This window comes from Zootoca vivipara, chromosome 6 (assembly GCF_965207765.1).
Source record: "Zootoca vivipara chromosome 6, rZooViv2.hap1.1, whole genome shotgun sequence".
Lineage (NCBI taxonomy): Eukaryota > Metazoa > Chordata > Lepidosauria > Squamata > Lacertidae > Zootoca > Zootoca vivipara.
This window is the reverse complement of record NC_142589.1, coordinates 68,734,556-68,853,735: the sequence shown is the minus strand read 5'-3', so window position 1 is coordinate 68,853,735 and position 119,180 is coordinate 68,734,556. Positions and strand designations below refer to the sequence as shown.

The following is a 119,180-nucleotide window of genomic DNA, read 5'->3' as shown; positions in this document are numbered from 1 at the left end:
CTGATCTTCACTTGGGAAATATGGAAATAGGGCAGTGCAGATCAGCATCAGAAATGGGAGGAGGGAAGACTCACCCAACGATGTCAGCCAACAAAAGGAAAGTCCCTAAGGTATACAGCAAATGTGGATTTGTTAAATGTTTATTTTCTCTTATTAAAAAAATTAAATACATGTGCAGACAGAAAAATGCTTCATTGTTTAACACCATCAGCTAACACAGGAGAAGTTCCTGTTTAATGTAATGTAAATAGTTGCAATGTAAACTTACATAGTGTCTTAACAGCAGTGCAAATTCAGGAGCCAGGTGCCAAGATTAAGTTCCAGTTAGACTGATAGTCCAGGATGAGTTCCTATGCCAATCCATCCTCCTCTGAGTAAATTAAATATCTTTCCTTTACTGTGTTCTGCAACAAAGCTGCATTATACTGATTCAGACCGTTTGGTCCATCTAACTCAGTATTGTCTACTCCAGGGATGGGTAACCTCTAGGCCATGCACCAAATTTGGCCTAGCAGGAGTCCCAGTTTGGCCCATGAGGCCATTTCTCACAAACTGTGCCCACCAGCCCCACACTTGATGACACATGGGTTGTCAGGTGTGTGGCATGTACTGGCCTGGCTACAAAGCAACAATCTGGCCCAACTACACTCTAGGGGGCTGCCATCCTCTATGGGTGATCAGAGCAAAAACAAAAACAAAACTATGCCGTGATAAATCCCTGAAACGAGATATTGATAAAGTGAATAATACTAAAACTCAGCTAATGATCACTCAAAGAAACATAATAGGTTTAAACTTCCCCAAAGAAACTTTGATATAGAAATTTGGACATTTTGCAAAAGAAATTATTACAAAAAGAAACATATTGGATACACAGGTTTGCATCCCTGACACCTACAGGCCTCAACACGAATATGGATTTTAGTCATTTCTTGTAAATACCCTTTTTCATTAATTCCAAGAATGTTCAAAGATAAGGCCACAAACATCAGCTTCTTTAAGAAGTTAGCTTGGGTTTAGTTTTCACATCAAGAGTGCTTACAGTGGTTTTCTGTGATTATAAACAAGGACAGTTCCTTTTCACTTTATTAATATTCCTCTATAAGTCTCTCTATGTTAAGAGCATTTTAGAACCAGCATTATGTAAGTTTGTTGCATTTTACTATTGTAAGTGTACTTTGACACGCCCTAAGACAATTAATTGCTCCTAGCCCTTTAAGAAATGGAGCTCCACTCAGTATATAAACCAAGAATCAGAAACACCCTCCAGCAGTCTGAACAATGGCGTCACAACATCACAACTAGGAGAGCTTTTACAGCCCTTTACTTAATATTTTCCTAAGAGCAATCATATTCATTAGTTGAATTGTCCCATAGGTTAGCTAACCTTTAGTTTAAACAACTATAGTCTTATCTTGGGGAAGTTTATCCTTGACTGCTATGTAATTTTCAACTCTTTTCAGAGTTTACAGCTCCTGTTTAGTTTTTGATTGTAAGGAAACCTCAGCCCCTAAACATTTTCCTTCTGAGGAAACAGATAGAGATTTTCCAGTGAAACGAGTCAATTAGCTGGCACCTCGTCAAGGTTTACTTTATTTAGAGGTTACTTTGAGAAATTCATGTCTTTTCTATATCAAAGTTTCTTTTGGGAAGTTTAAACCTATTTTCGGGAAGTTTAAACCTATTATGTTTCTTTGAGTAATCATTAGTTGAGTTTTAGTATTATTCCCTTTATCAATATCTTGTTTCAGGGATTTATCACGGCATAGTTTTGTTTTTGTTTTTGCTCTGATCCTCTATGGGTGGGCACTGGTGGGCTTACTCAGCAGCAGTGATAAGGATCATTAATCCTGATAAAGGTCATTAATCGGGATAGCCGAGGTTGTTTCGCTGCCAAACCAGACTGGAGTGGATCCAGATTATATCTACTTCCTCCAACAAGACCTTGCAGCTGGATGGCCACCACCCTCTCAATCACTTTGCCGAGGAAGGGAATATAAGAGACGGGATGTTAGTATGCTAAATCTCTGGATTCAGGGAAGGCCTTTATAAGAGGAGCAGTGTCTCCTCTTTCAAGGCAGTTGTCATAACCTTCTCCTTTAATAAAGCATTGACTACTCTCTGGGCCCATCCATTCAATCCTTTCCCACTATATTTTACCAGCCATGACAGAAAGAGATCAAGAGGGCATGTTGATGGCCTGGCCACCACAAGTGTCCATTCTTGGGATGCAGCGACTTAAACCTGGAAAAGTGGGGACACCCTACTTTTTATTACAAGAGGATGGTGATCATTTTGGGTGTTGTGACCTCGTGCAATTTCATAGTTTGAGTCTTCTCCTCCCCCTGCAGTCTTTTTGGAGCCGCAATCTTGCATGGCACACCCAAACAAACGTTTTTGGCCACTGTGCCTGTAAGGGGGAGGGCTTATAGGGAACAGCCCCCCCCCTCATCAGGTCAAGTTCTTTGCAGAGCAGCAAGTCCAGTAGCGGATCAGATTACAGGAATCAGGAAGTAGAGAGGGAGAAGAGAGTGTTATGTTGGGTGTGAAACAGAAAGAAGCCATTGCGAGGTTCTGACTCGGACTGAGGAGACACGTTTTCTAGACTCTTTGCACTGTAAATAATATGCACAATAAAGACACCTTAAAGACAAGGAGGTGTGGAGCGTCGTTACTCAAGAGTAGCCGCAAGAACCTCTGGCAGCACCCAAAAAAGTGCTGGGGGGGGGGCTGTGACACAAAATTGTAGCTCTTGCTCTTGCAATAAAAAACAGGAAGGTGGCATCCCGGATTTTGGCTTCAAAGTGTTGGAGGGTATGCTGAAACTGATGAAGGTAAAGGTAAAGGGACCTCTGACCATTAGGTTCAGTCGCAGATGCCTCTGGGGTTGTGGCGCTCATCTCGCTTTACTGGCCGATGGAGCTGGCTTACAGCTTCCGGGTCACGTGGCCGGAATGACAAAGCCACTTCTGGTGAACCAGAGCAGTGCACAGAAACGCCGTTTACCTTCCCACCAGAGTGGTACCTATTTATCTACTTGCACTGCATGCTTTTGAATTGCTAGGTTGGCAGGAGCAGGTACTGGAGCTGACCCCGTTGTGGGTATTCGAACCACTGACCTTCTAATCGGCAAGCCCTAGGCTCTGTGGTTTAACCCACAGCGCCACCTGCGCCCCTTGCTGAAATTGATACCAAGGTGTAATTCAACATTTCTTCAGGGAGCTCTACCCAGCCTGATTCAACTGTGGCATCAAAATCAGCATTGATCTGAGCAATTTCCTTCTCCAAATGATTTCCAGATGTCTTGCAACTACCGGTAGCTACGGAGTGGTCCATTGTTAATGTTAGAATATTGGCCTAGACCAGCCAGTTTAGCACTCTGAACTGCTCAGTTACAATTGCAAACATCTCTGCCTACTGGCCATGCTTGTTGGGAACAATGGGACAGATTCAAACTGTATTTGGAGGGCCAAAGGTTAGCCACACCTGTCCTAAAGTAGGGGTGGGAAAACTCTAACCCGTGGGCCAAACTTGCCTCACCAGGGGTTCAAACTTGGCTCACAATGTTTTTTGCTACAATCCATACCTGCCTGCCCCCTGCTGCCAATGATCAACTGGGAGCCTTATAGTGCATTAGCAACAGAAAGCTGGTTGATCTCAGAACGTCAATGTCAGAACCAGTCACCTAATGTCAATGTGGCATTGAGTGATTGACAGCCCACCTGTCAAATATGACCCATGATCCTAGATCCTGATAAGAAACTGGTCATGCTCCCCTAAATCTGCTTCTGCCAAAACTGTGTCTATGGGAGAAGCAAGACCTTCCTGGGGTGCTAATACTGTGAATGCCGTCATAGGCTCAAGTTGTATGTATGCGTAAATAAACCATATATTTGAAAGACACCGCAGTCTCTGTTGTCCTTCATTCCAAGGAAAATAAACCCTGGATAAGTGCCTGGTGCCCCTGGAACCTCACACCACTTGGAGATTGGGCTGGAATGCAACAATATATATATTAAAAATGTATTAGAATAAGCATTTTAACACAAACGTTATTATTTTGAGGTATGCAAAACATATGCATTCTAAGCTTATTCTGGGACATTTTTTGAGCCAACCAGAAGCCGTGCCTTGGTTTTCGAATGGTTTCGGGAGTCGAACGGACTCCCAGAACAGATTAAGTTTGAGAACCAAGATACCACTGTACACTGAAGGATCATCTCTCCTGCTACTGCAGGATTATGCTTATCACTAACTCTTACTTCGAGTCACACCTACACCACAAAATGCTCTCTTCTCATTGCTACTAATAATTTTGCCCTTTTAGAAATTGCCTAATAAAAAACACATTTTGTACATCATAGCTATGCAAGCTGCAAAGTTCTATGAGACAATTTCAATGCTTGTGAAGTTCTGGAGAAAGAAAATAGTTCCTTATTTACTAAGTTGTCGGAGAAAGCAGATACAGTAGTTCCTTATTTACATTGGGTGGATTATAGATTTTGCACAGTGTCATATTAGCGCTGTCAGTTAGCAGGATTTCCTGTTTAGAACTATCAGGTATAAATCCTGTCCTTTTTCCTGATGCCCTCTTAGGACATTGGCTGAGCCATTAAAGGATAAGCTAGTATAGAAGCCCAGCTCCTGTGAATGCTGAACTAGTCAGATGCGTTCAGTAGGTGAGTGAGATCACTTCCTTTCTTTTCTGAGTTAGTGTTGCTTTGATGTCGGGAGAGGTAAACAACCTGAATGCCTGGTGCTCCTTGGCCCGCAGAAGAGCCATTTGGAATGGCATGTAAAACTTCAAACCTCAGAACTATAAAGCCGGTGGAAGTGACTGGAGAGCTTTGCCAACCTGGTGCCTTCCAGATGTTTTGGATTACAACCACAGCTGGGACTGATGGCAGCTGTAGTTCAAAGCATCTAGAGGACACCATGTTGGCAAAGAATGAGTTAAGGTGTGATCAACTTTTGGAGTTCTATAGCACAACACAACAAATTAAGGGCAAATGTCTGCACCTTCATTCTCATACATCTGCTATTTCTTTTCTTTCAGCTTTAGGCTTTTTTCGGCCTTTAAGTTTAAAGAACAGAATGGTTGGGCAAAATAAATTAATCAGTTCACATTCCACTGTGCATGTTGACATTTTACCAGTATTCTTAAGCATATCTTATAATTTAGCAGAGCAGCTTCTAGCATTCTGAATGCTGATACCTTTTGATGACAATCATTTGAAGGAACCTGAGCTGAACTGTCAACTCAATGGGAACTGACTAACTTTGTTTTGTAAAGGGATGAGAAAAAAGTGGAATTAATTCCTCGTGAAACATCTTGAACTAGCCAAAGGAGCTTCTTGTATAACCGTAGTTGTAGCTGTTTGAAAGAAATGGAGTTAGAATGATTACAATTTGTTGGGCTGGGTAAAAGGAGCTGTGGGAGCCAGAATTCGTATGTTGTCATGCAGGCTCTAGAAGGTATGTTGTAGATGTTCAAGGGGCAAATGTTCAGAGTGCCGGGGGAAGGGGAAAACTTATCTTGAATCTGCAGATTACCTGAACCACTTTCTTCTGCTGTTTTGTAGTCATGGCAAAGAGGCTGCTGCTGCTTTGGAACTGCCTAGCGCTCCTATATGGTGAGTTTGGTACCAGCAACTGGCAAGTTGACCCCACAAGGGAGATTTCCCTTGTACTCTTGTCTCTGTGGGGCAGTTGCAGATGCTGACAGAACAGGGACTTGCTCACAGCCTGGCACATTTTTCATTGACTGAAAAATCTACTCCATGACTGTGGCTATCTGGCACAGAGCCTAGCACACTGTTGGCTGAGTTAACACGTGCCCAGTCCCTACCATGGTGGGGAACCTATGTCCAATGTTGTTGGACTCCAACTCCCATCAGTCCCAGCCAGCACTGCCAATGGTCAGGAACAACAGTGCCAAGTAAAGGGGGCCAAGAGGGGTGCCCTACCTGCAGGGGCACCCTGGGGATTGCACTGCTGGGGCAGTGCGCTCCCCCTGCACTCCTCTTCCTCCTCCAGTGCTCCCTCCTCCTCCAACCCTGCTGTCCCATCATCATGCTGCAGTTTGTAGCACCACCTGTAGGCAGCTACACAAACAGCAGCATGACAACTTCCTTACATTTTATTATTTAGCAAATATCAATCTGCTCTTTAAACACATGTTTGCTAGTTAAAGTTAAGAGGTTCCCAGCAAATTAAGTACACCCCCTGCCTCAGAATACTTCTATAAGCCTGTTGATTTTATTTTCCAGTTAATTCTAATTATATATTTTAAAACCTCATTTTTTCAATAAACAATAGTCTCTTTGCCAAATATTAATTAGCCATGTTTCCAATTCATGTCACTCTCATTTTATTCGATGTATGACATAAAGTTATATGAACTGCTGTTTATTATAAAATGGCCAGATGTGAAGGATGAGGTTTGTTTGGTATCTAAAAGATGCCTAACTAGGAAGGAGAGAGCATCACATCTTATGGCTAAGTTTGGCTTTAAAATAACATAGAACATAGAATAACATAGAAGCAAAAACTATAAATTCTACTGTTAAAAGTTGTTAAATGGTGCCAGCCACGAAAAGTTTGTCATTTTTCTTCTTCTGTGAAACAGCTTCTGGAAAAATCTTATTCTGCTGTCCAAGTGCGATGGGGGAAAGAGATTATTTTGAATTCTGCTGGCAAGAGTGTCAGATAATTGAAACTTAGAATCATAGAATTGTAGAGCTATAAGATATATTGAGGGTAATTATGGGGGGGGTTGGGTGGTATAGAAAGGAGTGGCATGTAGATAATCATATCTTGGTGGATTATTTCTAGGAATTGTCAAATGCTCTTCTGTTTACTTCTAGGTTTGCACATGATAAGGGGAGATGGCAGAGGTTTATAGTGAAAGGAGGGAACACATCTACCAGATGCTCTTTCAATTCAGCTTGCTTAGAACAAGAGGGACTAGGCAGTGAAGTTTCTCTTCAGACCTCTCAAGACCACAAACAAAACTTCTTAGAGCACAGCATTGAGATGTTTGCACTTGGCTAATTATCCCTTTCACTCTGCCTTTCGGGGTATTGTGGAGCAAGTACCTGTGGGAAAGAATTTGTCACAGCCTTCCTGAAGAACTACTTGCCAAGCCAGCACAATGTTTCATTTGAGCTGCTTATCACTGGATATCAACCTGCAACCACCGTCACAGTCACAGTGAACAAATCTACATTTCGGAAAACGGTTTCTGTCAATGAGAAGGAGACTGTGTCCGTTGTGGTCCCAGCCTCCTCAGAGATGAGGGGGAGCAACGTTTTTGATCAGACTATGCGGATTCAAGCTGACAAAGATATATCGGTGTTTTCCATCAATTACAAGGCTGTCACAAGTGCTGCCACAGTTGTGTACCCAGTCCAACAGCTGGGCACATTGTATTATGTGGTAACCCCAGCAGGCAATCACACGCCACACAATTTCAAAGAATTTGCAGTTGTAGCCAATAAATCTCCCACTCGAGTCACTATTCACCTGAAAGGGGCTGTGACATTCAAAGGGAAGGGTTATCCTGCAGGAAGCAAGCTTGTTGTTGACCTCAAAGCCTTCCAAGCCATCCAGCTGCAAAGCTCAGTTAATTTATCAGGCACCAAGGTTGAATCAGTTGCGCCCGTGGCAGTTTTGAGTGGGCACAGCTGTGCCATGCAATTTGCAACTTGTGACCACGTTGTTGAGCAGCTCTTGCCTGTTTCCAGCTGGGGCACCACCTTCATAGTTCCCCCCCCCCTCACCTTCCAAACCAAATTTGACATTGTGTATGTCATTGCTTCCCAAAATACCTTGATCAAATACCATTCTGGGACCACTCAAGGCTCCCGTCAGGCAAAGGCTGGGCAAGTCATCCAGTTCAAAATGCAACCCTCTCAGCCGCTTTACTTCTCTGCCGATGCAGGAATCCAGGTCCTTTTCTTCTATACTGGTGCCAAAAACCAAAATGTCATGCACGAATCATTCCTCATCAATATTCCAGCCTTAACCAGCTATTGCACATCGTATCACACTGGTGGGATAAGACGGTTTGCTAATTTTGCTGTGATCATAGCCAAAACCTCGGTGTCCAGTGGGATCAGATTAGAGAAGAAAGCCATTACAAACACTGAGTGGAGACCAATTCCTGGAACAGAGTATTCTTTTGCTCAGCTCAGTTTGGGCAGAAATGCTAATCCCGTCTCTGTAGAGCATCCCAGCACTCCTTTTGGACTCTTGATCTTTGGAGTCTCACCCTTCATTGGCATTGGTTCCACAGCCCTTTGCTCCTGCGGTAAGTATCCCAATCTCTGCATAATATATAGTCTTCTGTGCTACTAGACTGTATGGTTAAAGTAAGCTACATCTTATTTAAATATCCCTATATCCCGTGGCTTCTCCCACTCTCAATATTTTCATCTTTTTCCTTCCAGCACTGCATGCCAACTTTTAACATTACAGTGGCACCTCATTTTACAAACTTAATCCATTCCTGAAGTCCGTTCTTAAACCGAGGCATGCTTTCCTGCCGCCGGTGCCCTTCCATTGTTTGGATTCTGTTCTTAGACCATGGTAAACTTCTCAAACCACTACTTCTGGTTTTGCAAAGTTCGTAAACCGAACCGTTCGTAAACAGGACTGTTCTTAAACCGAGGTACCACTGTACTGTACAATGTATGTACATTGTCAAACAAAGTGGCCGCTTCTGGGCATTTTATCTGTTATTAAATTCTTGCTATTCTCCTCCTCCTTACAGCCTTGCCATGCCCTCAGAATAGCCACTATGAGTTCTGTGGCAATGCCTGCCCCACCAGCTGCGCCAACCGCAATGCTCCCTCTGCCTGCAAACAACCATGTGTGGAAACCTGCCAGTGCAATGATGGCTACGTCCTCAGCATCGACAAGTGTGTGCCTGTTGGGAGCTGTGGCTGAACCTACAATGGGCTCTACTACAAACCCGGAGAAGAATTCTGGGCTGATGAGACCTGTGGTTCCCACTGCACATGTGATCCCACCCTGGGAATCGCAGTATGCAAACAAGCTGGCTGCAAAGCCAGTGAGGCATGCACTGTGGTCAACGGGGTCCGGGGTTGTCATCCCGTAAGCACCGCTACTTGCTCAGCATCCGGGGATCCTCACTATGCACCCTAGGCTATGAAATGTGCAATTCTCTTTGGCCATGATCTTAATTCCGTTGATCTAAGATTCAGAGCTGAACATTTGTTGTGGAATTTATGATTCTATAAATGTATAGTGTTCTAATTGTTTTATTGCTTGCCACCATGAGTTTTGTGTGTGGTGCAGAAATATTGTTATAAACAAACAAACAAATCAATCAATAATTTCCTTGTTATTTGACAAGATTTGCATACCACTTAACTGACAAAAAACTTGTAAGCATATTGTTTGTTTATAAGATTTCTTTGCCAGCCTCCACCATAAGGTCCCGAGTCGGGTTACAAAAATGGAATAGAGAGCTGTAAAAATAGATAGAACCATTGCAATTATTCAACGAGTATAGCTGTTCCAAATGGAACGGGACAGTGTAAAGTTAGCAAGAGAGATGGGCCCCACCAAACAATGCTTTATTACATGAAGCAATATAAAATATAAATAAAGCAACATAAAAATATACGTACGTATAGGTTTATACACTCCGGCTTTCCTAAAGTAACCAGTGCATATGCAGAATCATACAACAATGCATATTGCTATATCAAAATGCTTGTGTATTAATAAAACAGAGGATCTATCTGTAAATCCCCCAAATACCCTTCGCTCATCCATTTCTTCCCCTGTGCTCATAGTTTCCTTTAATTTCCTCACAACTTGTTTTGTTACAATAAAAGGAGATCATTATTTGCCAGCTCTCCTATTCCCTCAGGGCACCATCTGCTTCCACTCCCCTTCTTGCAAACAAGGATGACTGAATGTTGGCTTTTCAGGCTCTAATGGTCCACGCAGGCCTCAGACTCCTAATCTGGGCGCAGTCCAGGGCAATCCTGAACCTCCTTTTGCACAATCACATGAAATTTGGCTTCCCCACTTGTTTGTTTAACTTGGCAACCAGCTTACTGGAATCTGCTGGTTGGGAGTGGGGTGCATAGCTGCCAAGTTATCCCTTTTTTAAAGGGATTTTCCCTTATGCTGAATAGGCTTCCTCGTGAGAAAAGGGAAAACTTGGCAGCTATGGTGGGGTGTTCAGACTCAGTTTTCAGATCTATGTCCTGCTGTTTCTGGTAACCCTTTGGGGTCTTGCTCATTGCACCAGATTTGCTAACTATGTCACTGCCCTGACACCTAATAAATAATTTATCTTCGGTCGTTGGCTTAGACATGGTCAAAATTCTGAGCAGGTTGGTTTGGGGGATGCCAGAATGTGTTATCATTTCTTCCTATTAATCACCAGTGGCTTTCCCATGGCCAAAACATTTCACAACCAAAGACATGACTGCAGTCTCATCAGGAAAAGGGCTGGTCCAGGAATCTCAGGTCCCAAGTTGGTTGTTATCTTCACACCCCATTTTAATTTAAATCTATTATGGTTAAAAAAAACCAAAAACAGATCCATCAACCCTCAAGTCCCATTGGGGACTTCCCAGAACTGGCATTTGCTCCCTATATAAAGGGAAACTATGGAAGAGGGAGGAAACAGAAGAAGGGATCCGGCAGCAGCAACTCCCTCTGTTCTCTATTTGAGTGCATCAGAAACACAAGCAAACTGAAGGTAAGAAATGACGGGTTTCCTTTATGAATAACTCCATGTTCTGGAGTTCCAGCAAAAACTGTTCTTAAATCTGGTGAGAGGGGAAATTTCCATTTGATTTGAGAGCAGGCCACTAGGATTGCCACCTTTGGTAGGGCAAAATAAAGGACAGGTTGGGAGGATGTTGGGGACACACTCTCTCTCGTGACACCACATCCTTCCCTGCTTTGTGGAGGGGGGGTTCCCCGCATTCAGCCTCCCGCCTCCCTAGAATTGGAATGATTGATATTAATAATCCTATATAATAATGTCCATGTTGTCCCTGCGTCCAGATGTCCCGTGTGTCCCTGGGTCACTGCGCATGTGCCCCAGGGATACAGGGATTGGACAGCAGAGACTGCGCGCGCGCACTCTCCCCCCACTCTGCCTCCTCCAACCGCCGCTCCCGCCGGGGTGGAGGCCGGCGAAGGCCTCCTCACAACCCTCCCTGGCCGTGAGGAGCGGCGGTTGGAGGAGGCGGGGGGGGGGGGAGAGTGCGCGCGTCCTTCCTGTCGGCGGCTGGGGGAGAGGAAGGAAGGAGGAGAAAGCGCCGCTTTCTCCTCCTCCGTTCCTGTCCCCCTGCCGCCGACAGTAAGGACGGGTCCCAGGGTTCGGAGAAGCGCTGCGCAAGCGCTTCTCCGAACCCCGGGATGTCTGCTTCCTGTCGGCGGCTGGGAGAGAGGAACGGAGGAGGAGAAAGCAGCGCTTTCTCCTCCTCCGTTCCTGTCCCCCTGCCGCCGACAGTAAGGACGGGTCCCAGGGTTCGGAGAAGCGCTGCGCAAGCGCTTCTCCGAACCCCGGGATGTCTGCTTCCTGTCGGCGGCTGGGAGAGAGGAACGGAGGAGGAGAAAGCAGCGCTTTCTCCTCCTCCGTTCCTGTCCCCCTGCCGCCGACAGTAAGGACAGGTCCCAGGGTTCGGAGAAGCGCTGCGCAAGCGCTTCTCCAAACCCCAGGATGTCTCCTTGCTGTCGGCGGCTGGGAGAGAGGAACGGAGGAGGAGAAAGCAGCGCTTTCTCCTCCTCCGTTCCTGTCCCCCTGCCGCCGACAGCAAGGACAGGTCCCAGGGTTCGGAGAAGCGCTGCACAAGCGCTTCTCCAAACCCCAGGATGTCTCCTTGCTGTCGGCGGCTGGGAGAGAGGAACGGAGGAGGAGAAAGCAGCGCTTTCTCCTCCTCCGTTCCTGTCCCCCTGCCGCCGACAGTAAGGACAGGTCCCAGGGTTCGGAGAAGCGCTGCGCAAGCGCTTCTCCAAACCCCAGGATGTCTCCTTGCTGTCGGCGGCTGGGAGAGAGGAACGGAGGAGGAGAAAGCAGCGCTTTCTCCTCCTCCGTTCCTGTCCCCCTGCCGCCGACAGCAAGGACAGGTCCCAGGGTTCGGAGAAGCGCTGCGCAAGCGCTTCTCCGAACCCCGGGATGTCTGCTTCCTGTCGGCGGCTGGGAGAGAGGAACGGAGGAGGAGAAAGCAGCGCTTTCTCCTCCTCCGTTCCTGTCCCCCTGCCGCCGACAGTAAGGACAGGTCCCAGGGTTCGGAGAAGCGCTGCGCAAGCGCTTCTCCAAACCCCAGGATGTCTCCTTGCTGTCGGCGGCTGGGAGAGAGGAACGGAGGAGGAGAAAGCAGCGCTTTCTCCTCCTCCGTTCCTGTCCCCCTGCCGCCGACAGCAAGGACAGGTCCCAGGGTTCGGAGAAGCGCTGCACAAGCGCTTCTCCAAACCCCAGGATGTCTCCTTGCTGTCGGCGGCTGGGAGAGAGGAACGGAGGAGGAGAAAGCAGCGCTTTCTCCTCCTCCGTTCCTGTCCCCCTGCCGCCGACAGTAAGGACAGGTCCCAGGGTTCGGAGAAGCGCTGCGCAAGCGCTTCTCCAAACCCCAGGATGTCTCCTTGCTGTCGGCGGCTGGGAGAGAGGAACGGAGGAGGAGAAAGCAGCGCTTTCTCCTCCTCCGTTCCTGTCCCCCTGCCGCCGACAGCAAGGACAGGTCCCAGGGTTCGGAGAAGCGCTGCACAAGCGCTTCTCCAAACCCCAGGATGTCTCCTTGCTGTCGGCGGCTGGGAGAGAGGAACGGAGGAGGAGAAAGCAGCGCTTTCTCCTCCTCCGTTCCTGTCCCCCTGCCGCCGACAGTAAGGACAGGTCCCAGGGTTCGGAGAAGCGCTGCGCAAGCGCTTCTCCAAACCCCAGGATGTTCTAGCGCCCGTTATTGAACGGGCTGAAATACACTAGTTGTATTATAAACTGGTATTGTTATAATGAGGCTACTATTGGATTGTAATTGAAAATGGATTAAAAAAATGTAAGAGAGGTGCTGTATTCCAAGGGTATCTGGAGAACCACAGGTTCCCCACTTCTGCAAGACAGTCCATTTAATTCTGAACCATGCTGTGAGGGACAGGGGATACCGGGAGGTCCCTCCCATCTTAAATTCCAGCCCATCCCCAAGCGCTGGGGAAAGCAGGGAGAGTTCTGCCTCCAGCGGAGAATCAGGAAGTGGTGTACGAGGCTCAGGCAAGGTAGCGGAGCCATTGACCAAGGTGGGACAGGAAGGGGGGAGCAAGGGGGGAAGGCCAGTCCCACCGACCCCAGAATTGTGCAAGAAACGTCGGGGGAAGAGGCTGGGTCTCCCCAAGCTTCTTTGCTGGAGGAAAACGCGCCAACCTCCATTCGGAGGTACTGATACCTGACAGACAACATGTATATAGATCGCTCTGAGCACTGTAAATAATCAGCACTTAATAAAAGCCTGAAAGGACTATGCTGTGAGGAGTCGTTACTCTAGAGTAGCCGCATAAGCATCTCTGACAGCTGCCTATGTTCTGTTTTGACATAAGAGGCCAAGGTCACAATGCTTCCTGTAATTATGGGTTGCTATCTCCCCACCGGCCTAACAAAACTGAAAGAGGAGGGTGTTTTGCAGATGTATGTTACAGACTAGGACAGTGCTCTGAGTTGCAGCCCAGAGAAGACCTGCTTCATCGAACCAACAGAGTCCACTTAATTCAGAATCCTGCTTTCAGTAGTGGCCGTACAGTCATACCTCGGTTTAAGTACGCTTCGGTTTGAGTACTTTCAGTTTAAGTACTCCGCGGACCCATCGGGAATGGATGAATCCCCTTTCCATTACTTTCAATGGGAAAGTTCACTTCAGGTTAAGTACGCGTCAGGTTAAGCACGGAATTCCGGAACCAATTACACTCATACCTCAGGTTAAGTACGCTTCAGGTTGAGTACTCCGCGGACCCTTCTGGAACGGATTAATCCACTTTCCATTACTTTCAATGGGAAAGTTCGCTTCAGGTTAAGTACACTTCAGGTTAAGTACAGACTTCCGGAACCAATTGTGTACTTAAACTGAGGTACCACTGTAATTGAAAACACCTAAGAACATAGGAAGCTACCTTATACTGAGTCAGACATTGATCCATCTAGTTCAGGGCTGTCTACGCTGACTAGCTGACTAACTCCAGGGTTTCAGACAAGGGTCTCTCCAGTCCTTTCCTGAAGATGCTAGGATTTGAACCTGGAACTTTTTGCATGAAACACAAACGTTCTGCTACTGAGCTGCAACACAGAACCTTGGAGGTGCCGCAGGGGACAATGCAACTATGATTTAGAGTGGAACCTTAAAAGCCAGAGTGGGTGTGTGGGTGTGAGTTTGCATCACACAGGGTGCTAATGAAATTTGAGGCCCCAATGTCCACCATTGGTATGACACACCCTCCCCCCCCCTGATAGACTTGAAGCATGTGTGAGAACATAAGAGGAGCCTGCTGGATCAGGCCAATGGCCCATCTAGCTCAGCATTCTGTTTTCACAGGGGCCAACCAGATGCCTGTGGGAAACCTGCAAGCAAGCAGGACCTGAACCCAAGATCACTGCCCACCTGTAGTTGCCACCAGATGATATTCAGAGACAGGCTGCCTCTTATAGTGGCAGTGGAACATGGCCATTATGGCTAGTAGCCATGACTATGTACAAAATTATTAAAATACTGTATGCTAAAATAGAAGAGGAGAGGCTCTTTGGAGTGAGACTATGTGTAATGTAAGTTCTGTAGATTTGCAATGTGCAAAACAAACAAACAAAACACCTCTCCAGATTTCAGGGAAGTATGGCTGCATTCATCCACATACCTGTGTGGGGAAAGCCCATTGGTCATACTGGGATTTACTCACCAGTATATGAAGAGCTGCAGCATCTGCATCACGCAGACCCCAGTTGAACTTAGCTCACTTGCTCACAAACACAGTTTGGGCTGACAAACCTCCAGCAAATGTTGGGTGGGTGGCTATTGTCTTGGAAGGACCAAGTGTTCCAATCTAATCTCAAAATGCGTTTTGCAGCCGCTGTTAGTGCGTTGTCAAGCATGGGGATGATCAATCTCTGGACCAGGTTCTGTTTACTATGGGGTGAGTACTCTGTTGCATAACTGATATTCATTGGTCTCCTTGTAGGGTGTCAAAGAGGGAGGGTAACTAGACAAAAGATAAGTCTTAACACCCCTGCCCCTTGTGAATACAAGCAAGATCCTTTCGTTTCTCCCAAAGCTGGCAGCAAAACCCCAAAATCCTGGCTGTAGACATATAGGAATCTTTCCACATCAACACAGCACAAATCAGCTCTGGAGTCTGCTCAATACTATTGTCTCTAATCCAGAGAATGAACAAGGCTGTAGACTTGTTGTGCTTTCTTCTGCCTCCCCCTTTCCCAAATCTTCTCCTTTGTGAATGAGATTGGATTCCCTGACCCAGGCATCCCCAAACTTCGGCCCTCGAGATGTTTTGGACTACAATTCCCATCATCCCTGACCACTGGTCCTGTTAGCTAGGGATCATGGGAGTTGTAGGACAAAACATCTGGAGGGCCGCAGTTTGGGGATGCCTGCCCTGCCCTGTTTACCAATGACTTTATTTACCGTGCTGACTTCAAACATCCTTGCGACTCTTCCCAGTTCATGCAGCTCTCTTTCACTTCCCATGGAGTGTCATACCCTCCAAAACCTTGGGGACCCAAATTGGGATGCTCTTTTTTTTTCTTAACCCAAGCGCTCTGGCACAAGCCACCTGACTTGTGCCAGAGCAAGCATCTTTTGGTCCAGAGCTCTGCCGCAAGTCACCTTGGTGAAGACTGTTACTGCCTTTTTCTTGCATTTTGCCATTTACTGGGGTTTTGCAATCAGGATTGGAGTATCACACCCAATTCCTGCTTTGGGGTTTGCCATAGACTTCTGGTTGACCACTGTGAGAACAGGATACTGAACTAGACATTCAACAGGGCTCGTCCAGATGCTCCCCGAGGCTCTTGCGTGGCCCTAGCCCCTACCGGGGGTACGGACAAAGCATGTCGAGCCCAAGGATTCCTTTAATGGAATACCCCTAGCAGCAATTTTGAGGGGTAGGCCCAGCCAAATCCTTACCCCTCCACCATCCAATTTGAACCAATGCCTAACTGCAACCTTACAAGTTGTGACGATTTGCTGTGCAGTAGGCAAAAACCACATGGCACCAGCCAATCAGCCAAATGGACAAAATTCCTACCAGGCCTCTGCCCATAGCTGCCAAGTTCTCCCTTTTTTTAAGGGAAATTCCCTTATGCTGAATAGGCTTCCTCGCGAGAAAAGGGAAAACTTAGCAGCTATGCCTCTGCTCCAAAAGCAGACGACCCCATAACAGGCATAGCAATGTCAAACGCAAAAGGACCCCTAAAAACAGGGGGCGAGTGGGGTGGGAGATCCACTGCACACAGCAAAAGTGAAAATGCAAGCTGCGTACCTGAATACTTAAAGGCTATGGCTGTCAATCATTAACTTGCAACATACAAATTTCCCCAGCAACACCAAACCCCCAATCACCCTTGTGGCCATCTAAACTGACCTGCCCAACAAACCCGGGAGTTGTCTTGTTAACCCTTCCGCAACCCTTGCTCTCCATGAGTAGAGAACCTGTTGAACCCTACTTTAACAGTTTTTAGACCACAATGAAAAGTTCCACTGACTTTCTCAAACTTCCTCCCCCCCCTCTCTATTTAGGCATTTCAAGTGGCCCTGCCTGGATGATGTTCAACATACTCCCTGCCACAGTCTCCTCTAGCCCTTTAGGAAGAGAGTTCATCACAGCTTTCATGCAGAACGGCTTGCCACGGATGTTCCAGGGAGATTTTAAGCTGCTCATCACAGGGTATGCTCCTGCCACATCCATTACTATCTCCATGAAGCAGCCTGCCTTAAGAGTACAGACCGAGGTGAATGCTGGCCAAACACTGTCAGTGAAAATCCCACCAGAGGCGGAGATGGTTGGAAGCAGTGTCTTTGAAAACACGCTCACTGTCCGGGCTGACAAGGACATATCCATTCTCTCTCTGAACTACAAACCCCAGACAGCCGACACCTCCATTGTCTATCCCGTAGCAAGCTTAGGTACTGAGTACTACGTCATTACCCCAAACGTGGGCACAGATCGCTACAGAGAGGTAGCCATCATAGCTTGGGAAGAACCTACAGCAGTTGAGGTCTACCTGAAAGGGGCTGTTACATTCCAAGGAAAAGTCTATCCCCGGGGCACCGTGCTCCCCATCTCACTCCAACCTTATCAAGCTGCTCAGCTACAAAGCCAGGTGGACCTGTCAGGCACTAGAATAGTCTCCCAGAAACCAGTAGCCGTTTACAGTGGACACACATGCGTCTCCAGGCAAGTCCATGCTTGTGACCATGTCTTTGAACAGCTTTTGCCTGTTTCCAGCTGGGGCACCAACTTCATCATCCCCTCCTTGCCCTTTAACATGGAGTATGACATGGTGTTTGTTTCCACTTCCCAAAAGACTCATGCCGATACTCAGATGGGACAGAGCAAGAGAAGCCGGAATTTGCCTGCTGCACGGGCGACAATGTATGGCATTCAAGGGACAACTGCCATGTCCCTCTCAGCTAGTTCTGGTGTCCAGGTGATGTTCTTCAGTGATGGCGGAACCTATGGGAACCTCCAATATGACCCCTTCTTCATGGCAATCCCTGACATCTCCAGCTATTGTCAGGCCTACCACATCTATGGGCACGACCATTTTGAAAACTATGCCCTTATCATTGCAAAATCTTCAGAGACTTCTGGGATCACCTTGGATAAGAGACCACTGAGTGGTCTTCAGTGGAAGCTGGTGTCTGGCACTGAATACTCCTGGGCATCACACAGCTTGGGCCAGGGATATACAGTCCACACAATAGAACATGCCTCTTCCCCCTTTGGGCTGCTGAGTGTTGGAATTGGAAACGAGAAAGCTTATGGCTCCCCAGCTATTTGTGCAAATGGTAAAATGGGATTCCTTCCCCCCCCCTTCTCCTCACCTCTTCTTACCTCTCCTCTTCTTTCATCCTTCAACTCAGGGGTAGCCAATGTGTTGCTCTCTAGATCTTCTTATCATTCCAAACCATTGACTATGTTGTCTGGGGCTAGGGTTGGAAGAGAAATTCAGCTCTGTTTGCATGTTAATGAGAAATGTCCTGCTTTGGACTTCTAAAACCAATATGCAAACTGAAATTGCTGCCATGTGATTCAGTGATGACCCACGCCACACTTTTACAGAAAATATAGCAAGGCAGTGTTGAAAACTGGGTCTCCACATGCTTTAAAAAGCACTATTCTCATATATCATAAATTACAATAAATAGACTATAATAACCTTTCAAAACTAGGAAAAATAGCACATATTTCCTTTCTCTTATAAAATTCTATAAAAACCGTAACTTATCCAGTACATCATTTGAAACACTCTTACTGATAAATTTCTATACATTTTTTTCTGAGCACCTAAATTTAATAGTATCATACTTTGAAATACGTTGATCTTATAAAAAGATTATAGGAAAGGAGAGGGATTATACTCCTCCTCATACACTTTATTTTGCATTCCCCAAACCTCTAAATGGTTTTCTCTCCTACTCATAACTTTTCATGTTAGACTTCCATGATCTAAGTGAATTTTCTCACATTACATTATCTTAAGGTTCAAGCCATTATCTACTCGAACCTACTTAAAATGACTTGGTTACGTTTTCCTCTCACAGATCCCTGCAAAAAGCTCCAGTGCAGGACTAAGGAAACATGTGTGACGCAGAATGGTCAAGCGAGATGTGTCCATGAGTACATGGGGACCTGCCAAGGTTCCGCTGCTCAGGATTTCCAGACTTTTGATGGTCTGTTAGTGGACATTCAAGACTCCTGCACCTACACCATTGCAAAGTACTGCGGCAGTGACTCCACACTGGTCCCTTTCTCATTGGAGGAGAAGAGCAGCAACCTGAACAGTCAGGATGCCGCCAAGATGCAGCTGAGCCATCTCAAAGTGTATGGCCACACGGTCACCATTAACAAGGGAGAAAGTGTCCAACTCATGGTAAGAATCCAGGTTCTTTGGTTTGGGTCATTTCCATTCATAGCTATAGTGGGGGTGGTGAGAGAGACCACATTAGAGTTCGTAATTTGGATATATTCCCTTATTCCCTGGTAATTTGGTAAGGGGCGTGGGTGGCGCTGTGGTCTAAACCACTGAGCCTCTTGGGCTTGCTGATCAGAAGGTCAGCGGTTCGAATCCCCATGAGCTCCCGTTGCTCAGTTCCAGCTCCTGCCAACCTAGCAGTTCGAAAGCACGCCCCCCCAAAAGTGCAAGTAGATAAATAGGTACTGCTCCGGTGGGAAGGTAGGCAGCATTTCCATGCACTGCTCTGGTTTCAGTGTTCTGTTGCTCCAGAAGTGGCTTAGTCATGCTGGCCACATGACCTGGAAAAACTGTCTGCGGACAAATTCTGGCTCCCTCAATCTGTAAAGCGAGATGAGCGCCGCAATGCCAGAGTCGTCTGTAACTGGACTTAACTGTCAGGGGTCCTTTACCTTTTTTTAATTTGGGTACCTGAGTCCCGTGATCCAGGTACTTCCAGAGAATTCCTCTTATCTGTCTGCAGACCCAGAATCGTTACATGGTGTCAGAAGTGCATAATGAGGAGTGCATGAACTGCAGTAACGATAGTGAAAAAACTAAAAAATCTCAATGAATCAGTAACCATCCCTTCCGCAACCCCCAAAATGCTCTGTTAAATGCAAATAGCTCCAAATATCTTGTGATTGTTTAAGTGCTGAAAGTGGGGCATAAGGAGAGTCAGAGACGACAAGTGTTTCGTCCCAGTGACTCTTTTCAGTATCAGCACTAATAGGAATCAGGACAACAAGGGCACCTCAAAACTTGTTAATTCTCAGAGTGGTTTAACAATAAACCTTGCTTACTGAAGAACTCTTGGAACTGTAGCTCTGTGAGGGGAATAGTGGTCTCCTAACAACTCTCAACAAACTACAGTTCCCAGAATTATTTGGGGGAAAGCCATGCATGTTTAAAATGATGTATGGTGCGGATGTGTCCATAGTAAGGTTGGAAGCTACAGGCTGAGGAGATGGCCACAAGCCTAGGTGTGTTTATGAAAAATTACTGACACATTCATGGAGCACCTAGAGGGAGAAGGGGTCATCCAGAGGAAGCCTACTTCTCAGTGCCCCGTGGTGTCCTAGGGAGCAAAAGAGGAACGGGTTATTTTGTTACATGGAGGGCATACTTCCCAGACAGCCTTGGTACCTATTTTTAAGGATATTAACCAATGACACACAGTGATGAGTTATCCAGGGGACTAAATTTGCCAGAGAGGACTATGAAGCGTGTCTCTCCCCTACCCTGCTACCCCTTCTTTTTCTTCTTAGCTGAATGGTGTGGCAGCCAGCATCCCTGCGAATCTGGAGGGCGGAAAAATCAAGGTTTCTGAGAACAATGGATTGCCCATCATTGAAACAGATTTCGGCCTCCGTGTGATGTATGACACTGACTGGGTTGTAGTGGTGACTCTCCCCAGCAGCTACTATGGAGCCACCTGTGGGCTTTGTGGGAACTTCAACACCGAACCCCATGATGACACGACTTATCTGAATGGTACCTCTACCTCCTCAATGGTGGACTGGGCCAGGAGCTGGAAGGTCGATGATCAGGACCCTGCCTGTTCAGATTCCTGCCAAGGAGATTGCTTGGCCTGCAGTGCTAGACAGGAGGAACTGTTTGGCAGCAAAAGGTATTGTGGGGTCATCAGCCAAGTTTCAGGAGGCCCTTTTGGAGCATGCCACCCCACTGTCAGCCCCACCAGCTACTTTAATGATTGTGTCAGTGGGATGTGCTTAAAAGGAGGAGACAAAGACGTGTTGTGTCAAATAGTGGAGACATATGCCTCCGCCTGCAAAGAAGAGGGCATTGCCATTGATGAATGGAAGGTGACATCCGGTTGCGGACGAGCCCAGCCTGACCAACAGGCAAATGAGACGTATGCTGAAGAAATCACTCCCCTAGGAAATGCCCATCATTCAGCTGGTGAACCCATCCACAGCAGCAAAGGCAATGAGAAATGCGCCCTGGTGAATGGCGTGCGCCGCTGCAAGGGGACGACATACTCCACCTGCATAGGAACTGGCGACCCTCACTATACCACCTTTGATGGGAGGAAGTATGACTTCCAAGGCACCTGCGTTTATCAGATGGCAGCAGTCTGCTCCGGGGACCCCACTCTCACCCCTTTTTTGGTCACAGTGGAGAACAACAACCGAGGGAGTAAGGCAGTGTCCTTCACCAAAGTGGTGACTCTGGAGGTCTATGGCATGAACATCAGCTTGAGCCAAGAGCACCCACGAAAGATTAAGGTACCAAAGAGAAAAAGAATGCTGGAGGATGGGAAAGTGGGGGGATACTTTAAATTAGGGATCCTCGGGGGGTTGGACTTGTTTGTTTGTTTGTTTGTTCATTGCTGCTGCTTAAAATGACAATCACAGCATTTGTGGTAGCAACTTGGACACTGTATTTCAACTTTTGCAATATCTCAGATCCAGTGTCATCTAAGGCATTGTAGGAATCAGGAGAAATAGTGGCTGGCTGACACACATATGATGAAGACTATTCAGATAAAATTCTACAGTGTCCAAGTAGTGTGGGAAAGAAAAATCTCAGAAGTGTTCTCAATAGAATGCCTTCTTATAGGAGGATAGGAAGCTACTTTATACTAATACTGACCTTTGGCCCAACCAGCTCAGTATTGTCAATAGTGAGTGGTAGCATCTCTCCAAAGTTTCAGACAGGAAGCCTTACCTAGCCCTACCTGAAGTTTTTTCACTGAAACCCTCTGGGTGGTCACTTCCATGTTTTCCAGGTGAATGGAGTCTTTGTGGACCTGCCCTTCTCCTACGAAAATAAACTGAAGGTCTACATCAGCGGAGTCCATGGCTTCATCAAAACAGACTTTGATCTGAGAGTCAGCTTTGACTGGTACAGTTATGCCAGGGTTATTATTCCCAACACTTATGCCAATGCTGTGTGTGGTCTGTGTGGCAATGCCAATCAGGACCCCAGTGATGATTTTGTCATGAAGGATGGAACTCAGACGACAGATGAAATCCAATTTGCAGACAGCTGGAAGTTGAAGGAGGTCCCAGGATGCTCTGCAGGATGCAGTGACTGCCCAGTATGCAGTGAGGCAGAGAAACAGACCTACAAAGGGGACCAGTTCTGTGGGATCCTCAAGAGGAAGGATGGACCACTCAGACAGTGCCATGAGACCATTGACCCAACATCCTACTTTGAGGATTGTGTCTTCGACACTTGTCAGTACAAGGGTCATCATGACACGCTCTGCAGTGCCATCAGTGCCTATGTGACAGCCTGCCAAGCACTGGACGTCAAGGTTGGGAAATGGAGATCAGCCTCTTTTTGCAGTAAGTTTGGGCTCTCCTGCATCTGCGCATCATGTGCTCATGTGCCTTTGCATGAGCATGTGTCAATTATCCACTGAATGCTAAAAATATATGCACCAGTCCAAGGTACAAAACCATGATTTTGCCTCATGTATCAGGAGTGGGGACTCTGAGGATCTCCAGATGTTCCTGGACTCTACCTCCCATTATCCCCAGCCAGGGATAATGGGAGTTTTTTTTGAGAGACACTTGACGACATGGCTGGTCCACCCATGAGACAAGGTGAGACAACTGCCTCAGGCAGCAGGATCCACAGGGGCAGCGGCTCCTGATGCAGATCTTTATTCTCTACCTTGTTCCTGAAATAGATCTTCACTCACCTCTTCTTCCCTGGCAGGGAGGGACGGTGCCATTCTTTGGTTTGTCTCAGGTGCCAAAGTGTTTCGAGCCAGCCCTCCCTGAAGGGTATCATGCTTCCCAACCCTGTAAGTGGAGGGCAGATGCCTTGCCCCTCATTGAAAATGTGGTTTGAACAGAGGGCATCACTTTTGTGATGTTCCAAATTTATGCTATTTAAAAATAATAATAATAATTAAAGATTCCCAGGAATAAAAATTGCATTTGACTATGTAAAGTCCAAGGGGACGACAGAGGATGAGATGGCTGGACAGTGTTCTCGAAGCTATGAACATGAGTTTGACCAAGCTGCAGGAGGCAGTGGAAGACAGGAGTGCCTGGCATGCTATGGTCTATGGGATCACGAAGAGTCAGACACGACTAAATGACTAAACAACAACATGTGAAGTTCCCAATATTTCCTACAGTTTTTGAGTTCAAATAACTACTGTATTTGGCTTTTTGATAATCTAAACAATGGCACACAGGCCATCAAGATTTACCCTCAGAGCCAATTTAGCCTCAGAACCGATCTGAGAAACCTTGTTTGGGATTTCTTCTGTTTCTGTTTTAAGGAGAGAAGGAAAGGTTGGTGACAATATTGATCAGTTCTGATACATGACAACATCTTTTGGAAGCAGATTGCAGACCTCCAAACCTCATTTGGACTGAAATGTCCCAAGAAAAATCAACACTTTCAATAAGCAATAATACTTAGCAAGCAATGCTCAGGTGGGAACTCATGTAGTACATTGGGATAGCTGACATGTTGCCCTCTAGAATTTGCTGCCCCCTCATCGCTGACCATTGTTCATACTAGCCAGGACTGATGGGTGTTGGAGTCCAACATCATTGGGAGGCCAAATGTCCCACTTTTCCTCACGATGCCCCTATTTTCATTGGATAAATGTTAGAGGGTACGGAGTTATCTGACCCCCGAGCCATCTGAAGGCAACCCTGTAGAGGGAAGTTTTTAAAAATGTTTAATGTTTTATTATGGGTTTTTTATATGTTGGAAGCTGCGTGGCTGGAGCAAATGCAGTAAAATGTGTGCGGTATAAATAGTAAAATTATCATTATAGAGTGGGACATCCCTATTTCCATCGGAGAAGTGTTGGAGGGTATGGAATCCAAAATGCTGGATTGGGTCCAGGATGCATAGCCCTATTGGCTATGCATTACATTAATCATTTGTTGTTCAGTTGGGCTACAACAACAGAACACAAAATCCTCTGTTGAAAAACAGCTGTCTACTAGCTTACTAGTCTCCTCCTGGGACATTCCCATAAGAGACCCTTGAGCAGTATCACCCTTCCCTTTTCTCTTCTTTACTGGAAATCCCTCCCAGAACAGCTTGCCTCTAATTGCAGTGTACTCTGGGAAGGCCTATTGCACTATTGCTTTGAATGATACTTACACAATACAGTCCTCATGCAAGCCATTTGTTCTGTTCCAGCCGCTCAGTGACTCAGTCCCATCATCCTTCCAGGGGGGAAAAAGGAATCCCAATGAGCACATCTCTCTTCCTGGATGAGTGTTCATTCCCCACTATTCAAGACCACTAGAATTTCCATTAAAATAACCTTTGTTTGAAATGTAGGTTGGATGCATTCTCTCTGTTAATATGCAATGGTCATCATTCTCCTCCTCCTTTCTTCTCTTTCCAGGCACTCCCTGTCCACGCCATTCCCACTACGAGCTCTGTGGAAGTGGCTGTCCTGCCACCTGCAACAGCCTCTCAGATCCAGAAGTGTGTGAGGCTCCATGCACAGAAGGGTGCTTTTGTGATACTGGCTTCATCCTCAGTGGGGATCAGTGTGTCCCTCCAGAAGAGTGTGGCTGCATGCTCCAGGGCAGATACTACAAGAAGGGAGAGGAGTTTTATCCCGGTAGCTCCTGCCAGGAGAAGTGCCGCTGTCTGGACAATGGAGCCACCACATGCTGGCAGTTCTCCTGTGGAGCACACGAGGAGTGCAGGGTGGAGAATGGCATCCAAGGCTGCCACCCTGTGGGGTATGGCACAACTATAGCATCTGGTGACCCCCATTATATTTCCTTTGATGGACGAAGTTTTGATTTCCATGGCTCCTGTACTTACACCTTAGCCCAAGTCTGCAGCCAGGACCCTCATCTAGTGAAGTTCTCTGTGTTGGTGGAGAACGACATGCTTGACTATGGACGTTCTCCTATTACAAGGACAGTTGTGATCTCTGTTCATGGATACTCCATTGTCCTTGAAAGGGGGATGAAGTGGAAAGCTATGGTATGTCGTTCCTAATGATGACTACTTGTGTTTGAATTTACAACCAGACCTCCATCCAGCTAATATGATTTCTTGTTTGCACAGGTGGATGGAGAACTCTACACTTTGCCAATGAATACAGTGGATGGGAAAGCCTGGATCACCCAGGAGGGGAACAATATCATTGTCCATTTATCCTTTGGCCTCACAGTCCTTTATGATAGGTCCTCGTTCGTCCATGTATCTCTTCCTAGTACCTACCAGGGACATATGTGTGGACTTGGGGGCAATTTCAATGGTGACACGAGTGATGATTTCATGCTACCTAATGGACAAGTCACCCAAAGTGTGGAAGAGTTTGGAGCCTCCTGGAAGGTCCCCGTGGATGGTGCCATTTGCTCTGACGGCTGTGGTGAGGAATGCCCCACCTGTGCCACGGCGCAGACAGCACCATACGAGGCCAAGAGCTCCTGTGGAATGATCCAGTCCAAGACAGGTCCGTTCAAAGACTGTCACTCTTTGGTGAACCCTGCTGAGTACTTGAGGCATTGCCTGCATGACATGTGTGTGGCCGGCGGAGCTGCAGAGACTCTCTGTCGAAGCCTTCAAGCCTATGCAGCTGCATGCCAACTGGCTGGAGCCAAGATTGGAGCATGGAGAACAACCTCCTTCTGTTGTAAGTCAGCAAATTTTAACCCTTTCCTCACATGTTCTATCCCTGAGGAAAATCACTCCTCTAAAGCTGTTTTGTTCTTGTTTTGCATGAGAGAAAGGTCTCCTGTTGGCAACATTGACTGAAAACATGTCTAATGTCCAAATGGTGAGAGATAATTTGGAAATCTCAATGAAGCTGGGTCACAAAAGTATGTACTGCAGACCTTTGCTTGACTGTTCCAACTCTATGAAGACACATCTTATAGCAATTTGATCTCCCTTATACATCTAAGGGCACAAATGGGGGGGTCACATTAGGAAGAAACAGGTTTGAAAGACCATTACTGTACTTTCCCAAGTCTTCACAGTATATGTTGTGTCTGAGGAGGGATCAGGGAGCCTAACCTGGGTCTCTCTTATCAGATACATCATGTTGCTTTACACTAGCTCTTATCATATTTTTAGAGTACTAGAGAGAGAAGAAGAAGAAGAAACTGTTCTGGGCATAATCCTGTTTGTTGAATTTCATTTCCATTCCTCCTTTCCTCCAAGAAGTTCAGCATGGCGTGAATCAGTGCTCATCAGCCTTGGCTCTCAAGCTATTGTTGGACTCAACTCCCATCAGCATAGTCAATGATCAGGAATGGTGAGTTGGAGTCCAATAACATTTGAGAACACAAGATTGGCACTGGCATACATAATGGGAGCCAAGTCTTCAGATGTTGCTGGACTCAAACTCCCATCAGCCCTCCAAGCCCAATACAGTCAGAGAGCTACAAAGAGCTGATAGATAACACAGCTCTAGCATAGGTGAAGGAGAGCTATACACCACCAGTGTGGTGTAGCGGTTAAGAGCGGTACACTCATAATCTGGGGAACTGGGTTCGTGTCTCCGCTCCTCCACATGCAGCTGCTGGGTGACCTTGGGCTAGTCACACTTCTCTGAAGTCTCTCAGCCCCACTCACCTCACAGAGTGTTTGTTGTGGGGGAGGAAGGGAAAGGAGAATGTTAGCCACTTTGAGACTCCTTTGGGTAGTGATAAAGTGGGATATCAAATCCAAACTCTTATTATTATTATTCTTGAGTGCAGATCATCTCATTCTGTACATCTTCCTTTCTTCCTTTCAGCTCTGCCTTGCCCAGCTAACAGCCATTATGAGTTGTGCACCCAATCCTGCGATTTCACATGTGCTGCCTTATCTGCTCCATCTCAGTGCACCGGAGATTGCTTTGAAGGTTGCCAGTGTGACACTGGCTATGTGTTTGATGGGGAAGACTGTGTGTCCATGGACAAGTGTGGCTGTGCTTATGATGGGCGCTACATCAAGGTTGGTGATGGCTTATGAAGCAGAAGTTTCCTCAGTGGTGCAGTGATTGTGATACAGTTTAGAGGAACCTTTCATGTGTATTCACACACACACACACACACACACACATCTCTGTCTCTGTCTCTGTCTCTGTCTCAGTGTGTGTGTGTCTTGCTCCAATGGCCAGATTGTGGTGTATGTGCTGATTTTATGGTGGTTGTTGTATAAAAGAGGAGAGGGCCTCTTGTTTCTCAGTCATTGCTTCCATTGCAGCAGCTGTCTGTTGTTTAGTCGTTGAGTCGTGTCCGACTCTTTGTGACCCCATGGACCAGAGCACGCCAGGCACTCCTGTCTTCCACTGTCTCCCGCAGTTTGGTCAAACTCATGTTCGTAGCTTCGAGAACACTGTCCAACCATCTCATCCTCTGTCGTCCCCTTCTTCTAGTGCCCTCAATCAGCTGTCTATTTTGTATCAAAGTTTGATCACCATGGACCTATCTATCAATGATGTCCAACCATCCTTGGACATGTGGCAGGACCTTATTGGTTTGAGTTCCTTGCCTCCTGTGAAATGCCTTCCCTGGAGACATCATCTGTCTCTCGTCTTCGTCTTCGTCTTCGTCTTCTTCTGGAGAAATTTTAAAACATTCTCTCTTTTTAAAAAACAAAAACAAAACCTACCATGTTTATGTTCATTTCATGGCTGAAAGATACTGTTCTCAGCAACATTGAAATAATCAGCTGCAGGGATATGTGGTTGGTTTTTAAATGTTCTTAAGTAAGGGAGCAGGTGGCGCTGTGGTCTAAACCACTGAGCCTCTTGGGCTTGTTGATCAGAAGGTCAGCAGTTTGTATCCCCATGATGGGGTGAGCTCCCGTTGCTCTGTCCCAGCTTTTGCCAACCTAGCAGTTTGAAAGCATGCCACTGCGGCTGGAAGGTAAATGAAGTTTCTATGCACTCTGGTTTCCGTCACAGTGTTTCATTGTGCCAGAAGCAGTTTAGTCATGCTGGCCACATGACCCGGAAAGCTGCCTGTGAACAAACACTGGCTCCCTTGGCCTGAAAAGCGAGATGAGAAGTTCTTAATTTTAATAATGTTCTTAGATGTTCTTAATTTTTTTTAAAAAAGTTTCAAGTTCATTTTTTTTCTTTGTTCAGAAGAGTGGGAAATAAATAAATAAAATAATTTTGATTCAGTTTCCTTTCCTTTCCTTCAACCCATCCTTCCCTCCCGGCATGTTGTTGTTGTTGTTTAGTCGTTTAGTCATGTCCGACTCTTCGTGACCCCATGGACCATAGCACGCCAGGCACTCCTGTCTTGCACTGCCTCCCACAGTTTGGTCAAACTCATGTTTGTAGCTTCGAGAACACTGTCCAACCATCTTGTCCTCTGTCGTCCCCTTCTCCTAGTGCCCTCAATCTTTCCCAACATCAGGGTCTTTTCCAATGATTCTTCTCTTCTCATGAGGTGGCCAAAGTATTGGAGCCTCAGCTTCACGATCTGTCCTTCCAGGGAGCACTCAGGGCTGATTTCCTTAACCCTCCCGGCATATCTAAAAGTTTATTTTCAACAGGAAGTCTTATCATCTTTCTGGAATTTCTTTCCAGGCTGGAGAGACCATCCTCTCCAACAACTGCTCAGAAAAATGCACCTGTCGTCCCTCAGGCCAGCTCACCTGTGCGGAAACCAGCTGTGCTGCAGGGGAGACCTGTGTGCTCACAGACAAGGTGCGCAGCTGTGTAAGGCAGGTAGGGCACTGCACACTCAGCCCAGGAGCCTGGTTCACCTCCTTTGATGGAGCCAAAGGGAAACTCCTCGCTAGTGGCATCTACAAGATTGCCTCCTACTGTGATGAGCAGTCACCATCCTGGTTCAAGGTGCTGGTGGATGTCAGTGAATGCAATGAAGACACTGTGCCAGCTGGGACAGCCGTCTATGTCTTCTTCCGAGAAGCCTTCATCTCAGTGACCAACTACAAGGAGACTTGGGTAAGCCACTGTCGGCCACGATAGTTCAGTAGAACCTGCAGCTCAAATGTTATGGGTGTTGGTTCACAACCAAAGGCAAAACCCGCCTACATTGCACTTTCAATAATACTAATACTACTACTAATAATAATAGAACTGAAACACAGCCATCCTTTGACATCTGCAATTCTCTGAATTTTGCAGTACAGTGCACAAGAAATGTGTGCACAAATGCATGTACTGGGGTAAAGAGTGCATAAAATGCATATAAGTTGAAAGAGCATACAAAAATGCATTATATTAGGGAAAATGGCTCCACAAAAATGTGTATATGAGGCAAATCTGCACAGAAACACATGTATATTTAGAGAAATTCATACGAAAATGCTGATGAATTTTCACGAGGACTTAAAAAGAGTTGCAAAATGATGCGAAAATGTGGAGAACTGAATTTAGGCTGGAAAAATGAGAAACTGGGTGGACCCAAAATTGACAGATTCACCCATCCCTACTCTAAATATCAGTTGCTGGGAGATAAAGCATAGAAGAGCCTTGCTTCTGGGCTTCCTAGAAGCAATTAGCTGGGCACTTTGTAAAGCAGGATGCTGGGTTAGAGATGGACCAATCAGTCTATCTCTAGTTTGTATCAGTCGTTTAATAAAAGGGCTGGTGCCGTGCTGTTTTTATTGTAATTATTGATATGGTTTTAATAGAATTTATATATGCATATAATTTTAATTCCATCCATGTTTTAATTGTTTTCAATGATTGTATTTTCTATGTTTTTAGTGGTTCTTATTTTTATCTGTAAGCTGTCTTGAGTCAGGGAGAAAGGCAAAGTATAATAATAATAATAATAATAATAATAATAATAATAATAATAAATCCAAAAGTTTGTTATGTATGTCCTGTTTCTGCTTTGATCTGCCCCTCTTTTTCTTCTCCTTCTGGATCTGGGAAACAAATCCCATTCACCCACAATGACTCTCAGCATGACTCTGCCTCAGCCTGTCTTCTTTGCCTTTCAGGTCAACGGGCTCTTGGTACAGCTTCCATTGAATGTCTCCAACGCCGTGTCTGTCACTGAATCTCAGGACACCATTGTCATTAACCAAAGCTCCCAGATGCAAGTTCTCTTCAGTCCCAACGGCAAAGTGACCGTGAGAGTGACGGAGAGCCTGGCAGGGAAGTTGTGTGCCCCTTGCGGGAACTTCAACAATCAAGTCTCAGATGACCTGCGGCTGCCCAGTGGTCAGATTGCAGGAGACATTGCTGAGGTCGTTGATGCCTGGAAGGCTAGGGACTTCTTAGAGTGGTGAGTAGCTCGGACTGTGGCTCTTGGCTCTTTGTGAAAAGCTAAAACAGCCTCCCCCAGCTCGGTGCCTTCTAGACGTATTGGGCTCCAACTCTCAACAGTTACTTCCCATGGCCAGGGATGATGGGAGTTGTAGTCCAAATTGTCTGGAGGGCACCAGGTTGGGGAAGCTGGGAGTAGCTTTAGGCTATAGAACTAGCCTACACTCATAGGAATGTAGGGGAAGTTGCCTTCTCTCAGGTCAGAGGGTCCATCTAGCACAGCACTGCCTACTCAGACTGGCAGCAGCGTCCCAGGTTCTCAGGCAGGATGGTAGGTTTTTAACTGGAGGTGCCAAAGATTCAACCCGGGACCTTCTGCATGCCAAGAATATGCTCTACCTTGATGACTATCACTTCTCTCCAGAGCCATCCCTAGTGTAACAACTAATCCAGATTGTGGCAGCTAGACTAGTGACTGGGAGTGGCCGCCAAGACCATATAACACCAGTCCTAAAAGACCTACATTGGCTCTCAGTACATTTCTGAGCACAATTCAAAGTATTGGTGCTGACCTTTAAAGCCCTAAACAACCTCGGCCCGGTATACCTGAACGAGCGACCCCCATCGTTCAGCCTGGACACCAAGATCCAGTTCCAAGGGCCTTCTGGTGGTTCCCTCACTGCAAGAAGTGAGGTTACAGGGAACCAGGCAGAGGGCGTTCTCGGTAGTGGCACCCGCCCTGTGGAATGCCCTTCCACCAGAGGTCAGACAGATAAACAACTACCTGACTTAAAGAAGACATCAGGGAAGTTTTTAATGTCTGAAGTTTTATCACTTTATTATTATCATCATCATTAATTCTTTTGGGAGCCACCCAGAGTGGCTGGGGAAACCCAGCCAGATGGGCGGGGTATAAATAACAATCTATCACCATCACCACCACCACCATAACTGTCTAAAGGCGGCTCTGTGCCTCCCCAACCATTGGCTTCTCTTCAAATTTTCACTCCCATATATTTCACACCAGGTCTAACTCCCCACTTTCTCACAATGCCGCCCTCCTTCCCTTTCTGAGGCCCCACCTGCACTGTGCATAGCAAGCAACATTGTGCCACTTTAAACAGCCATGCCTCTCTAAAAAAAGGATCCTAGGAACTGTAATTTGTTGAAGGTGCTGAAAGTTTTTAGGCCACCCCTTTTCCTCTCACAAAGCTACAATTTCTAGGGTTCACTGAGAAGGATCTGTTGTTATCTGGGAACTGTAGCTCTCTGAGATGAATTTGAGTCTCCTGGCAATTCTCAGCATCCTTAACCAACTACAGCTCCCAGGATTTTGAGGGGGGAGCCAGCCAAGACTGCTGAAAGTGGTTTGATACTGCTACAAATGTCTAGTGCAGATGGGGTTTAATCCTTGGTAGATTGAACTGGGTTGCAAGCACTTCCGGCAAGTGTCAAGCAACTACAGGGACTTTTTATTCCCCACTCCTCAGCCCCCAACCCAAACACGCATATGCTGTGTAGAGGGATACATACAGTCAGTGTTAGAAGCAATGCGACAAGAAGCATTGAGCTGCCAGATGACACACCTTGAGGGCCAGCCTCACAATTCTCTCTCCTCTGCTTGCTTCCACAGTTACTGATACCTGCACGTGAGATACTTCTTAGACTGGTAAGTGACTCTCCAGACGGGCTTGCAGAAGCACAGTACCAGGAGGTGGGAGGGGAGAAGCAAAGCAACCATCCATTCCTTTAACTTATGAGAAGGCCAACCTTTTTTCTGATCCCAACCCCAATTTCTTTCATTATTTAATGTGTCCCACTAGCATCCCACTACTAGACACATCCCACTTGCCTTTGAGAGCAATGCCACGTTGTGTTCTTCCCAAAGCATTCTGGGAAGCATAGCTGGCAGAAAACCAAATGACCAGTGCCAATTTGAGATCACCAATGCACCTTCCTGATCATCAAAGGGACACCTTAGCCCTGTGTGACCCTTTGACAATCTCAGAGGGGTTGCCAGCGTACCTTCCTGATGTTCAGCCTCCTCTGCGCACATTGGGTCCCCTCAATGCTGAGTGCAACTTGGCGCCTGTGTTACTGTGCAACTAGAGCATCTATGAAAACAAGCTCAGCCCATGGCCTATGCATAACACAACTCTTCTTATGCCTTTTCCTCTCTAGCTATATCTAAAATCCCAATCTGGAAGCATGCACTGGTTGCACAAGCACCTTAGAACAATGCTGTATTTGGGTTTTTTTAAAAAAAGAAACATCCAAAAAGTCCTGCACGAGTGGAGCATCCAGTTAATAAACATAATGTGATTATCTACAATAACTGAGAATGGAGCCTTCATGTACAGAAGCAGTAGCTCTGTGTACCACAATTAGGGGGAATAGCTCTCAGCTTCTTGTTCTGCTTGTCAGCTTTCCATGAAGATCTGCCTGGCAACTGTGGGACTCAAATGTGCTCAAGTAGATGGACCTTTGACCTGTTCTAGCAATATGAAGTCTTTTATCTTCAGCCGGTCCAAATGTTTCCTGATGTTTGATGAGAGTTCAGCATCTGATCCCTTGGTGGCTTGTGAATTGCAGGATGTTCAGAGATGAAAATGCATAAACCTATTGCACTCTAACCAAGCGCTGTAAATTCATGTCCTTATCTCTAAAGAAGTAAACCGTTTGACAACCTTCTGTTCTATTTGTACAAACTCCTTTTCTTGCACACCCAGGATGGATGCATATGCTATGAAACGCCTCTCCAGTCTGATTTAGCTTGGACCATTAAGGTGGGCCTGCTATGAAATGTCATCTGCACAATTTGAGATGATTAGAAGCAGGAAAATACAGATGAGTCTATTTACAGTTCATGGGTCTCCAACTAAGTTATACTTGGAGCAGACCCATTGAAATTAATGGACATAGCTTAGTCATGTGTGAGCATTTAAGGGTCTGCTCTGAGTAGGACTAGCATTGTTCATTCATGAGTCAATTCCATCACATTCCCACAGAAATGTGTGATTTTTTTAAAAAAAATATGTGTGTGAACATTTGTAGCTATATATAAATATATGTCTTTTACAACAAAATACATATTTTTTTCCTCAATGCATGCATTTCCAAATGCATTTGACCCTAGAATAAATGTGCTTACATATTTTAGCAAGTTCTTGAGCCAAAAAACGCATATTGGAAAATTCAGAAAAGTGTAAAAGTTCATTCCAATCAAGTTTCCCCCAAGTGTTAGCCAAAGACATGTAGAAGGTCATATTCATGCCATCATTACTCACATGATCTGCTCCAATCAGCTGTTATTTATTACTGGGCTGTGTGATGTAAGAAGCACTGGCTGGAAGGGAATCTAAAGGAAATGCTGTTTCCCTGAAGTCGTCTTAAAGGATCTAGTAAATTACTGAGTCTACCGCACCTATCAATCATCTCCCCACCCCCACCCCTCTCTTAAAAGAAACTTTCAGGCTTACATCAGCCCAGCCTCCCGACTGAGAATCTGCAAAGGCTTGTTACATATGGTCAAAATTATTTTTCTAGAGACAAATCTGCAGATATCTTTATTGACATTCACCATGCACTTTTATTTCGTAACATCCTTCATGTCTTTTTGCAGCTTACTCAGGCTTGGCATGTGGCCATGCTCCAAAGCAACATTGTAAAAAGCAGCTGCACGCAACTATCACTGGTGCAGCAGGCAGGTGCCAGTCTTGATGGTCACTTTCAACTATTGCTCACTGCAAGAGAGAGAGAAAAAAGAATTAGACTGTAGTCCTTTACCCACTTACCCAAAATTAAGCCCCATTGAGACTTGCATCTGAGCAGACATGACTAGGTTTGTGGTGTCAGCTGGTCTTTGTGATTCAAAAATCAGAGGTACCCAGCAGGCAATACAGAAGGACCATGGTTTAGTCAGTGGATGAGTTTGGAAACTGTGGATCTTCAGTTGTTACGGGACATCAACTTCCATTATCCTTGGCCATTAGCCATGGGTGTAGACAGGGGGGGGGCAGGAGGGGGCAGTTGCCCCCCCCTAGAAGCAAAAAATTATTGTATTTTACAGACCAAAACCAGCACTTTCCCCCTCCAAAAACTGAAGTGGAAAGGGCTTTGCTTTAGCAAGAGCAGCTCTCCACTTGCTGGGGGGGGGGCAGGAACACAGCTGTAACAAAAACACATCAAATAAATAAAGCAAAGTGGCTACCAGTACTTAAGCAGTTAAGACAAGGGAGAAGAATATCCCTTCAGGCAAGGTTCACCCTATTCACCCTATTGTTCTTCAGTGGGAGCTGTTAATGAGCATTCAGGGATCGCATTAACAGTTCTTTTGGCGATTTAATGAGGGTGCAGAGGATTCAATTTGACTAAGGTGGCCCTGCAAGGCTAAAAGGAAGTGAATAAGAAAGGGGGGGGCTGTAGCTTTTGATAGACACAGTGATGTTTATAAAAAGCAGTGGTGTTCCAGTCTGCCCCTCCTTCTGCATCTGTATACTGTAAATCAGGGGTGGCCACCTCCCAAGAGACTCTGATCTACTCACAGAGTTAAAAACTGGGAGTGATCTACCCCCTTTTGGGGGGTTCAGATCAAAGCTGTTGAGTTTTTTTAAGGAAGGGAAGCCCTGTTTGGGGGGGGGGGTTAGGTCAAACTTGTTGAGCTTCTTTTAGGAGGGAGGGAGGCCCATTTTTGTTTAGGGCTTCAGGTCATAGTTCAGCTTTTTTTAGGGAGGAGGAAAATTTTGGGTGAGCTTTTTTTAGGGGTGCCAGTGATCTAGCAGTGATCTACCACAGACATCCAGTGATCTACTGGTAGATCACAATCTACCTGTTGGACAAGCCTGCTGTAAATCAAGCAGAGAGAAAGCTGCTTACAAGGCTCCTGTACAGGTGTACCAGTATCTTCCTCTTGCTGCAGAGTTCTAGCATCACAGCGTCAGCCAGAGGCACCCACAAATATGAGTTATCCCTCTCTCTATTTCTTCCTTCCTTTCCTCCCTCTTCCATCCTCAATAAAATACTGGGGGGGGGGCAGATAAGCCCCACATAGAAAGCCCATCAACATGGGGGGGATGACTCTTTAAAATACAGTATTTACCAGTAATTGGGGGGGGGGAGGCACCTAGGCCTCTAGGAGTTGGCTGCTATGCCTAGGACAATTCAAGAAAGCAGAATGATGCATATGCTATGGTAATATATCAATAGAATCATGGAATTGTAGTCAGAAGGGACCACAAGGGTCATCTAGTCCAACCCCCTGCAATGCAGGAATTTCCCCCCAATGTGGGGTTTGAACCCACAACATGGTTGAAATATTATGCTGATATGCAGCAACACCTCGGAGTGATCGTGACTGCGGCCCTGTCTTGCCTCGCCCTCGCCCGCCCTGCCACCCCCTCTCCCCTGCTTGACCCTCCCGTCCTCTTGCTGCAGAGTTCCAGCATCACAGCGTCACCCAGAGGCACCCACAAATATGAGTTATCCCTCTCTCTATTTCTTCCTTCCTTCCCTCCCTCTTCCATTCTTAATAAAATACGGGGGGGGGGGGCAGATAAGCCCCACATAGAAAGCCCATCAACATGGGGGGGATGACTCTTTCAAATACGGTATTTACTAGTAATTGGGGGGGGGGAGGCATCTAGACCTCTAGGAGTTGGCTGCTATGCCTAGGAGTAGGACAATTCAAGAAAGCAGAATGATGCATATGCTATGGCAATATATCAATAGAATCATAGAATTGTAGTCGGAAGGGACCACAAGGGTCATCTAGTCCAACCCCCTGCAATGCAGGAATTTTTTCCTAAGGTGGGGCTTGAACCCACAACATGGTTGAAATATTATGCTGATATGCAGCAACGCCTCGGAGCCGTCGTGACTGCGGCCGTGCCTTGCCTCGCCCTCGCCCGCCCTGCCACCCCCTCTCGCCTGCCCGACCCTCCCGTCCTCTCCAGCCAAGCAGGGTAGCCGCCGACGCTGCCAGCCCCAGAAGCACAAGGTGGCCGCTGCCGCTGCCGCCACAATGTCGTCAGGCCAGCTGGCCCTGTAGCCCCGCCCACGTTCCCACTTTGTGGCCCCGTCCCTGATCGACCATGGCTTGCCCCCCCCTAGTTTTGATCCTGGCTACGCCCCTGCCATTAGCCATGCTGTCTGGGGTTGATGGAAGTTGGAGTTTAATAACATCTGGATGGTCACCGATTCCCCACCCCTGCCTTAGTGGCAGAGCACTAGCTTTGCATACAAGAAGGTCTCAGGTTCAATCCTTGGCAACCTCGGTTACAAGGATCAGATAGCTGGTGGTATGAAAGACCTTTGTCTAGACATTTTTTAATTTAAAAAAGGTTGAATTTTTTTTTTTTTGACTAGGGCAATGCTACTGGGGAGGATGGGGCACTAGCTCTTTACAGCCATACCTCGGGTTGCGAACATTGCACGTTTTTGGGTTGCGAACCACGCCCAATCCGGAAGTACCGGCGCAATCCAACTTTTGGCGCTCGCGCATGCGCAAGAACACAAAATGACATCACATGCATGCGCTGAATCGCATCACGCACATGCACAGATGCGGCACTGCAAGTTGTGAATGCTGCGGGTTGCAAACGTGCCTCCCGCACGGATCACGTTCGCAACCGGAGGTATGACTGTATTCTTAAACCATTTAATCCAAATCTAAATCACTATGCCTGCCCCACGCTGCGGACATCATGAAAGCACCTATATATTTTTCACCACAGGCCTAATAGCAGCATAGATGGTTGCCCCAACTAGGAAATAAATGGGTGTGTCAAAAACAGAGGCTTCTTTAAAGTTAAAAAAGCAAATTTTTAAAAAATGGTGGGAGATCCATTTGTAGATCTCCCATGTCATACGTGGTTTAGCCTTTAGTAGCCAAGATCTGACAGTCAAGTCTAAAACCAGGAACACACCTGGGTGAATGTTTCTAGGTGCATTTAAGCTCACGTGGCAGTGCCTGGAAATCTGCAGGTTGAGAGAGCATTTTTGTTCTATTTTTAGCCACTTCAAACATAATTTGGCTAGTCATTGTTGGCTAGTCCAAGGAGTGGGTCATCCAAAGACAGTGTTTGGAACCTGCTTCTCAAGCTCCCAAGGCAGCCCTTCCCCAACGTCTAGAGATTGTTGGACTACAGCTTTCAAATTCTCTGATTATTGGCTATGCTAGCTAGGGCTGATGGGAGTTGTAGTTTAAAATGTCTGGGAGGCACTAGGTTAGGGAAGGATGTCCTAAGGGCAGGCCTACTCAATGCATCAAAGGTGCTTTCAGTTCTATTCAGCCAGCATTAATTAGCCAATTAACCATTGGGAATCCCAGTTCCAGAAATCTAACAAAGAGTTCTGAGCTCCCTCACAAAACTACCATTCCCAAGGATGCTTTGGGACAAGAAGGCATGGCCTTTAAACTGGATTTTAATGTTAGTTTTCATGGTTACTGTTATGCCCAAAAAGGGGGTTAGGGGTTGGAAGGAAAGAGCTATTCCTTCAAAATTCTTCTTCAATCAGATGATGTCAGCCATTTTCAAGCAAACTGGAGATGTCTAGGTTAGGAAACAAATAGAGCACTGGAACTACTGCGAAGTGACTCACCAGCCAATAAAGTCTCTGGCCTTCCAAGCATCAATAACCTCAGCGATGTTCATCACAACCTTCCCATTGGGTAGTATCAGGTCATCAGAGCTGTCACCATTGAAGTTTCCACAGGATGCACAAAGCTTGCCCGCCAGGCTGTCTTTGACCTTCACTGTCACTTCCCCTCTGAGTCCAAAGAGAACCTGAAGACCAGCCCCATGGCTGATTGCGACCACATCCTGGGAGAAGCTCACAGACACAACTTCAGAGACAGTCACTGGGAGTTTCACTGGCTGTCCATTCACCTAGAGCACACAGACAGAGAAGGAGAACATGGCATATATCAAGGTCACTTAGCTCACGAGTCTTTGAGTTGGGAGTCAGAACTCCAAACCAGGTTGTAGGCAGAGGCACCGACCCACATGACCAGAAGGATCAAGTCAGGGCTTCTTACCCAAGCTTCTTTGTTCTTGTTGATGGCGATGAAGGCATCTCGGAAAAAGACATAGACTGCAGCCCCAGCCATCACCTCCCCATCACTGCACTCCTTGACATCCACCACCACTCGGAACCAGGCATGGGCATGGATGTCGCAGAGAGAAGCCACTTCATAGGCACCGCTGTAGAGTATTTCCCCCGAGGCACCATCAAAGGTGGTGAGCTGGGCTCCTGAGGTGAGGGTACACTGGCCTTCCTGCTTCACACAGGCCCGCACGCCGTTCCTGAGGGCACACGCCTCTCCTTTCTTGCAGCTGAATTCTTCACAGGTGAGCCGGCCTGAGGCATGGCAGGTGCATTTTTCAGAGCAATCCTTGGAGATGATGCTTTCTTCAGCCTACAGGGAAATCCCCAGACATGCAAGTTGATTTTTTTTGTGCTGGCCTGATCAATAACAGCTTTTGAACTGATAGGAAAAGGTAAGGTCGTCAAACTTTTGACTAGAGCTGGGCTGATATTTTCGGCCTAGCTCTTTTCGGTAATGCCTAGAAGTGAAAAGAACCAAAATGGCTGCCATGCTGTCAAGATAAAAATTGGGAAGATGGCATCCCAAATTTGGGCTTTAAAGTGTTGGAGGGTATGCCTTTGGTCAACTTGTCTAAAAACAAGCAAAGGTAAGCCAACCCTCTGACATGCCCTGATATTTCTTCCTCTCCCTCCAAAACAGATGAAAATCCTCCTTCCCTGAATATTTTCACTGGGGAAAATGGTTCTGCGAAAGTGGGATGAGAGAGAGAGAGATTTTCTGAACAGCCCTAACTTTTGTCATAAACTTTTTGAACAGTTAAAATCGTTAGTAGGATTGGATTATCACTTGTAGTTTAATGGTGAATTTTGGATACAATGAAGAGATAAAGTATTTTGATTATTATAAAAGATCCTGGGGGAAACGATTAAAAATAGGACCCACAACGGGGAAGAGGGGAGGCCAAGAGATTCATTGGAATCTTGTTTTTATGTTGGGCATGTGACTGTAAAATTTTAATCTGAAAAACCAAATAAATAAAATTATTAAATAAAAAGGAAAGAGGAATCACACCTTGATGTAGTACCCGTCATGCACACAGCCACACCTTTCCATCGGCACGCAGGTTTCCCCATCAGACACGAAGCCAGCAATGCACTGGCAGCCTTCAAAGCATTTCTTGGTGCACAGGGTGGGAGCAGAAAGGCCTGCGCATGTAAGGTCACAAGACCTGGCGCACAGCTCATATTGGCTGTTGGCAGGGCAAGCAAGAGCTGGAGGGAGAAGGGAAACACAGTGATACCCTGGCCAAGAAAAGTTCCCCTGATTCTCATGCACGCCAGGAGGATATCAAGGGACAATTCAATGGAAGGAGTAATGGCAACTGAACAGCCTCCATCACCTTCTCCATTGGTGGTGGTGGGGAGGGGGTTATTGGTTTGGGTTTTTTTGTTCTTGTTTTTATTGTGCATTTTGTACTATTGTATTGTATTTTTATGTTGTGAACAGCCCTGAGATTTAAAAATTGTAATATGCTAAGGCAGGCATCCCCAAACTTTGGCCCTCCAGATGTTTTGGACTACAATTCCCATCTTCCCCGACCACTGGTCCTGTTAGCTAGGGATCATGGGAGTTGTAAGCCAAAACATCTATAGGGCCGCAGTTTGGGGATGGATGCCTGTGCTAAGGGAGTTGGTGGTAGTGAAGCTGCTGACAGTGATTGGTTGGACTGTCAGAAGGTTGTCTGTGAAGGGAGGAGAAAGTGGAAGAAAACCCCTCTGCCATTGGCTGAAGTGGCTGGAGACTAGTAGGGATGGGTAAATCTGCCAATCTATTTCTCTCAATTTGTCACCCCCCCCCATATTAGATTCAGTTCTGCTCATTTCCATATCAATTCGGAACTTTTCCTTCCTTTTTAAAAAAGTCCTTGTTAAATTTCATTAGTATTTTAAGGCAAATTTCTCCAAATACGCACTTCTTTCACAAAGCAATTCCCCACAATACTGTGCATTTCTAGATGCTATTTTCACTAACATATGCATTTTTTAAAATGCATACCCAACTACAGTATGTGTACTTTTGTCCACATTACTTGGCTGGAGAACTGCATAGAAAAATTAAGAGAAAAGCAAAGTTTGTTTCAGTTTGTGCACTGTTAATGGAAAGTATGGTATGAAGTAGCTAGGTTTGCCTTTAAATGCAAACTGAATTGAATAACCCCTCCATCCCTAGGCACTAGAGAGAGACAGAGCAGGAAACAAGCCTAAGGGCAGTGTGTGGGGGTGGAGGGCTAAATAAAGTGATTGGCTCACAGCTGTTCAGTGAGTTTTGTTTGTTTTCCTGAATTAGGATATGAGCCTGCGCCTCCCCAGCCCTAGTTCTATGCTCTAACCCAAGGGTCAGTAACCTTTTTCAGCCATGGGGCGGTCCACCGTCCCTCAGGCCATGTGGTGGGCCAGAATATATTTTGGGGGGAAATATGAACGAAATCCTATGCCCCACAAATAACCCAGAGATGCATTTTAAATAAAAGCACACATTCTACTCATGTAAAAACACCAGGCAGACCCCACAAATAACCCAGAGGTGGATTTTAAATAAAAGGACACATTCTACTCATGTAAAAACATGCTGATTACCAAACCGTCCGTGGGCCGGATTGAGAAGGTGATTGGTCTGCACCCAGCCCCCAGGCCTTAGGTTGCCTACCCTACTCTAACCACTGCACCGCACTGACTGTCAGCTTAGCTGCCAAGTGTCCCGTTTTTCACAGGAAACCCCCGGATTTTAATCCATTTCCTGCTGTTCTCCCGAATGGAGAAAAATCCCGGAAATCCCCTGGATTTCCTACCTGCCAGGGAGCCTCCATTTTGGGTGCTGCTCTGTCCATGTGTGGGCACCGGAAATAGGGCAGAGTGGCACCGGAAGTCGCTTCTACATATGCCGGGCGGCCATCTTGGTGGTGGCTGCATGGCTGCATGGCCGCCAGGCATGCGTAGAAGTGACTTCCGGTGCCGCTCTGCCCTATTTCCGGTGCCCACACATGTGCAGAGCAGCCCCAGAAGTTGCTTCTACGCAATGTCCGGTGCCGCGCCGCTGTTGATCCCGCATTTTTCAGCAGGAGAGTTGGCAGGTATGACTGTCAGGAAGGAGGGAGGTGGAAAACCCAGAGAGTGTGAACAGAGCGGGGACCTGCATAGGGTTCAGAACTGCAGAAAAAGCTGGGGAACCATAAAACGCTGTAGGCCTGTGGTATATGCTGACCACCAATGGAGAAGCAGATCCACATATAAACTTACGGCAGAAGGAGGCTGTCCTCCACGCCTTGATGTTTGCTCCAGCTGCTTGGCACACAGCAACGTAGGCCTGGAGGCTCTGGCAGAGGATGTCCTTTGCCCCTTGGGCAGCACACATGCCATGGAGACAGCGGTTATAGTACTCAGTCGGCTTCACCAGGGAGTGGCATTCGCTGAAGGGGCCTGATGCGGCTTGGATCAGCCCACAAGAGCTCTCGGCCTGGTACGGCTTTGTCTCTGCAGCACTGCACAAGGGACATTTCTTCCTGCAGCCATCTGAACAGCCAGCATTATTGAGCGCTACTTTCCAGGACGCCCCAAACTCTGTCACGTTCCCAGTGCTCTTCTCATCGGGCAGTTGGAATTCGTCGCTCCTGTCACCATTGAAGTTACCACAAAGGCCACACATCTGACCTTGGTACACGCTGGGAACAGATACCAGAACGTAACGGGAGGAATCATAGAGGACCTTTAGGCCAAAATCTGTCTGCAGGACAATATTCTTCCCCTCCTGATTTACCCAAACATCTCTCCTGTCTATCACCAGCGGCAGGGTGTGCATCTCTCCATCCACCTATGCAGATCAGACAGAAGAGAAAAGAAAAGTACATGGGCCAATGTATTAGAATGAAGACAGACAATGGTGCAAGTTCATGTGTTTCTAGGATACAGCAGGGAGGGAAGCACGAGTGAGTCAGTCGAAGTGTGGGAACTTCCTGTCCCCAGGCCTCCATATTTGTACAAATTGGAACATCTAATAAAGAGATGCATGAGCAGTACATTGTACATTGCAGCATGTCGTTTCGTAAATGTGTAATTGTTTTAAAATTGCTGGTTCTATTTATACCTTGATCAATTTGATGTCGACATTTGATTTCATTTAATTTCGTCTTAATGAATGCTTTGCATTGTTTGATGTAAACTGCTCTGCTATCTGAGCAGTACACAAATCATGTTAAACAAACCAACAGTTTAGCCAAGCCTACCCAGTCATGGATTTTTTAAAACATGCATTTTTTAAAAAAATAAAAATGTACATCTGTTTTCAAATTGCTGGTTTTAATTATATGTTGACACATTTTATGCCCATTTGTCTCTAATGTTTGATTCAAATTGGTACTTTATATTGCGTTATGTAAACCACATAGACGTTTTAGTTGATTCAGCGGTATATTGATATTGTCAAATAAATAAATTAAATACACCGAGAATACAGAAAGGGGAAGCCCGATTCACTCATGCTTCCTCTCATCCTGCTGTAACCTGCAATCCTGGATGGATAAATAGTTAAGAACCATATTAAGTTGGTGGGAGTACCAGCATCAGTACTCTGAAGTATCAGGCAGATGTTGGGGCCATGAGACCTTGGCAGAGCCCACTACTGGTACTACTTGGGACACTTAAAAAAAAAAAAACCACATTCCTGTGCACCAGTCAGGGCTGAGCAGTTGAACTGCCATATTAGCATCACTTCGAAGCATTGTGGGAAATCTAAATGGCAGCTAAAACCAGACACCAGATGGTGCTTGGGATGTTACTGTCTGCTGCTTCTCCTTCCTTTTTTTGGGGGGTGGGGACCAACCAGAAGGAACTTTGTTCAAGGCCCCCTCCAGCCCAGCCTGGTGGATATTCCATACGTGTTCTCCATGGTGGCTCAGTGGCAGAGCATCTGCTTTGCATGCAAAAGGTCCCAGGTTCAATCTCGAGGTAGGACTGAGACCTGCTGGCCATCAGTGTAGACCAGACATAGGTAAACTCGGCCCTCCAGATGTTTTGAGACTACCATTCCCATCATCCCTGACCACTGGTCCTATTAGCTACGGATGATGGGAGTTGTAGTCCCAAAACATCTGAAGGGCCAAGTCTGCCTATGCCTGGTGTAGACAATAATGAACTAAATAGACCAATGGTCTGACTCAGTGTAAGACAGCTCCCTATGTCCACCAGGGCCAGTGCTAGGGCTTTTTGTGCCCTAGGCAAAATCACCTTCTGGCGCCCCCGTTACGAGCGGCGGCAGCAGCAGTGCCCATAGCTGAAGGCTTCAGCTACAGGCGCTGCCGCCGCTCACTTGCTACAGCCGCTGAGGAGCTCACAGCGTCCCCTCCATCGGCGGGAGGGCGCTCAGCTCTGCTTTTGGCTCGCGCTCCTCCTGCCTGTGGAGGGCATGCTGTGAGCTCCTCAGCGGCAGCTGCAGCGAGCTAGCAGTGGCGGCGGCAGCAGTGCCCATAGCTGAAGGCTTCAGCTACGGGCGCTGCCACCGCCACCGCTTGCTCATTGCAGCCGCTGAGGAGCTCACAGCGTCCCCTCCATAGGCAGGAGGAGCGTGAGTGTGTGCCGTGGGAGGGTGATGGTGGCGCAGGGTTTTTGTGGGGCAGGCTGCCCAGGCTGCTTGGTTCGCCTAAATGGACGCACCAGCCCTGATGTCTACTATTTCTTGGATATGGCTACAGACCTTTTACCTGGGGGAAATTAATGATGGAAGATCAGCAGTGCCCAGTGGAAAGGTAACAGCGCTGCAAGGATGTGGGAGACTTTCACATAGTGTCTCTATGTGATGTTCATATGTGGACAGGAAGGAGACAATGTCTAGCAGTTGAACAAAACAGGATACCTACCAGAACCTTCCAAGTCATTCCTTTCACAAGACTGATGACATAACCATGCACAGTGACAACAACCGTCTTTGGCACAACTTCACTGTCGCCTGACCCCTCGTTCTCCACCACCACCGAAAAGTGTGCAAGCTCGGGATTCTTGCTGCAGACTTTGGCCAAGGTGTAAGTGCAGGAGCCGAGGAAGTTGAAGGTCTGTCCATCAAAGGTAAGGTACTGGGTTCCTCCAGCCACGCTGCATTTGCCACAGCTGGTGGAGTGGCAGCCTTGGAGGCCGTTCTCCACCCTGCACTCCTCTTGGGCCCCACAGGAGACCTTCTGACACTCCACAGCTCCGTTGTCTCCGCAGCGGCATCTTTCATGGCAGGAGGCGCTGGGGACAAAACTGTCTCCCTTCTTGTAGTACCTGCCTTGGTACACACAGCCACAGTCCCCGACAGGGACGCACCGGTCTCCACTCAGGACAAACCCAGCATCGCAGTAGCAGCCCTCTTTGCAGGACATTTGACACCCATCTGGAGCCGAGAGGCCATAGCAGGTGACAGGGCAGCCATTGCCACAGAGATCATAGCGGGAGTTACGGGGGCAGGAAGGACCTGAAAGGAAACATCAGAGACCATGAACAGCTGAGGAGGAAAAGATGGGGTGGGGTGGGTGGCATCAATGCTAGGTGTTATCTTAGCCAGGTGGAATCAGCCAAGACTTTCTGTTCTGTCATGACTGACACACACACACACACACACACACACACACACACACACACACACACAATCATTTGAATTAGTTTAATTTTAATAATCCCCTTCCCAACTTTGCCAACCTGATTTTAGGCTAAAATGTATGTGCAGTGACTATTCCTGCATTGCAGGGGCTTGGAATAGATGACCCTTGGGGTTCCTTCACACTCTACAATTCTATGATTCTGTGTTCACCCCCACCAATTACTGGCTACTAGTGTTGCTGGGACCTATAGTTGGGCTGGTTTAAGTTTAGTAAATGTATAAACTGCATTTTAAGAAAACCTTCAGAATAATGTAAATAACCCATCTAAAGACTATTTCAGAACATTAGGTGATATCGAACTAAGTCATACTCAGAATAAACCCAATAATATCAATGGGTTGTACCCAATGCCAGTTCTACTCTGAGTGAACCCAAACCCAGTGCCATCTTAAGCGCTCCCGGCGCCGTGGTGTGCCGGATCCTCCGGCGCCCGCCGGATCCCTTCGGCGCCCTCCCGCCCCGTTCCTGCGCCCTCCCACCCCTTTCCCCAGCGCGGTGGGCGGGTGGGCGCCGCGCGCAGCGCGGGTGCAACAGGCGCTGCTGCGTGGAAGGCGGGCGGGCAGGCGCAGCTGCGCGGCGGACCGGTCGGCCAGCGGGTGGGCGCAGCTCGCGGCGCCCTCCTGGCGGGCCGGCGCCATGGTGCCCTGCGCCACCCAGCCTGCACGTAGGGCTGGGCCTGCCCAAACCTGACTAAGTCAGATCCATTATTTCCAATGGATTTACTCTGAGTAAATTGGATACAACCCACTCAACTTGTTATATAAACCTATCAGTTCCAATGGGTCTACTCTGAATATGGCAAGCCCATTAATTTCAATGGGTCTACTCCAAGCATGATTCCACATTAAATACAACCACACTTCATGATGGACTAAAAAGTTAGCTTGAGAACAATCAACCATTAAATACAACCACACTTCATGATGGTCTAAAAAGTTAGCTTGAGAACATTCAACCTCTGCATTGCAAACTCTGTGTGCTAGCAGCAATTGCAAAAATCACTGTAGCCCAATTTAAATAAGTGCTACCTTGTTCAAGCAGATCCAATACTTACTGCAGAAGGAGGCTGATCGCCATTGCCCGATATGGATGCCTTGAGCTTGGCAGGCTGTCACATAAACACTGATGGCACTGCAGAGAGTCTCGTGGTGGCCTTTGTATTGGCAGACATCGGCAACACAATCCTCGAAGTAGGCTGTTGCATCTATAGCTTTGTGGCACTGCTTGAATGGCCCGTCCTTCCTGATGAGGATCCCACAGTACCGGTCCTCCTTGTAGGTTTGTTTCTGTGCTTCTTCACACACTGGGCAGTTGCTGGTGCACCCATTCCCACAACCAGGGATCTCGCCTATCTTCCAGCTCTCTGCAAACTGGTTGACATTGGCTGCTGGGCTCCCGCCCTTCATGATCAGATCATCACCAGAGTCCTGGTTGTCATTGCCACAGAGGCCACAAAGCCCATTGCGGTAACTCTTGGGAACAGTGACATGGACCAGTCTGTTCCAGCCAAAGGTCACAGTAAGATCAAAGTTGGTTATTACAAGGACATGGGCTCCGCTGATGTAGGCCTTCACCTTATCTTCATGGTAGAAGGGCAAATCCACAAATACTCCATCCACCTAGAGGAGACAGAGAAAATGTTGTCAAGGTGCCAAAACATAGTCTGCCAATCCAAAGAAATCAATAGAGGAGGGTGGATTAAAAACTTGACCAAAAGGTCTATGGCTTGGAAGGAGGAACCTATGGCACTTCAGATGTTGTTGAGCTTCACTTCTCACTACCACAACCATTGCTTATGTTGACTGGAGAGCAGGGGAAACAATGAGTAATTGTGTGGAGTTTTGAGGGTTGTTAAGCTGTAGATACAGAAATATTGTCCATAAGGGATAGCTCAGTCAGTAGATAATGTGACTCTTAATCTCAGGGTTGTGGGTTTGAGCCCCACATTGGGTAAAAGATTCCTGCATTGCAAGGGGATTGGACTAGATGATCCTTGTGGTCTCTTCCAACTTTACAATTCTGTGCTTATAAATGAACCAAATATGTCAGAGCCTATGCTTTGGGGAAAGGGCCTTAGCTGTTTTGTGGAACATCTGTCTTGCATGCAGATGATCCGAGGTTCAATCCCTGACACCTCCATGTAACTTGCAGGGTGAGTGTGAAAACTTTTTTGAAAACCTAGGCCACTGGTGCCAGTCAGTATCAACAGTACTGAGCTAGATGGGTCAATTGATCTGACTTAATTTGAAGCAATTTCCTCTGTTTATTGCTGCCTTTACTTTGCTACTGTAGCTGCTGCTTTAAGACCTAGATTACGTAGGTAAGTAAATACTACTTTTGCTTCTTCACAAAAACAATGTCTATGTGCAGCTATTATTTTTAAGGGGGAGAATCCAGTCTGCCTTAAAGCATCCTGGATCATTGTTTCGAGGAGGTTAAATCAACCCTGTCTTTGCTTCCGAGTTTAAGCTGCAAAGGATAGTGCACTGCTGATCTCACTCTTGTGAGCAAGGAAAGATAATATATCTTCTCCTAGTGCCTAAATCAATCCCTAAAGGAATTGCAGCCCAGTGACATCTGGAGGGCCACAGGGTCCCGATGCCTGCACTATTCCATACCATTTCTTCCCCCTACCTTGATTGTGTGAGGATGCTCCTGGCTGATCGTAACGGTTCTGTTGTAAATGTCCAAGGTAACCACAGAAGAGAAAGGCATCGTCTTACTGCCTTGGCTGTTCTGGATCGAGATGGTGAATGGAGTGAGAGTTGGGTCCTTGGAGCAGAGCCCAACCAGCTGATAGACGCAAGTGCCCGAAAAGTCATATCTCTTCCCATCGAAGGTGGTGTAGTGATGGTCCCCAGTTGCTGTGCAAGTGGCATAGCTGATGGGGTGGCAGCCCCGGATGCCATCCACTGTCATGCACCTTTCGCTAGCCTTGCAGCTGGCTGGACGGCACACCACCATGCCTAGGCTGGGATCACACCTGCAGCGAGAGCCACAGGTTTCATCGGCCCAGAACTCCTCCTCCGGCTTGTAGTAGAGGCCGTTGTGAGTGCAGCCACAGCTCTTCACGGGGACGCACTTGTCAGTGCTGAGCACGTAGCCTTGGTCACACTGGCAGGTTTCCACGCAGGGCTTATCGCATGTCGAAGGAGCAGATCGGTCAGAGCAGCTGGCTGGGCAGGCATTTCCACAGGCCTCATAGTGGCTGTTCTCAGGGCATGACAAGGCTGAAAGAGGGCAAAGCAACAAAGACTTTGCAACAAAAGAAGAGATCAACTACCAGCACTGCCACCTCATGGCCATCTACCGCTGACTAACCTAGGTGTCAGAGACCAGACTGCGGATTACAGCTCTGATGAGGAATGGTGGGAACCACCCCCTCTTCCTGCTCCTGACCAGAGTCAGAAGCTCCCCAGGAACAATGGAGCAGTATAGATTTAGAGAATTGGTTTGCAGAGGGACATACATAGTTTGGAGAACAACAGCTGGGCAGAGCTGAGTGGGGAACAGCTAGGATAACTGACTCCCCTTTGCTAGAAAGTGTCCAGCCTTTATCTCCAAGGGCAAGGAGAGCTGATAAGGTTGCTATGCAGAAAGCTCAGTGGTTGCCAGATCAGGTTGCCAGAAGGGGGAAGGGATGGCGATAACTTGGGGGGAAGTAGGAGGGAAGCTTAATTGGGAGGACCTTTACTCCGAGAATGGCTGCATTGTTCTTTTGCTGTGTTCATTGAAACACTCTTAAACTGGTAAGGGACTCTAATTGCTTTGCTCTGCCAATGCACGGCCAAGGGGGGGGGGAGGAAGCCATTTCTCTGAAGCCTGACACTAGGGATAGGATCACAGGAGAGAGGGGGCAGACAAAGACCACCTCAGGGTCTGCTTCAGCAAGTCTATCCTCTCCCTACCTGCACAGGATTGCCATCCACAATCAAGTGGGAAAGATTACATGAGAAAAGGAGACAGGCAAAGACCACCCCAGGGCCTTCTCCAGGTAGACTATCCCCTCCGCCCCCCCCCCACACACTTCCACAAAGCCACCTGTCATAAACTGCTCTGTTGGAAGAACTGGAGGAGAGAGAGGGAAGCAAGCAAAGGCCACCTCAGCTCTTGCTCTACCTCCTCCACCCCAGAGGGCAAGCTGTCTTCTGCAGTAGTGGATGGAGTGGTGGCTGCGGTGCACACCTGACCTCTGGTCAGTTTCATCACTGCTGTTTCCTGGGAGGTTGAGGCTGGGGAGTGAAATCACCGTGGTGCAATTTTATTTTATTTTTGCACTGCACTGACCTCACCACCTCCATTCTTGCCCTCACCCTCCTGGTAAGCAGCACTGATGCAACCAACCGGAGGTCAAGGGAGCGCCACTGCCCCACCATGACATTCACCTACGGATCCTGTGGGAAGAATTTCAGGAGCAAGAAAAGGGAAGGTACATACGACTTCTGGCTAGACTGTCCTTTCCCCCACTCACTATAGGGCCATCTGCCAGCCACTATCCTTTGGAAAGGATCCTGGTGACTTTTTAATATGTTGATATTGTTTGCCTTTCTGAATATATACAAATTTTTAAGTTAATGTTGCCTGCAAGCCATCTAAGAAGGATTTGTCTCTAGAAAGGCAGTATTTGAATAATTGTAATTAATAAACACATATAAGTTAAATCATGGGGCAAGCAGTGATGCTCCAGAGATTCAGTTTCTGCGACTTCTTTGGAAACTGACCTGGTCCACTCCTGCCATAACTACAGCAGAGCAGAACAAAATGATCCTTCAGATTTCAATCTTCAAATTTTGAGATACAGTTTTCAGTTCAAAAAAATCAACAAAATTTGTTTTAAAATACAGATGTATTAGAATACAATATGTTTATAAACGCATATGTTGAGAATATATGCATTTCAATATTTATTTTGGAATGAAACCTATGTTTAAAAATGTATTTCAATATGAAATTTGTGCAGCCCCTACCTCACCCTGGAGCAAACTGTGAGTCGCATGAGACAAACCATGAGCAGAGATTCAGACTTGGCACTAAACCAAACCATGGCTGAGCCTTGGGTAGCATGGCAGCAGCTGCAGGGCTGTGCGGGGATTCCCCCCAACACACACTCTGCAAGCCTGCCCATTTGTTCTTTCATGCTTAGCCATGGTTTAGCTTAGCAAACCGGGCCAATGAAACTTTGTTGGGGATCAGCATTTGAGGACTGGGAGCACAATGCAAGGGAACTGCTTCCTTCCCTGACTCATTCTTACCGCAGCCGCTCTGTGCTCTCCATTCGTGGATGACCACGCCTTCCTTGCGACAGTCAGTAGCATAAGCTTCCAGCGCTTTGCACAGGATGTTTTTGGCCCCGTGGTTGAGGCAGACGTCATAGAGGCAGCTGTCAAAGAAGTTGTCAGGGCTCAACTTGTCATGGCATTCGCGGAAGGGTCCCTCTCCCAGCTTGGTGAGAAGCCCGCAGAATTCCTCGCTTCCAAAGAGCTGCCGTTGGCTCTCTTCACATGTCGGACAGTTCCCATCACAGACGTCCCAGCAGAAAGGGTCACGGTCATTCACCTTCCAGCTCTTAGCCCACTCCACCTCAGATGTAGGCTTGTGGCCTGCGGGCGTCACCATCTCATCATCTGGGTTTTGGTTGAAATTCCCGCAGAGGCCACAGATGGTGCCATAGTAGCTGCTGGGCAAAGTTACCTCCAGGATCATGCTCCAGTCGAAAGTCACCACCAGGCCAAAGCTGGTTTGCAGCACAGCGTTTAAGCCACTCTGGAAGAGCCACAGCTTCCCGTCCTCCAAAGTTACAGGCAGGCTTGTGACGATACCATTCAACTGTAGGCAGGGGAGAGAAAGTCGTCAGTACACTAGTTTTTGAAATAGTGCCCTTGATTGCTAGCTTAGAGCCCTGACACTGTCTCCCACTGCCTGCTAAGCTGCCCTTTAGATGATGCCAGGCTTCAGGGAATTGGCTTCCTCCTCCCTCCCTTTGGCAGTAGATAAGCAGAACAAAGAGAAAGGAGCATTCTTACCAGTTAGAAACTTTAATGATCACAGCGAGAGAACAAAGAATCCATTCCTAGGAACGAAGGTGCTCCCAGTTAAGGGTTCCACCCACTTCCTCCCTAGTCACCCACGTCACTACTGAGTCTTGTAACCTGATCTCGCAATCACTGTGCTTTCTGTGCTGCCACCTTATCTGCTCTTCTTGACCTTGGGCTGCATGGATGGACGCTTTCCAGCGACAGTGAGTCTGTTAACTCTCTCCCTTCCAGTTTTCCTCCTCCTAGCTGTTCCCCATCCAGTACTTCCCAGCTTCTGCCTTCTGAACTGTGTCCCTCTGCGAACCTCTCTTCCAAATCTACACAGTCCTTTTGCTCCTGGAAAGATTCAGGGGAGGTGGAGGCTCCCACCATTCCTTCCCTGTGCAGCCCTCCTCAGTTCAGTCCCTGAAAGATGAGCACCCTTGGCACACACCCCTTAACTGTTCTCCAGTCCCTGTGAAAAACATCCCTGCTGGATCAGACATGTACCCTGTTTGTAGGCAAAAATACAGTCACTATCTAAGACCTGGGAGACCAGGGAAATAAATGCAATAAATAAATAAAGGTAACAACAACAACAACAACAACAACAACAACAACAGTTTGTTTGTTTTTAAGTTGCCAGTACTCACCATGTTACAGTAAGTACATTTTAACATTTGGGAGAGAGAAAATGTGCCGTACCCTTAAGTAGCCCAGAAAACAAAGCACTGAATAATAATCAGAGTGTCCCCCCCCCCCCGTATTTATATTTGTTTACTTAATATGTCAAAATGATTGTTTGCTGTATCTATATTATGATGTCCTATGACTTTAAGAAATGAAGTTTATTCATTCATACATCCATATAAAATTCAGTGAATATAGCATTTATTTATCCACTCTAAAAGGTAAAGGGTAAAGGGGACCCCTGACCATTAGGTCCACTCGTGACCGACTCTGGGGTTGCGCGCTCATCTCGCATTATTGGCCGAGGGAGCCGGCGTATAGCTTCCAGGTCATGTGGCCAGCATGACAAAGCCGCTTCTGGCAAACCAGAGCAGCACATGGAAACGCCGTTTACCTTCCCGCTGTAGCGGTTCCTATTTATCTACTTGCATTTTGACGTGCTTTCGAACTGCTAGGTTGGCAGGAGCTGGGACCAAGCAACGGGAGCTCACCCCATCACAGGGATTCGAACCGCCGACCTTCTGATCAGCAAGCCCTAGGCTCAGTGGTTTAACCACAGCGCCACCACAGCGCCACCTGGGTCCGGTTGGGCAAATATGTCATTTTTTGTTTCTCTCCATTTCTCATTTTCCCAGCATAATTTCATTTCCCCAACTTTCCACACAAGTGTGTATGCCTATGGAAAAAGAAGTGTTGCCGGGATAGTGTATGTTTTGGGGAGAGTCCCGAGGGCCCAATGGATAGGCCTGCAGGACCGCATTTGGCTCTCAGGCCTGAGGTTCACCATCAGAAACACCCCAGAGGGCTTTTCTCCTCTGCAGCATGTCCTGATGTATGTAGATGCCCCTTGGGATCCTTCCCAACTCCACAGTTCTATAATTCTAAGACAATACTGCAAAGACTCACTCGGATCCTGCCCGCTTCCTTCCTGCGGATGGAGATGCTGTGCCCGTACACATAGATATTGGCCTGTCTCACGTAGGACATGGTCTGGCTCCCCCGGTGATCATTCTTTGCCTCCACCGTGAACGGCACCAAGGTGGTGTCATTGCTGCAATACTTGGCAATTGTGTAGGTGCAGGTGCCCTGGAAGTCAAAGTCCTTCCCGTCGAAAGTGTGGTAGTGCGGGTCTCCCCATCCCCAGCAGGTCTCGTTGTAATTCGGAACGCATGTTGCTCTGCCATCCTCTAGCTTGCACGTCTCCTTGGTCCGGCACTTTAAGGCTTTGCAAGGATCTAAAATGAAAGAAAGGAACCACCGTGGGCTCGATGCAGGAGCAGAGGTCCCGCATGGGAAGCCTTTGGCAAAAGAGGTGTACATCACCGCATGGTCGTTGAACACATGATGCCATATGGTGACAGCCCAGGTCCATTTCAATGATTTGTGAGTCTATGTGTACAGATGGTTGTGTTTTGGGACTGCTCCAGAAGTTAACCAGAACGTCTATGATAAGAGCCAGATGCTCTGAAAAGCAATCCATGTACAACAATGCCCTATGGGCATAAACATGTGAAAGACAGACATACGATCCCAGAACACATTAAGGTATGCATTCAATGGCAACTCCCCAATGGATGCTCAGTGTGTCCATCACCACAGCCTTCACCATGCCAAGTGCTACATTTATTACTCTGCATGCAGCAGTCTTGTTGGGAGCTGAGACTAGGGAGCGGCAGATCTGTCAATTTCAGTTTTTCTCAGTTTCTCATATTTCCAATCTTAAGTTGTTTTCCACATCAGTTTGTGATTTTTCTTAAGAAGCCCTCATGAAACCAGCATGTCAGTGTATATTTTCCCCAATATGTACCAATTTATGCAAGTTTGCTTAATATGCACAATTTTGCAAGTAATTTCCCCTACTATTTTTGCACACCGTGTAATATTTCTGCACTACTATACATGCATTTTACATACATTTTACCTACAGTGGTACCTCTACTTATGAATTTAATGCGTTCCAAATGCACATTCGTAAGTCAAAAAAAAAATTGTAAGTCGAATCCCATAGGAATGCATTGGGAGAAAAAAAATACACTTCAGGTTAAGTACAGACTTCTGGAACCAATTGTGTTTGTATTGTATTCTGGAGTTTGTAAACTGTGGTACCACTGTACTTCTAAGCTGATGGTGGCTTCCCTGGAGAACTGCATTGCAAAATTCAGAGAAGACTGGACATGAAAGAATGGCTTTGTTTCAGTTTGCATAATGTTTCAGGATGTGTGGATTAAGTAGTTTCATCTTGGAATGCAAACTAAATTGACTCCCCCCACCCCACCCCTAATTGAAACCTGGGTCAGATGGGTCCTCAAATTGTTCATCTGAAAATGCATCCAGCCTCTCACCTTTATTGATGCAGCTCATGACCCCATCCTGGACCTCACAGGCCTCATCACTGGTGCAGCTGTGTGACTGGCAGGTGACTCCCCGGCCCGGGACGCAGCTGCAGATTTGTTGGCATTCATTCAGCAGGACCTTCTCATGGGGCTGCCGGGGTATTTGCCAAGGGAAAACAAACCATTAAATGACCAACCACCACAGCCTTCACTGCTAAGCACATATTTCAGTTACGTGAAGGCCAGACTGAGGGAACAAGTTCCCAAACCATATGTGCTCTACCTGAGATATCGCTTCCCCCTCTTCCAGAAAGAGAACTCAAGAATATATGGATATTTCACGGGTACATGAATATATGGATATTTCACGGTTAGAGTGTTTGACCAGGACCTGGGAGACCAGGGTTCAAACCTCCACTTGGTCATTAAACTCACTGGGTGACTTTGAGCCATAGAAATTCAGTGGTGGTGGAGGAAGAAAATGGTGGCAGTCCTAAAGGGGTGCTACTTCCCCAATCTCAGTGCAAATGTGGCCATTTTTAGCTCAGCCTTCTTCTGGAAGATAAGAGAATATCTGACCAACTACCAAATGGCCTTGGCCCAGTATAGCTGAAGGAACATCTCCACCCTCATCATTCAGCCTAGACACTGAGGTCCAGTGCCGAGGGCCTTCTGGCGGTTCCCTCGCTGCAGGAAGTGAAGTTACAGGGAACCAGGCAGAGGGCTTCCTCAGTAGTGGTGCCTGCCCTGTGGAATGCCCTCCCATCAGATGTCAAGGAAATAAACAACTATCTGACTTTTCGAAGACATCTGAAGGCAGCCTTGTATTGGAAAGTTTTTAATGTTTGAAGTTTTATCATATTTTTAATATTCTGTTGTGAGCCGCCCGGAGTGGCTGGGAAAACCCAGCCAGATGTGGGTGGGCTATAAATAAATTACTACTAGTAGTAGTAGTTACAGGTAGGTAGCCATGTTGGTCTGATGTAGTCAAAACAAAATGAAAAAAAAAATCCTTCCTGTAGCACCTTAGAGACCAACTAAGTTTGTCATTGGTATAAGCTTTCGTGTGCATGCACACTTCTTCAGATACACTGAAACAGAAGTCACCAGACCCTTATATATAGTGAGAGGGTGGGGAGGGGCATCACTCAGAAGGGTGGTGGGAATGGGTGATTGGCTGATAGGTGTGGTAAACCTGTTGATGACTGTTAATGACTGCAAGTGGTCTTACAGGGAAAAGCAAGGGGTGAGATGGCTAAAAATAGCTTTATCATGTATAATGAAATAATGAGACATCAGATTCTTAGCCCCTAGTGCTAAGGTTCTCCACTCCTGGTCTAATAGCTCTTTAAATAGCTGAAGAGGGAACTTCCTACCTTGCACTTGTTCAAAGCAATGCAACACTATCTCCTTTAGGGGAAAGCACCTTATAATATGTTCCATTGTAATTGCACCCACAGGTCTCCACCGTGACACAGCCGAGGCCATCAAAGAAGAACCCGTCATCACACTGGCAGCCCTCTGCGCACGTCCTGGGGCATATTCTGGAGTCGGTGATCCCAGCACAGTGAGTGGAGCAGAGATCAGCACAGAGTGAATACTGGCTGTTTGGAGGGCAGCTGAGAGCTGCAACAGAGAGAGGTTTGAAGGAAAAGGTACATGACAAATTTTTGAAAGGATTTTTATTATAATAATACTACCTGTAGTTCTCAGTACTCACGACAAAAGGATGGACTCCTCCAGGTCTGGACGGGGATCCCGGCTTCTTGGCAGGCAGAGGTGTAGCTCTGGATATTTTGACACAAGGCCTCACTGTCCCCATTGCCCAGGCACACATCGTAGATGCAGTCGCTGAAGTACACCCTGGGGTCCACCTTTGCATGGCAAGCACTGAAGGGGCCGTCCGATGCAGTGAGGATCCCACAGTAGTGGCGCTGTTTGAAAACCTCCTCCTTCTTTTTCTCGCAGACTGGGCAGCTGTTACCAGAGCATCCATCTGAGCAAGGTCCAACTGCCCCAGGGACTGGAACCTTCCAGGCAGCACCAAATTTAGCTACATCAGAGGTTGTCTTGCCATCAGGAAGCAGGAAGTCGTCTTCCTTCTTCCCGTTGTAGTTCCCACACAGGCCTTGCATTTGGTTCCGGTAGCTTCCTGGCACGGTGATTGTCACACGGTAAACCAGGTCGTAGCTTATAATGAGACCAAAGTTGGTTTCTATCAGGACTTTAGTGCCATGCTGATAAGCTCTGAGACGTCCACCAGAAAATTCAACAGGTAGGGAATGAAACACTCCGTTCACCTGGAAGAAATGGACATGCTGTCTCAAAGGGCTGATTTTCAAAGGACACAAAACTGGTCTCAGGGATATTTGACCCTCCAGCAATAGTCCCTTCTCCCACAAGTATTGTTGAACTCCACCCAAGTTGACAATTTCAGAGGATTTGCACGCGCAGGGGCACCTTGTGAATGGTTCAACATGTGACAAGCTCATGAACAAACTTATCTTTAAGATCTGTTGGAAAGAGGATTCTTATGCATAGACATATGTAAACATATCCACTTACAAGGATCCAATCACATGCAAATCTAGTGTGCACACCGTATGATTGGAACTTGGCAGGAGGTCATACTTCCCGAGCGCTAAGGGAGACATATTGTATTATAGCAACCCCATCTTGGAGCTGCTGAATTGGTGGCTCTTGTGCTTAAGACACTCGTCACTGGTTATTTTTGAGTAGTGCAACCCCTTCAGCACAAAAACTACAGGACCACAGCTTAGTGGGAGTGTCCATGATTTGCATGCAAAAGGTTCCAGGTTCATTCCCCAGCATCTCCAGGTAGACCAGGGAGAAACTACCTGTCTGAAATGCTGTGTCATTGCAGAGCAAATAATACTGAGCTGGATGGACCAAAAGTTTTACTCAGTATAAAGCAGCTTCCTTTGGCCTAACCAAGGTCAAATGCATCTGTGGTCTTCTTGGGATATACTAATGTAGAACTAGAGCCATGATTGAAGCAGTGGGCTTTCCCCCCATGTCCGGATTTATTCAGTGAAATTGATCTCAGGTTCAAACGTAGCAGCTGAATTTTTCATTGAAATGATAGGGCTGTAACTTTTCATTGCCTTAATCAATAGCTTTATTAATGCTTAATCGACTTAAGATGTGCAGGAGAAAATATATACAGCTAGCTATGTTTGCATGAACTCCTGGCCATTGCACTTTGTGTACAAAAGTGCAAACATACGTTAGCACCACCGAGGAGATAAAATTGCCAAGTGAAACAGAAAATTACACAACTAAAAATTCAGAGAGGATAGCTGTGACCCTTATTTTAAACATACATGTGTGTGTGTGAGAGAGTGTTAGATATAATTGCTTAAAATTAGCTTTATAAAATGAACTGTAGATGGCAAACTCCATCCGATGTGCATTTCTAGACAAATACCTGTCAGCTCTCACACATCTCTGAATTTGGCGGTGCAATTATTGGCTCAGAAATACCCCAGATGTATATATGACATCAGGTGTAGGCAGTGCTATTTTTCTAGAAAAAGAAGTGCTGGAATTCACCATGAATGTCTCCCTTGTTCTCTTAGAATGGCCATGGTGCCCACCTGAGAGGTTCTGGAACTAAGTTATAGTGGGTTCTGGCAGAAAAAAGCCAGAGCAGGTGGATGTAACTTGGCCAAAACAGCCTGGTATGCCTAATTAGGCAAATCTAAATAAATAACTGGGAAACACTGACCTATGAGTGCTCCAGTTGGAGAACAACCTTTACCAAAGGTGCCATGGGCTTTGAAGATGCTCAAACTCAGGACAAAAGAGAGAAACGTGCTAAGAGGAAGGCACACTTGGCAAATCCACACCGTGATCAGCTCCTGCCCAGAAACCTATGTCCCCACTGTAGAAGGATGTGTGGATCCTGGATTGGCCTCCACAGTCACTTACGAACTCATTGTTAAAACCGTGTTTATGGAAGACAACCTTACTCGGCTACGAGTGATCACCAAAGAAGAAGAGAGAAGAAGACCCTTGGAATTAAAAGGGAGAAGTATGTGCACTGCCCAGAGCTTCTTGGATAAGAGCACGGGGAGCATGGAGACACCTACCTTGATCTGTCCCTTCTTGTTCTGGATCAAAGTAAGTGTGTTGCCATAGACTTCCACAGAGACCATCTTGGTGACTGAGGCTTTTCTGCTCCCCCAGGCCTCATTTTCTTCAGTGATGGTGAAAGCCTTCAAGTTCTTCTTGTCAGTGACGGCAGCCTTAGCAAGGACATAGGTGCAGGTGCCCTGGAAGTTGAAGCGTACTCCATCGAAGGAGATGTAATGGGGATCACCAGAGACTGAGCAAGTGGCTGAGCCAACGGGGTGGCATTTATGGACGCCGTCCACTGCCCTACACTCCTCGCCAGGACCACATGAGATTTCCTTGCAGGCAACCGCTCCACCAGCCTGGCACACGCACTCCACGTTGCACTTGCTGGTTGGGTAGAAGGTTTGCCCAGCTGTATAGTACCGCTCCTGGTAGACGCAGCCACACTGAGACATGGGGACGCAACGGTCGCCGCTGAGCACAAAGCCTTCATCGCAGACACATCCTTCTGCACAGTGCGCTGAGCAAGGCAGAGGGGAGTAGAGGCTGCTGCAGGTCTGCTGGCAGCTGCTGGCACAGAGCTCGTAGTGGCTGTTTTGGGGACAGACCGGCTCTGGAATGGGAGGGTTAGTAAATGCATTTCTCATCAACATCACAATTTTTCTATTTCTGTTACTACACCGGAGACTAACATAAACCCAGGTTGCTGTGACAGCGTTGCTCACCCTAATTCCAGGGTTCGGAATGCGAGTGCTGTTGCTTATGTAGCCAAAGCAGCATCACCCACCCATACAGGAAAGGGAGATGTCAGCAGGCTCAGGAGAACCTGAAGGGGCAACCCACCTGCCCTAAGCAGCCCAATGGAGACAGAGCATGCTCAGGGGGCCACAGATTATTGGCTGACTGTTGCAGATGTGGAAAACTGTGGGAGAGTGAAGAGGGAATGGAAAGGCTGGAACCAGGGCAGGCAAATGCTGGGAGGTGGAGAGGAAGGAGATGGGGGGTGGAGGGAGAGCAAAGTGTAGGGACAGGCAAATCTGCCAATTCTGGTTTCTCATTTTTCCCAATGTTAAATCCAGTTCTCCATATTTCTACATCAGTTTGCATCCCCCCCCTTAAAAAAAACAACGCCCAAATGTTCCCACAAACATTCTTCAGCATTTTAGAATAACTTTCTCCTTATATATTTTAATGCAACTTTCCCTTTTACAGGACATTTCCCCCCTGTGTTATTGTCATTGGTATATCCATTTGTTATCCTTTAACCTAATATATGCATTTTTGAGCACATTACTTGGCTGGAGAAATGCATTGCGGAATTTGGAAATGGCTGCCTTTTGGTTCACCCATTGCTTTGGAAAGCATGAATTGTATAATTTTGCCTTCAGATGAGAACTGGATCAATTTTTTTATCACTCCTATCCTTTATGCCATGTAACTTGCATTGCACCCTCTAAACCAGGCATGGCCAAACTTGGCCCTCCAGCTGTTTTGGGACTGCAATTCCCAATACCCAATCCAGCAATATTGAGGGGTCCAAGGTTAAAAAACACAACTGCCCTAGGGAGCTCCACCCTCTTCCCAACAGCAGATGGAGCAAACTGGATCATACTTACTCCAGAATATGTGGATCCTCCAGATATATATGGTCACCTGTATGGCTTGGCAGGCTGCAGTGTAAGCAGCAATGACATGGCCCAGCACAGCCTTTTGACCATTAAAAGTGCAGTAGTCATAAACACAGTCCAGGAAAAACACCTCAGGGTCAATTCTGCCATGGCACTCCCTAAATGGGCCACTCTTGTCCACCAGGAGTCCACATTCTGCACTGATGCCTCGCTGGTGCTGGGCAATGTTTTCCAAGTCCGGACACACCCTGGGGCTCACTTCTCCGCATCCCAGGGACTCGGCCACCTTCCAGCGCCGTCCCAAGGCTGACCCAGCGCCACCAGACACCAAGTCGTCTTGTTTGTTACTGTTGAAGTTGCCACAGAGACCACCGAGGGCCCCTTCATAGGACTTTGGCACAGTGACCGTAAGGCGGCTTTGCCAGTCAAAGTTGACGGTGAGGCCAAAAGCTGTTCGGATCACAACATCCCAGCCCTTTTGATAGATGAGGACTTGATCCAGGCCCATCCTGTAGGGCAAGTTGGTCAGCAAGCCATTCACCTGGGAGGAGAGATAAAGTGGGAAGGGTGAGTAGGGAAGATCGTGCTCAAAATCTGGTGCTATGGCTTTGAGCTATGCCAAACGATGGCTTAGCACAGACATTTTTGGCGCATTCAATTGATGTGTGATTGCCGACACGCCAGTTCTTTTGGACCCAGAAAAAGGCAGAACGAGGGTGGAACGGAGGGTGGAATGGGGTAGATTGAATGAGGGTGGGGCACATATGTGCTCCATTGATGTGTGCAGGCTTTTAACAGGCTCACTCTCCAAAGCAGGCCTCATTTAGACTCACCAGAACTCTTCCACGATGAGCCCAGCTGACCGTTATCTCCAGGCCATAGACTTGAACTTTGACCAGTTTGTTGAGGGATGCGGACCAGCTGCCCTGGCCCAAGTTCTGGACTAAGACCTGGAAATCCACCAGGTCGTTGCGCTTCTGGCTGAGTCCTGCAAATGTGTAGAGGCAGGTGCCCTGGAAGTTAAAACTCTGACCGTCAAAACCATGGTAATGAGAGTAACCAGCAGCGGAACAGGTGGCGTAACTGGTTGGGTAGCAGTTCTGGAGGCCATTCTCCACCCTGCACTGTTCCCCAGCCTTGCAGCTGGCAGGCTGGCATTTCATCTGCTTGCTCTGCGGGTCACAGATGCAGCGCTTTGTGCATGTGCCATCTCCCCAGAACTGCTCGCCAGGGGAAAAGAGCTTCCCTTCGAAGGCACAACCGCAGGCTGCCTTGGGGATACACTTCCCAGCTTCCAGCACAAAACCCTCGTTGCACTGACAAGTTTCCACGCAGCGTGATGAAGAGCAATTGGAAGGAAGAGCTTGGTCGTTGCAAGTGGCAGGGCAGGCTGAGCCGCAGAGCTTGTACTGGCTGTTCTCGGGGCAAGAGAGCACTGCGAGAGAGAGAGAGAGAGAGAGAGAGAGAGAGAGAGAGAGAGAGAGAGAGAGAGAGAGAGAGAGAATAATAAGGGCACAATTATCCACAATCCCTTTCTTTTTCATTGGGATTTATGATCAGAGGGATTGCACACCCGCTTCCTGTTTCCGGCGGTGAGAAATGGCTGACTCCCACACGATCGGACCTCAGCCGTGCCGGTAATTCAGGGTTGATATGTGGGTAATTAGCCCTGGCAGACTCCCCAGGGTGGGGGAGGACTGTCTCGTAGACCCTCAGACCCTCCAGGATTGTCAGCTGGCACCAAGGTGCAAGCAGCAGGACGCTGGGTCCCAGAGCACAGCATGGCTGGCACTCTCCGAAGTTACTCTCACAAGCCGGAAATATCTGTTTGATAAAATAATTAGATTTGGACAATAAACAGACATAGTCTGAACCGAAGAAGACTGAGAAAAAATCTGCAGAATTGTATAGTCCCTGGGGTTTAAGCTTGGACTTCAAAGAGATTCTCATCATGATGTTTGGATTTATGGAGGTGATTGGTACCGGTACGTTCCTTTTTCTACTTTTCTATGCCTACAATTGTTTTTCTATGCCAAGCCTCATTAATAAACCTTTAAAAAAAACGGAGTACAGGTGGACTTCTATTTATAATTAAGTATTCAACTGCACAGCTTTACTTAGACTTGATAAAGATAAAAGAAGAAACAATGTGGCGCTCGTTAGTATGACCCAGCACGGAAAAATGAGAAGTCCTCCCTTTTTTGAGGGAAGTGGGAAATACTTGCTAGCTGAGTTTATAATGACTTGAGATAACAATTTGGTACAACATACAGTGCATCTGTTTGCAGAATTTCTTCATTATAAGCGAGGGGGGGGGTTGTGTGGTCTCCGGGAAAGCTTATTGATCACCAAATGACTTATATCTGTGGAATACAGTTCCTTTACATTGCAATATTGCAAACAGTATGCTTGACAATTTAACACTGGGAAATTACTCTGAACAGTTACAATTTAACAACTTGGGAGTTACTGTGTCATTAAAATTCAAACGACAGGCTTGGACAACAACCCGGATTGGAAGATTAGAATGAAGTCAGGAAAAGCTGTGCTGGTAAATAGACAGTTGAAAAAATATATACACACAAATAAAGCTGTACCCTACGGATGAAAGGATATATGATTTTTGACCATAGCTGCCAAGTTATCCCTTTTTTAAAGGGATTTTCCCTTATGCTGAATAGGCTTCCTCGCGAGAAAAGGGAAAACTTGGCAGCTCTGTTTTTGACATGACTGAGAATCGCACAGCCAGGGACGAGGAACTTTAAAGCGTCAAGATCAGAATGTGGACAATATGAGAACAACAAGAAGAAGGCAGAAATGGAAATATTGGAGATATATTTCAGAGGTCCAGACTATGGGAAGCCTAAAAAAAATTAAGAATTAATCATTTGGATTGTAATTTGGCTGTTTTTTATTTTATTTTATTATTTTTAATTGGATTATGATTTGATGGATTTGTTAATTGGATGTTTTTATTGGAAAACTAATAAAAATGATTTATTTTTTTTAAAGAGGGATCACACACCCATTACTCCCAGCACCAATGGTAAGCCTTTAGGTCAGGCATCCCCAAACTGCAGCCCTCCAGATGTTTTGGCCTACAACTCCCATGATCCCTAGCTGTTGGACCAGTGGTCGGGGAAGATGGGAATTGTAGTCCAAAACTTCTGGAGGGCTGAAGTTTGGGGATGCCTGCTTTAGGTAGATTGAGATGGCTGCCCCAAGCTGCTGAGATTGGGTGTCATGAAAGGGAGGCAAATTGTTTGTTATTTAATTTACAGCATTGTTTAATACAGTTACCTCCTGATTTTATTTGTTCTGAGCAATGTATAAGAGTTTTGAATGTTTGGGAAGGAAAGCATTCTGAGCATCACCAATTTTTTCTTCTGGGAAATGGGCAATTTGTGTTGCCCACGACAGTTTTTTATATTTCCAAATGTGATCTTGGGCCCAAAGGAGCTTGGCGACCCCTGTCATAAGCAATTAATTCTACTCACAGCAGCCCGTGAGTCTCCTCCAGTCCAACAGGGTTACACCTTCCCTCTGGCAGGCATCGGCATAGCTCTGCAGTGCTTGGCACAAAGTCTCTCGGTGGCCTTCATAGATATAGAGATCATAGGCACAGTTTTCCACAAAGATTTTGGGGTCAACGACAGAGTGGCACTGGCTGAATGGGCCGCCCTCCCGTTTGCTGATCCAGCCACAGAAAGTCTCCACTTTGTATTTGATTAACACCTCCAAGGTGACCTTCTTGCATTCTCCATGGCAGTCATCCCAGCAGAGCTTGTTGCCATCTTCCACTTTCCAGCTCTTCCCAAACTCCACAGGGCTGGGGGCCAAGGACCCGGTCGAGGTCTTGAAGTCATCAGTAGGGTCACCATTGTAGTTACCGCACAAGCCGCAAATGTTCTCGAAGAAGCTGCTGGGAATCTTCACCCAGAGGCGGTTGTTCCAGTCATAGGAAACCTTCAGTGAGAAGTCGGTCTCAATGAAGACAGAGGTCCCGCTCTGGTATAGACGCAGCTTCCCCTCTTGCAGGGAGATGGGCAGCCGGGAGCGTTGGTTATTCACCTGGTACAGAATATGTTGCTGTTAGTTATGTATTATGGAAGCCCCTGGTAGAGGATAGAGTTGGGAGTTGGGAGTTGTTCCAACTACCTGCTGTGAAGCAGGACTAGCCACACCCAATGTGGCACTCAACCTATGCAATCCAAGTCATGGTGTGCCACAATAAGCTATTTAAAATAGAACTACACATGCCCATTCAGAAATAAAAGGTAAAGGGACCCCTGACCAATAGGTCCAGTTGTGACCGACTCTGGGGTTGTGGCACTCATCTTGCGCTATTGGCCAAGGGAACCGGCGTACAGCTTCCAGGTCATGTGGCCAGCATGACAAAGCCACTTCTGGCAAACCAGAGCAGCACACAGAAACGCCGTTTACCTTCCCACTGTAGCGGTACCTATTTATCTACTTGCACTTTGACGTGCTTTCCAACTGCTAAGTTGGCAGGAGCTGGGACCGAGCAACGGGAGCTCACCCCTTCGTGGGGATTCGAACCGCCGACCTTCTGATCGGCAAGCCCTAGGCTCAGTGGTTTAACCCACAGCGCCACCCATGCCCCATTCAGAAATATCAGGAGGTATAGTCCTCATAGGATGATCAGTCCTCAGTGTAATTTGCACATGCAAAAGGAAGGAAAGTTGACTGACCCGTTCATCCTTAGCCTGATATGGGCCCTGGTTCATGCAGTTAAGACAACGGAATGCTATTGTTCTTACCCTGACTATGCCATACTCCTTTCTGGCCACACTTATGTGGTATCCATGGACCTGGACCATCACAAACCCTATGAAGGACACACTCCGTCTGCCTTGGTTTTCGTTTTTGGCTGTGATGTGGAAAGCTGGGAGTGTCTTGTCCAATCCGCAGGTCTTGGCCAGCGTGTAGGTGCAGGTGCCCATGAAGTTGTATTTCTGCTTGTCAAAAGTATGGTAATGGGGGTCACCCAGAGACCAGCAGGTGGCAGTTGACTGCGCCACACATACAGGCTGGCCATTCCTAATCTGGCAAGTCTCCTTCTTCCGGCACTTGGTGGAACTGCAGGATGGTTGGGGGGCAGGTTGAGAGGCTGGCGAGAAAAGAGGAGGGGTTAGTATAACAGTGGGGAAGAAAGGAAGAGAATGGGCACAAGAAGAGAGAGAGAGAGGAGAGGTCGAAGGGGTGGCCTTCAACGCAAGATTGAGGGATGGAGGAAGCCAACTTTTTTTCCTGTATAGCCCAACTCATCCGACAAGTTAAATGATAGAGTTCCGATAGCAATACTTAAGCCATCCTCCCATTGTCTGACCTTCTCCATATACACGCCCAAACACTTGGGGATGAAGGTCGGTGGGTCCATGCCAATGTTTCAGGTCCTCAACATCATGCATGCTGCTAGCTATATCCTCTAGATGTACACATGCTCAATGCAACATCTGCAAAGGGCTGCCTACCTAGGCATGCACAGCTATACAGGCACTGCACACAGCAAAGGCTCTTGCAATGGGGTTATGGGGCACAGCCCTCCCAAGGAGAATTTCAAGCATATATTTTTTTAAAAAAAAAGATCCCCCCCCCCAAAAAATCTCAAAGCTACACACACTTTCCTGCTTTGCACACATTTTCTACTTCTGTTTGAATTTAGAGAAGCTCCTGGTGACATTTCTGTCCATATTCTCTTATCTGGCCAATACTGTGCTCCACCCAGCCAATCACAGTCCAAATATATTGCTATGGCAAGAGGTTCCTCCCATGTGTTTCCGGGCAGAAAAGTCACGAGAGAGTTGTATATTACTAAGACTGTCAGCTACTTAGTCCTGATTGCATACTCTCTCTTCTTGTCATGTGGACAATCCAGGAAGACTATGTAAGACTGGGGAGGGGGAGGGGGAGGGGCACAGCAGATGATCCACTGCCTGTCAGTGTTGACAATACTGAGCTAGGTAGATGAATGGTCTGACTCAGTATAAGGAACGGACTGCTTTGGAAGGTGGTGACCTCTCCTACATACAAGGTTTTTAAACAGAGGTTGGATGACCACCTGCCATGCCTTAGTTGAGATTCCTGCATTGCAGGGGGTTAGACTAGATGACCCTTCCAACTCTACAAATCTGTGATTCTAAGGCAGGTCCTATATTCCTATGTTCCCAAGAACTGGAGGCTATCTTTCTATCCAACCCTTTCTCCAAGAAGCACAAGGAGGTAAGCCCAATTTATTTCCCCAAGAGCCCTGTGACGTTGGTTACTCTGAAAGAGAGAGAGATTGGCCCAAGATCATGCATTGAGTTCCATTGCTGAGCAAGGATTTGGATCCTGCAGTGCTGATCACCCTTTGCTCAATGGAAATTCAGCACCTTCATCTCCCATCTTAACAAGCCCCACAACTTACCACTATGGCAGAGTGCCACTGCACCATAGGCATTCCTGCTGGCAATGCCAAAACTTAGCAGGGCAAAGGGGATGCTGGGATGTGTCATGGAATGGGTGCTTTCTTTCTTCCCCAGACTGTACTCGCTCCAGGAGTATTCTGTTCCTGGTATCTGTCTCCAAGAGGCACCACTCAACGCACGACCATCCATGGTGATCCCAGAAGCTGCAGCGGTCTTAGCAACGATGAACGCAGAATTGTCAAAGTCTTCCAGGCCCCCGAGGGTGTAAGATGTGCAGTAGCTGAACACGTCAGGGATACTAAGGAGGAAGGGGTCGAAGGTCAGGCCAGAATGCGTACCACCGGTGCAAAAGAAGAAGACCTGGATGCCCACGTTGCCTGTGATGTAAATGGGACCCGAACGTGAGACTTTCAGCTGGAGCACCTGCCCGGCCACAAGGTTGTAGTTTGTATGGATCCCACCAGAGACACAGGTGACTGTGGTGGGCTGGGACGCCACTATGTACGCAAGGTCGTACTTTGTCTGGAAAGAGAGTGGGAGGAGAAAGAAGGCCCGGCCCCAGCTAGACACTGGCAGAAGCTGCTCCACCACATGGTTGCAATTGGTGTTCATATTGGCGCAGGTGTGCCCACTCAGCACTGCCACTGGCCGCGCTGATCTTACAAGGGTGCCAGAGAGGTCTTGGCGGCTCTGGAGCTGGATGGCTTCGTAGGGAGAAAGGACAGCATTCAGCTTGCTGCCTGCTGGGTAGATGCGCCCCTGGAATCTCACGCTGCCCTTGAGATAGACCTCCACCGCAGTGCGGTCCTGCCACGCGATGATGGAGAACTCCTTGTACGAATTGGACAGCTCTCCAGGAGGTGTGAGGACGTAGTATTCCGTGCCTAAGCTGTGGACTGGGTAGATCACTGTGGTGTCGGCTGTATTCTTCTTGGAGTTGAGGGCCAATACAGAGATGTCTTGGTTAGCTTTCACCACGACGGTGTAGCAGAATTTAGCCGTGCTGGCCATCTCAGCATAAGCTGGTATCTTCACCTTTGCAGTCTGACCCCGGGCGAGGGGGAATTGGCTGTGGAACTTAGATTTGTAGACTGAGACGGTGACGGTGGTAGAAGGCGAGTAGCCGGAAACGAAGAGCTGGAACTGAGCTTCAGAGTAGTCCAGCTTGTGGTTTTGCAGGAAGGCTGTGATGAACTCCCGGCCAGTGGGCATTACGGCATGGAAGCCTGGAAGAAAAGAAAGAAAAGTAAGCATGCTCTCCCATTGTCCTTCTGTAACCCAGAAAGCACCTTTTGGGGGGGTGCAATCTTGCGTGTTTTTAGGCACCTCATGAGATTTGGGGAGTGAGGATTGGGTCACCTGACTTGCCCAGGAGCACATCCCAGAAGACATACATCTGAGTTTGGATCTCCCAAGGTTGGACGGTATGATGTCTGGGTATTATGACAGGGTCTATAAAATCCCCCCACCAAAATATCTGACACTGGGAAATAAATATTTTGTTTTTCCTTTAATTGAACAAGGACTTTATGGGAAGACAAAAAAAATCCAAATACCCAGGTAATGCCCACAAGTCTTGACAATGTGCCTACCAAAGGATTATCCCATCAGAAAACTTCTGTACACACCCCAGAAATAAGAATACTTATTACATTATCTATCAGGGTACCCCCATGTCAGACGTTTCCAACTTCCCAGTGCAATAGGCATTTTTGGAAATTTGAGAAAGTGCCATGGGAGCCCCTCACAAAATGGATGTCAAAAGGGTGGCATGACACAAAATGGATCTAAAAGAGCAGAAAAAGTGACAGGACCACAAAAGTTGGGAGGGGGAGGCAGTGGCATCAGCCCCAATGCACTCACAGAGAGGCATTCTTTGCCGCTTCGCTCTGTTCAGCATGGAAAAGATGGCAAGTGTCCAATCCTCACACCCAACAAAATGTGGGCATACCTAACGGGTTGTGTTCAAAGCAGGAGAGGCTAAGCCAGTGCAAACAGGAACTGATCAGGAAAAGCAAACACTTCTTTCATGCATTGTGGATATTTGAGGTGGCATAGACAGAGGTCATGTGTGCCAGAGAAGATACTGGCAGACCCACTGGAGCCTGTGGGCATTACAGTAGTGCCCCCTGGCTCATGCAGAATATCTGGGCTACTCGTGCATTTGGAGTCAGCTCTTTTTCAAAAGGTTTCATTCTGGCCATCAGGTGTTTTGCTGGGGAATGGGAGACTGAATCCAGACTTGCCTCTCTGTCCTCTAACAGTCTGCTTGCTGGATTTCATTTATTACCTGTTGCTACTGCTGCTGCTACTGCTACTTCAAGTATCTCTTTAACTTTAAATGAGACTGAGGAGGAATCTACACACATATAAATAATGTGAAAATGCTTTTTAAAAAAAGTTTTGAAAAATATATTGAATTTGCCATAGCTCACCATTGCCACCTAGTGTCACATTTGTTTAATGCGCTTTACAGCACACTTAAAATGTTTCATTTGCAGCTGTGTAGCTGAGTCCTATTAGACTAGGCATCCCTTCAAATAGGGGACTCTTTCAAAGGGGAGGGCTTCCCTCTAGGCTGTTCCTTCAGTAAAGGAGGGAGCTTACCTGGAATACTGTGCAGACATGGAAACATTCTGCATGGACTGGTTGCATGACAACATGTGCAAATGGTTTAGATACCTATTGGGTCCATAAATTACCACATATATTCAACACAACAAACAGTGACAATTTGTTGTTGACAAAGGACAGCTGGACATACCGGTATAAAGGGCCCCATTACCTTCAGTAGCTTAGGGCCTCATCAAACCTAAATCCGGCCCGCTAAATTGCTACACACTGAAGTGTCTTGGCCTGTCTAGTCTTATTATCTACTCTGGCTTGCAGAAGCCCACAAATGTCTCAGGCAGGGTAGGGGTTAAGACACTCTTAGCCCAGTGATCCTTTTAAATAGTGATTCCCACTCAGACCCGGGTGGGCTCACAAAACAAGTAGAATTCAATGCATATCAGCTGAAGGTTGTTCATCCTAGTACGTGATTTGAGGGTCTTCCTGGATTTTGCAATCAATAAGCCCACAACCACCCCATATCCAAAGCCTGCACTCCTGACAATTCACTTAATTTATGGCAAACCTCATCAGAGGCATGGATACATTCCCTATGGATCTCCCCAACCACCGGTATGTGACTCCTATCTGCTACTGATTGTTTATCTGGTCACATGGCTGAATTGTGGATTGCCCATTCAGTCCTCCTACTGTATTTGCAGACTTTCGCCCTTGGATGATTTCCTAGTCACACCACCCAAGTCTCTACTCACCACTGAGGAGGGTGAGCCCCACGGCGATTGGCAGCAGCATCCTCATCCCCATGGCTGCAAAACAAAAAGAGAAGAAAGAGGAATGGCACTTTGGTGATCAAACTTATGATGCAAGTGCATCAGAGTAAGGACCAAACTAGAGCCAATTGTAAATGTGTGAATGTATTGGCGTATAATATTCATTCTGCATCTGCAAGGAGTCAACCTTTCAACATGGCATCATTTATGCTTTGGAGTTCCCTGTCTATTGACATTATGCAGATACCTTTGCTATACTGTTTTAGAGGCCTACTGAAAGATTGCTTTATTTCAGCAAGTGTACCCATTTTTGTTTTTGTTTACTAATTTTATCTGTGTTTTCCCTTTTTTGTGTATACTCAGGTGGGTTTTTTTAAAAAAGGTTTTGTGACTCTTAGCTGTGTTCTGTTGATAATTTTACTGATAATTGTTGCTTAGAGAGCTTTTTGATTAAGTGATCTACAAATATTTCTGAATAAATAAATATGTCAAACCCTCCTTTCAGAAATACTGCATCTATCTATTAAGGCTGTCGTGTTCTATAGGATTAAACGGTTAGGAACAAATGGAATAAAAAGCCTTTGATAGGTGAATCCCATTTTTTAAATTTTATTTTTAAAATTACTATATCATTCAAAATAACAAGAGTGGGTATTAAGCAGGCATTCCCAATTTTCTCCTGCAAAGTCACAGAGTGCTTCTTTTAAGATGATGCTTGCTGTGAAGTATATTTTTCCTCTAAAAACAAAGTATGTTTCCCCCATTTTCTTCATTTTGCAAATCTATTAAGATATCATTTTGAATATGGCCTGCATACGGACATCTGAAACCAGATACCACATAATCAAAGAAAGCTCAGCGGACGTCTCCATTCCCTCACACTCCTCCCATGTTCATTCCACAGGTGTCTAATGAGAAAAGTCCACTTACCTGCTGGGATGCTCCTAATTCTCTCAGTGACAAGTTGGCCACATTTATACTGGAGGGAGTCCCCAGCACATTAAGGTAGCACATCCAGCGGTGTGTGATAGGTTGAGTCATCGCTTCCTGGAGGAGGGACTGTAAGCACAGATTTGGGTCGATGCACATGCAATTCTCCTTACCACAAAAGTGTTTACGTGTTTAAGTTTGGATTACTTAAAGGATCGTAAGATCGTAAGTGCTCAGGGCAGTGTGGTTTACTCAGCGCAGTGTGCTTAGGGCCCAAAAGAGGCTTTCTGGAGTAAATATCGAATTTCTTCCCAACAGGACTAAAAGAGCATGGAGTGCATCCTCTTTTGCAGATGCATCCTGTAGATGTTTACTCAGAAGTAATCCCCAACAGTGGAAGCTGATTTATTAGGACAAATGCCTCACCACTGCCCTACCAACCTCCTATAGTAAGAACTGGCTGGCGCTTTGCTTCCAAGTCCAATTCAAGGTGCTATTGCTACTGTTCAAAGCCCTACATGATTTAAGCCCCAAATATCTGAAAGACCACCTCCTTTCCTACAGATCCTCTCTGGGTCTATTAAGATCAACAGAGGAGCCCCTCTTAGCAGTTCCACCTCCCACATAGGTTTTGTGGTAGTGGTGGCCTGGCAGGGGACATTCTCTGTGGTTGTGGAACTCGTTCCCCACAGAGATATGTCTGGCTTCTTCATTGCAGCTTTGGGTGAAAGCTGAAGGCATCCCTCTTAACCCTGGCCTTTTGACACCTGAGATATGTTATCCCTGTGGCTGTACTCTGTTGCAGCTGTTTTTAATTCTGAGTTTTAAATTGTTGTTACCTGCCCTGGGACCTGCTGGTGAAGGGTAGATAATAAATGGAATTAATGATAATGACCACCACAGTGTGTCCTCAGCCTGCCCCCTGCCTTACATGCTACCGGTCTAGGGGGTAAAACTTCCTGACAGTTTCCACCACTACTTCTTCTTCTTCTTCTTCTTCTTCTTCTTCTTCTTCTTCTTCTTCTTCTTCTTCTTCTTCTTCTTCTTCTTCTTCTTCTATCACTTGTAGCTGAGTTAGATTGTCTTCCATGAATATGGTCTTAACAGTGTGTCTGAAGATGCCTTCACCCCAGTATGCAGGGCCGTCTTAAGCATAACTGGCACCCTGGCGTCGTGGTGCAACAATCCCTCCGGCGCCCCCCCTGCCCTGTTTCCCAGTGCAGCTGTCTGGTGGATGCAGCACAGCACCCCCCTGGCGGCCCGGCGGCCCCCTGGCGCCTTGTGCCACCCAGCCTTGCCTTAGAGCCAGCCCTGCCAGTATGGTTACCCTTTATCACACACACAGCCCAACAAGACAACAACAAGAACCCACCAACAGCATACGAATCAATCTGGCAAACACACACACCTCACACACACACACAAAACAAATTTCGCTACAGCCAATCAAAGGCAACCAATTACACCCTAGGCCTCTCTCACCCCAACCTCTCTCACCACCAAAAAAATACAACCCACACAAGTGGGCTTGACATCCCCCTTTATCAGTACCCTAAGGAGTCTCAAAATGGCTAACAATCTCCTTTCCCTTCCTCCCCCACAACAAACACCCTGTGAGGTGAGTGGGGCTGAGAGACTTCGGAGAAGTGTGACTAGCCCAAGGTCACCCAGCAACTGCATGTGGAGGAGCGGGGAAGTGAACCCGGTTCACCAGATTACGAGTCCACTGCTCTTAACCACTTCACCACACTGGCTCTAGAAGAATTGAAGCATTGCCACCCAACCCCACCCCACTCCCATTCCCCACTCCCACTCTTCCCCCTTTTCTTCCTAACCTAACAGTGTATATTCCTAACCTAACACTAATGTCTCACAATGAATGAAACTGATCTGTTGAAAACGCAACTTGAAAAAGAGACAATGCTTGTATTTGTGTAAATTAAGAAATCATATATATATATATATATATATATATATATATATATATATATATATATATAATTTCAAAAGTGTGACTATGTGACTGTGGAGGAAAATTCTGGATCCGTACATCCTTCCACAGTGGGGACATAGGTGAGGATTTGCCCAACATGCCTTTCCCATAGCTTAAAGGAACTTCCTTTATTAACGTCTCCAGCCTTTGTTTCTTGCTCTCACACCACACACCCCATTCCTCCTCTAGCACCCCTGACTTCACTACTCAACACTACCGCACCTCTTACTCTAACATTTCTGGGAACCCCCTCCTTAAACGAGTTTGCTGAGCCCTTTGGTCAATATTTGTTGCCTCCTTTCACATGGGAGGGGATGGGAATGGATCTCAGCAGTCATGGCTCCTTAACCCTCTGTTGACTTAAATCATGTCAGTCAAGAGGATTAAGAGCTCATGCCACCCACTGGAACTCGCCCACTACAAATGTTTTCTGTTATTTGATGCCTTGTGTTGCATGTTACACCGAGGACCTTGGCCAGGGGTGGCCAACTCAGTCATCCAACCAGCAACATTTGTGGGGACAAAGAGGCCATGTTTATAATTCTGCAAGCCAACCTAGCGCTTACAAACAACTGGGCTGTTTCCCATGAGATCCCATAAGTTTCATGTAGTGCTTGAGGACAAATGGAGCACACAGAATTTGAGCATTTTGCTGCGGTAGATGCAAGAACAGGCATCCCCAAACTTCGGCCCTCCAGATGTTTTGGACTACAATTCCCATCATCCCTGACCACTGGTCCTGTTAGCTAGGGATCATGTGAGTTGTAGGCCAAAACATCTAGAGGGCCGCAGTTTGGGGATGCCTGTGCAAGAATCTACCAGAACTTTGCTGTGATCAGGGCCAGCTCACCCATTGGCTCTAGTGGCGTGGGGCGCCGGGGCACTGAGGGGTGCCCCAGCAAGTGGAGGAGCGGCACGGCGGCCTCCCTTTTCCCTCCTCTGAGTCTTGCACGCCCGCCAGCCGCGCCGCTCAGGGAAAAGCAGGGAACAGGGGCACTAGGACCCCGTTCCACTCTGCAGCACCAGGGTCATCCCTCACACCAGCACTGCGTTTCATTGGTAGAGGCGACGCCATATGGTAGCAGCTCTACCAATGAAACGCAGCGCCCTGTTGGCGGGAAGGAACGCAGTGCCCTGTTGGCACAAGGAAATGGCTGGGAGGCCTCCTGGCACTGCCCGGACCCACCCGGGCCCTGCGGCCCACCCACGGAAGGGGGGAGGCCATGTGGACCCAGCAAGCGCCGGAGTTGCGGGAGATGGCCAGGAAGGCCCTGGCGCGGCCTGGGCCTGCCCTGGCACCCCAGCCCACTGGGAGAAGGGAGGAAGGCCACGCGGAGCAGCAGCGCCCCCTCCCCCACTCAATCCGGCATCTCCGGCCCCACGGGAGACAGACAGGGCCACGAGAAGCCACCGGGCAGCCTCCAGCACAGCGCAGCACCACTGTGAGGTGCGGGGGCCGCCATGAGCCCCCCCCCGCTGCCCGGCAGGAGGCTCTCCCCGCTGGCTCCATGGCGTGCCCATCTGGCCTCTGCTGCCGGCGGGAGGGCTCTGGGAAGCCCTGAGGCCTTCCGCCGCAAGCGTCTCCAGGGACGGTAAGAGCTTTCCTTTTTAAAAAATAAAAGAGGGGGTTTGGGGGGGGCAACCGGGGGATCCCTGCACCAGGGCGCCCGATGAGCTTAAGACGGCCCTGGCTGTGATCATCTGTGCAGAGCACAAACTTGAGGGTTTAAAATGACTAATGTGGGCTGTGGCATCACGAAATGCTAAGGATGACAGGCATCACTCTTTACTTGTGAGCAAACAACTAACTCAGGATCCTGGATTGTGCACCCGGTACAAAAACAGAGCTGCTGAAACCTTATCTCTGCATCGACTTTTTGTCCAGTGAAGTCAGATACCACAGATGAAAAAGATGAAATTATGTCAAAAGGAACTGTTGCGTTGATGCTGACGACTTTCAAAAGGACTTTTTTTTTAAGAAAACTAATTTGGGAATGCACAAACTGACTTTAATATTTTAAAAATAAGCAATTGACAGGCTCATACTAGGGTTGCCATACGTCTGGAATTTCCCGGGCATAGCCGGAATACTGGTAACCCATGTTGGCAGTGTCGTTTTTGGCGATAAAAAAAATCATACCGTAGCTCAAAAACATCTTTTTTGTGATTATGCCAAAAAAGCTCAACAAGCCTAGTTCTTCCAAACTTACTCCTTTCCAGTGAGTTGAGGTTTGTTTGTTTTTTGAAAAAAAAATCCATACTTTCTGACTGAGGCATAGGATATTGTAAAGTAAGACAAACTGAATACAAAAGTATGTGCACTTGGGGAAATGTTGAAAAAAAATCATGTATATTAGACTTTTAAAAAGAACTACTGGTACAAAAATGTAGGAAGCTAAATCTAAGACTGGAAAAAATGAGAAACTGAGACAAACAGATTAGTTCATGGCCCCACATACCCAGCATGAGTTGCAGATTTTGCTGGATTGAGCAATACAAGAGAATGAATGTGGAAGCCAAGATTGCTTCTCACCCCTGAGTATTCAGGAAGCTGCTGCTGATATATATCTGAAATGACTCAAATTGGAGGGGAATTCATTTTATGCTTGGTGTTTCCTGCTTACAGCAGGGTAACATGAAATCCAATTCTCCTTAGGCATCTCACTTTCCACACTTATGAGCTGGTGCTATTGTGAACCATAGCACATCAGGCCAGGGGTTGCCTCATGGTGGTGTAAGGATTGTGGATGCGTAAGAACAGCAAGAATGGCACAGCAGCATTTTGGAATTGAACATGGCCACAACTTTATTGATTGTAAGCAGGCATTGGCTATATATCCTGAATTAGCCAATGCGCCTGCAGGATAATAATCCATCATAGTTGATCCTAGTGATATGGAAGCCCCTCACAACACAAGTCATAATGAGGCGAAACCCACCAGGTCACCATTTGAGGTGTTTCTATGGCTTCAGGACATAACACTCCCCTGGAGCCCTTTAACCTTGAAATTTGATCCTTAGCTTGAGATCCGGCACCGAGGCCCTTCTGGCGGTTCCCTCATTGCGAGAAGTGAGGTTACAGGGAACCAGACAGAGGGCCTTCTCGGTAGTGGCACCCGCCCTGTAGAACGCCCTCACAGCAGATGTCAAGGCAATAAGTAACTATTCTAATTTCAGAAGACAACTGAAGGCGGCCCTGTTTAGGGAAGTTTTTAATGTTTGATGTTTGATGCTGTACTGTTTTTAATATTCGGTTGGAAGCCGCCCAGATTATTATTATTATTATTATTATTATTATTATTATTATTATTATTATCCAACCCAATGCCTTTTCCCACCAAAAGTTGTGACAATTGCTCTGAATAAGGTAAAAACAAAAACAAAACAAACAAAAACCCAGACAGGCTGAAATTCCTTTCCAGCCCTGAATACAGCGACCAAATAATAATTCCTCCTCCTCCTCCTCCTCCTCCTCCGCCTGTGGTCACTCGTAGCCGAGTAAGATTGTCTTCCATAAACACGGTTTTAACAATGAGTCCGTAAGTGACTGTGAAGGCCATTTCTGGATCCACATGTCCTTCCACAGTGGAGACACTGGTTTCTGGGCGGGAGTTGATCACAGCAAGGCCAAACATGTGTCCTGCCCGCTTACCTTTGGGCAGAGCCACAGCATTCAGGGTGGGCAGGTGGGATGTCCAGTTTGTGACTGCACTGCCCAATTTCAGCACAGCTGCCTTTGGTATGTTACCTGGGCATAACAGACCCTGACAGGTCTGCCGCCAGAGCCCCACCACACCCCCAGGGCTGAGATTGGCCCATTTGGCGGGCAATCCCACCAGCACCTACAGCTGGTACGACGACAGCTGGCCACACAGGACAACCATGCTACCCCCTGGCTCACCAGCACCCAAGCTGGGCCACAACTGCTGCTGCCCTAGAAAAGGTAAGCCCTCTTTATTAGTGGAGCCAAATAGATATTCCTCTGTTTACTTTCTCTCCATATGCCAATAACCCTTATTTGTAACACAACACAAAGCAATTGCAGCCACACAATCAGCACAAACTGCTTCCTGTTCTTTCCTGATTCATATGGTCACCACAAAACTCCGTTGCTGCGGGAAACATCTCATGGTCGGGGGTATAGCAAAAAAAGTCCCCTGTTGACTCACAGCTCTCTTTAAGAACTGGACTCCCCATGTCCAAACCTCAGATAACTGAGCACTCTTGAAGGCTCAGAAACACTCACATCAAATGCCTGCTTCTGCTGCCTCTCGTGCTACCATGTTCCCCTTCCTCAACCCAGGGCCGTCTTAACCATGTCTGGCGCCCTGGTGCCAAGATCCCTCTGGCGCCCCCCCCCGAGTGAGGCGGGCAGGAGGGGTGCGCGCGGAGCTGAGAGGCGCGGAGGAGGCAGCCCCAGGCTCGCGCTCCCTGTGCACCTCCGGAGAGCAGCCTGAAGCCGCTCAAAAACTGAGAGGCGTGGAGGAGGCGGCCCCAGGCCGGGAAGCGCGAGCCTGGGGGCACCGTGCTGCGCCTCTCAGCTGTCCAGGCGGCCCCAGGCCAGCGCTCCCTGCGCGCCTCTGGAGAGCAGCCTGAAGCCGCTCAACAGCTGAGACAGAGGTGCGGCAGAGGCGGCCCCAGACTCACAAGGGTCATTTTGTACATGCCCCTCCAATGCAGGAATCTTTTGCTCAGCATGGAGCTCAAGCCCATGACCCTGAGATTAAGAGCCTTACATGACCACCTGACATCCCTGGGGATGCAACCATGTTTTAGCCAACAGTGTCAGCCAATTACACTGATTAGTGAAAGCTGAACCATTTGTATCCTGTGTACCCTTTTGGACATTTTACTTGGTAATGTATCTCTTATTGTGTAATAACTGTTTGTAGAATGTTCAGGTATATCATCTCATTTATTGTATTTGAATGTAATTGGTTTTATTTGGTATTATCAGCTGAGGAAGAACATTTGAAACAGTCGGTTATCCTGGAAGAACTGTCCTGCTGCTGTTTTTAGAGCACCAACATCCTTCAACTTACTCCCTGCAAAACACTACATAAATTGTGCTTTGTCTGACTTTACACTTACCTTGGGAGGCATGTTGCCTCAAGCTTGAGTGATTCTTTGTGGTGTTATAATAGCAAAAAAAAAATCCCTTGCTTTGGGACATTTTCTTAACTCATATTAGTTGGTGTTACCATGTATATATTGTAGGCTATCTGATTGTAAATTAAGATACAATTCAGTAGTGATATAAAAGTATTGTAATCATATTATTAGCCTATTGAGTTGCTTTGGGATTGTTAGATTGTTCTGTTTGCAACACAGGGGATCTTTGTTGTTTATCGCTGGGGAACTGCCTGAGTCCTGCAAGGACCTACCACCGACGTCTTCCTTGGGACCCCACTTTCTGCTCCCCCCCCCAACCTGACAGGGGCTCTGAGAACCACATTACAAAATTCGGAGAAGTGTGAATTTTGTAGAATGACTGTGTTTCGGTTGACATATTGTTTCAGAGCACTCCAGTTGGATAACAGCCTTTACCAAAGGTGTCGTGGGCTTTGAAGACACTCAATCTCAGGACACAAGGGAGAAACGTGCTAAGAGGAAGGCACGCTTGGTAAATCCACACCGTGATCAACTCCCGCCCAGAAACCAATGCCCCCACTGTGGAAGGACGTGTGGATCCAGAATTGGCCCCCACAGTCACTTATGGACCCATTGTTAAAACCATGTTTATGGAAGACAATCTTACTCGGCTACAAGTGATTGCCAAAGAGATTGTTTCAGAAAGTTCACATTAGATTTGCCTTTCAACGTGAACTGAATCGGATTTATCCCCCATCCCTATAAAGAACCCACAAATGAAAAGCATAGCACTTGGAATCCAATGTCTGTTTGCATTACAGGGGAAGGGCTACAGCTCATGCCTTGCATGAAGAAGGTCTCAGGTTCGATCCCCAGAAACTCTTAATAATGCTGGGCGAGACTCTCACCTGAAATTCTGGAGAGCCACTGTTAGTCAGTGAAGGGGTGGAGAATGTTTTTGTTATGTACTGTATCTCCACCCCTGCTGGTTGTTGAGTGCTCATCAGCTCAATGACCATCAGGTGATGGGCGCCGAAGTCAAGCCTGCCAGCTGCAGGAATCGCTAGCATGACGTGTGTTGCATTGAAATCACTGCTAAAACATAAGAAAAAAGGAAAAACCAGGAGCTAACTTTAAGTTCCAGATTGTCCCTTTGTAGCCAGGTCAGTACATGCCCCATACTTGACATCCTAGATGGCTTCAGGTGTGGGGCAGGTGGGCGTGGTTTGTGAAAAACAGCCTCATGGGCCAAATTGGGACTCCTGCTGGGCCAAATTTGGCACATGGTGAGCCACAGCTTCTCCACCCCTGGTGTAAACAATGCTGCACTAGATGGGCCCATAGCTGCCAAGTATCCCGTTTTTGCTGGGAAACCCCCTTTTTTCCTACCGTTTCCCGGCGGTCTCCCGTATAGGTTATTAGCCCGTTATTCTCCCTTAAATCCGCTTCTGCTGGCAGCCATTTTTCTGGTGCCGCTTTGCCCTTCTATGGGCACCAGAAAATGGCGCCGCTGGCGCCGGAAGTCGCTTTTACGTGTTTCCAGTCATGCGTAGAAGCGACTTCCGGCGCTGACGCCACCATTTTCTGGTGCCCATAGAAGGGCAAAGCGCCACCGGACGTTGCGTCTACACAACTTCCGGTGGCACGGGCTGCCAATCCCAGATTTTTCCGTCCAGGACTTGGTAGGTATGGATGGGCCAAATGGTCTGATTCTGCAGTTCCTCCGGTTCCTAGGGGTAGATCACTTGCTCTGCAAGCACAAGAACCTTCACCTGTACATTGCTGGTTCATAGCATAAATGCCCAGTGTTGTTCCATGCCCATGTAACAAACAAATAAACAACACCTCCTGAACATGTGGAATGATGAAGGAAACATATTTAATTTCCTGATCTAGGGACTTCTCCCGGAAGATCAGTTTTTGACTGGAATTTAACCGCTCACTACGAAGTCTGAGAGAGCCTATTATTCTGTGGTTTGTGGCTCTGAGCCAAAGCTCTCACTGGGGAATATGCATTGCTTGTAAATCACTGTGTAAGTTTACATTGCTAGAGGATGGAGTTAAACAGAAACCTCTCCTGTGTTAGCTGAAGGTGTTAGACAAATAAAACACCTGATATCCTACTCACGTATATGAGATTCCCACTGAAGCCTGGAGATGCCCATCTCAAGCCTCCCAGACCCCATTACTAAATCAAACCACCCCTTTCTCCCTAATAATAATAATAATAATAATAATAATAATAATAATAATAATAATTTATACCCCGCCCATCTGGCTGGGTCTCCCCCGCCACTCTGGGCGGCTTCCAACACACATCAAAATATATTAAAATATCACAGACTAAAGACTTCCCTAAACAGGGCTGCCTTTAGGTATTTTCTAAATGTCCGGTAGTTGTTTATCTCTCTGACCTCTGATGGAAGGGCGTCCCACAGGGCAGGTGCCACTACCGAGAAGGCCCTCTTCCTGGTTCCCTGTAGCTTTGCTTCTCGTAGTGAGGGAACTGCCGGAAGGCCCTCGGCGCTGGATCTCAGTGTCCGGGCTGAACGATGGGGGTGGAGACACTCCTTCAGGTATATAGGACCGAGGCCGTTTAGGGCTTTAAAGGTCAGCACCAACACTTTGAATTGTGCTCGGAAACGTACTGGGAGCCAATGTAGATCTCTCAGCACCAGTGTTATGTGGTCCCGGTGGCCGCTCCCAGTCACCAGTCTGGCTGCCGCATTCTGGATGAATTGCAGTTTCTGGGTCACCTTCAAAGGTAGCCCCACGTAGAACGCATTGCAGTAATCCAAGCAGGAGATAACCAGAGCATGCACCACTCTGGCGAGACAGTCCACTGGCAGGTAGGGTCTCAGCCTGCGTACCAGATGGAGCTGGTAGACAGCTGTCCTGGACACAGAATTAACCTGCGCCTCCATGGACAGCTGTGAGTCCAAAATGACTTCCAGGCTGTGCACCTGGTCCCTCTTGGAACCAAGGGGGATATTGGTGGCAATTTTCATGTGGGTTTACTGCAAAAAATATCTGGTTTAAATAATTGCATCTCCACCTAAAAATAAAACCCTGTTCAGGCACACCTTCCTTCACAATACTCCAGTTCATTTTTTTTAAAAAAAAAACCTTATTTATTTGGTTTTTCAGATTAAAATGTTACAGTCACATATCTAACATACAACACAATAACAAGATTCCAAGGAATCTCCTGGGCTTCCCTCCTTCCCATTGTGGGTCCTATTGTTAATCATTTCCTCCTGCACCTTTTATGATAATCCAAATCTTTTACATCTCCATTGCGTCCAAAATTCACCATTAAACTACAAGTGTTACTCCATTTTTTGTATATAATTTTTATTAGTTTTGCATTTAATAATATACAATCATATCATTGTTATCCACTTTACCTCTCTGACTCTTTCGAGCACGTCGATTTCCTTCCCTCCTGCCTCATGGCTTTCAAAATCAACCTTTATATCATTGCATTTTATACATTTTCCAATTCTGGTTTCACTCATTACAAAAAAAGACATTAAAATATAGGTTAAAATAAAATGGGAGAAAGTTTCTCATTACGAGTCTTCAGACAACCCTGCTAGTGATGTTAAATTGCTTACAGTAATCTTTCAAACATTGTATAGATTTACTCCAGTCCTTTTGGAATACAGTGGTACCTGGACTTACGAACGACTCGACAACCGAATTTTTCGACTTATGAATGGGGGTAATGGCTGCGCGCTTAGAAATGTCTCAACATCCGAAAGGAAACCGCGGTGGTTTTAGTTAGGGATTTTTTGACTTACGGATTTTTAGATAGGGTTGCTTTGACTTACGAATTTTTCCATTTCCAATGCATTCCTATGGGAAATCGCGTTTCCAATGGCGTTTTTTGACTTACAGATTTTTTGACCTATGAAGGTGCCTTCAGAACAGATTACATTTGTAAGTCGAGGCACCACTGTACTTGATCATGCTGGTTTCAGATTTTTCCTGTCAGCTTCGCCAGTTCCACTAAGTCCATCATTTTCATCTGCCACTCTTCTTTCGTTGGTACTTCTTCTTGTTTCCATTTATACGTAAATTTATACGTAAATATGGTACTGCCTGAGGGTCATCTAGTCCAACCCCAGACAATGCACGTTTGCATCACACTTTTCCCTATAGGAGGGCTGGAGACTTTAAAAAAGGAGAGAGAGAAAGCACACCGTTTGAGGCCTCTGCCCAGGGGCACCACTTAAAACCGTCACAGGCACTATGCTTCCTGCAAACACCAGGTTGGCAACCCCTTCGAAAGGCTGTGGGTCTGCAGGGTATCAGGCTAGGGCCCCTCATAGTAAATTATAGCTCCAGGGATTCCCTGGGGGAAGTCATGCACCTTGAATAGCTCAGTTGGTTAGAGCATGGTGCTGATAATGCCAAGGTTGCAGGTTCAATCTCCCTAAGGGACAGCTGCATGTTCCTCCATTGCAGGGGGTTGGACTAGATGATCCTCAGGTTCCCTTCCAACTCTATGATTCTATGAAATGTGTGTTAAGTGTACTTCAAATGAATGATATGGTGCATGTGGCCATAGTGGGAGCACACACATCTGTAAATGTCATTCATCAAAATGACCAGGGTCAACTCAGTCCCTAGACTGAGCTGAGACTCAGCCGCCCATTCCAAACTAACAGATTTCAGCGAGGTTCTTGCCAAGTTAAACAAAAAAGTGTGGAAGCCAAATTTCATGGGTTTGCGTAAGAGGAGGTTCAGGATTCCGCTGGACTGAGCCCAGAGTAGGAGTCTCAAGCCTGTATGGACCATTACATATCCCAGAGCCAACATTTGTTCATCATTATTTCATAGCTGCCAAGTTTTCCCTTTTCTCGCGAGGAAGCCTATTCAGCATAAGGGAAAATCCCTTTAAAAAAGGGATAACTTGGCAGCTATGTTATTTGCAAGGAGGGGAGTGGAAACAGATGGTGCCCCGAGGGAACAGCTGACGAATAGTGGTCTCCGTTGAACATAACAAAATAATTTATAATAATTGTGGAAATGAAAGGAAAATGTGAGCAAAGGGGAAGAAATGAATGAAGTGGGATGGTATTTGGGAGACTTCTAGAGATGGATATGAGTATTAATGCACCACTATTTTGAGACTGTGGTATGTATTGTTGTATGTATTTGTATATGTGCTGCTTAGTTTAGGAAACCTAGCATATTTTATATTGCTTTATTTATCTTTTATACTGCTTTATGCATGTATTTTATATGGCTATTTATTTTATATCGCTTTTATATAAAGCAGTGTTTTGTGGGATACACCTTTCTTGCTGCATTTATACTGTTCCGTTCCATTTGGAACGGTTTTATTTTGCAAATAATTATAGTGGTTTTATATCTTTTTACAACTGTGCATTGTAGTCTGCCCTTGGACCTTATGGTGAAGAGTAGTCCAACAAGCTCTGTGGACTTAAGGTTAAAGAACACTGCTGTAGATCATATTGCTTCCTTGCCTTCTTGCTTGAACATCGCCATGAGTTTCCTACCAGACCTCTCATATCTCTGCATATTCCCGGGTTAAAATCATGCCGACAATGTGAAGTTTGCCCAAAAAAAGCTTTATTGATTCTTAAGAAAAAGTGCCATCATTTTATAGTCAGAGTAAACTTGACAACAGGGTGAGCAGCATTGAACTGTGAAGCCAGGGAATATGCCACACCAAGGAAAGTTGCTCCAGAGCTTAGATGAGAATAGTTTCTCCCATAAGCAGCATAGGGAGGGGTTCATTTTGCTTCAGGCATCTTTTAGGCCTCACTAGAAGAGAAAATTGTGAAGAAGGCAATGTGAGTGTATTTATGCTTCAGTGAGAAGCTTCCCACAGCACGGTAGAATTTTATTTAACATGTAATGGCTCAATTTGCAATGACTTTGCTCTCTGAGTGTAATTAATCAATTACTTCTGGTTTTACAACCTGCTGATTGCTACCAGATGCTATTTTTTTTCCTGCCTGTAGGGAGTAACTGCCTGCCATCCAGCCTGCTCTCTGGGGAAAGAGCTGCATGGCAGGAGCTGAGTTGTCTTCCTGGCCTGGACACTGACACCTGCTCTGCTCCTGGGTTTATCTGGGGTGGAAGGATGCTTCCAGGGAGAAGCTGCTCTTTTGGGGGAAAAAACAAGAACTTAGAAAACTCCAAGACCTGTAACTTGAAGAGCTTGAGTCTGCTTTTCCATCCTTCCTCATATTCCTGGTTTCACCCCTTTTGTTTCATAACCTTTTAGACTGGAAGTCTGTGGGCAGGGCTTTAATAACTGATTTTTGTAAACTGTTCTGAGTGCCTTTTTTTTTTTGAGGGACCCAGGTGGCGCTGTGGGCTAAACCACAGAGCCTAGGGCTTGCTGATCAGAAGGTCGGCGGTTTGAATCCCTGTGACGGGGTGAGCTCCCGTTGCTTGGTCCCAGCTCCTGCCAACCTAGCAGTTCGAAAGCACATCAAAATGCAAGTAGATAAATAGGAACCGCTATAGCGGGAAGGTAAACGGCGTTTCCATGTGCTGCTCTGGTTTGCCAGAGGCGGCTTTGTCATGCTGGCCACATGACCTGGAAGCTATACGCCGGCTCCCTCGGCCAATAATGCGAGATGAGCGCGCAACCCCAGAGTCGGTCACGACTGGACCTAATGGTCAGGGGTCCCTTTACCTTTACCTGAGTGCCTTTTTAGCTAATCAGCAACTTTCCATGGCCTTATGCCTGCCAAAAGACTTATACTGATACATTGGAAAGATAATGCAATGGTATCTTGGTTCCCAAACGGCTTAGTTGTCAAATAAATTGGCTCCCGAACGCCGCAAACCCGGAAGTCAGTGTTCTGGTTTGCGAATGCTTTTCGGAAGCTGAATGTCCGATGCGGCTTCTGCTTGTGTGCAGGAAGCTCCTGCAGCCAATCGGAAGCTGTGCCTTGGTTTTTGAATGGTCTTGGGAGTCAAACAGACTCCCGGAAAGGATTAAGTTCGAGAACCAAGTTACCACTGTGCCATGCCCTTCTTTGAATGAAGGATAGAAGATATGACCACACTTGCAACATGCAAATGGATTGTTTTTAGACGTAGAGTATGTATGGATAAATATAATGATATCTGAAATCCATTTATCAAAAAAGCATAATGATTTCTTAATAGGTATATATCCTTGTTAGAATGATTGTAACACTTACATGTCCTCTTGGGTCAAATACCTTTCTCAGAGCCGCTCACTTAGCACAGAATTCCTCCTCCTTCCAGACAGCAATGACCTCAGACAAGCTTCTTGCTACCTTTCCACTGGGCAGCTTCAGGTCATCAGCACGGTTTCCATTGAAGTTCCCGCAGGAGGCACAGAGCTTTCCTGCCAGGCTTTTACAGACTTGCATCTTCATTTCTCCACGAGGTCCGAGCAGAATTCTTACTTTAGAGGACAAATGAATAGTTATCCCATCTCGAGAGAGGCTCACATGGGCATCTTCAGAGACCTTTGTTGGGAGCGTAATTTTGCGCCCATTAGCCTGAAGTGCAGAAAAGGAGGGGGAAAGGTGTTGGGTTAGTGGGTGGAGCAGGGGAAGGAAACCTTTTCAGCCTGAGGGCCACATTCCTTTATGGGGGGGCGCATGCAAGTGGTGGGTGGGCCCAGAGGCGAAAGAACTGAGGCAATGGATGGATCCACACTTCCCTTTGTACAGTAGGCTATAATTATGTTAATTATGTTTTTTATATATGTTGGAAGCAGCCCAGAGTAGCTCGGGCAACCTAGTCAGACAGGCAGGGCATGATGATGATGATGATGATGATGATGATGATGATGATGATGATTGAATAGGATGTCCCTTCTCTATTATCCATCTAGGCAACCAATGTGCATTATTCCTGCTGAAGGGCTATGATAAGAGGTGTGGCCAAGGAAGAGGGACTGACCTGGGAAAAGTCTCATGGGTCAGGTAGAGAGGACTGGATGGTCTCAGTTTACCCTCTCCTGCTTTGGCCAATGTTGTGATCTCTGGATGCTGCTCAACTACAATTCCCAACGTCTCTCACCTTGGCCAGGATGGCTAGCTGCTTAAAGAAGCCCGTTGCTCTGTTGGTGAAAGCCTAGCAAGGCATTGCACTTGGGCAGCACACATTAAAGCAGAAAGTAAGCAAACCAGTTGTATTCGGCTGATATCTACACAGAGGAGATCCACTGAAATGAATGGACCTAAGTTAGTCCTGACCATTGTGTGTGACTAACACTGGACGCAAACCAGGAACTTACCCATGCCTCCTTGTTCGGTTTTACAGTGAGAAATAGGCATTTGGAAAAGACATGTATCGTTGTCACCGCTGGCAAATCCCAACCGTCGTGTCTGTCGACAACTGCCACGCTCTTGAACCAAGAGGGGTCACTGCCATTGCAAAGGTTTGCAACCTCGTAAGCCCCTAGATATAGAATTTTCCCAGAGACACCGTCAAAGGAAGTCAAGTGTGCTCCAGGGATGACGGCGCACTCTCCGTTTGGCCTTATGCAAGTGCGCACACCGTTATGGAGGGCACAGGTCTCTCCCTGCTGGCAACTGTTTTCTGCACAAACCAGTTGGCCTGGTGGGCGGCAGGTGCATTTTTTCAAGCAGTCTTCTGAGACAATATTCTCTCCAGCCTGTACGATTTACAGCCCAAGAGAGAGGGAGGGGAGAAATAAAGGATTAAAATTTAAATGCAAATGTTTTAAAATATTATTATTTTTAATTCAACATGTACGAGCCTAAATACTTAGAATTACCTTTATAAAGCTACAATCTAGTACACCAGTGCTGCATAAATGATAAATTAATAGTAAAATGGATATTAAAATAGGTCACATTTTGTACTTTAATGCATTTACTCATACTATTTTTGCATGAACTCTACGCCATGCTAATCAATGGATGTGAAACTGACATAGACCAGAAAGAGACTGATAAATATATCCCTGTTAACAACAGAGGCATTCAATGGGGTAGAGAATAGAGAATAATCTAATCTGGATTCTTAGAAGGGTCTGGGCAAGCTTCCAGACTTATATGCCTTAGCAAGCTGCATATAACATTATCAGGATCACACAAAGTCCCAGAAGCCTTTCAGATTTTTCTGGCCCCTTGTCAAACTCCAAAATGGAAGCAAATAACTTCCCCTCTCCAAATACAGTGGGCAGGTCTGGACTCAGACCATCCATTCGATCACTAACTCCTTTGTGCTCAACATGTTTGGAGGTGAAACCTTGTTCTTCAGGGGTAAAAGAAAGCTTTGTTATATAGCTGAGGTTATACAGCTTTGTTGGAGCACAGCCTGGACGGGGAATAGAGTGCCCATCTGTCCTCCTTTGCAGTCCTCTGTTTGAAGGCACACTCTATTTGAAGGCCTGTCTACTGTCCAGGATTGTTGTTGTTTAGTCGTTTAGTCGTGTCCGACTCTTCGTGACCCCATGGACCATAGCACGCCAGGCACTCCTGTCTTCCACTGCCTCCCGCAGTTTGGTCAAACTCATGTTCGTAGCTTCGAGAACACTGTCCAACCATCTTGTCCTCTGACGTCCCCTTCTCCTAGTGCCCTCAATCTTTCCCAACATCAAGGTCTTTTCCAAGGATTCTTCTCTTCTCATGAGGTGGCCAAAGTATTGGAGCCTCAGCTTCACGATCTGTCCTTCTAGTGAGCACTCAGGGCTGATTTCCTTAAGAATGGATAGGTTTGATCTTCTTGCAGTCCATGGGACTCTCAAGAGTCTCCTCCAGCACCATAATTCAAAAGCATCAATTCTTCGGCGATCAGCCTTCTTTATGGTCCAGCTCTCACTTCCATACATCACTACTGGGAAAACCATAGCTTTAACTATACGGACCTTTATGGATCACTGCCTTGTCGTGGCGAAGGGGCTTAAATAACTTAGAGAAGTTATGTTTTGACCAAACGTGATCCACCTGGAGAAGGAATTGGCAAGCCACTCCAGTATCCCTGCCAAGAAAACTCTATGGACTGTCCAGGATAAAGAATCATAAAAGGGGAAAACAGGAGTTCTTGCCCATCAACAGTTCAGTGAAGATCAGTGGTGTGCCGTCAGTGGACTAGGGGGACTAGGCTAGTCTCTTAAAAGTTCTCCTGCCACCTCATTCCTGAGTCCCGGGATGTTTCTGCCCAGCTTAGGGAGGGAGGCACGATGCTCACCTGCACTACGTCTCCCCCCCATCACCCTCACAAGCTGGCATCTCTGGCCCTAACTGTTCCCCTAAGAAAAAATCACCACATGCCACTGGTGCAGATCACCTGGTCGCAGCTTCTCCCACTCTGGCGCAATGTATTGTATTCCTATTTAATTGATGCTAATTATTTCAGATGTTGAGTTTTCTTGTGTCCATCACCTCCAAGGATTTTCACACAGCCAGTTGCTTATTACATGTTCCACCTCTTGGCTCCTCAGCTCCCCAAGGAGGAAAGTGCTTTTCTTATCAAAGGTTCTTCTTGGTTACCTTTGTTATAACCTCAGATCTCCCTCTCCACCTATCTCTTTCTCCTTCCCAGCTGTTCCTCTCACTTCTGCTTCCCTGAACCTCCCTCCTTAGCCTCTGCAACAGCCAGCTTTCTCTCTCTCCTTTATTACTCTGCCCCATCAGTTTTGGTGGGCCAGAGCCTGTCTCCCTCTATTCTTATTGTATCTCCTTTGCTCCACAATCTTGGCTGTTATCAGCAACTCTTCCTCCTTTTCGTCTCTCTGTGTTTTGCTGCTGCTGTCAGCCTCACCAGCTATCCTTTATGAGGCCGAGGTGGGTGTGAGAAGGTGACAACCACCCCTTTGACATGGTGTGCTCCTTCAAGCCTCTCACCTACAAGCATGCATATACATTCGCCTATGTTACTGTTGTGAAAATTTGAGTTCAGCACAAAGCAATGCATGAGTGGCAATCCGAAGGAGGGAAGGGATACTAGCCCTTGCAGACTCACTAAGGGTTCATGTAGACTTGTCCTTTGTAGACTCACTAAGGGTTCATGTAGACTTGTCATGTAGACTTGTCCTTTGCCTAGATGCTTTCCACATGTCCAGTGCTTTCCAAGCTGTTTTGCCTTTGCTTCACCTCTTCCCCTTGGAAAACCCTTTCTATAATGCTAAATTGGAGCAATCTGCAGGAAAGCTAATTGCCATTTGTTCCAATTTAGCGCTAAACCATGGGTTTTCCTGGTGGAAAGCGGCAGGGCAAAGGGAAGTGTGGGTGATCTCTTAAAGTGGCACACACATAAGCACAGACACAACAATTTCCACGAGTGCTGGACTTACCTTGATGTAGTGCCCGTCATGCACGCAGCCACAGTTCTCCATTGCCACGCACCTGTCACCGTCAAACAGGTAGCCACTGTCACACTGGCAACCTTCGAAGCATTTCTTTGAGCATTGGCCTGGAGTGGACAAACTGGTGCAGGTGGAACCACAGGTCCTTGTACACAACTTGTAATGGCTGTTGGGTGGGCAAGTGAGAGCTGAAAAGAAGGAGAGAGGGGACCAGGGATTATAAGAGGCAGGAACAGTCCAGGCAGGTATAGCTAACCATTCTTAAATTCTGAAGCATTTCATTCATATAGGACACCCCTCTGTTAGGGAATTTTATAGGGGGGGGCACCCAAACGAGGCTTCATTTGGGAATCAAGATTGGCACTAATGCCCTCAAGGGGACCCCATTTGATCCTACAACACCACTCTAGTATCGCACCAACACGAACCCCTCAAGATCAAGCCCTGAGTAATAAAGGCTCCCTTTCCTACCCTTTCTCTGTTGCCTGAGACTCTATGTAACCATATTTCTTTATGAATGAATACAGTGTATCTTTATTTCTAAATGAAACCTCCTTTTTGCGACTCTGGCCAAGGGCTCTCAGGGATGCAGGGAACAGCCATAATCCCTTAAGCAAGAGGTCAGGTAGCCAGGGTGGTGCTCCTCTGCATATCCATAATCCATTCAGGTACCATCTCCTGCCATTCCCAACCCTCCGAAGCCAGAGGCAATACACACAACTGGACCCATTGTTTTCCCCCACCAGGTACTCAAGGATCCCTTCCCAGATACTTACTGGTACTTGCTTAACAATGTCCTGGGACATCCTTATGCTAATCCTGCTTACCTCCTGTTTACCTGTATGCTAATGCCCCTTGCACCTTCCCCTTTTCTGACGTTTTACCCTGTCACAAGTGATGTATGTATGATGCTTTCGATGTGCATTATGGGATGGTGGTGGGAAGTTTTAAAAGTTCTTGCAGCCCTGTTCACGGTGTTCAGTCTGGCATTGAACCTGCTGCACAGTAATAAACCGTGCTGTTTGCTCCGGATCGTGGCTGGACTCCTTCCTTTTATACTCCGCAACGACCACAGGCCCTTGCCTGATGAGCTGGGTGGCTGAGCATTCTTGCACCCAGAATTTTGCCCTAACACCTCCACTCACCGTTCCATTTCTGGCTGCTTTACTGTCCCATATCAGGGCTTATTTTTAAGGACAGCAATGAAAGGACATAGGTGCTGCATCGTCAAAATGAGGGCTGGAGAAGCAGGCCAGATCCCCAACCCCGCAGGACAACTTTGGCACCTGTCCATCATCTGATATCATAATGATGTCAGGTGCTTCACATGTGTCAAAGTTGAAAGCTTGCAAAGTACTTTGCCTAGTGTATCCCAAACACCCTACAATCTGCAAATTAGCAAGGGACTGGGAAGCACACAGGGCTTCTAGCTGGTAGTTGAGCATCTGGAAAGCACTTGCACAAAGTGATTTGTAAGTCCTGTGCTCAGTGCTTCTCAAATGCCAGGCACAATGTGCAAAGCTTGCAAAGCACTTCCAAAGCTCCTGGAAAACCGCGACTCAGTTAGCAGTGCCTGCAAAGCCCCCTTTGGCCAAGCCTCATTCTTACCTGTGCCACACCTGACATCATATCTGATATCAGGTCTATGTAGGGCAAGTGGGTGTAGTTTAACCAAAATGGCTTAATAGGCCAAATGGGGCGGTGTGGAGGGTCTCATTTCCCACCCTGATCTAAATGCCAGACCCTCCAAGTATCCTTGTTTTCCAGGGACAGTCCCGGATTTACAGAAGCCGTCCCGGTTTCTGATTTGATTGCAGAATGCCCTGCTTTTCTTTAGGACACCCCTATTTTCACAGGAGATAATGGAGTTATGTGACTGCCGAGCCGAGGAGATAAGTAACTATACAACCTTTGGAAGACATCTGAAGGCAGCCCTGTATAGGAAAGTTATTAAAATGTTTAATTATGTTTTTATATATGTTGGAAGCCACCTTGAGTGGCTGGGGCAACCCAGAGAGATGGGTGGGGTATAAATAATAAAATTATTGATATTATTATTATGAACTAGTACATCCCTTTTTTCACTGGAGAAATGTTGGAGACTATGTTGGAGAGTATGAAATGCTGATTTAAATGTTGACCATATTCTCCCACTGTGTTCCTCCCAATGGCATATATCAGGCATCCCCAAACTTCGGCCCTCCAGATGTTTTGGACTACAATTCCCATCTTCCCCGACCACTGGTCCTGTTAGCTAGGGATCATGGGAGTTGTAGGCCAAAACATCTGGAGGGCCGCAGTTTGGGAATGCCTGGCATATATCCCTGGCATATATCAACATGGCTGTCTATTCTGATACAGTGGAGCAGCCAATATGGTGCCCTACAATTGTTATTGGACTGCAGTCAATAACATCCCAAGTCAACATGGTCAATGGCCAGAGTTGTTGGGAGCTGTTGGGAGTTGTGGTCCAGCAGCATATGCAGGGCAACATCTTGTCTAATATAGCAGAACGAATATTTTAAGCATCAGTGAGTGGGTGGGATAAAAAAAGAAGGTGGTGCTTCAGGTTGCTGTGCAAACTTACGGCAGAAGTTGTTTGTTCTCCAGGTTCCAATTGTAACTCCTGCAGCCTGGCATGCAGCTACGTAAGCCTGGATGCTCCTACAGAGAGTTTCTCCTGCAACATTGGCTGCACACATGTCATACAGACAGTGGTTGAAGAATTCAGCAGGGTCTACCAAGGAGTGACAGTTCCTGAAGGGGCCGGATTTAGCTTGGATCATTCCGCAGGAACTCTCAGGTCGGTACACCACTGTCTTCGCTGCATCACAGACGGGGCATTTATCTCCACAACCATCGGAGCATCTGACACCATCAATGGGAACCTTCCAAGAGGCCCCAAATTCGATCACATTCTGGGTGTTTTTCCCCGTAGGCAGAGTAAAGTCATCGGTCCTGTCGTTATTGAAATTGCCACATAGGCCAGTGACATGTCCCTGGTAGTTACTGGGGACAGACACCAAGATGTACGAAAAGGTATCAAAAAGGACTTTGAGACCAAAGTCAGACTGGACAATGATATTATTGCCTTCCTGGTTGGCCCAGAGTTTCCCATCCTTTGTCTTCATGGGCAGTGTGTAGAGCTGTCCATCCACCTGCATTAACCACAGAGAAGGTGACCATGGAAGGTGACAGTTTTAAATTACTATTATTTATTATTAAATGGATTTATCAACAACATTTGGGGGGGGGTGCCTCCTAACGCAGTTTTCGAACTAAGGGTGTCTGCAGGCTGCTACTATTTTCGAGGACGGATTCAAACACATGCCAGAAATTTAAGTTTGCTTAATTATAGTGCCCACAGGGCAACAAATCCACTTTTAAAAAAGGACTTTTTGCAGGTAGGAAAGTGGTGGGGAAATCTACTGAAATGTGTGGAATGAGCAAATGTATAACAAGAAGATGTGTAAATGCCCCTCAAGCAAATTAGGATGAATACCCAGTGTCATATGACCTGCCTGAAAACAAATCAGAATGAATGCTCAGTGAAGATCAGGCATCGTCAAGCCACTGCACAAGATTTCTACGAGAAAATCAGGATGGATGCTCAATAAGGAGGTCATCTGGAGGAACCCTATATCAACATAATATTGATACATCAAGTATCAATATATCAAATATATCAAAGCACAATAGCAAAACCCCTTTTTAATGCTTCCTTCAACAAGAACATTAAAAACGAGCATAAAACATACCTAGCACTACTCTAATATTTCAGAGCCAGGCCACACAATACCATTACTACAGCCAAAGTCATAATTTGTTAGCTACTAAAGACGCCAATACTTTGGCCACCTCATGAGAAGAGAAGAATCCTTGGAAAAGACCCTGATGTTGGGAAAGATTGAGGGCACTAGGAGAAGGGGACGACAGAGGACAAGATGGTTGGACAGTGTTCTCGAAGCTACGAACATGAGTTTGACCAAACTACGGGAGGCAGTGGAAGACAGGAGTGCCTGGCGTGCTATGGTCCATGGGGTCACGAAGAGTCGGACACGACTAAACGACTAAACAACAACAACAACTAAAGACGCAGGTGGCACTGTGGGCTAAACCACTGAGCCTTGGGCTTGCCGATCGGAAGGTCGGCAGTTCGAATCCCCGCAATGGGGTGAGCTCCCGTTGCTTGGTCCCAGCTCCTGCCAACCTAGCAGTTAGAAAGCACGTCAAGTGCAAGTAGAGAAATAGGTTCCTACTCTGACAGGAAGGTAAACCGCGTTTCCGTGTGCTGCTCTGGTTTCACCAGAAGTGGCTTAGTCATGCTGGCCACATGACCTGAAAAAAGCTGTCTGTGGACAAACGTCGGCTCCCGAGATGAGCGCCATGAGATGGCCCGAGATGAGCGTCATTCACGACTGGACTTAACTGTCAGGGGTCCTTTACCTTTACCTTTAAAGACTACAGTCAAAAGGGAAATCCTTTAGGTCTATTTGAAAGAACTGAGGGATGGAGCTTGCCTGATCTCTCTCAGGATCAAATCCTACAGCTATGGTACAATTGCATGAACACATGTGCAAAACCCATGCAGCCAGACCCTCAGTATAATCAAAAGCATCTTTAAAGTAGAGGTGGGTGAGTCCCCCAGGGCTCTTCTTTCATTGGATTATGATTTTCCTGAGTTTCCCATGGAAAGAAGAACAGGAAAAACCTGGAAATTGTCCTGAGCCGTTCCATGAGCTTGGAATGATTTTCCTCCACACTCCTTTCCTTGTCTCCAACAACAGCTACAGAATACAGAGGGGAAAGCAGAGAGAGAAGTTTTCTTCTCCTACCCTTCTCCCCTCCCCACCACAGTTGCTTACAGTGTGATGGGGCAGAAATTTGGTCTTGTTTGCATTTGAATGGCGAACACTCCTGCATTTGCACCTCCCAAAAACAATACTTGAAGTGAAATGCAGCTCCTCTAAGAAATGATCAGTTCTCCAGATTTTACAATGCAGTTCTCCAACCAATGCATGTGTTTAAAAACACATATGTTTGGGGAAAATGTTCATAAATGTAATTTACTGGCCAGAATAACATACAAAAATACATTGTGTTAGGGAACAGTGCTTGCCAAAATGTGTATATTATTTATTTTATTATTTAAAGAAGTTATAAACCACTTAATATTTTTTAAAAAAACTTCGAGCAATCGAAACTGTGTATCACTAAAATGCTGATGAATTTCCATGAGGTTTGTGTATTAAAAAAATCACATATTGCTGCAGAAATCTGGAGAACTAAACTTGGGGGAAATGAGAAATTGAGGGAAAGCAAAATTGGCAGATTAGTCAATATCTATTGATAAGGAACGGGGGGGGGGGCAATGGGAGATGAAGTTCTCCCCAGGGGTCCTGAAACCATGGGTGAACTTTGTCACCATTTCTACTATGAAGAGACAAAACCTGGAACAGGACTTACCTTGAGCTTCCATTTCATTGCCCTCTCAATGACAGTGGTGTATCCATGAAAAGAGACTATAAGCGTCTTGGTCAGTGACCTGTCATTCTCCACCAACACCGAGAAGTTTGCCAGCTGAGAATTCTTTCCTTGCAATTTAGCTAAAGTATAAGTGCAGGTTCCTTGGAAGTTGTAGGCCCGTCCATCAAAAGTTAGGTAGTGGGAGCCCAAAGCCAAACTGCATTTCCCGCACCCTACCGCATGGCATCCTGGGACACCATCCTTTACCCTACATTTCTCATGGGGCCCACAGGAGATTTTCTGGCATTTGACAACTCCATTGTCTGCACATTGGCATCGTTCCTGGCAAGAGGAACCAGGGTAGAAAACCTCTCCCTTCTTGTAGTACTTGCCCTGGTGCTCACAGCCACAACTGTCAACAGGGACACACTGGTCCCCACTCAAGACAAACCCAGGTTTGCAGTAGCATCCTTCCTTGCAGGACGTCACACAGCCCTCAGGAGCCGAGAGACCACGGCAAGTGGCAGGGCAGCCGTTTCCACAGAGCTCGTAGCGAGAGTTCGGTGAGCAGGCAAGACCTGGAAGAAAGGACAAAAACAGAATGTGGGGAATTTCAAGCTAGCATGTCAGTTGTTTTGGCAGACACCTGGTTCTTTGGACACCTGGAGTAGAATAAGTCTACTGTGCTCTGTTGCCGATTCTGTCTACTGAGTGACATCTGCTGGTTAGAGCAGATCCTAGTCTGACTAAAAAACAGCTTTCTTATATGGCAAGCCTGTGACTTCATGCATTTAACTTGTGCACGTTCAGCTTTATGCTCTTGGCAAATAAGAATAAATAAATGAAAAGGGGGGGAGAAAGAGGGCTGGGGTTCCAAGAAGAATGACTTTGGCAATCCCACACACCATTAATAATAACAGTAACAGTAATTATTTATTTATAACAATCACAACAATAGTAATAATAATTTATTTATTATTTATACCCTGCCCATCCAAATATGTTTTGATTATACACAATTTGACTTTTGGTGCGATCCCCAGAATGTAACCCCTGCATAAGTTGTGGGCTTGCTGCATTTCCCATGTTACTGGAAGTAGTTGAACAACATGGATGTCGGTCTGTGCAAAGACTACTATCACTACTACTATTACTACCTGGCTTTGTCCTGCAACACCTAAAATTGCTGAAAAATACCAAGCATAGATATTAAAGATGTAACACTATTCATAATGTCTGGATGGATCAGACTAAGATCAATAGTGCTGCCCAGCTATTCGCTGGGATCAAGACTAAAAATTGGACAGATCTGAACTGGGGCATGAATGATCATGGTTGAAATGAAATGGATGTGGAGATCAGTAAATTCAAAACACTTGAAATCCAATGTCAAATTTCTTATATGACCTTTTTAACAGAGTTGATGAGGATCAAACAAATTAAAAAATATTCCAAGTAGTCTTTGAAATCTATACACTGGGTTGCATCCAACTAAGTTGTGCTCAAAGTTTCCCCACTGAAATGAATGGACCTGAGGTAGAATTTCCGATATTTATAGCTGGTCTGCTCTGAGCATGACTCAGGTTAGTACAGTGGCACCTCGGTTTGCGACCACAATCCGTTCCGTGGAGCCGGTCGCTCCCCGAATCAGCCGCTCCCCGATGCACGCTTCTGTGTGTGTGCGAAGCGCCAATAGAGCGCCTCTGCGCACACACACGCTGTGCAGATCGCTTCTGTGCATCCGAGCGTAAACACATCCGGGTCCGTGGTGGTCGGAAACCGAAGCGGTTGCAAACGGAGGCGGTCGCAAACCAAGGTTTGACTGTACTGAAATAAAAACATTTGGAGGGAGGAGGGATTTTACTTCCAAACCTCAAATTTTACAGATGTCAAGTTTTTGTACACTTCGTTTTCAGCTCATGCATATTTACATTTGGCACACACCTCCCTCCCTACAGCAAAACATGGTAGGGGTAAAAGGTACTCAGTTCAATCCCTAGTACTGTATATCCAGGTGCAACTAGGAAAGGGCCCCTGTCTGAGATACTAGAAAATGCTCTGACTTGGCACCAGGTTGGTCCTCATATTCTTATGCTAAAGCAGCACCAGGAGGTGATACTTACTGCAGAAATTGTTAGATCTCCATTGATCAATCACAGCTCCCAGGTCCTGACACACTGCCACATAAACACTGATGGCCTTACACAGAATGCTGTGCAGGCCACGGTACTGGCAGACGTCAAAGACACAATCAGTGAAGTAGGGCGTTGGGTCGATGAGCTGATGGCATTGCCTGAATGGTCCATCCTTTTTGATGAGGATCCCACAGAACCGGTCACCCTTATAGGGGAGTTTCTGTGCCTCTTCACATGGTGGGCAATTCTCCGTACAACCTAGTGTACAACCAGGGACCTCTGCCACCTTCCAGCTCTCTGCAAATTGGGATATGCTAGACGTTTGTCTCCCATCCTTCATGATGAAGTCATCATTGGGGTTCAAGTTGTTGTTGCCGCAGAGGCCACCAATGGCATTGGCGTATGCACCGGGTACAGTGACTCTGGCATAGCTGTTCCAGTCAAAGGTGACAATCAGGCCAAAATCAGTCTTGACAAAGCCATGAACACCACTGATATAAGCCTTTATCTTGTCTCCTTGGTAGAAAGGCAGGTTCACAAGGACGCCATTAACCTGGAATGTGATGCAAAGGAACCATCACCACTGCTATAAAGTATCCAACATTGGTGAACACCAGTCGTCCAAAAAAGGTAGACACGTTTAAATTAATGAGACTGACTGAATTAGATTCATTCATTTCAATGTGTCTATTTTGAGTAAAGCCATCACCGCTGTCAAAATGCAAGAGCTACTTAAATGAGTATTTACATAAGAAAATGGTATTTTGCTGTGGCAGCACCCGCACTTTGAAACCTCCCGTCCCTTGACATCAGGTAGGTAACTTTGCTGTGTTATTTTTGGTGCTGGTTTAAAACAATTTGGCTTAGGCAAGCTTAGTAAGATGCATAGAGGCCAACTTTTTAAAACAGTGTTAATTACTTGTTTCTAACTATTCCGATATTTCATGTAAACCACCCAGAGTTTTCATTACAATCAAGTGGCGTGTAACTTCTGTTAAATAAATGAAATGTTTACAACATTGGCTGGCCCCCACTCCACCCTCGGAGCCACAGGCACCATTTAAAAGGATCCTGTAATGACCCAACACATGCATCCAACTATTGCCCATTTCAGTACCTGGATTCTTTGTGGATACTCCTGGCTCAACATGATGGTTACATTGTAGACTTTCAGAGTCACCACCTTGGTGTAGGAAACATCTGTGTTGCTGCCCCGGTGGTTGTTCTCCACACTGACAGTGAAAGCCTTGAGGGTCGGATCCTTAGAGGAGAGCCCAGCCAGCTGGTAGATGCAGGTGCCCATGAAGTCAAATTTCTTCCCATCAAAGGTGGTATAGTGAGGGTCCCCAGTTGCTATGCATGTAGCAGCAACACTGGGGTGACAGCCCCGGACCCCGTTGACCACAGTACATTGCTCACTGTCTTTGCAGCCAGCCGGTTTGCATACCACGATGCCCAGGGTGGGATCACATGTGCAGCGGGAACCACAGGTCTCATCAGCCCAGAATTCTTCTCTGGGTTTGTAGTAGAGCCCATTGTAGGTGCAGCCACAGCTCCCGACAGGCACACATTTGTCGACACTGAGGACATAGCCATTGTTGCACTGGCAGGTTTCCACGCATGGCTGTTTGCAGGCAGACGGAGCCTTGCGGTTGGCGCAGCTGGCAGGGCAGGCATTGCCACAGAACTCATAGTGGCTATTCTGAGGACACGGCAAGGCTGTAAGGAGGAGAAGAACAGCGGGAGTCTAACAACTGATAGAATGTGCTAGAGCAGGGATCGGCAAAGCTTACCAGGCATGGGCTGGATCACTCCCATGGAGATCCTCTGTGGGCCAGACTGGCACAGCGTGATGCCGGAAATCACGTCTGCGCATGTCTACAGTGCTGGAAATCGCACCTGCACAGAAGCGATTTCCGGAGCCATGGAAGAGAATCCCCTGCACCAGTTTAGCACAGCGCGCGGGGACTCGCCGAACAGGTGGGTGGGTTCAGGGGGGGACACTTGTGGGCCGGTTAAATGGCCTCCATGGGCCTCTTCCAGCCCATGGGCCTTAGGTTTCCTACCCTTGTGCTAGAGCCTCAAGTTGGCAAAAGCTGATGTAATTAATGTTAGACGTCCAGGTACTTTGGAAATTTATGGATGAAACAAAGCTGCTCTTTGGTGTGGTAGAGGGTACCAGCATAAAATAAGATTCAGCTGTCAGTGTTGTCAACTTCTGTATGTATACATGTTAAATAGAATGGGGAACAAGATGGAACCCTGTGGGGCATCACAGGCAACTCCCATGGTGCTGAACAGAAGCCTCCCATGACTACTTTCTTGAAATGGCCCCAGAGATAGGAGCAGAAACACTGAAGTACAGTGCCACTAAACCTCCACCTCCCTGAGATGCTGCAGAAGGATCCCATGGTCAACAGCATGGAAAGCCACTGAGATATCAAAATCAAGGTGAATGATCAGGATTGCACCCCCTGCATTCAGTGCCATGACGTGGCCTGAAGTCAGACCAGAATGGTTCCAAGTACAGTAATCAGCTTCCTGCAAACATGCATGAAGCTAGACAGCCACCACCTTCCCAAGCACCTTGCCCAGAAAGGAGATATTTGCTACTGTTGATAGACATTTTAGAACTTCTGGTGCCTCCCCCTTCTCCAGTGTAGCATTAATCACTCCTTGGACCCACCCGGTCAATCCCTTATGGCTAGTTTGAAGAAGCCAAGATGGGCAAGAGCGAAGGAGGCAGGTGGTTGGCTGTGCTTCTTCAAGCAGCATGTCCATATCCACAGGCTGCAATAATCTATAGGTCTTATTGAGACAACTAAGCTATTGTGTTTCTGTATAGAGGAAGAGCACTCACCACAGCCAGAGGTTGTCCTCCAATCGTATATGGTGGCCCCTGCTTTCCTACAGGTTTTAGCATAGGCTTCCAAGGCCTGGCAAAGCATGTTCTTGGTCCCTCCGTTCAGACACACGTCATAAATACAGCTATCAAAGAAGTCATTTGGATTCACTTTGGCATGGCATTCTCTGAAGGGCCCGCCTGAGGTTTTGCTGATCAGCCCACAGTACTCTTCCTTTCCATAGAGCTCCCTCTTGCTCTCATCGCATGTTGGGCAATTTCCTTGGCAGTGATCCCTACAAAAGGGGTCCCGGTCTTTGACTTTCCAGCTGCTGGCCCAGCTTATAATGGTGGCAGCCTTGGTGCCATTGGGGTAGGCCATGTCATCTGCAGGGTTTTGATTGAAGTTTCCACACAGCCCACACATGGCCCCATAGTAGCTGCTGGGGATTGTGATCTGTAGATACCAGTTATAGTCATAGGATACTTGGAGGCCGAAATCTGTTTGCAGGACAGCATAGGGACCACTCTGGTACAGCTTGATCTTACCATCTTGAAGGGTCAGTGGCAGGCTGGTAACAATGTCATTTAACTAGAGGCAGAATGGCAAGACAGAACACACACAGGAATTATTGGAGGCTTTTTGGAAACCGTGCCATACAATTCCACAAAGCTGTAGACTGCGGTTCTAACTGCACATACCTGGGAGTAAGCCCCATTGAATTCAATACGACTCATATCTGAGTAGATATGGTTAGAATTGTGTTGTTAGATGTTAAAGTTGTCATGGGGACCAGTAGCAGTATATGCAGTAGCAGCGCTTACCTGACCTCTCATTGCCAGCATCGCTGTGGCTTATCATCAGGAGGGAGAGGGCCATGGGGTTAGTGAGGCCAACACATCAATGGTGCCAACCCAGTGCTCCTGCTGGTGCATTTTCATTGCACTGAGCTTGCTGTGGTCTCAGCCCTCCCATGAAGCCACAGTGACACCAGTGACAGGAGGTCAGGTCAGTGATGCTGCCCCATCCCACTGATCAATACTGGATTTAGTATTGAACAGAACAGCCTATTTTCATAAGAGCTTTGACAACCCCTTTGGGTTCTTCCTCCTCCTCCTCCTCCCCCTCTTCTTCTTCTTCTTCCAGTTGAGTCATTAAGATGACACTCTTCTAGACTACGTCTGTAAAAGGTTGGAGTGGGATATTTAACATCAAAGTTGGCTGTTTGTAGGTTGTATTCCTAAAAGAGAGACAGATAGACAGACAGAGACACACAGACAACAGATAAACAGAGAAAGAGAAAAGTTCCCTGTATGGAAGGAATTACCCCTTCATAATGTAAATCAGGGAACTCTTCCAAATCCAGCCTGGATGTTTTTCTTATTTAATTGGCTTGGCGTTGTGCCTTTGTATTGGACTACATTCGTACTTGCTGGTGGTTGACATCATCCTGATTCATGTTTGCTGAGCTGAGTCACAGCCACCTTCTCATTCACTGACGTCTCTGTTAGTGATGGCTCATTCCATCCCAAGAGACCATGACTTATTTACATGAACAGACAACATTACACATAACAAGGCCTTGTTTAAACATGGGCTGGGAAATCTGTAAGCATGAGGAACCTGTAGGCCACACAGATGTTATTGGACTACAGCTCCCATCAGCCCCAGACAGCATGGCCAATGGTCAGGGAGGATGGGAGTTGTAGTCCTCAATACTTGGAGGGACACAGGTCGCCTATCCCTCACCTAACCTATTGATTGCAGGTGACGCACAAGGAACTGGGACCTTTGCTACCTAACACTGTCCATTGTTCTGCTTCGCGTGACCAATTATCTATTTTTGGTAGCTTAAACTGTTCAATGGTCCTTGGGAACATTACTTGCCAAGCCAGACAAGTCAAGTGAACATTTCTGGTTTGGCAGTGCATTCACATAAGGGGGTCCATAACCAAGCCAACTCCAAAAGTACTAACAGCTGCTTTTAAGCCACCTTGAACCCAGGCACTTCCAGTCTACCCCCACTGCCGATCGGTGAGGGATTTTCATGCTCCGAGAATCCCTGCCACGGTGAAGGAAGGGGGAGCCACAAGAGCACTGCGGACCCCCAAAAGAGCCCCAGATTGAGCTTTCTGGGGACGAGGAGACTCTGCTGCACCCCTAAACATTTCCTCTGCTGCCCTGTAAGCTCTAATAAGAGCCCCGGGAGTGAGCAGAGTGGAGATGTGGGTGCCTTTGAGTCTATCCGCTGCCTTCACTGCGTGAAGCTCCTAGCCAGCGGACTTTTGAGCAGTCGATTCTACCCAAATTAAAAGGATTTGAATACATTTGGATACAGTGAGTAAGAGAAAAGAGACATTAAATTTATTGGATTTGAAATTTGATCATGGAAAGGACTTAAAGGAAGCTGGTCTTTTTCCGCTGCATTAAAAGTGAAAGTAAGAGACTTGACAACAGCCAAGAGTGGGACTTTGTAAGAATTAAACTTCCAAATCTTGACATGGAGTACCTCCCCCCTAAGACAGGGCAAGGGGGAGAAGAGACTTTTGTATATATAGCCCTGAAAAAAGACCTTTTAAAGAGCCGCTTTTCTCGCTGTGAACGGGGACCCAGGGGGTTCAGCTAAGCCTACAGTGAGGTCATAATGGAAGAACTGTTGAACTGTTGAACTTTCGTTTCCTGTTTTGGAGCCTTTGAAGGTTGCTGCAGCAGTCTGAGCTGCTGGAAATAAACTTCAATGTTAGTATTGGCCAGCATATGAGCATTACACTCAGTGGGGTCATCCAACCCTGACTATTTAACATACCCGGATTTTTCCAGTTTCCTGTTTGTGGATGGAGATCTTGTACCCATAGACATAGATGTTGGTCAGACGCACGTAGGACACAGCCTGGTTGCCCCTGTTGTCATTCTTCTCATCAATAGTGAAAGGCACCAGTGTAGCATCGTTCCCACAGGACTTGGCAATAGTGTAAGAACAAGTGCCCTGGAAATCAAACTTCAAGGTGTCAAAGGTATGATAGTGTGGGTCGCCCCAGCCCCAGCAGCTTCCTGAGAAGTCTGGGATACATTTGGCTTGGCCGTTCTCAATCTTGCATGTTTCCTTTTCTCGGCAGTTCAGGGATTTACATAGATCTGAAAAGGAAGGAGGAAATGTGAGAAAGTGCTAGATGCTATTTAGGGATGGCAACTATGAGTGGAGAGGTGGAGCTGAGTTTTAGGCATGGCAAAAGACAATGGGACATCTTCTTGCCAGTATATCTGTGCCATGAACAACATTCAGGACTGATGTAAACTGTAGTTCAACAACATCTGGAGGGCCACAGGTTGCCCATCACTCTCTTGAACGAATCTTTCCTTACCCTTATTTACACATCTCATGACGCCATCTCTGGTTTCACAGTTCTCGTTTGCTGCACAGCTATGAGCTTCACAGGTAACCCCCTGGCCTGGGATGCAACGGCAGCTCTCCTGGCATACATTTTGCAGAACCTTTTCGTTGGGCTGATGGGAAATTCGGGAAACAATGAAATGTAGTAGTGATAGAATATGAGCAGAATCAGATCTACAATAGAGATGTAGGTGAGTGTTGCTAATAGTATCCACTAGGGCTGTGCAAAGACCACCCCCTGAATGGGAGGGTGCATCCCCAGGGGCTAACCAGGTGTCCTCTGGTGTCAGGGACTGGAATGAAGAGGCAGAGGAGTGGTGGAGATCACCTCCCCCTTCTCCTGTAGCTGACGGGGAGAGAGAGACAGCATTAAATTACTGTATTAAATAGCCAAGCTATGAGGGGGATATTGAAGCAGAGACTGGCAAGCAGCCAAGCTATAAGGAGTAAGGAGAAGTAAGGGGGGAGATAGAGCAGCCAGCAAACACTTCAATAGACAGCATAGAGGATCCGCCATCCCCTAAAATGCGACGGTCGTTAAGGGTACAAGACCAAAAAACTTAAACCTATTTGAAGATAATTATCGGAAAACTTGGGGGGAAATAAAAAAGGATTTAGAACTGTGGAATAGACTTCACCTCTCCTTTCTGGGGCGCATATCCGCAATTAAATTAAATGTGTTACCAAAATTACTCTTCTTATTTCAAACAACTCCAATCATACGAAAATTAGAATTTTTAGATAATTGGCAAAAAGAATTATCAAGATTTATATGGTCCGGGAAAAGACCCAGACTAAAGCATAAAGTATTAATCGATACTAAGGAAAGAGGGGGGTTCGGGCTCCCGGACCTAAAAAATTATTTTGAGGCGGTGTGCTTCGTATGGTTAAAGGAATGGTTCATTCTGAAAAACACAGAACTTTTAGATTTGGAGGGGCATGACACCCGATTCGGGTGGCATGCCTACCTAAATTATGAGAAATGCAAGTCCCACACAGGATTTAATAATCATATAATAAGATATCCTTTACTAAAAACATGGGGGAAATATAAAAAATACTTAGAACCAAAAACCCCAAAATGGATATCCCCAACGGAAGCAACAGCGGTCAAGAAAAGAAACATGAATGGATGCTGGACAACATATAACAACATATTGATAGAAAAGGATGAGCAAATAACAATTAAAAAATATGAAGAAGTTAAAAAATATTTCACAACATGGTTGGAGTACCATCAAATTTATAATTTATTCATAAAGGATAAGAAATTAGGATTCGAGAAAAAACCATCAAAATTAGAAGTCAACTTAATAAATAATAATAACAAAATTATATCAAAAATGTACAAATTATTACTGGATTACCACGTAATGGAGGAGGCTGTAAAAAGCAATATGATAAAGTGGGCGCAAGATATTGGGCGACCCATTATGTTGGCAGACTGGGAACAACTATGGAGGGTTAACATGAATTTTACAGCGAGTTATACCATTAAAGAAAACATGCTCAAAGTCCAGCATCGGTGGTACTTGACCCCTTATAGACTATCAAAAATATATAAAAATGCATCAAGCACCTGTTGGAGGTGTGGGGCAAACAAGGGTGACCTTTTTCACATGTGGTGGGCCTGCCAAAAGATCAAAACATTTTGGAACCAAATCTATGAGGAAATTAAGAAAATGCTAGGAACAACCTTTGTTAAGAAGCCGGAAGCGTTTATTTTAAGTATAATTGGAAACGAAATTCCAACGGCAATGAAAGAACTATTTTTATATGCAACCGCAGCCGCTAGGTTATTGATAGCAAAAAGCTGGAAGGAGACTGAAGCCCCCACTTTGACGGATTGGCAGAGTAAATTACAAGAATTGGCAGAAATGGCCCTATTAACAAACAACCTGAAAGGCAAATCGCAAAAAAACTTCTCAGAAAATTGGATAAAATATAAATTATACGTTCAAAACTATACTAAAGGTGCACTGAATTTGGTAATAATTGATTAAACAGAAAGAAGGGGGAAAGAAAAATTGAATTTATATATATGGTTTTTGATGCATGAAGAAAAATGAACGTATTAGACATGTATAATAGAGAAATATACTGGGTGTAGTACGTTCGCATAAGTTTAAGAATACATTAGAAAATGGCAGGAAGGAGTTAACATTTATAGTTTCGATGATTCTTATTGATTTTTCTCTCTCTCTTCTTGTTCTGAAATTGTTGTATATATATAACATACATATTGTACGATATGGAGAGAGGGTAACAGAGGGGAGGGAGGGATGATGGTAAGGGAAGGTTTAGAAAGAAAGAGGGGAGGGGGGTGGGGGGAAGGGGTATTTTTTATTCGCATAGATATGCATAGATATAGGCAATGGTCATGATTTATAAGATTGGATGTTTTTGTCTTACACTGTTGCTGTCTATGCCTCTGTTCTATGTTATGTTTTAAATCGATTAATAAACTTGCTTTTTTAAAAAAATTTTTTAAAAAAGGGTACAAGAGCAACGTACGCAGAGACCTTTGGCAACAGGAGGCTTCCGTAGGGACCGATGCTGTTGGGGAAGGGGGAAAGACTGGAATGCTATGTCTGTTACCGCAGTTACTGAATAAATCATAAGTAAAAGCTTTCTTGTTTCCTCCCGGTGCCTTGAAACCATCAGAATTAGAGGGAGAGAATTCCTCAGCCCTGACATCTGGCTGGTTTCTTCCTAAGCCCTCCTGGCCATTCATCTCTTTGGAGCTATGTATACTACATGACATGTCCTGGCTCTCCTAAACTATCCTGCTGGAGAATTTGATTTGAAAAGGAAGGGAGGTGGATAAGGTTCAGAAAGTCACCTACCTTGTAGTAGCGTCCATTCTTTAAGCACCCACAGTCTTTTGCAGAGACACAGCCAACGCCGTTAAAGAAAAAGCCATCATTACACTGGCAGCCCTCAGCACAGGTCTCCGGACATTTCGTAGAGTCTGTGATCTTGGCACAGGAGGTGGAGCAGAGCTGGGCGCAAATCTCATAGTGACTGTTGGCAGGGCAGGGCAGAGCTAAATTGGAATAGAAGGGGGGGAAACTCATCTTAGGCAAAAAGATACCGAGCGATACTTAAGATGACTGGGAAGCTAGAGAATGAAATCAGAGAGTGCAACTAGTAAACTGCAGAAAACACAGCTCTGCTGTGCACCCTGCTTGAGTGTTTATGCCTGGTAAGAATTATTATTATTAATGATTAAAAATGCTTATATTAATTAATAAATTAATTTTGTACACTGCCCTATACCTGCAGGGTGAGCAACAAGATAAAATCACAATATAAAACACAAAATGCATGATACAAACAAAAACAAAAACAAGCTAATAATCCCCCCTTCTGATGTCAATCAGCCAAAGGCCTGGTTAAAAAGTAACATTTTTGCCTGATGCCTAAAGGTGTATAATTAAGGCAAAAGGCAAACCTCCCTCGGGAGACCATTCGATAAATGGGGAGCCACTGCAGAAAAGGCCCGTTCTCGTGTTGCCACCCTCCGGACCTCTCGTGGAGAATTTATCCTTGAACTCAAATAATGTCTCTTGCTTGCCTGGATGGAGGGGTGTGTTTGATTGTGTATGTGTGTATATTAGCCTACTGTGCAAGGGTACAAATTACATTAGCTGTTCCACCCCTGGGAGGTTTCCTACAAGAGAATGGCACTTGAACTCATCCCTAGCCATTAGCACACTTAGCAAAGTATGGTTGCCAGGGTTTCTAGGGGGAGGCCATGAATGTCTGAAATGTAGCATATGAGTGTCTGAAATGTATTAGGTGCATTTGACCACACACACCTTGGACTGTGTCCCAAAGCCATTGGGAGTCAGATCAGAGTCTGCTCTCCTTTCACCTCTCCAGCAGTGTTCAGTCCCCAGTACTTACGGCAGAAGGAAGGGCTCCTCCAGGGTTTGACAGAGACCTTGGCCACTTGGCAGGCAGACACATAGCTCTGGATGCTGTCGCACAACACCTTGCTGTCCCCGCCACCCAGGCACAGATCATAGATGCAGTTGCTGAAGTATAGCCTGGGATCAACCTTTCCGTAGCAAGCACTGAAGGGGCCATCAGACGCAGTGAGGATCCCACAGTAGTGGCGCTGTTTGAAAACCTCCCTTTTCTTTTCGTCGCAGACTGGGCAGTTGCTCCCAGAGCATCCATCTGAGCAAGACTCAACTGCCCCACGGACTGGAACTTTCCAGGCAGCGCCAAACACAACTACGTCAGAGGCTGTCTTGCCATTGGGGAGCAGGAAGTCGTCGTCCTTCTTCCCGTTGTAGTTCCCACACAGGCCTTCCACTTGGTTCTGGTAAGTGCTTGGGACTGTGACTTTTATGTCGTAAACCAGGTCGTAGTTCACTATGAGACCAAAGTCAGTTTCTATCAGGACTTCGGTGCCATGCTGATAGACTCTGATCCGGTCAGCAGAAAAGGTTATGGGGAGATTGTAGAACAGGCCATTCACCTGGGAGAAAGAAACAGAACATCTCCTGGTTGAGTAGGGCTGGCTGCTTGCAGAAATGTTGGAAGAATGTTCATGAAGCACATGCAGGGACCATATTTTATCCCACTACTTATACATACTAGGCCAGACATAGGCAAACTCAGCCCTCCAGATGTTTTGGGACTACAACTCCCATCATCCCTAGCTAACAGGAGCAGTGGTCAGGGATGATGGGCGTTGTAGTGCCAAAACATCTGGAGGGCCGAGTTTGCCTATGCCTGTAATAGCCCCTTTCTGGGTGTTATAGACATGAGAGGAAGATAGTTTGTGTGTATGAGCATACTGACAAAGTGGGGCAATAAAGATCTACATCAGAAACAAGGAGGGATTGAAGATTGAGAACTGGGGCGGGAGAGAATCAAAGGAACCTTAGCTGATGGTTGAAGTGGATATCAAAGGACACAATGGAGGTGGGAGGATTCTGCTCTGAATCATGCCAGTCAGGTGCAAAGCCCAGGAGACTCCAGAGGGCAGCTCCGCCATTTCCTTCTTAGAAGACCAGCAGTGCCTCCTACTCACCAAGAGGCCACTATAGAGGAGCATGGGGTGGGGGCTTCTGAGGATGCATAAGATCTGGCCTTCAAGGAGTGTGCAGCAGCTGTTGTTGCCCCTGTGACAGCAGCAGCAAGCAATGCATTTTTGAAGGCCAGATGTGCTACCCCTATGGATCCTGCCACCTGAGGCCTTCCCTCATGGGTGAGCTTGCCCTGGTTATGGGACTCCAACTCCTCTCAGCCTTAGCCTGCAGAATCAATCGTCAGGGATAACAGGAGTTGGTCCCATCTGGAGGGACACGGGTTCCCCACCTCTGCTTTAAGTGCTCTGCCCATTCATAAATTTACCAGAGACAGAATCGCAAGACTTTCCCCTCTCATACATGGATAGCTCCCAGTGCCAATCTGATCTTCTGCATAAGCGTACAATCACACAAAAGCCCTGATTTCTTTATTCATTCCTCTTCAAGAAAGGAGGGTAAAAATCATGCAAACAGAATGCTATTCGCATGGTGGAAGGGAGGGGCTCACGCTGCTTTTTCCTATGATGCTGAATTGGGGATACTGGGGCAGGAGATAAATTGGGTTTGGTTTTCATTTTAATGGAACTCTACGTAATTTGTGCTTCCAGAAACCAGAAACATAACACCTTTCTGAATTTTGCAATGCAGTTTTCAAACCAAATATGTACAAAAATATGTACAAGTGTCCTTTAATGCATACTTTTAAAGCTTCTTATTAGTGAAAACAACATACGAAATGCATCCTGGTAGGGAAATATGATCGCAACAAAATGTATATTAAACAAATCTGCACACAAAACTTTGCATATTAAGAGAACTTCACAATAATGTGGACAGCTGAACTTAGGACTGGAAAAATTAGAAACAGAGAGAAACAGAAATTGGCAGATGTTTTCATGACTAATTGAATGAATGAACGAACAAAGACAATGTCTTAATGGAAAAGGGGGGTGGGAATAAGTAAAGATTTAAAGATTGGCCTCCTCTTTTAGCATGGACTCACCTTCACTTGACCGTCCTTGTTCTGTAGTAATGTGAGTGTCATGCCGTAGACATTGACCGAGACCATCTTGGTGACAGACACCTTCCCATCCCCCCAGGCCTCATTTTCCACATTGACAAGAAAGGGCTTCAAACCTCGGCCTTTTCCGCTGGCTCTAGCCAAGGTATAAGTGCAGGTGCCTTGGAAGTCAAAGGCCAGTCCATCGAATGAGAGATAGTGAGGATCACCTGAAGCAGAACAGGTGGCGCTGCCAACAGGGTGGCATTTCCGAATGCCATCCGACAACCGACATTCCTGATTGGGGCCACAGGAGAATACAGCACAGCTCACACTCCCCCCAGTTTGGCACGTGCAACGCTCCTGACATGAGGGGTAAAATGTATCTCCTGCCTGGTAGTATTGGCCTTGGTGGAGACAACCGCACTGGAACTCTGGGATGCATCGATCACCACTCAGCACGAAGCCCTTGTTGCACACGCAGTCTTCCTGGCACTTAGTGAGACATGGGGCTGCAACACAGGTCTTGGCGCAGCCTCTAGCGCAGAGTTCGTAGTGGCTATTTGGAGCACAAGAAAGACCTACCAAATTGAAGCAAGATGGTAAAAAAAACTGGCAGGAAGAACATGGCTGAAAAATCAAAGTTCTAGGTTGACCTGCTAAAAGTGGTTATAGGCCGAGGGATATAAGGAGAGCCCTGCTGTATCTCACAAAGGCTTCCAGCATTCTCAAAGTGGCCAATCAGATGACAATAGGAAGTCCACAAGTAGGACAGAAGCACAATAGCAGTTTCCTACTTGTAATTCCCTTGCAGGGACGCCAACTTCAATAAAATATCAAGGGAGGGCAGGTAAGCCCAACCCATGCATCCCCAAACTTTGGCCCTCCAGATGTTTTGGACTACAATTCCCATCATCCCTGACCACTGGTCCTGTTAGCTAGGGATCATGGGAGTTGTAGGCCAAAACATCTGGAGGGCCGCAGTTTGGGGGTGCCTGGCCCAACCCCACATAATTGATCACAGGTTGTGGTGCATGCACACCATTTGAAGGGCAATTACTTTGGGGGGGGGGGTGTTCCTCTTCCAATATCTTATTGGGGGCCCGGGGGGGGGCTTGGACCTAGAAGAGGTGCCGTGTTCCACCCAACATGGGGAGGGGGTCATCATGTGCTCATGACGTCAAAAGTGTGACACACACGTGTGATGTCACAGGCATTGGGAGGAGGCTATGAGGCCTGATTAGGCCTGCCACCACCATGCAGAGGCCCAGGAAGGCCTGACCCCTCAAGATGGGGGGGGGTGGCTAAGCCCTGTCCCCACATATTTTGTGCGGGGAGGAGATGTCCTCAACCCCACAGAGTTGGAGCCTCTGGCCCCTAGGAGTTGGCTCCTATGTTCCCCAGCATTGTATGGACAGTTTGAAGGCAGATTCCAGGCTATGAACTGGTCTTTGTCATATTACTCCCATCTGGGTCCATGCCCCACAAAACACATTTACATTTCCCCCCCTTCAATGGTGGTATGTGCAATTCTTCATAGTGAGTGCCTCTACTGATTTACAAAAGTCCCCTACTCCTTTGCAACTGATCACTGAAGAAGTCAATGCTTGGCCAGGGGATTGAGTTGGGGCAATCAGGAGCCTCTGGGAGCACAGGCAAGGCAGCATTGCTTGCTTGGCTTGCCAACGTTGCATAAGCAAGGTTGTCATGTCCAGGCCATGCCACTGGCCACTACTGGAGTCATTGCTACACCCCACCCATCTACTTAAAGGCAGATTATCAGCTGGGAAATTTTTGGACCTAAGGTTTTACCTGAAATGGCACAGAAACAAAGTTAGTACATATATATTTCAGAAGCAAAAGCAGTGTTGGTAACTTTGTGTACCATTTCAGATAAATTACCATGTTCTCTGAAGATCTGAGGAATTTCAGAAAACAGCTCAGGGCATTAGCACTTACTGCAGAAGGTGTCCGATCTCCAAGGATTGAGAGTCACCCCAGCTTCCTGGCACGCTGCAGCATAGCTGGCAATGACCTGGCAGATCACAGCTTGTTGGCCAACAAAGAAGCAATAATTGTATACACAATCTTGGAAGTATCCTTCTGGATCCACTTTGCTGTGACATTCTTTGAAGGGGCCGCTCTTGGCTAGGATGAGCCCACACTCTTTGTTGAGGCTCCGTTGATGCTTCTCAATGGTCAGCCGTCCAGGGCACTCTGCCTTGCCCCCCTCACTGCAGCCTGGCATTTCCCGCACTTTCCAGCTCTGACCAAAGGCCGACGGGTGTGGAGCCACTGTGCCATCTTTCATGGTCAGATCATCCTGCTTGTTGCCATTGAAGTTTCCACAGAGACCACACAGGGCGCCATTGTAGCTGCTGGGCACAGTCACAGTGGCGCGGCTTTGCCAGTCAAAGGTGACGGTCAGCTTGAATTCTGTCTGGACCACTGCCTCTTGCCCTTTCTTGTATATGGAGATTCTGCCGTTGCCGATGCTGAAGGGTAGGTTGGTCAGCAAGCCGTTCACCTAGAGCCCATTTAAAAAGGGGAACATTTCAGATGTGCCTTCGTAATAGCTCAGTTGGTCAGAGTGTGGTACTGATAACGCCAAGGTCACAGGTTTGATCCCCATATGGGTGCATATTCCTGCATTGCAGGGAGTTGGGCTAGATGATTCATGGAGATCCTTCCAACTCTATGATTCTGTGATACATGATGTATCTGTGGCAGCTTTACTTAGCCTTATGCACAAGGCCGTCTTAAGCATGCCCGGCGCCCTGGTGCCGTGGTGCAACGGATCCCTCCGGCGCCCCGGCGCCCACCCCGTTTACCAGCGCGGCGGGCAGGCGAGCGCAGGTGCACTGCACCAACCAGCCTGTTGTAGGGCCGGCCCTGGGCCAGGGGGCACTGCCCGCCCCCTGTTGCGATGCCCCTGCGTGCGGCGGAGGCGGCCCCAGGCTCGCGCGCCTCTGGAGAGCGGCCTGAAGCCGCTGAACAGCGGAGGTGCGCCTCTCAGCGGGTGCAGTGGCACCCCTGGTGGCCTGGCGCCCCGCGCCACCGGGGGCGGGCCTAGAGCCTGCCCTGCTTATGCATTCCTAACTCCCTTCACCTCTGATCCTTGGGAGACCAATACCATCTGGAAGGCATAAGGCTAAGCAAGGCTTCTCCAGAGCACAGAGGTCAACAGCAAAACTTATCATTTGGGATAGGAAAAATTCAACTCTTATAGTCCACCCCCCTGCAATGCAGGATTTTTTTGTCCAACATAATACTTCATTAAAAAGAAAATACTACTGCAAAATAGATTTCATATAATCACAGAATGGTCTCTTTGCAAAAGCAATGAAAAATGGACACAAGACAGCCCACTTCATAGCCATGGAGAGGAAAGGTATCATGCCAAGTACAGTCGTACCTTGGAAGTCAAACAGAATCTGTTCCGGAAGTCCATTCAACTTTCAAAACCAAATCGTTTGAAAACCAAATCATGGCTTCTGATTGGCTGCAGGAAGCTCCATTGGACGTTCAGCTTCCATAAGAACATTTGCAAACCGGGTTTGTGGCATTTGGAAACCAAAATGTCCGAGCTCCAAGGCATTCGGCATCCAAGGTACGACTTTACCTTAATTATCAGAATCATAGCTGCCAAGTTATCCCTTTTTTAAAGGGATTTTCCCTTATGCTGAATAGGCTTCCTCGCGAGAAAAGGGAAAACTTGGCAGCTATTATCAGAATAATCCCCTCCCCTGTTCTCAGTAGTTTCCAACTGTGATGTTCCAGATGAGGAGTATGGCAGGGCAGGGGGTGCAATGTTGGGAGAGTCCTGAGGGCCAGGAAGACTTGGAGGGCTGCATTTGGTTCCCCACCTCAATGACTGGGCATTTGAAACATGCCACAGAGTGCATGCAGAGTAGACCACACAGATGGAAACACTGAAGAGACGCAAAAATATCTTTGCATGGTTTAATAACAAAACTCCTCTAACATACATCTTACATTGTGTCTATAATCATCACCCATCCATAGACCAGGGCAGAGTAAGGTACATACTGCACATTATACAGTAGTGCCTCTGGTTAAGAACTTAATTCGTTCTGGAGTTCCGTTCTTAACCTGAAACTGTTCTTAACCTGATATACCACTTTAGCTAATGGGGCCTCCTGCTGCCACCACGCCACCGCTGCGCAATTACTGTTCTCATCCTGAAGCAAAGTTCTTAACCCGAGGTACTATTTCTGGGTTGGTGGAGTCTGTAACCTGAAGTGTCTGTAACCCGAGGTACCACTGTATATCATTCACAATTGCTGACACAGCTAATTATGTGACTTATCAGCACCTGCTACACAGCTGTAAAAACTAGGTCAGGGTATGTACCCTGACTTTTAAAGTGGTACACATCCTGCGAAACAATAATGAACCCTAACATTTAAACAAACTCTTCAACAAAACTCACCATGACTTTTGCAGGGTTGTCTCTGCTGATCACAATAGATGCCCCATCAACCTTCACCTCTACAAGCCGGGTAAAGGACAAAGACTGGCTGCCTCGATGGTCGTTTTGGACAAGCACCTGGAAGTCAACCAGGCCCCTCCGCTTCTCACACAGTGCAGCAAACTGATACACGCAGGTGCCTATGAAGTCAAACTTCTGGCCATCAAAGCTAATGTAGTGGGGGCCACCGAAAGCAGAGCAGGTGGCATTCCTGGTAGGGGAACTGGTGGTGGTAGGGGAACTGGGGATTGTGGGGGCGGCAGTGCTGGGGGGAGGCTGCATGAAAGGGTAACAGTTCTGGACTCCATTCTGCACCTCACACCGCTCCCAGCTTCTGCAGCTTGTTGCCCAACACCTCACATCTCTGGTTTTTGCATCACAGATGCAGCGCTTTGTGCATGTCTCGTCTGCCCAGAACTGCTCACCGGGGGAGAAGGCGTCCCCCTCGAACACACACCCGCAGACCGTATTGGGAATGCATTCCCCTTCATCCAGCACAAAGCCCTTATTGCATTGGCAGCCCCCTACACAAGGCAACGAGGAACAGTCTTTGGGCCCAACTGGGTCGCTGCAGGTGGCCGGGCATGGAGAGCCACAGGCTTCATAATGGCTGTTCTCAGGACAGGATTTAGCTGTCAAAAGAGAGAAGATCCCAGTTAACGGTGCAAGATTAAACTATTAAAAGATAGTCCTTGACAGTGCTCTGAATTCTTTTAGCCTAACCTACCTCCCAGACATAGGGACGCGGGTGGCGCTGTGGACTAAACCACTGAGCCTAGGGCTTGCCGATCAGAAGGTTGGCGGTTCGAATCCCCATGACGGGGTGAGCTCCCATTGTTCAGTCCCAGCTCCTGCCAATCCAGCAGTTCGAAAGCACATCAAAGTGCGAGTAGATAAATAGGTACCGCTCCGGCGGGAAGGTAAACGCCGTGCGCTGCTCTGGTTCACCAGAAGCGGCTTAGTCATGCTGGCCACATGACCTGGAAGCTGTATGCCGGTTCCCTTGGCCAGTAAAGCGTGATGAGCACTGCAACCCCAGAGTTGTCCACGACTGGACCTAATGATCAGGGGTACCTTTACCTTTACCTTTACCTCCCAGACATAGCCTCATATGCATCTTCCTGAGCTGCTTGGAGGAAGTCTTCTATGCAGATGTGCTAATATACTTTCCCTTTGCCTTCCTTGCCCATATAACTCATTTCTTCTTCTTCTGCAACATGGAAATGGCCATAAAGATCAACAAGAACAACTTTTCCTGCTGCTACTACTACTACAACCATCTATATCAGGAATGAGGAACCTGTGGCTCGCCAGATGTTGCTGGACTACAACTCCCATCATCCCTCACTATGGGTCATGTTGACTGGGGATCATGGGAGTTGAACAGCATCCAGAGAGCCACCGGTTCTCCATTCCTGATTTATATAGTAGTTTTTGCCTATAGTCATATTCCTTTCTCTGTGGGGGGGGGGGGGGAACAAGCACATTCTGTTCTCAAGTTCTGAGAAGATAAATCAAAATACTCATTCATAGCACAAATGCACAAATTATATGTGCAACTTAGGGTACTTACCACAAGAGCAAAGGGCCACAGAGCCATAGCCATCAGCAGATGCACCTCCAAGGACGAAGAGCCCAAAAGGAGCGCTGGGATGCTCTACAGAGAGGGCACTGGCTTCTTTGCCCAAGCTAAGTTGACTGAAAGAATACTCTGTTCCAGGGATGCGTGTCCACTTGGCATTTGTAATGGCTCTCTTCTCTAATGTGATCCCATTTAAATCTAAGGTTTTTGCTATGATGACAGCAAAATTATCAAACTCCTTAATCCCATCAATGTGATATGATGTGCAATAGCTTTTTAAAGCAGGAACATTGATGAGGAAAGGGTCGTATTGCTTGCTGTTACCAGCAAAAAAGAAAAGGACCTGGATTCCTGCATTGGCAGAGAAGAAATAGGACTGAGATGGCTGCATTAGGAACTGGATGACTTCCCCAGCCACCGCACGGCGGGAGCTTGAAGTGGCCCCAGACTGGTATTGGATCAAAGTGTTATCTTGGGAAGCAACAACATACACAATGTCAGTCTGAGTTTGGAAGGGCACTGGGGGAACTATGAAGGTGGTGCCCCAGCTGGAAACAGGCAAGAGCTGCTCAGCAACATGGTCGCAAGATGAGAACTGCTTGACACAGCTGTGCCCACTCAAAACAGCGATGGGCGCAACTGATTCAACCTTGGTGCCAGACAAATCAGCTGAGCTTTGCAGCTGGATGGCTTGGAAGGGTTTGAGGTCAGCAACAAGCCTGCTCCCTGCACCATAAACCTTCCCTTGGAATCTCACAGCCCCTTTCAGGTGAATAGTGACTTGAGTGGGGAATTCATAGGTGACAACTGCAAATTCCTTGGAAAAGTCTGAGGAACCCCCCACTGGTGTTACCACATAATATGATGTGCCCAACAGATGAGTTGGGTACACAATTGTGGTAGCACTTGTACTGCCCCTGTAATTGTGGGAAACAACTGAGATTTCTTTGTCAGCTTGGATCCACACAGCTCCATCAAAGATGCCAGTCCCCTTCATCTCCAAAGAGGTTGGGACCTCAACTGACACTGTCTGCTTATTGACAGAAACCTCTTTATTGAATGTAGACTTGTTCGCTGTGACCGTGACGGTTGTTGCAGGATGATATCCAGTGATAAGCAACTCAAACTTAGGATTGGGTTGACTTTCCAAGAGGTTCTGCATGAAAGCTGTAACAAATTCCTTCCCACAGGAACTTGCTCCACAATACCCTGAAAGGCATAATTAACAAAGTGCAATTAACTTGTAGCTTGCGCAGGGATTACATTCTGGAGCTGAAATTCTGTATAGTCAAAACAATCCTCAGAACCAACTTTTCATGAGAAATCTTACCTTTCCAGAACAGTGCACCGACTGAGCCTTGCCCCCCATGTAAAGCAGATAGCTTCTGAGCTCTCAAAGTTGTTTATCGGGCTCTCAGAGGTTCTTGCAAGATCTTGGATAGCTCCACAAGATCTTCCAGGAGCTTCCCGGAGCCCAGTAAACAATGTGGAAAACTTAAAAGCTCTTTCCGCACTGGGAAAACCCAACACAGAAAGATTTTTTAAGCTCTCCACCTTGTGTTCATTTAATTTGTGAGGTTTCAGATGGTTGCCAAACGTGTAAAGCTGAGATTGTGCAAGTTCAATACAGCTCAATTCGGTGCTATAATCACATGGTGTTGTAGCATTTGAAATATTGTGTACTCCTCTGACTATATTCTTGTAGGACAGCCCAATTGTGATAATGGAAACAAAATTATTAATTAAAGGAATCCTTTAATAATGCTACTTGGTTATATCAAGAATGTGCATTTCAGGAAGGTAAACAAAATGGGTATTAATCTTTTAATAGCAGCTCAAATGCATGACCTAAACATGGGAAAAATGATGATGATGATGATGATGATGATGATGATTTATACCCCGCCCATCTGGCTGGGTTTCCCCAGCCACTCTGGGTGGCTCCCAACAGAGCATTTTATGCAGCTCTCTACACAAACTATTCCAAGCAAAGTGACTTCTAAGCATCTGAATTAGAAACCTGGATGATTAAATTTTGGGATTTAATAGAGATGGCAAATTTTAAAGATATAATTAGGGCCAGGAAGATATAATTAGGAGGCAAAGAGATGATTGCTTTATTGGAAAACAGAGGGTTTAAAAACATGTCATATGGGAATGAAAGTATAATAATAATAATAATAATTATTATTATTATTATTATTATTATTATTATTTATTCATTCATTTATTTATACATACACCACCCATCTGGCTGTGTTTCCCCAGCCACTCTGGGTGCATTCCAACAAAAGATTAAAAATACATTAAAACATCAGTCTGGAAGATGATGGAAGTATGGAAGATGACTTGAACCCTAAATTGTTCAACACTCTGCTACAAACACCAAGCCTTAACAGATGAATAATTGCTGTCTCTTTTATCTGTTAAAGCTTGGTGTTCATAGCAGAGTGTTAACTGACCTGAGAAAAGGCACACTGCAGAGTTACACTTTGTAAATACTTGGCTGCGAGGATGAAGAACTGGTGAACTCCAGATTCTAATGGACTACCACTATCATCCCTGAATATTGGCTGTGCTGCCTGGGGCTGATCATTATTACTGTTCCCACCCTCTGGACCTCTCATGGAGGAGGTGGCCCATGAAGAAGGGCCTCAGATGGTGATCACAGGGTCTGGGAGCTGAGCGTCATCGGCCATAGGCTCCCCACCACTGCAGGGGAAGGGCATGTTTCCCCCCCCCCCCAACAAACAGGATATTGGGTTCTGTGCCAGATATCCATCGCTGTGCACTGTATGCTTTTGTCAAGGAGAATTTGCCAGGCTCCGAGCGAGTTACTGTTCTGTCAACATCTCTAATTGCTCCACAGACGTCACACCCACACCATGCATCTGTAGTACCCTTATACTACTGTTAGTTATGGTTTCCCCCAAAGAATCCTGGGAACTGTCATTTATATATTATAAGAGTGTTCTTTGGGGGAGGGTTGTGACCAGGTACAAAACTGGAAGGAGTGTCTGCCTAGATGGGCCAACCTGCAAGTTCATGGTTAATTCCAAACTCACCACATAGAAGTGCCAACCAGGTCCAAAGCAGTAGCTGTTTCCTTGCCATGGCTACAAGACAGCAAAATAAAGTGGTTCAGATATTATGATTCAGGGTATAATTCAATCCCCACCAACCCACCCTGGCTCTGACCATCTGGTTCAAACATGTCCTTTTACCTAACACTCCACTCCCCAAAGCTCTTGGCAGTAAAGAAATATGTATTTGTTTATGTCAGTTTGCATTTCTTGGTACAGAAAGTATTGGTCGGAAGTGTAGAGATCTTTCCTATTCTAATTAATTCAAAAGGGTTCTGGGAGCTTCTATGTGTGAAAGAAACTGGTGCTGGCCAGTTCTGCCTAGAAACAAGCAGAAGGTTCATGATGTTTGGGTTATTCCTTGAGAAAAGCTGAGTACAGCTGGCTTAAACTGGTTCTGGTTCTGTTATCTCTTTCTGTCAAGGTCATGCTGGCTATAATTATAAGGCCAGAAGGAGCCTGGGTTTCACTTTCTATCTCTCTTTCCTTCTGGTGAGGTGTTCTGTACAAAGTATGCTTCATGTTATGGTTTTAGTCTTACTATAAGTTATTGTAGATTTAAGTTAAGTCTGTTGCAACTGGATTTCTTATGGACGGTGCCAATCCTGAATGTATTGGATATGTGACCGTTATGCTCATTCGCCTTCAACAGCAGTAAAGCTCTGCTGGATGAAATATTAATCACCTCTGGTCTATTTTGGGGGGAATCCTGCAACGTGTTTTAAGTTTTTACCCTGCTAGCTATACGTTCTAATCTGCCCTACTCAATATGAGTAGAATTTCATGACAGTTTATTGTAATAATCAGCAGTTTCCTGTCAGGGACTGGCAGGATGCTGACAAGTGCATCAAGGTAAATGGGACTGGAGTCTGACTTGGGGGGGGGGATGTCAGTGATTTGTAGGGAACTGTACCAATCAGGAGGCAAAGGAAGCTTCAGAGCTGGAGGGTGGAGCACCGTATTGGTCAGAGGAAGAGGAAGAAGCAGGGCAGGCAAGTGAAGGGCCAGATACTTCCCCACCCTCTCCTGCACCACTTGAACCAGAACCAGGAGGCTTGTCTACTGCTCCAAGAAGTCTCTCTATCAAATACTTATGTATGTGGGTCTACCTTTGAAGGTGACCCAGAAACTGCAACTAATCCAGAATGTGGCAGCTAGACTGGTGACTGGGAGTGGCCGCCAAGAC

At 46.6% G+C, this 119,180-nt stretch overlaps 4 protein-coding genes across 4 annotated transcripts; 2 read left to right on the top strand and 2 right to left on the bottom strand.

Moving 5' to 3' along the window:
* Positions 1–4,561: 4,561 nt before the first annotated feature.
* On the top strand, positions 4,562–9,335 carry LOC118086134 (peptidylaminoacyl-L/D-isomerase-like). The gene is made up of 4 exons (XM_088671149.1): positions 4,562–4,679; positions 5,583–5,633; positions 6,867–8,311; positions 8,774–9,335. Exons 3-4 carry the CDS (start codon positions 7,294–7,296, stop codon positions 8,947–8,949), a joined length of 1,194 nt encoding a protein of 397 aa, XP_088527275.1. The 5' UTR covers positions 4,562–4,679; positions 5,583–5,633; positions 6,867–7,293; the 3' UTR covers positions 8,950–9,335.
* A 1,273-nt stretch (positions 9,336–10,608) lies between these two features.
* LOC148685393 (IgGFc-binding protein-like) lies at positions 10,609–33,064 on the top strand. The gene is made up of 13 exons (XM_088671143.1): positions 10,609–10,744; positions 15,091–15,156; positions 16,776–18,047; positions 18,804–19,132; positions 20,482–21,462; positions 21,966–22,527; positions 24,570–25,165; positions 25,250–25,820; positions 26,928–27,127; positions 28,716–29,096; positions 30,104–30,390; positions 32,005–32,040; positions 32,553–33,064. The coding sequence occupies exons 2-12, from the start codon at positions 15,114–15,116 to the stop codon at positions 32,009–32,011; spliced, it is 5,229 nt and encodes a 1,742-aa protein (XP_088527269.1). The 5' UTR covers positions 10,609–10,744; positions 15,091–15,113; the 3' UTR covers positions 32,012–32,040; positions 32,553–33,064.
* A 4,902-nt stretch (positions 33,065–37,966) lies between these two features.
* LOC118086743 (IgGFc-binding protein) lies at positions 37,967–69,675 on the bottom strand. The gene is made up of 19 exons (XM_088671326.1): positions 69,624–69,675; positions 66,300–67,526; positions 64,651–65,000; positions 63,367–63,940; positions 60,703–61,304; positions 59,858–60,410; positions 58,256–58,854; positions 55,864–56,443; positions 55,570–55,769; positions 54,153–54,294; positions 52,717–53,045; positions 50,359–50,932; positions 47,741–48,336; positions 46,161–46,725; positions 44,327–44,919; positions 41,715–42,285; positions 39,490–39,689; positions 38,407–38,787; positions 37,967–38,257 (listed from the first exon to the last, which is right to left on the bottom strand). The coding sequence occupies exons 1-19, from the start codon at positions 69,673–69,675 to the stop codon at positions 37,967–37,969; spliced, it is 8,979 nt and encodes a 2,992-aa protein (XP_088527452.1).
* Positions 69,676–83,239: 13,564 nt separating this feature from the next.
* LOC132592361 (IgGFc-binding protein-like) lies at positions 83,240–118,032 on the bottom strand. Its single transcript, XM_088671142.1, has 18 exons — positions 117,977–118,032; positions 114,903–116,120; positions 113,291–113,961; positions 110,797–111,364; positions 108,841–109,418; positions 106,702–107,281; positions 105,639–105,838; positions 102,764–102,905; positions 102,208–102,536; positions 99,419–99,992; positions 97,676–98,277; positions 96,547–97,111; positions 94,424–95,001; positions 91,545–92,115; positions 88,946–89,145; positions 85,919–86,299; positions 84,849–85,175; positions 83,240–83,451 (listed from the first exon to the last, which is right to left on the bottom strand). The coding sequence occupies exons 1-17, from the start codon at positions 118,023–118,025 to the stop codon at positions 84,885–84,887; spliced, it is 8,097 nt and encodes a 2,698-aa protein (XP_088527268.1). The 5' UTR covers positions 118,026–118,032; the 3' UTR covers positions 83,240–83,451; positions 84,849–84,884.
* Positions 118,033–119,180: the final 1,148 nt, after the last annotated feature.

Coding starts and splice junctions, on each gene's coding strand:
- LOC118086134 (XM_088671149.1), top strand. CDS start 7,294: ATGAGGGGGAGCAACGTTTTTGATCAGACTATGCGGATTCAAGCTGAC. Junction 8,312..8,773: donor CACAGCCCTTTGCTCCTGCG/GTAAGTATCCCA, acceptor TCCTCCTTACAG/CCTTGCCATGCCCTCAGAAT.
- LOC148685393 (XM_088671143.1), top strand. CDS start 15,114: ATGGGGATGATCAATCTCTGGACCAGGTTCTGTTTACTATGGG. Junction 18,048..18,803: donor CCCAGCTATTTGTGCAAATG/GTAAAATGGGAT, acceptor TTCCTCTCACAG/ATCCCTGCAAAAAGCTCCAG. Junction 21,463..21,965: donor AGCACCCACGAAAGATTAAG/GTACCAAAGAGA, acceptor CATGTTTTCCAG/GTGAATGGAGTCTTTGTGGA.
- LOC118086743 (XM_088671326.1), bottom strand. CDS start 69,675: ATGGGGATGAGGATGCTGCTGCCAATCGCCGTGGGGCTCACCCTCCTC. Junction 53,046..54,152: donor CATGAGCTGCATCAATAAAG/GTGAGAGGCTGG, acceptor CTTTCATTTTAG/ATCCTTGCAAAGCCTTAAAG. Junction 50,933..52,716: donor AGGAAGCGGGCAGGATCCGA/GTGAGTCTTTGC, acceptor CCCTGCCTACAG/TTGAATGGTATCGTCACAAG.
- LOC132592361 (XM_088671142.1), bottom strand. CDS start 118,025: ATGGCAAGGAAACAGCTACTGCTTTGGACCTGGTTGGCACTTCTATGT. Junction 109,419..110,796: donor GAGATCGGACACCTTCTGCA/GTAAGTGCTAAT, acceptor TCAATTTGGTAG/GTCTTTCTTGTGCTCCAAAT. Junction 86,300..88,945: donor ATGACGGGCACTACATCAAG/GTAAGTCCAGCA, acceptor TAAATCGTACAG/GCTGGAGAGAATATTGTCTC.